At 44.3% G+C, this 144,179-nt stretch overlaps 2 protein-coding genes across 3 annotated transcripts; one reads left to right on the top strand and one right to left on the bottom strand.

Annotated features, from left to right (window-relative positions):
- The first annotated feature begins 29,920 nt into the window (after positions 1 to 29,920).
- Positions 29,921 to 99,922, top strand: KIF3A (kinesin family member 3A). Of its 2 annotated transcripts, XM_083181939.1 has the most exons (19): positions 29,921 to 30,078; positions 39,955 to 40,228; positions 41,729 to 41,873; positions 42,912 to 42,996; positions 47,184 to 47,289; positions 47,935 to 48,074; positions 51,440 to 51,637; positions 52,689 to 52,863; positions 53,418 to 53,516; positions 60,968 to 61,033; positions 75,488 to 75,496; positions 84,986 to 85,142; positions 88,917 to 89,097; positions 90,980 to 91,090; positions 92,042 to 92,167; positions 94,019 to 94,072; positions 94,160 to 94,228; positions 94,867 to 94,991; positions 96,879 to 99,922. In XM_083181939.1, exons 1-19 carry the CDS (start codon positions 29,971 to 29,973, stop codon positions 96,925 to 96,927), a joined length of 2,277 nt encoding a protein of 758 aa, XP_083038065.1. In that variant the 5' UTR covers positions 29,921 to 29,970; the 3' UTR covers positions 96,928 to 99,922. The 2 variants fall into 2 exon arrangements, with proteins under 2 accessions (XP_083038065.1, XP_083038064.1); XM_083181938.1 differs by lacking the exons at positions 60,968 to 61,033; positions 75,488 to 75,496.
- LOC146074141 (uncharacterized) lies at positions 31,093 to 38,912 on the bottom strand. Its single transcript, XM_083181937.1, has 2 exons — positions 38,802 to 38,912; positions 31,093 to 33,612 (listed from the first exon to the last, which is right to left on the bottom strand). The coding sequence occupies exon 2, from the start codon at positions 33,303 to 33,305 to the stop codon at positions 31,269 to 31,271; it is 2,037 nt and encodes a 678-aa protein (XP_083038063.1). The 5' UTR covers positions 33,306 to 33,612; positions 38,802 to 38,912; the 3' UTR covers positions 31,093 to 31,268.
- Positions 99,923 to 144,179: the final 44,257 nt, after the last annotated feature.

Raw genomic sequence — 144,179 nt, 5'->3', positions numbered from 1 at the left:
GGGTTAATGGCTACGGGGCTAATGGCTAAGGGGCCTATTTAAGAAGAATTGGTACTTGTGTATTATCACAGCGCCCCCTAACGGCATTTGCTTAGTGGGCTATTCAGGGTAGTGAAATCGCATTGCAGCGCATGCCATTATTGTATGGCATGAGATGAGATGGGATGCGATGCAATGCTATTTTCCTATGTAATGTATTCACTGCTCTCTGTCAGTGAATACATAAAAAAAATCGGGTGTGATAAAAAATCGCATCCTATCGCATCGCATGCCATTATTGTATGGCATGCGATGCGATAATAATGGCATTTAATGTGCTATTCAATTAAATGACATATAATGTAATTTATTTAGGCTCCCCAATCCCCACTATCCACGTCATCCCGAAGCGTGGTGAGCGGCGGCGGAACGCGTCTGCCCGACGTTTTCATACCCCCACTATTCACGTTGGCGTGGAGTTGATTTTATATAGTGTGGCGATCACAGCGAGCCACCGAGCCCGAAGCATGGCGAGCGGTGGCGGAACACGTTCGCCCGACCTTTTCATACCCCCACTATCCACGTTGGTGTGGAGTTGATTCTATATAGTGTGGCGATCGCAGCGAGCCACCGAGCCCGAAGTATGGCGAGCGGACGCGTAATACATGTAACAAAATATGCGTCCCCTCGTGGGGCTCACTGCGCTCACCACGCTTCGGGCTCGGTGGTTCGCTACGCTCGCCACACTATATAAGATCAACTCCACGCCGACGTGGATAGTGGGGGTATGAAAAGGTCGGCCGGACGCATCCCGCCACCCCTCCCGGGGCTCGCTGCGCTCACCACGCTTCGGGATGACATCGATACTGGGGGAGCGTAAATAAATGACATTATATGTCATTTACTGGTATAGTACAGTGGTTCCCAACCTTTTTTCTCTCCCGTACCCCTTGATTAGGCTTTTCATTGATAAGTACCCCTTCGTCTCATTTTGAAATATGGACAGTACTTAGCGGTATGCGGATCCTTATGCATGTCCTTATATTGAGGAGGGTAGGAGTAGTATAAATAAAGGAATCATGCCCTTCTGTGTCTAGACACTGGTTGTGTACTATCTCCAGGATTCCCGCTAACACCGGTAGGATTAATACAGCTGCTTCCTCCACCTTTGTCAGTGCTGGGCAGATGACTGCTGATGTCTGTGGGCAGCATGGGAAGCTCCCAGTGCATTGCTGATCAGGCATATGACACAACATGGTTTGTCTCCATGGCAATGGGTCTTCTTCAGCCATCAAAAGACCTTTTCATCGTTCGCCATTACCAATATTATTTTCAAGTACCCCCAACTGGTCTGCAGAGTACCCCCAGGGGTACTAGTACCCCAGGTTGGGAACCACTGGTATAGTACATTAAATGCCATTATAATAGTTAAAATCACATCGCATCCCATGCCATACAATAATGGCATGCGATGCGATGCGATTTCACTAGGTTTGCGTACGTAGTCAAATCGGGCGCCGTGATAATACACAAGTACCGAAGGATTACATATATAGTGCAATATGGGCAGAATCTTACCCCTCAGGATCGCATTGTAATTTGCTATCCTAACGTCCTAATGCATCTGCCTGCATATACCAGATACAGGGGTCTGTGCATGCGCGGCTAGCGCTGACCCGTGCTGACTGCATTGCCCCGGCAGCGCTGCGGTCTGCTGCCCATAGGCTGTAATGGGCTACCACCAATTTAGAATAGAGGTGACCCTGGGACCCGATGCGATGCTGCCCGATAATGATACATTGATATGATACATCACATAACAGAGATCTACGTGTGTGTGATCACTTACACAGCGCTCGCTCTGTGACTGCAGTCTAAGTAGTGACGGGGGCGGCAACAGACTGTGGCAGGGACCCAGCGTGCCCCTTTCCCTGTGTTGGGTAGCATCCCCTCCCCTGCAGCCTAGCTCTGGGAGTTGCTATTTTGCTCAGTTACAACTCATGTTGAATCAGGCCTACAGTCAGGCACAGATATTTGCAGTGGGCGCCTTTTGCACACAAATATAACAATTTATTAAATGGACAAAGCACATAAAAAATGAATATACTAAAAACACGAAAGACGAGTTCGGCTTCCTCTACCCCCTCCACCCTGTCACCCCCATTTTTTATCACCTCCCGAAAATACACAAAACACTGCACAATCCACCTGGGCATCCTATTATTTCAGGGATTGGGGGTCTCACATCTAATTTGTCACAATTTATTGATAGTTACTTGCAACCACATGCCTCCTCTCTGAGATCCCATATCAAAGATACCACCCACTTCATCAAGATGGTGGAAGGCATTAAATGGGACACAGGATACCAATTGGTGACCTGTGATGCCCAGGCCTTATATACAAACATCCCCCATCAAAATGGGGTCTCAGCAGTAGATTAATCTCTGAGGAGAGATATGGGTATCTCAGAGGGGAGTCGGGAATTTATTTTGGCGGGTATCAGATTTATTTTGTCACACAATCACTTTTTATTTGATCACTGTCACTATCAACAGGTCCTCGGTACAGCGATGGGGACCAGGTTCGCTCCTAGCTTTGCAAACATCTACATGGGTAAATTTGAAGACCAGTATATCTGGAGTGGGGACTGGGATGCGAAACCTGGTCCTCTATGGTCGCTATATCGACGACCTGTTCTTCATTTGGCACGGCAGCACTGAATCTGTTAATAACTTTGTTATGCACCTTAATAATAACACTTATGGTTTATCCTCCACTCACTCGCACCACCCTTCACATATGAGTTTTCTTGATGTCACGGTGGAGGTGGTAGAGAGAGTGCTGGCAGTTGCCGGCTACAAAAAGCCAGTTGACGTTTGTAGCTTTATTCCTTACTCCAGCATTCACAAAAAAAGCTGGCTCAACAATGTTCCTAAGAGTCAAATACATAGGATAAGACGTAACTGCACATCAGATGTCAAATTCTCGGAACAAATGAGCAGTCTTCTGGAGGAATTCAAAAAACGTGAATACCCCCAACCTGTTCTCACTGAGGCTCTGGAGTACGCTGGCACCCTAAACCGAAATGAGATCATCGCCAGTAGCAATAAACAAGGTCCCAGTAGTATGGCCACAAATGTGGATAAACTTAAAAGTGGAGCTAAAAACAAACTATGTTTTATCTCCATATACAATGTAGCTGCAAATAAAATCTCCAATATTATAAAGAAAAACTATAAACTACTTAGCACTGATCCGATACTCAACGCGAATTTAGAAAAGGAGCCAACCATTATATTCAAGCGTGCACGTAACTTAAAAAACATCTTGGCACCCAGTTTTTTTAAGGGTTCTTCAGGCAATAAAAGTGGAAACACACAAAGTACAATATCAGGACCAAAGATAACTGGTTTCTATAGATGCAATCATGCACAATGCATGACTTGTAAACATGTACTGAATAAAACCCAGAAAATCACAGCGTCAAATCAGGACAAAACCTACAGTATAGAGACCTTCATTAATTGTACCACTAAGTACGTGATTTATTTATTACTATGTCCATGTAATACTTACTATGTAGGACGAACCATCCGCCCTTTGAAGACCAGAATCCTAGAACATAGAAGGAACATAGTAAAGAAACTCACCAATCATAGTGTTCCCCGTCACTTTACAGAGCACCATGGGGGGGACCCCCTAGGTCTCAGAGTGATAGGTTTGGAACATGTAGCCCACACCAGCCGTGGAGGAGACCGTTTCAGGACACTATGTCGCCAAGAGGCGGCATGGATCCTGAAATTACAGACTTTAAAACCCCATGGTCTGAATGAGACGATATATCTTGAATTCATTTAAGTCCACAAATAATAGTATATATTGTGACATCTGTGTAACACCTCTAAAAATATTTTCATAGAACACTGAAGATTAATTTAAAATAATTTAAAATCTTTAAAATCTTTAAAAATTATAAAAATCATAAATTCAAATTTGAAAATAGTAAAAATATGTATATAAAAAGTGTCCTAAAAAACAATGATTAATTTTCCGGTTCTCTCCCCCCTCTCTCTCTCGTGTGTACTCCAAACAAATAAATATTTATTCCACCAGTATATACCCTGTTATATTTACGGGATTGGCTTCAGATGGATTGCAAAAACGTTTGAAATAGAACATAAATCTATAGATAACTTGTCTTCTCTCTTTGGGTTTGCGTGCTTTATTGCCCACCTCACTTTATCACTCAAAATAGTGAATATTACATCCCCATGCAATTTATCTGAGCGTGTATTCCATTATATTAAAGTAAGTATACTTTAATGTAGAGATGTGCGGGCTCGGATTTCAGAGATCCGAGCCCCCACGGACGTCATCATTCCGAGCCCGATTCCGAGCAGCGCTCGGAGATTCCCGCCTGACTCGGTCCGTCCGCGTGATTAGAACGTCATCTCCCGGCGTCGGATTTCGCGAGGCTTTATAAGCAGCTGCCGCGCCCCCGCCATCTTCACTCCAGTCAAGTAGTGGGTTGGGAGAGGGTGTGTTGGTGCTGCTGCTGGGGCTTAAACTTGAGCTTGACCTTGAGCTTTTGCAATCGCTGGTGCTGTCTCTCAGTGCTGCTGTGTAGTAGTCTAACTGTGTACTTGTAGTACTACTGTCTCCTCTGTGCGGTCTACCTCTGGTGTGCTGTGCTGCCTGTAATTGATTATTTTATTTGCTGGGGCTGTCTCCCTCAGTGCTGCTGTGTACTCTGTTCTCAGCTTAGGACAACAGTCTAACTGTGTACTTGTAGTACTACTGTCTCCTCTGTGCGGTCTACCTCTGGTGAGCTGTGCTGTAATTAATTATTTTATTTGCTAGGGCTGTCTCCCTCAGTGCTGCTGTGTACTATGTTCTCCTCTGCTTAGGAGAACAGTCTAACTGTGTGTACCTGCCTGTAGTACTACTGTCTCCTCTGTGCTGGGGCATACCTCTGGTGCTGTGCTGTGCCATTTATTATATATATAATTATTAATTAATTATATTAAATATAAATATATATAGTCCACTGGTGCTGCACTGCTGCCTGCACTGAATCTTCCAGTCTGGCGGTCTGTGGTCTGGGGCTCACTGGCTAATAAATAATTAAATACTGCCTGCCTAATAAATAATTAAATACTGCCGTATATCTCTACCTTTGTGGTCTGGGGCTCACTGGCTATACTGCCGTATGTACCGTCTGGTCTGGGGCTCACTGGCTAATAAATAATTAAATACTGCCGTATATCTCTACCTTTGTGGTCTGGGGCTCACTGGCTATACTGCCGTATGTACCGTCTGGTCTGGGGCTCACTGGCTAATAAATAATTAAATACTGCCTGCCTAATAAATAATTAAATACTGCCGTATATCTCTACCTTTGTGGTCTGGGGCTCACTGGCTATACTGCCGTATGTACCGTCTGGTCTGGGGCTCACTGGCTAATAAATAATTAAATACTGCCATATATCTCTACCTTTGTGGTCTGGGGCTCACTGGCTATACTGCCGTATGTACCGTCTGGTCTGGGGCTCACTGGCTAATAAATAATTAAATACTGCCATATATCTCTACCTTTGTGGTCTGGGGCTCACTGGCTATACTGCCGTATGTACCGTCTGGTCTGGGGCTCACTGGCTAATAAATAATTAAATACTGCCGTATATCTCTACCTTTGTGGTCTGGGGCTCACTGGCTATACTGCCGTATGTACCGTCTGGTCTGGGGCTCTCTGCCTAATACTGCCGTACCTGTCTGGTGTGTGGCTCACTGCCCAATACTGTCGTATCTACCCTCTGGTCTGGGGCTCACTGCCTAAATACTGCCGTATATCATTATCTACCTGTCTGGTCTGGGGCTCTCTGCCTAATACTGCCGTACCTGTCTGGTGTGTGGCTCACTGCCCAATACTGCCGTACCTACCCTCTGGTCTGGGGCTCACTGCCTAAATACTGCCGTATATCATTATCTACCTGTCTGGTCTGGGGCTCTCTGCCTAATACTGCCGTACCTGTCTGGTGTCTACCCTCTGGTCTGGGGCTCACTGCCTAAATACTGCCGTATATCATTATCTACCTGTCTGGTCTGGGGCTCTCTGCCTAATACTGCCGTACCTGTCTGGTGTGTGGCTCACTGCCCAATACTGCCGTATCTACCCTCTGGTCTGGGGCTCACTGCCTAAATACTGCCGTATATCATTATGTACCTTTCTGGTCTGGGGCTCTCTGCCTAATACTGCCGTACCTGTCTGGTGTGTGTCTCACTGCCCAATACTGCCGTATCTACCCTCTGGTCTGGGGCTCACTGCCTAAATACTGCCGTATATCATTATCTACCTGTCTGGTCTGGGGCTCTCTGACTAATACTGCCGTACCTGTCTGGTGTGTGGCTCACTGCCCAATACTGCCGTACCTACCCTCTGGTCTGGGGCTCACTGCCTAAATACTGCTGTATATCATTATCTACCTGTCTGGTCTGGGGCTCTCTGCCTAATACTGCCGTACCTGTCTGGTGTGTGTCTCACTGCCCAATACTGCCGTATCTACCCTCTGGTCTGGGGCTCACTGCCTAAATACTGCCGTATATCATTATCTACCTGTCTGGTCTGGGGCTCTCTGCCTAATACTGCCGTACCTGTCTGGTGTGTGGCTCACTGCCTAATACTGCTGTATCTGTATAACTGCCTGCTGGTGCATACTCACTGACATATATAATTGCACTCCAGTGGCGCTGTTCTGTGACATAACTCCACAATAATAATGGAGATCCAAAATATGGAGGTTAACAAACAAAGGAAAGATGAAGATGCACTTCCTTATAGTTCTGAAGCTGCTGCCACTAGTCATGACATAGACGATGAAATGCCAACAACGTCGTCTGCCACGGCCGATGCCCAGTGTGAAAGCAGAGGGCATGTACAATTGAAACCAAACTTCCGTAAAAGGAATAAAAATATGAAATGTAAATCGTTGGAAGAGAAACTTAAACTTGGCAATATGCCATTTACGACACGGAGTGGCAAGGAACGGCTAAGGCCATGGCCTAACTTCATGACTAGTGGTGCAGCTTCAGATGACGAGGAAAGTCCTCCTCCTCCTCTCTCCCCGCCCAATAGGAAATCAAAGAGAGTTAGGCTGACACCGACTCAAAAAAGTCTGTCAAAATTTCAGAAAAAAAAACAGAAAAAAATTCAGAAAATAAATCTGGAAAAAACTCATCCTTCTAAAGACATATCCCAAATCCCCACGGAGAGTCCGAGGGTGGCGGTGGTTGTGATGCCGGACCTTCCCATCACTGTACGTGAAGAGGTGGCTCCTTCCACCATTTGCAGTACGCCCTCTGCATATGCTGGAAGGATCACCCACAGTCTAGTTCCAGATTTTATTAGTGAAGGTGATGTTGTACACCAGGAGGAGGATATTGATGTAGCTGGCACTGAGGAGGAAGTTGTCGAGGAGGATGGAGACTTGGTTTGCTTAAATGACGCACCAGGGGGGAATGAGGCACCTGTGGGGGAAAAAGTTGTTGTCCATGGGATGAAAAAGCCCATCGTCATGCCTGGACAAAGGACCAATAAATCCACCTCTGCGGTCTGGAATTTTTTTTATCCGCATCCGGACAACAAAAGTATTGCCATTTGTAGCTTATGTAAAACTCCAATAAGCAGGGGTAAGGATCTTGCCCACCTAGGGACAACCTCCCTTCAACGTCACCTAAAGACGCGTCATGGTTCAGTGTTTAGTCCAGAAAGTGCGGCTAGCAGTCCAGCGACACCTAAATCACTTGGTCCTCCTTTTGGAGCCAAATGCCTGAAAAGCACACCACCAACTCCCTCCTCGACAAATTCCTCCTCGATCCGGATAGGGGGGAGTCCTGCAGTCCATCTCACCTGCATGAATGACTCCATAGATTCCTCCGGAGGATCCTGCAGCACTACGCCTACTACTACTACTACTGCCGCTGCTGCTGCTGCTCCTGGAAGTCAGTCATCATCCCAGAGGGGAAGTCAGTCATCATCCCAGAGGGGAAGTCGTAAGACCGCTACGTCTTTCACTAAGCAATTGACCGTCCAACAGTCATTTTCCATGAGGATGAAATACGACAGCAGTCATCCTATGGCAAAGCGGATAACTGCGGCCTTGACAGCTATGTTGGTGTTAGACGTGCATCCGGTGTCCGCCATCAATGGAGTGGGATTTAAACTATGGAAGTCGAGTTACACACACGCCATTTTAGGATAGTATGGCCGCCATTTTGGTTCGCAGAGTTGCGCAAATAAAGTTTCCATACCCGAGTATGCGCGGCAAAGTGGACCAGAAGAGTAGCCATACTATCACACATAAATTCATAAATACATACTGGCACTAAGTAAAATATAGTTAAAGGTTTAGAACGCCACACATAGCTTAGTTAGCCCTGCATACATCTGTCTGTATCGTGTTTAGTACCGTTCCGTTCAGTTCATTATGCGAAGTATTCCGGTCATTGCGAATATTTCGCAATATACACTGCCCGATAGTTATGGACATAATCCATATTCCAGAGACAGTTTCTGTTGAAAGTAGGTAACAAAGGAAACTAGATGAAACCAGTTCTTATCCCTGCTGACGCCGAAACCACCAAACAAAGGACTCTTAAAGTCCACTCCCCTGCACCTATTCAGACCAGGTGCAGCGTCTAACCTCCAATCACAGTGGACCGGACATATGATCTCTGACCAATGAGAATGGCCTTTGACCTCCCCTTTCTGACCCTATAAGATAGGCGACCCGGAGCAGGCTCGGGCACTTCGGCACATCTACTTTCCCTGGACCTTCCTACCGGACTATAGTTCATTCCTGAACGATAGTGAGCTCTGACCGGATTGCGCTTCGCATACTTGATGAGACGGGTAACGGTTGCATTTTCACGGTATTTATTCTTAAAGTATTGTTGGCTGATTGTGTCTTGTATCTGTTTTCTTTCCCCTTAGCAGAGTCTGTTTAGTATTCATTGTTAGTATATTGTATTACTTGTTATACCTGTTTATTCTTATTTCTGTAACCCCCTTTTGTCCATTAGGGACTCAAATACAACCTTTTTACGGAGTTCTTATCTCCATATTTCTATACAGTGGTCGTGTCTGTTTATTCGCATAATAGCGATAAGGTATATTGCGGACACAGTCCGATAAGGTATATTCGCAGATTAGAGACAAAGTACTGCGAAGGAATCTCTGATTAAGGTATTGGTTCTTGGTATACATAATACAATAAAAGGTACGCTACGCTGCGCTACGCTTTGTTCGCACGTAGTTAGGTATAAAGGGTACGTTGGTTGCGGACTTATTACGTAACCAACGCTTTTCACTTATTGTCACTCTGGTCATATTTTAATCGCCATTAACAAAACGGTTGATGCAGGTATTGTGTCCCCGGTACCAAATCCCGTCTAGATTCCACTTCACTAGGCAGGCGATACCCGCGATGTACAGGGAGGTCAGAAAAAGTGTCCTCAGTGCCCTGAAAAATGCGGCTGTACCCACTGTACACTTAACTACAGACATGTGGACAAGTGGATCAGGGCAAACTAAGGACTATATGACTGTGACAGCCCACTGGGTAGATGCATCACCTTCCGCAGCAGCAGCAGCAGCAGCATCTCCTGCATGCCAGCTCCTTCTTAGGCAGGCTACGCTGTGTATCACCGGTTTCAAGAAGAGGCACAACGCCGACAACCTCTTAGAGAAACTGAGGGAAATCATCTCCCTGTGGCTTACCCCCCTTAGACTCTCCTGGGGATTTGTCGTGTCGGACAACGCCAGTAACATTGTGCGGGCATTAAACATGGGCAATTTCCAGCACGTGCCATGTTTTGCCCACACAATAAATTTGGTGGTGCAGCATTTCATAAAAAATGACAGGAGTGTGCAGGAGATGCTTGCGGTGGCACGCAAAATTTGCGGACACTTTCGGCATTCTGCCACAGCCTGCCGAAGGCTGGAGCGGGAGCAAAAACTCCGCAACCTGCCCTGCCATCAGCTGAAACAAGAGGTGGTGACGCGCTGGAACTCCACCCTCTATATGCTGCAGAGGATGGAGGAGCAGCAAAAGGCCATTCAAGCCTACACAGCCACCTACGACATAGGCAGAGGAGCGGGGCTGCACCTGACTCAAGCGCAGTGGAGGCTGATTTCCGTGTTGTGCAAGGTTCTCCAGCCGTTTGAAGTAGCCACACGTGAAGTCAGTTCCGACACTGCCTGCATTAGTCAGGTGATTCCCCTGATCAGGCTGTTACAAAAGCAGCTGGAGAAAGTGAGGGAGGAGCTAAAGCGGAGCGATTCCGCAAAGCATGTCGCTATTGTGGATGAAGCCCTCCATACGCTTTGCCAGGATACGAGGGTGGTCAGTCTGTTAAAGTCAGAGGAATACATTTTGGCCACAGTGCTCGATCCTCGGTTTAAAGCATATGTTGTGTCTCTGTTTCCGGCGGACACAAGTCTACAAAAGTGCAAAGACCTGCTGGTCAGGAGATTGTCATCTGAAGGGGACCGTGACACGGCCCCAGCTCCTCCTTCATTTTCTCCCCCACCTGTGCCTGTGAGGAAACAGCTGCGATTTCCCACACAACCCGCTGGCGGGGATGCAGGGCAGGCAGGAGGGAGTTTGGACATCTGGTCCGGACTCAAGGACCTGCCAACGATTGCTGACATGTCTACTGTCGGTGCATTGGATGCTGTCAACATTGAAAAAATGGTGGATGATTACTTTGGTGACAGCATTCAAGTAGACATGTCAGACAGTCCTTACCTGTACTGGCAGGAAAAAAAGGCAGTTTAGAAACCCCTGTACAAACTGGCTCTATTTTACCTGAGTTGTCCCCCCTCCAGTGTGTACTCCGAAAGAGTATTCAGTGCAGCGGGGAACCTGGTCAGTGAGCGGCGAAGGAGGTTGCTCCCGAAAAATGTTGAGAAAATTATGTTTATAAAAATGAATTATCACTTATTCAATGAAGACCAGGAATTGCCTCCAGAGATTATAACTGGACCTGTGATTGTGGAGTCCAGCGGGGACGAATTGATAATCTCTGAGAATGAGGAAGTACACACTGAAGGGGGCGAGGAATCAGAGGAGGAGGAGGAGGAGGATGATGATGATGATGAGTGACGATGACATCTTGTTACTGTAGATCCAGTTTATACAGGGAGATATTATGAATTGGTTTATTTTTTGTGGGGGCCCAAACAAACCAATCATTTCAGCCACAGTTTTGTAGGCCCTGTCGCTGAAATGTTTGGTTTGTTAAAGTGTGCATGTCCTATTTTCGCAACATAAGGGTGGGTGGGAGGGCCCAAGGACAATTCCATCTTGCATCACCATTCATTATTCCTACTGCTGAGAGTCATTCATATGTGGGACTTGTCTTTTCAATGCATACAACTGTTTGCATTCCACCTCATTGCTGCACCTTCATGGGTGAGAATGTGATCTCCCTGACCTGGAGGAGTCAGGGCTGTTGCCGGAAGGCTCAATTACACTTCTTTTTGGGCGGCTACACTTTTTTTTACCTGTCTGGTCTGGTGCCCACTGCTGAGAGTCATTTTTAATGCACATCAGGGTCAGGATCAGGCACATCATAATTAATAATCAATCAATCAATCAATCATAATCAATCAATCATAATCAATCAATCTATCATAATCAATCAATCAGAATCAGAATCAAGCCTGGGCGGCTGCAATTAAAGTTCTTTGTGGGCGGCTAAAGTTTTTTTTAGTTTTCCAGTTACTGCAGTTTTATACATAGCTTGGTTTTTGTAAGTTGAAGACTTGTCAGTGCAATTTTCTTTTACAATATCCTTTATCTTTGCATGGACTTTGTGTATTTGGTTAGCATTCTGAGGTGTACACTGACTGCCTTCACCTTGAGCACGATCAGTTTCTGAAGCGGCAAAAATCCTTTTGTTTTGAAGATAGTCACTTTCTTTGCCGTTAGTTGTACAGGCTGACCTACTAACAGACACAGTTGCTTCGGAACAAGTTGTTGGAAATTTTTTAGGAGATAAAGCTGTACAAACCTTCTGGCCCCCCTTTTCAATTTTTAATTGATTTGCAAACATTTTGTAGTATTTGTCATATGTGCATAGCCTTTTAGAGAGAACTGCTTTTCCCTCATCAGATAACCTTTGTAATGATTTGACCTTCGCATCTCTCTCCTTTTTATTTAATGACAAGAACGATGAATACTTCTTTAATTTCTTCATCAACTGTTCTTTATTCATGAAATGGTCCGATAAAGCCTTTCCTCAAAACTTAAGTAAAGTTATGTTTCCTTGATAATACTTTCACAGCTCACAAAATTCTCATCACTGGCTTCCTTTTCTTTGCCACTTGATACCTTGTTTTCACAATAAAGATTGGTTTCTTTTTGATGACCAGTTGGGTACAATTAGTTACACATCTTTTTGGGCGGCTAAACTTTTTTGGGGGAGGCTGCATTTAAACTTCTTTGGGGGCGGCTGCAATTAAACTTCTTTGGGGCACAGGGGCACAGGGGCACAGGGGGTATCCTGTAATGGGCTGCCACACATTTTTTTAAATATGGATCTTTCAGCACAGAGACCAACTGCACATCAGGGTCAGGATCAGCCAGGTTGTTAAACGGGGTTTCGACCATGAATCAATCACATCATAAAATTAATTAATAATCAATCAATCAATCATAACCAGAATCAAGCCAGATAGGGGTCTTGTTAAATATTAAACTGACCAAAACAGATACACACACAACTAGTACTGCCTCATCTACCTGTCTGGTCTGGTGCCCACTGCTGAGAGTCATTCGTATGAGGGACTTGTCTTTTAAATGCATACAACTGTTTGCATTCCACTTGATTGCTGCACCAATCGGCCACTGCTGGTTGCAGCTCTCACCCTGCATTAATTTGGGAGTCTGCCACTGCAGTCTTTTTTTTTGGAGCCTTGAAACTTTTCGGGATGCTGTACTAGCCGACACCTTTAGGTGGACTCTGGTCTGTCTTGTATCCAGCACAGTGGTCTCGTGTGCAAGAGATTGTTCTCTGTCCTCTTTTGGATTTGTGTCACCATCACCATCTTCATGGGTGAGAATGTGATCTCCCTGACCTGGGGAGTCAGGGCTGGGACAGGAAGGCTGCAATTACACTTCTTTTTGGGCGGCTGCAATTACACTTCTTTTTGGGCGGCTGCAATTAAACTTCTTTGGGGGCGCCTGCAATTACACTTCTTTTTGGGCGGCTGCAATTACACTTCTTTTTGGGAGGCTACATTTTTTTTATCCTCCTTTTTTAATCCTCTTATCTGCACAGCCGGGTCCATCAGTTACTGCCACTGCTGCAACCAATGCTAGTGATGGTTACGCATGCCCTATGGCATCACCATGGGCAGCAAAGTTTTCCAGTGCTGCATGGAGCAACAGTTCGCTGGCTTTCCATTTGACATCATCGCTGTCAACATCCTCCTTATCTGCACAGCCGGGTCCATCAGTTACTGCTAGAGATGTGCGGGCTCGGATTTCAGAGATCCGAGCCCCCACGGACGTCATCATTCCGAGCCCGATTCCGAGCAGCGCTCGGAGATTCCCACCTGACTCGGGTCCGTCCGCGTGATTAGAACGTCATCTCCTGGCGCCGGATTTCGCGAGGCTTTATAAGCGGCTGACGCGCCCGCCATCTTCACTCCAGTCAAGTAGTGGGTTGGGAGAGGGTGTGTTGCTGCTGCTGCTGCTGGGGCTTAAACTTGAGCTTGACCTTGAGCGCAATATTTTGCAATTATTTACCGTCATTTTCGTTCCTTCTAGGGGGCTGAAAACAGACTCTGTTGGAGGTGGTACGGCTGGTAGGGCCTCCTTTGTAACAAGAGTACATGACATATTGGTCAGCGTTTTAGTCCGTAGTAAAGGTACTGTTGGGGCAGGCGGTGTAGCACTGGGAGCAGTGTACGTATCATTCTGTACAACTTTAGTGAAAGGTAATGTTTGGCCAAGTGAAAATTGGTTGCCCAATGTTCCTGGTCTTTTCTGTAAAGTATTTGCAGCTGTGAATTTCATCTGTTTGGAAGGGATGGGAGCAAGTTCCATCTCATCATCCTCATCATCATAGTCATCATCCTGAGATGAGACCTGCTGCTGGTGGTTGACCACATTTATTCGCATTCCCTTGACAGAGTTATTCAGACCTGAAATGGTCTTGTGTTGTGGAATCTGGATGTTTTTGTGAGGTTTATTGCCGATGAACCTTGTGCCATTGGTGATTTAGCAGCTACTGTTGGAGCACTCCTCTTAAAGTAATCTTTTCACGAGCGTCCATCACTTTGATAGGCTTGTCTCCTGCCATGATCTGTTGCTTTCTCGAATTCAGCATTTCACGGGCGTCCTGCACTTTACCCCTTATGCGGAAGCGAGCATCTTTGACCACCAACTTTTCACGGGCATCTTTTATCCCTAGTTTTTGGCGTGCATCAGTCACACCAATTTTCTGACGAGCATCAAATGTTCTCTGAAAACTGGTGGCAAGTGGACGATTGTTCACAGATGGTTGGAGTCTGGATCTCACGTTTCCTATACCTCCCCTGTTACTGACCCTGCGGTACATCCCGGTGCCCACGGACATTCCCCGTTTCCTGATCAGTTCATCCAGTGACACGTCAGCCATATTCCTCCAACCACACCGCTGCTACTGTATATCTAATTTAATAAAAACAAAAATAATACTTGTGCTGTGTGGGACTGTAAAAAAGAATTCCATGCTGCTTGTGCACTGACGTCTGCCACTGAGTGCCACGGCCAAGCAGTAGCTAATAATAAAATTAATTATTATAAATTCTGCTGGTGCACAATACTAGTATTGCTGACGTATCTACCTGTCTTGTGCCTAGTACTACTGTCTTATCTACCTGTCTGGTGCCTAGTACTTCCTAGTACTGCCTTATCTACCGGTCTTGTGCCTAGTACTGCAGTATCTACCGTGTGGTGTCTAGTACTGCTTCATCTACCTGTCTGGTCTGGTGCCCACTGCTGAGAGTCATTCGTAAATGCATACAACTGATTGCATTCCACTAATGAGAGTAATTGATTGCTGCACCAATCGCCCACTGCTCCTCAGCTGCACTGTGTAAACAGTGCACAATCAAGCCAGATAGGGGTCTTGGTACTTGTTTTGAGGTTGTACTAGGGGAGTGCAGCTACTCGTAACACCTTGAGCAAAGATCAGTACTTCTCTACCGGAAAAGGACATCCTCCTCGACAAAGCGCACAGCTTCACGAGGAACGCATGTGAAGCAGTGAGCAAAGGGAACACCCGCCTAGCGAGCCAGATCACCTGAATCCACCCTAGCGATCAATAGAGTTACAGAAGTCGCAGCCAGATAGAACTCTTCCAGCTGCCACCTAGTCATTGATTAGCCCCCTCCCCTCCACCCATTAGGCAATGATTGATGAGACGAATGGTAATAATAAATAATAAATGAATAATATTACTAATCACCGAATTAAAAATCAGATGAAATTAATTATAAATAATCATAATCACAATCAAGACAGATAGGGGTCTTATGAAATATTAAACTGACCAAAACAGATACACACTCTGCACCATTTAGTAGGTGATCACTGACATGCCAGGTGCAACGGTCTTTAGCACCCTGAATGCCAAGTGTGGGTTTTGGCAGATCCCTCTGGACAGAGCCTCTTCCATGCTTACTGCCTTCATGACCCCTATTGGGTGCTACATCTTCCTACGCATGCCCTATGGCATCACCACGGGCAGCGAAGTTTTCCAGCACTGCATGGAGCAACAGTTCGCTGGCTCTCCCTTTGACATCATCGCTGTCTGCATCCTCCTTATCTGCACAGCCGGGTCCATCAGTTACTGCCACTGCTGCAACCAATGCTAGTGATGGTTACGCATGCCCTATGGCATCACCACGGGCAGCGAAGTTTTCCAGAGCTGCATGGAGCAACAGTTCGCTGGCTCTCCCTTTGACATCATCGCTGTCAGCATCCTCCTTATCTGCACAGCCGGGTCCATCAGTTACTGCCACTGCTGCAACCAATGCTAGTGATGGTTTACATTACATTACATCTTCCATCTGCCACCTTAAAATTGATTAGCCCACTCCCCTACACCCATTAGGCAATGATTTAAGAGACGACTGGTAATAATAAATGAATAATAATCACAAAATTAAACAATCAGATTACATTATCACACAATCAAGCCAGATAGGGGTCTTGTTGGATGTTAAAGTGATCAAAACAGTTACACACTTGCAGACAAACTCTGTGCTGCACAAAATGCCCACCGCTCCTTGGCTGCACATGGTAAACAGTGCATGATCAAGCCAGATAGGTATATTTTATGGGCCTATTTTTTAAAACTGCCATCATGTCTGCCGCTGCAGTGCCACTCTTACATGAGCCACGTGTTTGTGCCGCACACTTGTGTGGCTTAGCATAGTTATCCAGCTACCTCAGTGCAAACTTTGGCAATAAAAACAATATTGTGAGGTGTCAGGTGTTCAGAATACACTGGAAATGAGTGTAAATGAATGTTATTGAGGTCAATATAGCGTAGGAGCAAAAAAAACCCACCAAATTCTGCGATTTTAGCTGTTTTTATGCATTTTTAACAAAAAAATCAGAACCCAAAACCCCAAAAAATCCAAACACAAAACACTTAGGAGGTGTTTTGCCAAAACCCATTAGAACCCAAAACCTCAAGGTAATCAGAACCCAAAACCCAAAACCCGAAAAGTGGCCGGTGCACATCTCTACTTTAATGTACTGGATAGATATGCACATAGTGTTGCTATACGACTTTCCCTCCTTTATCTGAATATGTATACATAGATCTGTTATACTTTCTATTTTTTACATATATTTTATATTTTATATTTTTATCTAGTATATTTTCTCACTAATAATAAAGCTTGCTATATTTATTCTCTATATTTTCTATATATTATGAATCATTTTAGTTTTTCTTCCTCTCTCTTTTTCGTCCGATATATTTGATATGCATTCGGTCCTTATCAAAAGACCGCCTAGTCACTATTTCCATTGGGTAAACCTAATAAATACTTCTTTCTTAATAAATATTGTTTAGTCCTTTTGAATTAAATGAAAGTCTGTTTAAACCTCCTAGATATATTGCGATAAGCTATACATAAGTTTATGAATATAGTCATATACCCAATATTTCAATACTGTCAATGCGCTTTTTTGACAATTATTTATAGGAATGGTCTGTCAGTGTAGCATTCTCCGAATACTCTGAGAATGCTAATTTTAGATTTATATAAATATACTGGGAAGTGGATTGTACGCTCCCAAGAATTCATATATGCGTATATTTGTCCTATTTATTTTTATTTTTATTTACCTATATTTAGTACATTAGAATTATTATTTTTAGTTCTTTTTGATATATATGTACTCTATATATATTTTTTATACATATAAATGCATGTGCTCATACAGAACGCTGATGCTGTGCACAAAACAGCTATTCTTATCCTGATAAAATGCAATAAAGATTTCTCTGGCTGACTCGCAGCGCGAGATACGGCAATGAATCCGGCAACCGCAAAGACACTAATGATTGGTCATACACACCTGTGTACAACACCTAGCCAGGTATAAGACCAGCCCACCAAGTTGAATTCTCTATCCTCAATTGAAAAAGCCGCCGTAGCGCGGCGAAACACGTCTTGAATAGGAATTCCTGTTGCTGCTGCTGAGACCGTGGACCTGGAGGAATCTCTCACCTAGCATGAGCTCCACAATAAGTACCACACCTCGGTCCTTGTCATTATCTCAAAAGCGCAACCTCGGAGCGTCCCTGAAGACGACATACAGCCACCCTGCCATCCCTGCGGCATACGGCAGCTGCACTTACAGCAGAGCGCACGAGACCCACAAACAAGGTAGTCTCCGCCCGCCGCAGTGTTCAGCGGCTTGTACCTGGCTCGCTGACCGGTGCAGCTGCTCTCTACCACCTAAACACTGACAGGCATGTGGCGGATTGGCGCACTCACCTACCCGAATTGGGACCTGCTGAAGACCCCGCACCTGCAAGTAAGATAACCATTGGCTGTCGTCTCCATCGACCTAAAGGTGTCGACTGCACCGACTCTGCAATTTTTGTTGTTGTGCTACAAAGCATATAAAGGAATACCCTTTGTGGATTACAAATATCTGTTGGGAGATTCTACAAGTATCCACCTACTCCCACAGAGCGCTGGTAATTTTACCTTTTAAATCAGGACACTAGCACCTGGCCTCATATGCGCATATGAGAATCATCTACCGGGACCTGGTAACTATATACCACATCAAACCAGCATTTTATTATTGCACATGCTTTTTAAGTATTTTATGCATACTTAATATTTTGTGTTTATTCTGTGTATATTCTCTTTTTTAGTATATTCATTTTTTATGTGATTTGTCCATTTAATAAATTGTTATATTTGTGTGCAAAAGGCGCCCACTGGTATCCTTCTTCTTTCCTGTACTTTTTGGGGGCGGCATCCCCCTCCCAGAAGGCAGCCACTTGCACACAGCACTCAAACACTAGCCCATAGCGCTCAAAGTATATTGTTTTTGACAGATATTTGCAGACTGCAGATACGGCATATGGGCACGGATGGAGGCGTTCTGCATTCCCAGATATATATATATATATATATATATATACAGTATATAGGTGGATGTCCGGCACTCCTCTCGACCCTCAGAAGCAGGGCATCACGGTGTGTGGCATATGTATAATGGGCATCACGGTGTGCGGCATATGTATAATGGCATCAAGGTGTGTGGCATATGTATAATGGCATCACGGTGTGCGGCATATGTATAATGGCATCAAGGTGTGTGGCATATGTATAATGGCATCAGGGTGTACAGCATATGTATAATGGCATCAAGGTGTGTGGCATAGGTATAATGGCATCACGGTGTGTGGCATATTTATAATGGCGCATCACGGTGTGCAGCATATGTATAATGGGCATCACAGTGTGCGACATATGTATAATGGCATCACAGTGTGAGGTATATGTATAATGGGCCTTGGTAAAATAGGCCACACCCCATACTGTTGGGGCCACCCCTCCAATTCCCAATCCGCCCCTGATGTGACGTGCACATGTGATAACCTATGACGCCTGTATTTGTGTCTTTTCAGTTCTGTAGACACAACACCCAGATTCCCACCCTGGGTAAGATCTGCGTGGAATCCTGACCCGCCACCAAAATACGAGGATGTCTGCCCTGTGTATGAAAGACCTCCTCCTGCAGGCACGGAACATCAGCCTCCATCACAGCACCCCGGCCCTCTACCTCAGTGATCAGGTAACATCTCCAGGTTATTCCTGGCTGCAGGCTGCCCATTGAGCGCTCCATCCGGCTCTAGTATCCTTTATATGACCTAATAAGGTTTTGATTTTGACATCTTGATTTATTTGTTTGAAATATGTTGATTTACATTGAGATCAAAGGGAATAGAATTGTTAAATGGGAAACTTAGCAAATTACTACTTGGGGATATAACTTGATTTGCTATCATTTAATCATTTTATTACTATATATAGTAACTTACAGTTTACTGCTTGCCGGTATTGATCGTTTAGGAGAGTGATATTATATTGCTAATTAATTTAGGAATGTACTTACAAGCAGCGGAGCGCACAAAGGTGTCACCATTTGCCAAATGGTGAATCTTGTGCTGCATTGATGCTGCCATTGTTTTATGCTGTCTCTCCGTTAGTCTGTTTTGTCTTCCCCTGTCTATCCTACTCGGGGCTTTTGCCACTCGCCACTTTCAACAGTGGGGGTCTTGAGGGATTTTCTATTTTTTGCCTGACTAGATGGACATAATTCGGACATAATTTGGACATAATTCGGACATAATTTAGACACAATTCGGACATAATAAGTCCCTCAGCAGGTTTTATGGTTTTACGTCTTGCCGAGTAATCTTGTGTTTCCCTGGCTTTCCCTCCCTCCCCTTCCACCTCCTTTCCCTCAGTCATTCCTTATGTGTCATTTGTTTTGTCCGTGCTCTTGCCTACACTAAAACCAAACACTTTTTTGGCATTATTATTTGATCAATAAATTTCTGACTTTTTAATGCCAGCCGATGTCTCCGTGTCATTATTGTAGTGTTAAGTTATTAGAATTTTTACGTTTATGGAGTTGGGAGCCAACTAGAAACTGGAGAAATATGTAATAACTGCATTTTTCATACACAAAAGCTGCAATTCTTTTGTTTTCATTGTAGGCTATATTAAAATGAAACACTTTTTAGAATTACTAATGGAATTATTTAATCATTTACCACCCCTTAAGATGGTATGTTTTTAGTCGGTCCCGATTATGGGTAATTTATATTTTTTGGGGGGAGGTGAAGGTGGCTTCTATAACTGGTAGGACGGTTATTTTCTGGAACTGGTAGGATTAAGTGGTTGGGCCATTGTTGTCCTCATAGAAGTTTGCGGAAGGACACTTAGCTGCTGTGGAACAAGCTCGCCTGTGCTACCACACAGGGATGCCAAGATGTCAGCCTGGCACCAGTAAGCAGAAGGAGCGTTGCCTCCTGTGTGGGAATGCACACTGCCAGCGGAGGGAGAGAGATGGCAGTCTGCCCCTGCAGCTGCCTGTCTCCCCAGCCCAGCACAAGGAACTGAGCAGCTTTTGCTGAGCTGGGGAGAGAGGCTGTGCTGCCACAACAGCTTGTGCTGTCATGCTCGTTCTGCCGAGATACCCTGCTCAATGCTGTCGGGGAAGACAGCATTAAATAGGTTCCGGCGGGCATCTCCCTGACGGAGATGCTCACCAGTGATTGAATATCCCCCTTAGCCTCAATCGTTTTGGGATAATGATGTAGATTTTGCAGCTGTGGACATTGGTAGGCAGAAGAGTAACCTTGTGGTTGTAAATGTAATCTATCCAATGGGGGTGCCGTAGTTAAACACCCATTGTTATTTTCAGAGATCAGCATTTGTACTATTCTGATGGCAACATTTATCAGGGGATGGTCTAAAGCGGGTCCTGGTGATTCCATTGCCAATTCCCAGGACCCGCCATTAGACAGAAGGGGGCGCGCGCATGAGACGCTTGCACGCCCGTTCTGTCTGAGCCCACCACCGCCCTCTGCTGCCTACCCGCCGCTCCCCCATCAGTGCCACATCCACCCTCACTCCCCCTAACCTTGCCCGTCTCTCTGAAGTGGAGACAGACAGGGATTCCGCTCCCCGCCGCTGAGAAACAGGGACACGGGTGCGTGTGAGATGCTTGCACATCCCCGTCAGATGGAGCGCCTCTCTGCCAGCTCGCGCCAGCGGAGGAGATTTGGCGAGAGCTGGTGCTGAACAAGAGGCGCTCCATCTGTAGGTTTATTCTTTGGGAATAATTTTAGGTGTCTTACATGAGTGTATGAGTGCATTACAATTGAAGGAGCGCATAAAAGAACTGTCAGTATTTTTTCTTTTTCTATTGCATGTGTGGTGTGTTAGGTGACATACCTACTGTACAGGTTTAAGCTGCTCTTAAGCGCATGATTTCATCCCAGAAACAATCTTTGTATCCAGTTGTATCTGTTGATACCCCATGGGATGCCCACTGTAACCTGTATCTGTTGATACCCCATGGGATTCCCTATGTTACCTGTTTGTACTAGGGACCTTATTCAGACCGATGTTTTGCGTCTGCGCATGTACAGACTTTCAGTTTGCCGTGAGTATGAACCCTACACACCGAGCGGGGGGGGGGGGGGGCGGAGAAGGGCGGGGGGGCACCAGGCAGCTCCATTAGCATATGAGAACGCCCAGCGTTTCATGGGCGCTCCCATGAGAATGCTGGGCGTTCTCAGGCTAATGAGGCCACGACAGGCATGCATGGGGCGGGCAGCTGACATCACCGGATGTCAGCTGCCCGCCCTGTCCTCACACAAAGCTCGATGGTCGCAGGCCTCGGCCAGTCTGTGTAAGTCAAAGCTCGATGGTTGCAGGCCTCGGCCAGTCTGTGTAAGCCAAAGCTCGATGGTCGCAGGCCTCGGCCAGTCTATGTAAGCCAAAGCTCGATGGTTGCAGGCCTAGGCCAGTCTGTGTAAGCCAAAGCTCGATGGTCGCAGGCCTCGGCCAGTCTATGTAAGCCAAAGCTCGATGGTTGCAGGCCTAGGCCAGTCTGTGTAAGTAAGCCAAAGCTCGATGGTCGCAGGCCTCGGCCAGTCTGTGTAAGCCAAATCTCGATGGTCGCAGGCCTCGGCCAGTCTGTGTAAGCCAAATCTTACTCAGACTGGTTGACATACCTGGTGACCAAGGAGCTGACACAGAGGATAGCATGTGTATGAGGCACATTGGCAGGAATATAACCAGTATGGAGCTCCGTGGCTGATTTATAATAAATGTTCTGGTAACCACAGCGGCTTTATAATCCTTGCTTGTTGCTGTGTCATTTACAATATCAGTAGGGGTCACAATGGATGAATGAGGGGCAAAAGGCCTGTTGTAATCAATGTGTTGGGCACAGCGGCTGATTAATAAAAAACACAGAGACAGCCTTCATCATCATCATCATCCCGATACTCCCATATGACAACTGAACATTACTGATCAATGAATGAAGACTGGCAGCACATTGCCCACACTGCAAAAATAGCAATCACAGTGCATGGTGGCACCCTACATCATGCACTATACAGAGAGAAGCAAAGGTCTGTTTGGTTGCTATGGGTTACAACAACTCTGTGCACATTTATTAAATAAGCCAAAGGTTTTCTTTCTCTTACTCTGTTGTTTTCAGCAGCAAATAGCAGCAAGTCTTTGGGGTTATCCTTCAGATTCTCCTCCTGGGTCTGGTACCGCTCCTCACCCTTCTCCTCATCTTCATCATCAGACTCCCCCAGCCACGGACTCCGGGTCCCGGTTGGAATGAGACGTCTGTGAGTTTCCAGTAGATCCAGCTGGTTAAAGTCATCAGGAAAGTAATGGAGATTCTCCTGCAATTCCCTCTGGCATGTTCGCTGTACCTTGGCCCTGGGCAGAGGTGACAGAGGCCAGGCTGGGAGAGTCCTGTTCCCACAGGCTTGTCATCTGGAAGAGGCAGGGGACAGGTGTAGAAGGAGAGACTGAGTGTGGTGATTGTGACTGAGTAACATTGCTCACCTGCATTGTCGCACACACAGTGAGGATTAAACGGCTCCCATCCATTTCTATCCCCACTTATAAGGACAGCGGAACCTCTATAGTATTATTACATTATATAGTGATCATTTCAGCACCCGGCACCTGTCACAGGCTGACACACATTAGGTCAACCACTGAATGCCGACAGGGCTTAGGTAGACAATGGGTCAAAAAGTCATCACGAGTTTTTCACATTTTTTTTCCATAACAGGCAGTATTTCATACCCTACCATCCACTAGGGCAGGAATGGGGAACCTTCGGCCCTCCAACTGTTGTTGAACTACACATCCCAGCAAAACTGTAGCAGGGCATTCTGGGATGTGTAGTTCAACAGCAGCTGGAGGGCCGAAGGTTCCCCATCCCTGCACTAGGGCTTGTCGACTTATGTCGAAATTTGGGACAAAAAAAAAGTGAAAAACTCATGTCAACCTTTTGACTGTAATATATATGTCTACCTTCCCATTGTCAACCTAATGCTTGCGTCAACCTGCAGACCCCGTCGACTTATTTTATGTGTCGACCTTCAGTTCCTATTTCCTGTCTGGGGTGTGTCACGATCTTCTCTGGTACTTCTAGCACACTCTGGTCTGTAACTCAGTGCTGATATACAGATCAGAGTGTGCAAGAGGCACCAGAGCAGAGAGAACTGCACAGGGTGTGACAGGTGCAGGGTGCTAGAAGGAACATTATTTTTATACACCCTGTAGAGATCACTATAGCATAGATCCCAATATTGTAATATGCGACAGTGAGTGTGCATCCACCCATGTCCAAACTGTGGCCCTCCAGCTGTTGTGAAACTACACATCCCAACATGCCTTGCCATAGTTTCAGCATTCCCTAATAGCAAATCTACGTCAAGGCATGATGGTACTTGTAGTTTTACAACATCCGGAGGGCCATAATTTGGACATGCCTGGTGTAGACGAACAAGGAGCATTGTTTTTACCCAGAGGCGGAGCTTAGCCTGATGTAGAACATTGCATTGGGCCTACACTACAGCCTCAAGTCCATTTACACCCAAGGACTTCTTGCCCAACATTAGTACTGTCCTGTGCCCAATAATAACCAGCTTTTGACAAGATGGGAATCAAACATGGAAAAATAGGCTCCCTGGGCCAGTTGTTACCCATATAAGGCCCAACACAACACAAAATACCTCTCCCGGCCTATATACCCAATATTATGCCCCCTGATCTGTACTGTGCCCGCCCTCACCTGTTTCATATAAATTATTGTCTATAGCAGTGATGGAGAACCTTGGCACTCTAGCTGTTGTTGAACACATCTCAGCATGCGCAGTAAGTTTTAGCATGGTCAAATAGCAAAACTAGCAGGTCATGTAGTCCAACAGCTGGAGTGCCAAGGTTCTCCATCACTGGTTTATAGCATCCTCAAAAAACTGTATTGCTCCTTTCCTCTTCCATAATCTATAGGCCCTGTAGCATACCCTCCAACTGTACCGAATTTGCCGGTACAGTATCGTTTTTTAACAGTCTGTATCGTCAAATTCTAATAGTACCGAATGTACCGATTTTTATACATGCCTGAGCTGGCGTCACAGTCTCAGTCACTCTCATGTGCGCCGCTTCCTTCTCCTGGCTCCCGGTCCCCGGCTCCCTCCGTGTGGTATGCCTCCTATGGTGTGCTGCCGGCTCCCCGGCTCTCCCCCACCCGTTCCCAATAGTGCATTGCGCGGGCCGGTGCCGGGCGTCATGACGTCGCGCGCCGGCACCGCGCACAGTGTCACTCTTCAAAGCTCAGTTATCCCTCAGTCTCTTGGCGTGAATCTGCCGCCCTGAGGGAGAGGGGTGCGGTGGCAGGCCAGCCAGCCCCGGCGCGCGTGACTGGGGGGACATCTTAGCATCGGAGGAGGCTCCTGGCCCGGCTGCCACGCCTTCAGCACTGTAAGTGGCTGCCGCTTAGGTTACATGTAAATAATAAATCTCCACACAAATTATAAATCCGTGTGAGGCACCACCTGCTCTGGCTGCAGCTCATGGTGGCTTGGTGGGCTGCTCTGGTATATTAAATAAGTATACTTAATATACTTATATTTATTAAATAAAAGTATATTAAATATACTTATTTATTTTAATATGACAGCAGCCCACCAAGCCACCATGTGACATGAGCTGCAGGAAGCAGCTCATGTCACCATGGCTCGCTTACTACAGCTGCCAACTGTGACTAGGGCCCTGTCCCACCCCCTGTCAAAGGCCTGCCACCAGCAGTGATGTGGCCCACACATCACAGCAATCAGCTGGTTATTTTATTTTAAATGCCCAGCTCCTATACATACGAAAAGAGGATGGTCACGCCCCCTTACCAGAGGACACACCCACTTTACTCCCCTTTCGGATGTGTACCGATTTCCATTCTTCAGATGTTGGAGGGTATGGATGCTGTGTACACACGGGTACAATCTCTTTACGATTCTGACTATATAGTCAGAATCGCATCGGTATCGTGCACAGATCGCATGCAGATCGCAAGGGTTTTAACCCTTGCGATCCGGATCCGATCCAGATGCGCGTTCACGTATCGCAGCCAGAAAGTCTTGGCTGCCTTGACTATATAGTGCAGATCTGCACTATATAGTCAAGATTGTATGCAAATCGGATGTGCCTTGCGATCCGATCCCGATCCGAACTGATGTTGATACATCGGGCAGCTTCGCATCCCCCCATAGAAACCTATGGGGGATGCGTCCGGCGGCGATGCAGGGGGGGATCGCAGCAGGTTAACCCCCGAAAAAATATTTGCGGTTAACCCCCGAATTCGGGGATTTAGCCGCAAATGTTACTTGATAAATGGGCCCCTATCTCTGGTATATCTCCCTGCGCTTCTTCTTCTCACTCACTGCACTCCTCTCCTTTCTCGCTCTCTCTGCTTACCTCTCTGTTTCTTTATGCACTCCTTCTCTCTCTGCGCTTCTCTCTCGCTGTCCACGATCCTTCTCTCTCTCTCTCTTTCTCTCTGAGCTCCTCTTTCACTGCAGGCTCCATCTTTCTCTCTATCTGTGCCCATTCTCTCTATCAGTGCTCCTTTGTTCTCTCTACACTCCTTTTCACTCTCGCCTTCTATGCTTCTCCTCTCTGCGCTTCTCCTCCCTCACTCTCTTTCTGCGTTACTTCTCTCTCTCTCTCTCTCTGCTCAAGTATTTTCTGCTACTACCCAACCAGAAAAGCAAGACTGCCCCTTTCCTTCCACTTTTTCCTGCAGCCCCCATTTGGCTCCTTCTTCTGCAGAGGACTATGGGGTTTATTCTAGTTCATTCTTTCTGACAAAATCCTTCTTAGATGGACAAAACCATGTGCACTGCAGGGGGGCAGATGTAACATGTGCAGAGAGAATTAGATTTGGGTGAGTTATTTTGTTTCTGTGCAGGGAAAATACTGACTGCATGAATTTACACTTCAATATAGATCTCACTTTGAAGAAAAACCCAACCCAAATCTAATTCTCTCTGCACAAGTTACATCTGCCCCACCCGCAGTGCACATGGTTTTGTCCATCTAAGAAGGATTTTGTCAGAAAGAATGGACTAGAATAACCCCCTATGTTTCAACTAGTAAACTCATGTAGCGGAAAGAACTGAGATGGTCCAGTATTATTGTGGGAAATGTTGCACAGTTTAGTAATAAAGTGTGTAGGGTGATGTACATCAGGGTATAGGTGGATGTGTGGCAGGTGCCCCTGTAAACGATTAGATGAGAGCGTACCTGGATCAGACGACGGCTGTACACTCTGGAGTCTTCACGGCCCTTTCTGCTGATGAGGATGCACCTGTGGCAGGGGATGGAACACCCGGGAGAGAACCCACCAAAAAGCACAAAACAACCACAGCTGGTAGCAACTGATATTTATTAAATGGAAAAATAATGCACGGTTGCTGCGCTTTGCTCAAGAAATATAATAACATCACACTTACAGTAATAACGGCACAAATGAATGAATAAATAAATATCCCTGCAAAACAGACTAGGAACCAATGACCACCTCAGTCCGTATCAAAGGACAGACTGCCTTGGCCATGAGCAATTCTACCTACGGTACCGTAAGGTTAAGGGATGACACATAAAATCACAACAATGATAATGACAGTTAGAATAATGCGACAAATAAACTAGGAATAAAAGAGCTGTAATAAAGATAGATATTACAAAAGGATGCTGAACTGCTTCAATAAAGAACGTCCACCAGAGGGCACCATATACCTTACATATACATTTAAATTACAGTCTCGGATGTGAGTCAGTGTCCCTAAACTCAAATAAAGGTCCCACGACGTTCAATCCTCAAGGTGGATAACGGCCTATTTAAGTGTGCACACTATGCTGAAGAGGGTATGGCAGGATAACGGTCCCCCTAGGGGTACAGGCAAGCCCCCGTTCCCTGGGTGACTCCCTGCTAGAACTGCGGCAACTTGTCGCCAGGGCTGGGCATATCAGGGCAGAGGCCCCTTGCAATAGGATCAGGGAGATAAACAGGTAATACACTGTGGTGAGGAAAACTGTCCCAGTAGGTGGGTATGGCAGGGGGACCCACAGTGGCACCACAGGGGCTGCTGGACAGTGCAGTGGAAGTGGGAGGGCTTGCTACCCCAGGGACTCCGGGTAGGCTCTCCCTCCTAGGGCAGCAACATATAGTGTGGGGATTTTAGTTAATGTCCCAAGGGCAGGGTCTCAGTGAGGGGCTTGGGGTCCCAGGGTGCAGGCTAGGTGGGTGGCAAGGAGTACCTGTGCAATCAGCTTCCGTTGCAAGCTCCTGCCAGTACCGATACTGCTCCCGACTCTCTGGGTCCTGGGTCTTCTCTCTTCTCCCTCAGGTCGGCGGGGGTCACTGCAGCTTCTCTCCTCGCGCGGCACCAGCAGCGTCTTCTCCTCAGGGCGCAGGCAGCGTCTTCTCCTCTGGACTCCAGCGATCTTCAGTGACGTGACCCGGCGCTCCGCTCTCCGCCCGCCGTCACTCACTTGGTCTGGGGTGTCTTCTTCTTCCTGCAGCTACTGGACCCGGCGTCTCTCTCAGCTCCCGGCAGCGTCGCACAGCAGCTGTCAATCACCGCCGCTGAAGCGCTGTTCTTCTCCGGCTCCCTGCACGCTGGTTCCCTTGTCAGTCTTCCGCTGCGCACCGCTCTGCTAGCAGGTTAGTTGCCCCTTTCTTGCTTCCTCAATGATGGCAATCTTCTTTCTCCTCTTCTGCCCCTCACGTGCGCCCACTACTCACTTAAATCACCTCCTCTTCACCCCTGACCTCCCTTTCCGCGCCAGTGGTCAGCCAATCCCCATGAGACCAGACTCCCTTCACGTGCAAGGGAGCTGGGTGCAAACTGGGGTTTTGATTAACCCTTTCCGTACCTGCCACAGAGACAATTTATACAGGTAGCCTATGCTGCTACAGTGGGGTGCCACAGATGTAGTGTAGTGATGTAGTGCAGGGTATCCGGGGATATATTGCAGTGATGTAGTGCAGGGTATAGCGGAATGTAGTGCAGTTATGTAGTGCAGGGTATAGGATAATGAAGTAGTGTATAGGGGGATGTACTGTAGTGTAGTGCTGGGTATAGGGGGATGTAGTGTGGGGTATAGGGGTATATAATGTTGTAGTGCAGGGTATAGGGGATGTAGTGCAGGGTATACAGGGATCTAGTGCAGTGATGCAGTACAGTGTATATGGGGATGTAGAGTAGTGATGTAGTGCAGGGTATACACTAACCCAGCCTGTAACACAAATGCTGATTGGCTGGCTGTTTATCACTCTCCATTTTATCACTTTTTGAAGCTTGATACATCTGGCCCAAAGAGAGTAGTTATGTAGTGCAGCATATGGTGATGCACAGTAACGCATATGGCAGGACGCGCTATGAGGCCAGGTGACAGTGGCTTGGGACATTTAGGCAACCAGCCATGCGGGGAACACATTACTGTGAAAAGGGGGCACACATTCCATCACAGTACTAACTGCAGAATATTTCTATAGAGTGGGAAGGTCCAAATCATTTTTTGCACCTGTGCCCAGGTCTCACTAGTTGAGGCCTTAGGGCCTGATTCTTATCTGCCTGGCAAGCTTCGAAGTTCACAGCTTACCGAGCAGTTGTGGCGCTGACCCACCAAATCCCTGCCGCCATATGAAAACACATCTCCTCGCATGTGCCGTCAGCGACCATCGAATGATTTCACCTGCCCTCGTAAATATAAGTCAGTGGAGACTGACTTATATTTGCGGGCAGTGGGACAAAGACAGGGACTGCCCGCACAGTAGATGTATGAAGCAGTGAAAAGGGAGGAGAAGTGATAAAGTGCCTGGCACTTTATCACTGGCCAATCAAATCCTACCTGTCACTTTTTAAACCCAGCCTGTATCTTAACAGTCAGGAGCTGATTGACCGGTGATAAAGTAGTACCAGCCACTTTAGCACTTCCCTTCCCTTATCACTGCTTCCTACATCTACCCCTGATTAACTACGTCTGCTCACCTCATTCAACAAACTACTGAGTCTACTTATTGCATCTGATCTTGTACCAGAAAGGTCTGAGGCTTCCCTGTCGTCACCATGCCAACCCACATACTACATTCCCTGTCAGGGTGAGCGCATCCACCCTCCCTCACTGTCACATACAGTAACTGCGGCGCTCCTCCCCCTGCCTGTGAGCGGGGCACAGGGATTGGCTGATGGCAGACACGGCTACAACTAACTCTTTTTGTAATTGGTCATGGTTCCTATCAATCCACTCAGCGCTGCCCATCTGACGCATGCGCGTTATGAATGAGTGAGGCTGCTACTGGGCTAATTGGCAGCTCGGTGTCTCAGGGATACGGCGGGGCGTCAGATCTGCCATTCGGGGCCTGTCCCAGAGCCAGCGCAAGGATGCCGGTAATGATGAGGGAGATGGGTGTGTGACACGGTTGATGGCTGCGGGTGTGGTGGCATATCCCACCGCTCGGCCTCTTCCTCCCATCCCTGTGCACCGGGCTCTGACAATTGCACAGCTGACGCTGCTGCTATGTGCGCACAGAGGAGGGGGGATGCTGGCATTGAGTAAGCAGCTGGCACTGCCACAGATGTTAGTTAACCCTCATGGAAGTCCCGCAGCACTGCCCCTGCTCCATATATAAGATCCCATGTTACTATATTGCTAGGATTGGTATATATGTCTGGGGAGGTGCCTCCATGTCATTATACAGCACATTCACAGGGCAAGGCCATAGTAATAAAAAAAACAGTATATACAGTAGCTCGCAATGTTTTTATATAGTGTAGGACTGTGGGTATAAGGGAGGGTATGAATTAACAAGTCTGCCTATAGGCCCCTCTGCTGCCTGTCTGCTGTTGATCTGTTATGCTGAAAGCTGGCAATTGCGTGAGAAATAGCTGCGATCTCCTGTTGTGCAATATCCTTCAGTGCTGCATATTGCATCCTTTTGCTCCATATATTTATTCACTCATTCATTGACAAGGCAACAGACAAAATCTGTTGACATGTACACAAGCCTATGGATTCGCTTTGTTGTCAATGGCAATGTATCTATTTTTTCGACAGCGGAACCTATCTTTTCATCAGACAATGAATTTAATATAAATTAAGTTTATACCTGAAGAGAATCGATCATGCGCCGATGTATCGATTGTCTGATCTATTAATTACCTTATTTGACCTCAGTGTGAAGACCCCTTAGAGCTCCGTGAGAGTGTAACCTCATATGATATGACCAGTAACGATGACCACAGATACAAGGTTGAACTCTGATTTAATGATGACGAAAACAACATATTTATACACAACAAACGACGCTGGTTCAATTACATGATTGGTTAATATTTGGTGCAGAGGTAGGGAAATAGCAGTGTCTTTGTGGGGTGGCTTATACATCGCCTTGTGTAGTATTCGTTAGTTATGAGAAAGCACAGAATGTACAGTGTCTAAGGAAAGTAACAAAGTTTATGATAGCAGCGAGTACTGGAAAAGAGCCAGGATATAACCACCTTGAAATCAGCAGGGACAGACATAGAGAAACAAGATGGCTGATTAACCCTTCAATCCCCTCTTAGAATCAATGTCCTTTTTAGACAATTTGATTCTTGTAGATGGCATCTTGTTTGGTACGGTGAATTTTAACATATTCACTATAATCTTCTGGTGAGGGAAGGCTTTTGGCGAGATCAGTGTACATAGCAGGTGTTACATTATCCAGGTACTTGGAACCAATCTTCTTACATATGGGAAAGACACAATATCCTACTATCATAAGTACAATAATTATAATGAGAATAAACATGCCTATTTGTGTTAGTGCGTGTTTCCAATCGTTTAGCCATCCAAACCAGCTACTCCAGGGGTCCGTGACACCTGAGTTCTTCTTGAGTTCGATGGATAAATTTTCTAGATGTTTAATAGCTAGGGTAGTTTTTCCATTAGGACCTGTGTTGTCTGGGATATAAGTACAGCATCCATTAACCTTACCTATGTACACACAGGTTCCTCCTTTCTCGGCAAGCATCATATCTAAAGCCATGCGATTCTGAAATGTCATTTGTGATGTAGCTTCTAACTGTTCAGCAATACCTTTCAAAGCGTCCCTAGTATCATTAACGAAGCGCTGTTGATTATAATATATGTAATTTATCCAGTTCACATTTTTATTGATGGTTACCTGGGGAAACAGGGACTCGAAGCCGGCAGCGACCTCATCACGAGCCTTAAATTCTTTAGGAACTCCCCGGGGAACACCAATAGTGTCTATGTATATGTGTGGATCGAAGCTTTCCTTTGGAGCTTCTCTTTTGTTTCTGGAGTTTGTGTTAGGTTTATCTGTGGGAGGAGGCTCAGGCAAATCGGCTGGGAGAATGTGTATGGGCATAATGATCTTTGCCAGGGCACACTCTCCTTTCCAAGGATTATCCAGCTTTGTCCTGAGTCTCATGTCTCCACAAATAAAATAAATATCTCCCAAAGATTTCTTCATGGTGGGTATGGTGATATGTCTTCTTTCAGCACAATACCCATCAGGAAACAATTTCAATTGTACAACATTTTGATCAGTACTATTAGAGAAATAACAAGTGTAATTACCGGGGTAAATAGTTATAGTACTACCAGGGTTGGTATTCTTTGTCATAATGGGGTATTCCTTTTTCCATTGTTCACATTTGGCTTCTTCTATTACAGTGTCAGTGTATAAACTAAAAAAGCATTTATCCTGTTCAGGTGGTATGTGTATGGGTACAGTACCTAAATGGGGTCTGGACTTTCCACACACATAGCAATCAGTTTGATTAACCTTGCGGGCATTATACTTCATCCATTCTAACCAATAGTTTACATCAGAGAAACCTGTTTCCATAGACATGGTATCTTCATACGTGGGATTATCAATGGCTAACATATCATTAAAAGTAGTGACATGTGGTTTAAGGAATGATGGTGGTGTTTTAGGTTTTACAGTGGCTTTGAGGGCGGTGTATTCTGGGTTATCGTACATGTCCTTTAAATGGAATTTTCCTCTTGGGCCCCCGTTTTCCCCTGATTGATATTTACCCAAGACATATAGTCCGGCATCACCGGGGGCCGGGTTTTCTAAGTTAATGATAAATTGGCCATTGCAGGTGCCCTTTTTTCGTAGGGACATACGGGCTAGTAAGGATCGACCATTGGACCATTTATGGATGCCAACATCGGGGTAATATCCCCAGTCTTGGCTGATATCAAAGGCAGTGGTATCTGCTCTAGTGTTCCACCCAACAGCCCCCCATGAGTTGCAAGAATCTCCCCAGTAAGTACTAGTGACACAGATATATACGTGACTTACAGCGTGTGGTGTGTGTTGGATGTTACACAGCCAGGGCAGCGGTGGTTCTTCTCGATTCCCGCCTTGATTGTTTGAACAAGATACAATATCACAATAAGAAAATATGAAAGTAGCAACAGTTGTACTAGAAGAATTATACCAGAAGGTAAAACGTCCATCATTCTGAGTAATATCAACTTCAGCAAAACAGTTATAAAGAACAAGCCCGAATAAAATCACTAGGGCTAAGGTGGGGGGAGTCATATCCTGTAGCGTCGTCCTCGGCTTCAGAATGTTGTACCCCTGATTCCTCATCACCTCCAGCCGGCAGGTCTTCTCCAAGTTGGAGGTCAGAGCCACTGGCTCCCGTTATTACCTCTCTCGTCCCGTCTGTGTCAGTCTCGGGATCGGTGTCGACCTCTGTGTTGACGTGTGGTGGAGGTGGAATTTTCTTTACTCTGGATGCATGGATCCACGTTGGTCCTTCGTCGGTGAGGACAGCCGTCCTGGTAACCGCGACCACTTCTGTTTCTGGACCGTAGGTGAAATCTCCGGGGTGCTTGTTTCTCGGCAACACTTTCACTACGACCTTGTCTCCAACCCTGAATGGGTGAGTGGGTATCTGTGGATGAGAAGGATTCTTAAAGATAACATTTTGTTCTAACTCATTAAGTTTCTCTATTAGGGATCTAATGTACTCTTCTCTTATTACGTCTAGATCTCCCTCAGTTGTAACTAGTGGTTTCTTTGCCCAGGGCGTGGGAAAAGGTCTGCCCATTAGTATTTCAAAGGGGGAGTAACCTAGAGTCTTTTGTGGTGTCATTCTAATTTCAGCCAATACGATAGGAAGGACTTGTTTCCATTTTGCAAATGTACCTCCTGTCGCTTTACGTAGTTTATCTTTAAGAGTACGGTTCATGCGTTCCACGATACCGGAACTCTGTGGATGATATGGAATGTGAAACTTCCATTCTATTTGCAGTGCTTTGACTAGTTCTGCTGTGACCTTGGCTGTGAAGGCTGAACCTTTATCACTATTAATTTGAAGCGGGCATCCTCAGCGCGGAATGATTTCTCGCGTGAGTATGCGGGCTACTGTTTTTGCATCTTCTGATTTAGTGGCATATGCTTCTGGCCACCGAGAAAACATGTCGACAATGACCAGGGCATATTCCTGTCTTCCTGCATTATTGATATGTGTAAAATCGATTTGCAGGTGAGTGAATGGAGTGGTTGGGTATTCTAGGTGCTGGTGTCTTGCTTTGTCTGGGTTATTTGGGTTGTTTCTGAGACATATTATACATCTACTGATGTATTGTTTAATGAGATCTTTTGCATTAGTAATGTAGAAATCATTGGAGAGGAGTAAAGTAGTTGTTACTATACTATGGTGTCCTACTCCGTGGTAGTGTGCTATGAACAATGATGCACTGGTTTGGGGTATACATGGTTTCCCCTCTTTGCAGATTAATCCAGTCCGTGGATTCTTCTGCAGTATTGGATATGTCCAATCTGATAGATCTGAATTAGAGGCAGCAGCCTGTAATTCTGTCAGTAGGTATGTATCATCTAACGAAGGAGGCGAGATGACAGCAAGAGTGAGGTTATATGTTGCTATAGTGGCAGCACGTTTAGCAGCGGTATCAGCAAGAGCGTTGCCTTTGCTGATATCATCCTTTCCTCCAGTGTGTGCTTTACAATGAAGGATGGCAATTTGAGATGGTAATGTAATTGCGTGTAAGAGATCTGTGATGAGTTGCGCATGTGATATGCCTTTCCCATCAGCGCCAGTGAAGCCTCGGCGTTGCCAGATCATACCATGATCATGAACAACTCCGTAAGCGTATTTGGAGTCTGTGTAAATTGTGACAGGTTTGTCTTTGTAAATGTGACAAGCTCGAGTGAGTGCAATGAGTTCTGCAGCTTATGCTGACTGTAAGGGGACTGTCTTTGCTTCAAGGGTGGTGTTTGGAAGTTTAACCACTGCATATCCTGCCTGGTACGTGTTGTCATTGGGACGGCTGCAGGAGCCGTCAACAAATATTATGTCGGCATCGGGGATAGGCACAGTCGACATGTCTTGTCTGGGTGAAGTTTCTGAGTCAATTGTCAGAGTACAGTCATGTTGAGGCGGCGCCTCGTCGTCAGGTCCTTTAAGACCTAAAAGTGCGTTTAGTACAGGGACAGGTCCTTCTGTGTTTGTTGCGTATTTTACAGTGAGAGAAGGGTTCCCTAGTAGGAGTACTTCATAGCCGCTGAGTCTTTGGGCAGACATGTGTTGTGTGTGTAGACCTTTGAGGATGGAGAGGACATTATGTGTGGTATGTAACACAGTAGGATGTCCTAATGTAAGTGATGTGGACATCTCAACAACCATTGCACAGGCAGCCAGTGCTCGAAGACAAGCTGGCATTCCTTGCACAGTGACAGGCATTACCTTTGAGAAGAATGCGACTGGGCGCATTTTGCCTCCATGAAGTTGGGTCAGTACACCCGCCATAGTTGTACATGTGTCCCTTGCAAACAAGTGAAATGATAACATATAGTCCGGGAGACCAAGCGCGGGACTCTGTACTAACATTTCTTTCAATTTTTTAAATGCAGAATACATTTCATCTGACCATTGTATAACCTTGGGTTTGTCTTTGAGTGTGCATTGTCTCAAGATATTATCATAGTAGGAACAATCAGAGATCCACTGTCTGCAGTAACTTACCATACCCAAGAAAGACAACATATCCTTCTGGGTAGTTGGGGTGACCAGGCCCAATACAGACTGTATGCGTTGTGGACTGATTTTTCTTTCTCCCTCAGAGAGTACAAAACCCAGGTAATTGACATGCGTTTTACACCATTGCAATTTTTCTCTTGACACTTTGTGTCCACATTCTGCTAACCAGTTTAACAATGAGATTCCATCTAACCGGCTGGTCTCCTCGGTGACACTACAGAGAAGCAGATCATCTGCATACTGTAGCAGGACAGAACTATGGGGGGGGTGCCATGGAGCCAATGTGGCTTGGAGGATTATGCTATAGACCACTGGAGAGTCAATATAGCCTTGGGGTAAACGACACCAGGTTAATTGTTTACCTTCAAATGAAAAAGCAAAGAGTAATTGGGTCTCTGTGTCTATAGGAATGCTAAAAATGCGTTTTTCAAATCTATGACATTAAAGTGGGTTGCGTTTGCAGGGATTGCTGAGATGAGTGAATTGATGTCAGGTACTATGGGTGCAATAGGAACAATGAGATCATTTACTTTTCTCAAGTCTTGTACGAATCTAACAGAGCCATCGGCCTTAGCAACAGGGTTGATAGGTGTCGAGTAAGGTGAGACAATGTACCTGAGTATGCCTTGTTCGAGGAAGTCATGTATCATAGGTCTAAGACCTTCAATCTTTTCTGGTGAGAGTGAATATTGTCTGCAAAACACGGGTTGTGTATCTGGTTTGAGCTTGGCTTTGTATGGTGTACAGGGTATGAAGCCAGTGTCATAAGGGCCAATGGCCCAAATTCTATCATCAATTTGATCAAGTGAGTTGTCCAGAGTATTTTGTAGTGACACAAAGTGTGGGGAGGTGACTTGGAGCCCACTCCCTTGTGGAGAGGGTGAGATGGAGATGTGGAATTTACTAAACAAGTCACGGCCCAGTAAGTTAACAGGACATTCTGGGATGATCCTGAATTGGTGTATCCCTAAGTGTTTTCCCTTGTCAGAGCGTATGATAACTGGGTCAGTCAGGTATGTGTCAGTGGGTATCCCGTTGATTCCCATTGAAGGAGTAGTCTTTTGCAGTTCACCATCATAGTTAAGAGAACACAAAACACTGGTTGTTGCCCCACTGTCTACTAGAAAGGACAGTTTTTTTATCATCAACATATAATGTGATGAGGGGTGAATCTTCCCAATGAGTAGTGAACTGTGCAAAAGATGGGATACCCTCCTCCGGGCCCCGTCAATGTGCAGGGTCAGACCAGTCCACTCTGAAACGTACATGGTCTTGAACTGATGTTGAGTGTGGTCTGTATGGTCCCTGTTGGGGTCTGGGAGTGTAAGGTTGTTGTGGTTTCTGGGGAGGGAGTGGACAGTCCCTAGCCCAGTGTGTATTCCGGCCACAGTTGAAACAAGTTGTTTGTCTTGGTACTGCACCAGTATTGTTGTAATCTCTGTTGTATGGAGGCGCACGGGGTGTTGGACCCTGAGGGGGTCTATATGGTCTTTTCTGGTTATTTTGTGGGATCCCCCTATTTGGTCTATTTGGTGGGCCTCTGTTATTATTTTGGAAGTTGTGAGTAGAAGTGACGACAGTCTTCTTCATATCAAAACATCCAGCAGATTCTTTTTCATATAAGTGCTCACTAAATTCAGTGAGTTTGTCAGATGTCCAGGTAGAGACATTCTGTTTGACTGGCGTGGAAATGGAGGGGTGTAGGTTATTGATAAAGGTGGAAATGAGTAAAGGGAATATTTCAAGAAATAGTCCCGTTTCCTCAGTCCAGCATCTTTTAAATCTCTTCCAAAATTCAGTGACTGTAGGTTTCTATTTACATGAAACTGCAATAGGCAGCGATGTTCAGTGTTAGGGAGAGAGAGGCCAATACTGCAGCTTCCCCCTCAGACCCCCCTCTTCCAGCAAAGACACAGAAGCCTAGCAGGAATCCGCCGTACACCCTGAGAGCTCAACAGAAAATAGATCTTTCAAAGCTGAACTGGTGTACGGTGATTTCATTCCACATGTCAGTTATCTCCTGTGCTTTGTTAAGGGGATAGTCTGCAGCTGTTTACTATATTGCAGGGATCGGGGTATTAATACTGGGGACTTGATTCCAGTCCCATCTATTATATTGTCCACCTCATGGATTAACAAGGTAATAATTTGTGGGCAACATATTCCTTACATATTTCACTAGGTAATGGGGGTGGATAGACTGTTTTATTCTTACTATTATTTCCACCCATGTCGGGGTATGATTGTGTATCAATATTTCTGACTATGAATGGGAGCGTGGAAAGTTCTTAATACTCAGACCAGGGGCACCGTCTTCAGTCAGGCAGGTCGGGACCTGTGGCAGCAGACTGTGAGGGTTGGTCTTTATCTGAATATTATATGAACTATATTTCCTCTAGATACATCCCATTAAATATAAAAGTACAAAATGTTAGTGAAACAACAGACCGTCTACGTGACGGTGGACAGAGTCTTGTTGTTATGTTGCTGAGAACTGTATGTGAAGCCTCACGTTGCGTTACTCCGAGAAGGAGAGCATAAAGTCCGCAAGTCTGTTGGCATACAGTAGTCAGATTAGACAAATGGTGAAGTTATTGTGCGTGAACTTACCAGCCGCACGGTTTACAAGGAAATACAGATATCACGAGTGTGTATACTCACCAATCACACAGGGATATTGAATGAAAGAAAAACTTATACTTTAAGACAATACAATAAAGACAATTGGCCAATAAAGAATGGGCGTTCAAAGTGAGGTACTATTTAGACTAAAGACCCCAGGTCTCCTTCGTACTCCAAGTACGGCATCTGATCCTAGATCAGGTTATGTGCACAAAAATAGAAGACTTTAACTTCTATGATAGAAGACTCTAACTTCTATATAAGACATTCAACATACCCCAGGCATGGTGTCACAGGTTCAGGATCGAGTATGTCCGTAACCTCACAACAGATTCAGGCAGACTGTAAAATCTTTATGACATCTGTGTAGGAATGGACCTCGCATCCCGGTGGCCGAGCCCCCACTTGAAGAGAATCGATCATGCGCCGATGTATCGATTGTCTGATCTATTAATTACCTTATTTGACCTCAGTGTGAAGACCCCTTAGAGCTCCGTGAGAGTGTAACCTCATATGATATGACCAGTAACGATGACCACAGATACAAGGTTGAACTCTGATTTAATGATGACGAAAACAACATATTTATACACAACAAACGACGCTGGTTCAATTACATGATTGGTTAATATTTGGTGCAGAGGTAGGGAAATAGCAGTGTCTTTGTGGGGTGGCTTATACATCGCCTTGTGTAGTATTCGTTAGTTATGAGAAAGCACAGAATGTACAGTGTCTAAGGAAAGTAACAAAGTTTATGATAGCAGCGAGTACTGGAAAAGAGCCAGGATATAACCACCTTGAAATCAGCAGGGACAGACATAGAGAAACAAGATGGCTGATTAACCCTTCAATGCCTATGCAATTCTCAAAAGTTTTGTAAAGGGAAAATGTTTTTCATTTAATGGACACTTATAGGCCTTTAACCCCTTTGGTGGTATGGTCGGAAATGTTTTGGTCTGAGTTGCATTGTAAGAGCGTCTCTCTGGAGACATTTTCATGCATGCCACTGTAAAGAAAGGGTGTGCCAGTGGTGCCTCCAGCGGTGAGCCACTGGCGCACTACCATCCTCTCTGCCACTGATCCCGAACCCCCCCCCCCCCCTGATGCAATCATGACACCAATCTGTTGCCACTCTGGGAGGATCAGGGCCTGTTGGGGAGGTTCGGCCACACTACACCTTTTGTGTGTTCGGGTGTCCAAACTCAGGAATGCCCGAACTGGTGAATGGCTGAACTCCCGAGCCCCCCCCCCCCATGTGGCCACAAATAGCAGAATCAGTCAGCAGCAGCCCCAGGGGAGCAGGTGCTGCTGCAGAAGACGGCTGAGTGGCTGCCCCTTCTGTGGTGAGTATTTCTGGGGCAGGACAAACCTGCCCTGGTAGATTTGTCCTGCCCCAGGAAAACCCACTACTCACTGAGTTAAGGGTGCACTTAAGGGAGTCTGTTTATTGTGTTGTCTTCAGTGCTGTCAAGAGAGGGTACTTTTTACCCGGCGATTTCCCTATTTATCAAAAGTCCCTTAATTGTAGTCTAATATGTCTTTCTTACAATCTGTGGATGTTTATCTTTGTTGTGTCTTTTAACATCTTTTCTTAATTAATTTGTTTTGCAGATAAACAAAGCAGATAGACCAGAATCTTGTGATAACGTGAAAGTCGTGGTACGATGTCGCCCTTTAAACGAGCGAGAGAAGGCCATGAGCAGCAAGATGGCTGTCAATGTGGACGAAATAAGAGGAACTATTGCTGTTCACAAAGTGGACTCTATGAATGAGCCTCCAAAGACCTTTACATTTGACACTGTGTTTGGACCAGACAGTAAACAACTGGATGTCTACAATTTGACAGCTAGGCCTATTATTGATTCTGTGCTGGAAGGCTATAATGGTATGTGTCATCTTAAAGTTGCAATACGTCATATGGGCTACTGATCTGGTGCTTATTGGTTAGAGAGCATTGTGGGAATATCTTTTGATTACCAATGCATGTCATCCTCAACAACCTGACATCTTATTATTAACAACACCTGCCCCCAGGGCCGGTGCTAGGCACCGGAGCGCCCCAGGCGGGGAGGGTCTCCCCGCCTGGGGCGCTCCGGTGCCTAGCAGTGACCCGGCGATCAATCACTAACCCGCTTGAGGGGGGGCCGCCTGCCGGGTCCAGTGATGCGGTGTACATCGCCGTGACGTTAGGGGGGGGCTTGCCATGCGGGGATGGGAGGTGGAGGGGGGTTGTCTGGCACCATGACGTTCCAGGGGGGGGCGCTTGGTGGGTGATGCGGGTCGCCGTGATGCGACGCTCTCCAGGGAGGGGGAGGGGGGCTTGCTGGGTGATGCGGCGTGGGGGGGACCAGCTCCGAACTGCCGCCCTCCAGCGGCCGGCGCCCTAGGCAAATGCCTAAGGCTGCCTAGTGGTGGCGCTGGCCCTGTCTGCCCCCTTAAACACTGTATTGCCACAAGACTTCTGAGTCCAATATATCAGAAAGGAACAGATCTGGGATTTTGTATCATAACTTTCAGACAAATAACTGAAAGCGTCTGTAAATGAATGCAGCCATTGTAGCTACTTGAACATAGGTTACTTAGTTAGCATGCGATGCACCATGTGTGAGAGATGCTGTAATCCTATTGTGTGTACGAGACACTTGGCCTTGTCTGGGGCCATTCAGAGGATGAGGCTATTGGTACAATCATCCCCTTTGTACCATTGAGCATGACATGTTGGTGTATAGGATGTTTCTCAATAGAATATTATTCCTTTAATCTTGTTTATTCTTTGTGCTTTGCACATTGATGATGTGCTGGGTATAATTAACACAGCTTGAAAGTTATAGTTTATTATATCTACTTATAGCCTTAATCAGCACCATCCCTAGTAAGGGGTTAAACTATTTGGGAAATGCAGACTTTGTTGAGTCTTATAGCCACTGAATGTACATTACGTTACGTTGTGCATGCCAATTATGTTGTATCTGCCTAATCAGAAGTTACCCATCTCCAGTTACAGTGTACGCAGTTGGGATCCATCTTGAATATTTTTATTTTTTACTTGTTTTGGCCAATCAATGTAATTAGCAAAAAATTAGTTGGTTGCTATTGGCAACTTATCCGATTTGTCCTCTTTGGAAGGTTTGCTCCCCTATGTCTCTGATTAGTAAGGACCGGTGACCTTGTCTTCCTCCTCCCAACATTCCTGCTTTCACTGCGTCAGAAGGTTGATGAAGTTCCCAGCTTACTGCTCAGCCAGCGTTTGTGCGTCACGCAAGAAGAAGTTTAGTACTGGTTCTGTGCAATCCTGACTGTAAATGAAAATGAAATGTGGGTCCCACTCACATTTTGGAATCAATGTAATGATAATTTCCTTTGTTAATTCTCCTGCCTTTTCTAGGTACTATATTTGCATATGGACAGACTGGTACAGGCAAAACATTTACGATGGAGGGAGTCAGGGCCGTTCCTGAGCTTAGAGGGATCATCCCTAATTCATTTGCTCATGTTTTTGGACATATTGCTAAAGCAGAAGGAGATACACGGTAAGGCTGCCAGTGGGGGATTTCCGGTTCCTGTGTATGCTCTTCTCAGAGACTGTAAGGCCTAACTATATTATCCCCTATATACCTTCTGTTACATGACTGACTTCCCTTCCACTGTATATAATATTTGTTATTTTAATGCAGGGCTCGTTTTATAGTGGCCCCTTCAGACTACAAGAATATGGAAGTCAGTGGAGGAGGTTTATTGGAATCCTATAGTATTATGTTGTTCCTGAATCTAACTATGCACTATGACCCTGAACTTCTTCATTATTTCGCTGGTTCTCATAAAGGGGAAATTCAGTTACATTTGAACACTAATGTGTGCAAATGATGCATGTATTTGAAGTTATTCATTTACATGGAAGAACTGTAGTTGTATAATTAACTTAATCCATTTTCCACAGTCTGTTCTGCAGCAAGGTGAGAAGTTAGGAGAGGGGTGATAATCTAAACACAGACAGGGGGAAATTTACTAAAATGTGAGCCCTTCTTCACCTGGGATTTTGCTGTGGGCAACCAATTCTGATTGGTTGCCCATAGCAACTCCCATCTTAGTAAATTTACCCCACAGCATCTGACATGTAGATGGATGGATTGATTGATTGATTGATATGTATACAAAGCTAGAACTGTTATTTCACAGCAATCCAGTAGATTTAATGGAAGTCAGCTTGCCGCTAAGCAATACCTGCTTGGTGCATATATTAAAGTTCAATTGTGGGGTTTAGTTGTCCTTTCATCACTTAATCCAGTGAAAATACAATGTTGTCTTGGTTACTGTGACCTGTTTTAAAATATGTTCTCAGGGTGTGCATAACTGGCCTTGGTGGCGCTGGATTAGAGTACCCGCTGACATCTGCACCTCTCTGCCTCCGGCACATGACCGACACCGATCCTGGTGATTTGTCAGTGCAGGTTTGGTGTTGGCTGCCTAAGAGTAAACTGGGGGCATTCCCTGCATATCTTGTGCGCACGCTTATGTCTGTACTGCAGGTATTGCCCTATGTTTTAGTTGGATATTCTTGTGTTTTATAGGTTCCTGGTCAGAGTGTCCTACTTGGAAATTTACAATGAAGAAGTTCGGGATTTACTTGGAAAAGATCAAACCCAGAGACTAGAGGTGAGGAATAGAAGATTGGAATTTACATAATCCTCTTGATTTATGTAGTTAATATTAAATATCTAGAGGATAACACATACTTGGTGGCTAATTGATTTGCCCGGTGCCAGCCAATTAGTCCTGAAATGAAAAGCCAGCGCGAGCTGCCGGCCTTAGGCAGTCGAAACAAAATCACTGAAGGCAGCCCTATTTTAGCACAAAAATGGGTCTGCAACTGTGGAAACACGTTTGTGTATTTCATGTCCTAATAGGATTGTCAAAGGCCCCACCCCAAAAAACAAAACAAAGAGGATTTATCTAAAACCAAGAAAACAACCTGTTTTTTTTTTTTTTCCAGTCCTGATGTTTTATTATCCGAACCATTTTTATTAGAGGCTATAAAGAGGTTAAGGTAACTCGCTGTCCTTTTGTTCAGAAACTGTGAAAGGTTTTAGATTGGCATTGATTAATAATTGTCCCAAAACTGGGTGCTGCAGGTACTTAGTTTAATTTTTTTCTTTCCCCCTGAATTTCTTAATAAGAAGCTTTTGGCATAAAGGTGTCATAAAAAATTCTGGTAATGTCTAGGGTGCTCTGATTCCAGAAAGTTTGTTTATATCATATTTGATCAAAGCCACTAGATGGCACTTGTGCACAGCACATTGTAAGATTTAAGAAAATCCTGTTTTTCTTTTCAGTGAGTGTACTTGGATTGTGGGGTATGCTGAGTGCAGGAGGCCTGGGCACCAAGCAATGAACTACTCAGGGGTAAATATATTTAAGGTGCCCACACACTAGAACAATGTTTTGGCCGATTTCCGATAAATCGGCCCATATATCGTCCGATTTCAGTCTGATGCGCACTCCCGTGGATATTTTGCTAAATCTTCTGATCTTACATGCTTCACGAAAGATCAGAAGATTTAACCAAAGATCTATAGCAGGCATTCCAAACCACGGTCCTCAAGGCACACCAACAGTGCAGGTTTTGTAGATATCCAGGCTTGAGCACAGGTGACTTAATTAGTATCTGAGGGATTCTGATTAAACCATCTGTGCTGAAGCCTGGATATCACTAAAATCTGCACTGTTGGTGTGCCTTGAGGACCGTGGTTGGGAATGCCTGATCTATAGGAACGCAGGTGGAATCTAATAATTAAGAAAAATCTTTGGTAAAGATGTGCGCTTGCCTGAAATCTTTTCTCCAGAACGGACAAAAGATTTCAAGGCTAATTTATGCGCACATTTTAAGATTGCAGATCTTTCTAGTGAGTGGGCACCTTAAGATTGGAGTACTATTGAAGATTGGATGTTGCCCATAGCAGCCAATCAGATTCTACATATTTGTTTAGCACCTTCAAGAAAATAACAGATAGAATTGCAGCATTGGCTCCTCCCCTTTTTATCCCTTCAAGTGGTGTTCTGCCTGCCATCTGGATCTGCTCAAATGCCACCCCTTTAGACTCTTAAGGCCCCCATACACTCTGTGATTTTGGCCCGATTCACTCAATTCTGACAGATCGGGCCAAGAATACCTGTGAAATTGTCCCAGATTGCATGTATATGACATCCAATCTGATGTGCAGATCAGAATTGGAGGTCTGCCCGACCTCCGCCTTGGGCCCCCCCTCCCAGCATAAGGGAGTGGGATTGCATGCGATACACCACATGCAGAAGGACCGCATGCAATCCTATGGCTCACAGGGAATTGAATGGCCATATACTGCTGAGAGACCTCGCATTAGTGTATGGCCACCTGTATCCTTCCTAAAGTTAATGCCGCTTGGCTCGTTCATTGGGTTTAAACTTTCTGGCAGAGGGTGCTCCACCTTCAATTCCACTTTGTTCCTCCTGGTTCAGCCTTGGGATTTGATTTTGGCTCTCAGGATTCTCCCTGTTCTAGCTATTCTTGGAAAGCATTTTTGGAGGCCATTGCCCCAGCGTGCAAAGTCTGTGACCTAGGTGCCTTGTCTCACAAGGTCCTACTTCTGGTTTTACACCTGGATCATGCTGTGTTTTAACTTGTCTATGTTCCTATGGTAGCATCCAGGTTTCATATTAATCAGGAGATAGTTGTTCCCTCCCTGTCTCCTTAAAGGCCCCCATACATTAGGCCGACTTGTCCTTAGGACAAGTCGGACCCAATTCTCCTGTGAGCCGCCCGGCAGCTCCCCGGGAGGCTCACATACAATTTGGCACTGGATGAGCCAGTTTTTACATGTGATAAATCGCTTGCGATTTATCACATGTAAAACAAATCGGGAGCAGTGGGGGCGGGCGGCGGCAGTAGTGGTGGCGGGCGGCGGCGAGTGATGCTGACCTGGCCGGGCAGCTGTGATCACAAATAGCAGCGCTGCCGCTGCGGGACGGGACGCACAGTGGCGGCTATTAGATTTTCAAAATGCCTGTCAAATGACCGGCCGTTCTGTGATTGGCTGAGAGAGCTCTCAGCCAATCACAGAACGGCCGGTCATTTGACAGGGATTTTAAAAATCTAATAGCCGCCACTGTGCATCCCGTCCCGTCCCGCAGCGGCAGCGCTGCTATTTGTGATCACAGCTGCCCAGCCAGGTCAGTGTGTCTGCCCGCCGTGCTCCCCCGCCCCTCGGTGTCTGCATGCTTATGCCTGACAGGTGGGCAGGCATATGCATAGCATACAGGGAGGTCGGATGATCTTATGTGCTGACCGTCCGACCTCCCTGATCCGGTCCGATGCGCACAGGACCGCACATCGGATCGGATCATACATCACACACCTGCGATTTTGGGGCGATTTCATCCGGTTATCGGCCCAAAGTGCCGAAATCGTCCCAGAATCGTATAGTGTATGGGGGCCTTTAGACTCTATGGACACTGGTGCCTCATTTGTCACCCTCGATGTGGTCTGGGTTCTGTGTATTTCCATTCACCGCACTCCGTCTTTCCTTTTGAAACTAATTAGTTGTTCGCTTTATGATCACAAATGTGGCTAGTCGCTATTAAGCAGTTGGTTGCTGTTAGCCAGGCTTATCTGCCGGCTGGTAGATAGTCAGGGCCCACTCCACTTGGTCGGTTGAGGCTTCTTGAACAGTGTGGCTTCTGCAGAGCAACTTAGCTTGGCAACTACCTGGTCTTCTGCCCACACCTTAATTTAAAGCTGTTGCTTTGACACCTTAGCCTCGATCGATGGGGTCCACAGCGCTGCTCAGGAGTGTTTTCACCCATAAAGGGACAGCTTTCGGATGTCCCACAGTCCCAGAATCCAGCATTGGCTGAAAGGGGAAAAAAATGGGATTTACCTGTAAAATCCTTTTTTTTTTTTTTTTTTTTTTTTTTTTTTATGAGGCCATAGTGGGTCCTTGGCCTCAGCCCTCACACTCCTACATCTTGGGGTTCCTTTTTTTTCTGGCACTCCGAGCCATAGTGGTGTTTGTGTGTGGTTACTTCTTTCTTTTTGTGTTTCTTTGGCTTGTTTGCTCAATCTGTTGTTAGCCTGGGTTACAAGGGAAGAGGAGCCTCTGCTGCGCTTAAAGTTTAACTTCCTGGTGTCTGGGTCTCCTGATCTCACCATACACCACAGTTCCAGTATCCACCATGGCCTCAGAAAAAAAAAGGATCTTACAGGTTAGACAAAAATCCTATACTGTTTTTTTTTTTTTTTTTTTTTTTTTTCTCCAGTAGGAAAATATTGACAATCTCTAATTGAAAATATGTTTTTGGAAGTGTGTAACAAAAATAGGATAATGAATAAAATTATAAGGTGGTAGTTTTAAAAAATGGTTCCGTAACACACACAACTTTTATTAACACAATAAAAGCCCACCAAAATGAAGGTTTGGTCTCTATCTGCTCCAACCTCCAATCTGTCTTCACAGCTCGCTCTCTCCATATCCAGCAAGTTTGAAACAGATCATTTTGCTTTCACTTTCTGTTAAGGAGTAATTTGGTCAGTCGAGTGACCTCTAGTGGTCACTGGTGGTACTTCACCTAAGAGGTGAGGTGTATTTAGCCTTTTTTATTTATAGATGGTACAACCATAAATGCTAGAGAATTAAGAATCGTATCTGTCAATTGGCAGGAAATAGAAAATCCTGTAATGGTAAACTATGAGAGATACAGCTGTAATGTTGAGATTATTTGCGAATGGTGGCAATGGTGATAACCCTGCTCTTTAGTTGTGTTACTTCAGAAACATGTACAAGTAACTAATATAATGTATTATACTCTAGGTTAAAGAGAGACCTGATGTAGGAGTTTACATTAAGGACCTGTCTGGATATGTTGTAAACAATGCAGATGATATGGATCGGATCATGACCCTGGGACACAAAAATCGTAAGTCGCAGTTCTTAGTGCACCTCTCAGGGTGCATACAGGGTTCTAAGCTGACCTTCTGCATAGTAGCCAGTATTGTCCATGCAGCATGCTGAGAAGTTACCCAGCCCATGTACTATTGCAGGCCTTACTGCTCGGCCTTGCATTAAGGAAACTGGCCATGTGGAGAAGTGTGATGGTAGCTGATCCACTGGATAGGGTTTATGGACTTCCTTTGAGGGAAAGAGGGGAATTGTAAATTGAACATGAGCTGTTAGGAATAGCCCTATTGACTATCTAAGGCCTTATGTTATTTTATCCAAAAATATTAGATAGTAATTAGATTTATGTCCAGACAAAAATAGGACCAAATCCATACCTGAAGATGAAGTCCGAATCACATTGCATACTGCAGACATAAGGGGGCTTTTATGTTTACCATATGGTGCTGAGCTACTTGGCCCTGGGACCTATTGCTTTGAATGCATTAGCCCTCCATAGAACCTACAGCCCAGCTTTTAATGTTCAGCTCCAACCTGCAGAGAAGCAGCAGCTTATAAAAGCAGCCACTTTGTACAGATAGCCCCAAGTCCTTAGAATAAGAAAACCAAATTGATACATTCCTGTACAGTATATTGTGAAGATGTTCTATTTCCCTTTCCCCAGGTTCTGTTGGTGCCACCAACATGAATGAGCACAGCTCTCGGTCTCACGCCATCTTCACCATCACTATAGAGTGCAGCGAGAAAGGGGCTGATGGGAACATCCACGTGCGGATGGGGAAGCTGCATCTTGTAGACCTTGCGGTATGAATATTTTTTTTAAACTCTGATACTGATTATGCTTCCTGGTCTGCATTGTAACTAAGAATGCATATAGCACAGCTGCAATGTGTTATACTGCAACACCTCACTGATACAGGGAACAGCAGAAGTATCATGTTACCTGTTCTGTATGTGATGTGTGCATGGAACACAGACCTCGGCATTGGCCAAAGGAAAGTAATCTATGCCACGGGAACCTAGGCATTGAGCAAAGGAAAGTGTTGTATGCCACGGGTACCTAAAATATGGCTATATACATTTTTTTTTTTCGTGTGTGGTTTGGTCTGATCGGTCCATAGAACATGGTCACATTTTTTTTTCTGAGAGAAGAGATGTCTAACTGCTCATGTGTACTTATTATATGGATTGGGAGAAGTAATTACTACAGTCCCGTAATGTTCTTTCCCTTGCAGGTCTTCCCAAATTACCTATGTACACCCGGACACATTAATGCATCTGCTGCACCCCTGCTGATTGGAACATGTGCAGCTTTTGTGTCTGGATTTGCATGGCTGATCATATAATTGTAATATTACAATACTGAGCATGGGTCTTCAAACTGCGGCCCTCCACATGTTGTGAAACTACAAATCCCAGCATGCCTTGCCAAATTTTGCTATAAGGGAGTGTTAAAACTGTGGCACGGCATGCTGGGATTTGTAGTTTCACAACAGCTGGAGAACCACAGTTTGAAGACCCATGATACTTTCAAGATTTTGTTATGTGGTTGATATATAATGAGTAATTATGACTCACTGAAAACACTTCCATCAGACAATGATTAAATGTCTAGACCTGTATTGTCTGTGATTTTTGCCCTTTACTTATTCTCACTACACATTGACCCGTTCCACTTCTGTACAGGGAGACGGGAGGAAGAGGTTACTAGGGAGAGGGGGAGGAATAGTGGCAAAAGGTGGTGGAGATAGGAGGAACAGGGGTGAATTGGAGCAGGAACAGGAATAAGGAGAGGAATTGGAACATGAACGAATGCGACTAAGCAGAGGGATTGGAGCAGGAACAGGGGTGAAAGGGGAGTAAAGCTGGCCATACATCTACAGATCTTTTGTCAGATTGGGCTGGTTGGAACGAAAACCTGGCAATGGATGAGAGTAAATGACAGTTGACCATTTGCTTTGAAATGCTGGAAAACTGCCAAAAGCTGTCACTCATTCATTACCAGGTTTTTGTTCCAACCAGCCAGATCTGACAATCGATCTGTAGATGTATAGCCACCTTAAGGAGAGGTATTGGAGCAAGAACATGGGTTAATTCGAATAAGCAGAGGAATTGGAGCAAGAACAGGGGGAAATGGGAATAAGCAGAGAAATTGGAGCAAGAACAGGGGGAAATGGGAATAAGCAGAGAAATTGGAGCAAGAACAGGGGAAATGGCAATAAGCAGAGAAATTGGAGCAAGAACAGGGGAAATGGGAATAAGGAGAGGAATGGGAGCAAATATAATGGGAGATGTGGGAAATAAGTGAAGACAGATGGAAAAGTGGGGGAAGACAGAGGAAAAACAACTCTGCCTAATTGGGTGGTACAAAATGTAAGTCTTTTATACTGTAAGTCTCTTTTTGTGTGCCATTTAAAGCTGATATACACAAGGCAATGTATAGTATATCTTTGGTTCTAAGCACAGCAAGCTTGTCACAGATCTGTATTGACAAGTACACATGCTGTTCATATTGACTGACCCTTATACCCTGGTGTATATTCTTGTAGATCGCTGCCTTAATGCAAGGTTGGGAAGTGGACTTTATTTTGTACCAATAAATATTAAATATAAAAAAAAAAAATCCCCATAAAAGGAAAACTGTATATAACCACATTTCTGAAATGGTTTTGCTTTTTAATACATTGTACAAGTACATAAAAATTATTTCTAAAGAAGAGTATTTTAAGAATGCATTATTTAAGGATTATTTAGAGAAAAAAAACACAGATTTTCTATACTTGCTTTTGTATGGTTTCTTGTTTGTTAGGTAATGATTTCTTATTTTAGTTTCTCTCCTATTTACTTCGGTACTGAATGTTTCCTCCCTCTATGCTGTTATTTTTATTTTGTTGGATATATTACTGTAGTTAACAACGGACAGTATCCCATGCAGCCAGCAAGGGGGTTATGCCCCGGGGATCGCCAAAAACAATTGACCATCGCCATTTAACCCCCGCGCCAGCCGCTCACCGTATTCAATGTTCCAGTGGATGCCTATAAAACGCAGTAAATCCTGAATGAGCCCCTTAATTCTGCTTTATTCAAGAGGTTACTGTGTGGATGACGTGCCAGGGACTGCATGCCACTATTTTAAAGTAATAGTAGGGGCCATGTAGAGGTTGGTGGCACTGTAGTCATTGACAGCAATTTCTTCTGGTCTTCTCACCAGTCCAGAGTGATTACAACTTGGGGCCTCATTCAGGTCCCGATTGTTTTTGAGGCACCTGTCACAAAGGGCCTAATTCAGACCTGATAACAGAGCACATTTTGTTTGCAGATGAACAAAACCATGGTACACTACAGGTGGGGCAGATGTAACATGTGCAGAGACAGTTAGATTTGTGTGAGGTGTGTTTAAATGAATATCTATATTGCAGAATAAAGCAGCCAGTATCATCCTGTACATGTTACATCTGCCCCACCTGCAGTGCACATGGTTTTGTCCATCTGCAAACAAAATGTGCCCTGCGATCAGGTCTGAATCAGGCCCAAAGTACCGATGTTTTACGCATGTGCAGTACGGGCCCCGCATCACCGGAAGCAGAACGGCTGCAAACATTAAGTGATTTAACAGTTTGCAGCTGTCTGGTGGTGGTGTTGGCGGCCCCAGTTTCCCAAAATGGAGTCTCCTATTCTCCTTATTGTGAGTGTTCCAAGGCTAGCTTCGCCATCGTCTGACAGATTTCCTCGCCTCTTGGAAGGTGCTACAACAGCTGGCCTGTGTGACTTCATAGGTCCTTCAGCTAGCCGATGGTGTAGCAAGTCATCCTGTGCTGTTTCCACAGATGAAGCAGAGGAGTGCGCATGTATGAAGGACGGGTCTACTTATACCAGACGCCTCCTGTTGCATTACACTATCTGGGCATTGCTTCTGCCTCCAAGTACTCAGCGATGCAATTTCCAGCCACATCTGTATAAGGCCCTTGGTCAGTAACTGACATATATTTTTGAGGGGCTTTAGTGAATTTAAAATAAATGCTGTATGTAGTCTGGGTTTTTATTTTTTTTATCTTTTTTATTTTTATTATTATATTATGCTTGGACATAGTGCACATACCGATAATAGTTGGTAATTCAATTTTGATATGAATACATGTAACATAAGCTGTAAATCTTCACCTCCTCAGGGCTCAGAAAGGCAAGGCAAGACTGGGGCAACTGGACAAAGGCTGAAAGAAGCTACGAAAATTAATCTGTCGCTTTCCACACTGGGTAATGTCATCTCTGCTCTGGTCGATGGAAAAAGCACGCACGTACCATACAGGAACTCCAAACTGACCAGGTTGCTGCAAGATTCATTGGGTGGGAATTCCAAGACAATGATGGTAGGAATCTTTCTCTGTCTTGCCAGTCCGTACATAATGACTGTCTTCTCTGTTTCTGTGTGTGGTGTATTTGCTTATGAAATGTACAAATAAAGTTAAATATTTTTTTTTTTTTAAATAAATAATCTGCTTAGTGTAATAACAGTTATATTTTACAACAGATTACGACTGCTGGTGTGGTTGTTGGCCCATCATTGGTGTAGAACATAATACTTAAATGTCAGTCTTCTTACAGTGATTGTATACAGCATATTAACACAGTACATGAGCCGAATTCAGACCTGATCGCTGGGCAAATTTCGTTCTCAAAATGGGCAACTCTGTGCAATGCAGGTGGGGCAGATGTTACATGTACAGAGAGTTAGATTTAAGTGAGTTGTTTTGTTTCTGTGCAGGGTAAATTCTTGTTGCTTTATTTTTACACTGCAATTTAGTTTTTAATCTCAACGCACCCCACTCAAATCTAACTCTCTCTGCACATGTTACATCTGCCCCACCTGCAGTGCACATGGTTTTGCCCATTTTGAGAACAAATTTGTCCTGCGATCTGGTCTGAAGTAGGCCCAATGTTTTGCAAAGCCTCCTTATGTCATGCTAGTAAAATTGTATTATGTTTTGCAAAAATGGAGAGCTGCCTTTTGAAGACTAGCCTCTAGATGTCACTATGTGGCCTTTATTTGCAATTACAGAAGGAATACCACCAAATTAATTTGGTGGATGCAGTAAATCTTGCTTCACCATGTTCTTACACATGGTGGACAATCTAATTAGCTGTACCGGAACCTCCTATGATGACACTCCATGACATTTTAGGCTTATTTGTGTACATTTTGAATATAAATGAAAACAAAAATAACTTTAGTGCCTGGAAAAAACTGTACATCTTGCTCACAGCTAATTAAATCTACTAATTTAGTCAGAAAAAAATAGTAAATAAATATCCTATGTCTGACCTTTTTTAATTTGCGCTACATAGCATTAATGTATAATGACTCAAAGCCACTAATTATAGTAATAATGAATCATCCAAAACGACATTTCTGCCTTACAGTGTGCAAATATCGGCCCGGCAGATTACAACTATGATGAGACAATCAGCACTCTGCGATATGCAAATAGAGCTAAAAATATAAAGAATAAAGCCAGAATCAATGAAGATCCCAAGGACGCCCTCCTACGCCAATTTCAAAAAGAAATTGAAGATCTTAAAAAGAAACTTGAGGAAGGTAATAACTGTGTGAGAGTGGATGAATAACAATTATTCATAAGGAACTGTAGTGTAGTCATCAGTTAATTGGGGATCCTGGGTCATTATAGATAGGTAATAACCTTATCCGGTTGATTTAAACCTTATACAAGTCATTTACAACTCAGGAGATCTTGTGTGGTCAACTTGATGAACTCCCCAACTTCACCAACTATGTTACTATAGGAGTATATGTATGCAGTGATAAGGGAGGAGAAGTGAGCCAGAGGAGAAGAGGTCCTTGACAACCAATCGGTTGCTTTATATAATTCTATATTATGCATTATAGATGTTATTTCAGTGCTGATTGGTTGCCATAGACAACTTCTCCACTGGCTCACTTCTCCTCCCTTATCACTGCTTCACTCATCTGCCCCTATGTATTTTACTATGAGGGTTTTACTATGAGGGATGTATTTTACTCTTGGCTCTCTGGCTGTTTCTATACTGCATCTGCCGTGAGGCTCATCCAACCATGAGAATGTCGGAATACTGATGTTTCTGCTTTACTTACTGTCACTTAATCTACTGTAGGGGAGGAAATATCTGGTTCGGATGACAGCGGCTCAGATGAGGATGATGATGAAGATGGAGAAATTGGAGAGGATGGAGAAAAGAAGAAAAGACGACGAGGTAATTACTGTAGTTTTAAAAAAATTTAATTGTTGCTGAATCCCCATCGCACTATTGCCATTGTACAGTACTGCAGTAGCTGTGCGTCATAGAGTACTGTGAGCACAGATAGTAGTTTAGGTCAGTCAGAAACCTTCTAATTGGTCTTTCGCTGCGATGCCGTAGAACCTGAGGCCACTCCATGCAATGAGTTCAGACTGAAGCAGCTACTTACTCCTTGCTTTGCTCTATCTCACTCTCGCCATACCACTGTTCACTGCCATAGCACACCGTTAAACAGCAGAGATGTCAGATGTTACAGCCTCCATCGTCTTCTCGTGCATCACAGACCTTTCCACATAGAGAACAGAGATTCTGTTTCTCTACTCATAATATCATTGGCTCTATTATTTGAAAGAACTAAGCAACATTTTTTAAATGGAAAGTATGACTGTTAGAAACTGTGGGGTAAATGTATGAAGCTTGGAGAAGTGGTAGCTATCCCCTTAAAGAACATAGGGGCAGATGTATCATAGCAGCGCTTATCGCGCCGCTATGATACTTCCTGCTTCGCCTCAATAGCGAGGCGAAGCAGGAAGGGACATCGACAAGATGTATTAACATCTTGTCTGCCGAAGCGGGGGAGCGTTAACTCCCCCCTTCGGCGATGTCCCTTTCTGGAGATAGCGCATCAGTATGCGCTATCTCCTGTCCCCCGGCCGGCCGCACTGGGCATGCGCGGGATCTCGCTGTTCATGCGAGATCCCCAGCGCAGCCCAGACCTAACAGCAGGGACAGCGCTGTCCCTGCTGTTTAGATAGGGCTTCGCCAGCCTGATGCTGGCGAAGTCAAAGCAGGCTTCGTGCGGAACGGTCAGCGATGCTGACCGTTCATACATTCGGCCTGCTATCATTTTGATAGCAGCGCCGATATGGACAGGGGCGCATGATCACCTTGCACATGACCTTCTTCTTTATGGGGATAGATACCACTTCTCCAAGCTTCATACATTTACCCCTATGTTACTTATCTGCTATGAGTGCAGTAGTCGTTAGAGCTGATTTAATTACTCCTTTTTCTAATAAACAGGCCAATACCTACTAAGTAATACAGTACTCTCAGCTTATATTTTAGTGTTTTCCATTGTGAATGGCTGACAGACAATTTCTAGGTCCACTTGCAAATGCTCGACATCGACAAACAGTCGCCACAAGCAAAAGGTGAACATTAATTATTTTTGTTTCCTTTTTTTTTTCTCTGCACTTTTTCATACTATACCATCCATGTGGACTGTACCTGGGGAGTTGGATTATCATTATACTGTTATTTAGTGCCACAAGAAAATTTTTAACTTTAAAGGGGCAATCATTTACAAGGCATGGTTTTGCCATTTAAAAAAAAAAAAAAAACCTTGTTTTCGATCGGCATCCTGAATGGCTGCCAGACTCTCACTGCATGGCATCTGACACTTGGAACAGAAAAGTGTGCAGAGCGCATTGATAGTAGAGAGAGGCACCAGGCACAAAGCATGGCAAGTGATGTGGTACACTAATTGGATGCTCCGAAATAGAAAGCCCGTATCTGTGGGTGCTGTTTTTGCTGCTGCTCTGGAGGAGAGTGTGAAGACCCTCTAGCAAGGAAAACAGAACAAAAAGTGGGAGAGCAGCGCTGGGTTTCACTGAGAACATAAAGCATGCACAAATCTCTTATAAGCAATGCGCAGGGCCGGCGCCACCACTAGGCAAATCTAGGCATTTGCCTAGGGCGCCGGCCACTGGAGGGCGGCATTTTGTGCCGCCCGGTTACCTGTCCTACGGCACTGTGTATTTAAATCTGGCGGCGGAGGCAGCGGGGGTCCCTGCAGTCCATTAAAAATCACGAGCGCTATCCGCCGGGCTATGCGGAAGCGCTTCTAGTGTGAAAACTCTGGCAGCACAGCGCACGCTGATCTCAGCCAATCAGCGTGCTGCCAGTGTTTTCACAAGGCTTGTAATGCCTGTCTGATATGTTTGTTAGCCTAAAAATGTATATAAATTATGATGTTGGTTCAATAGGGCGCCACCAGACCACCTAGGTGTCGATAGATAACACCAAAGGTGAAGCAGGTAGCAGGTGTGTTTGGGCTGTTCTACAAAACGATAAGGGGATAATTCAAATCCCGTTCAACAGCATAATATATCTACCTGGGCGCTCATAATATAACCAGAGAAACCCTAGACATTATATACTGTCCATCTTCCAAGGTGGTTTTCCTTCTTTATTGTTCTACACTAAAACAAATAAAACACTCTTGTCTCCCCCTCTGTGACCCCCAATAAAATCAGAGGACCACTATAATAAACTAAGTCCGAGATAATATTTTCAACCACCAGTAGGTGGCACCAAAGGACAATTTACCAGATGATCACATTGGGATAACACCTTGAGAACTGTTATAATACCGTTAAACCACCAGCAGGTGGCACCAAGGGTACAGCAAGTCTGAGTGAAATAAGTGTTTTCATATTAAAAACAATAAAAAACACCAAACAGGGGTACATCTCTCTGATTATAGCACCACATCGTTGGCTATTACCCAACAAATATTTTTCAGACAGGATTCAAGTGTATTTTTAAAAACACTTTATTTCTTGTCTTTTTGAGCACATAGTGTGTATATGTTGGTATGTCTAATATGTTTTAACCTCTACTTTTCGCTGCATTCCCATATAAGCTAATTGTGGGATTATTAACAATAAAGAATTAAAAGTTATATTTTATGATTCTATTTCTTTAGTGCGTTCCCCCCAAAGCAGTCCCTTTTCTCTTCTTGTTCTAAAATGCTATTTGCCTGACTGCTGGGAACAGCACCCCCTCCTGTCTATATATGAAAATTGGGGTTCCTCTTTCTAAATACGTCGTAATTATCTGGTGTGCAGACGTGCAACAGGCTTCCTAGTGGAGCCACAATACGCCGTAATATAAAACAAGCAATATGTAATATAAAACATGCACATATATCTTATAAGCAATGCTTAATATAAAACATGCAGATATATCTTAGAAGCAATACGTAATATAAAACATGTACATATATCTTGGAAGCAATGCGTAACATAAAACATCCATATATATCTTAGAAGCAATAAGTAATATAAAACATGTACATATATCTTATAAGCAATGCGTAATATAAAACATGTATATATATATCTTATAAGCAATGCGTAATATAAAACATGCACATATATCTTAGAAGCAATGCATATTATAAAACATGCATATATATCTTAGAAGCAATGCGTAATATAAAACATGCATATATATCTTATAAGCAATGCGTAATATAAAACATGCATATATATCTTAGAAGCAATGCGTAATATAAAACATGCACATATATCTTAGAAGCAATGCTTAATATAAAACATGCACATATATCTTAGAAGCAATACGTAATATAAAACATGCACATATATCTTAGAAGCAATACGTAATATAAAACATGCATATAGATCTTAGAAGCAATACGCAATATAAAACATGCACATATATCTTAGAAGCAATGCGTAATATAAAACATGCACATATATCTTAGAAGCAATACGTAATATAAAACATGCACATATATCTTAGAAGCAATGCTTAATATAAAACATGCATATATATCTTAGAAGCAATACGCAATATAAAACATGCATATATAGCTTATAAGCCAGGCATGTCCAAACTATGGCCCTCCAGCTGCTGAAACTACGCATCCAAGCATGCCTTGCCACATTTTTGTTATTAGGGAATGTTAAACTATTGCAAGGCATGCTGGGATGTGTAGTTTCACAACAGCTGGAGGGCCATAGTTTGGACATGCCTGTTATAAGCAATGCGTAATATAAAACATGCACATATGTTATTTGAGCTCAACCAGACACATAGAAAAATACATAAAACAAATTGCAATAATACAAATTATTGTTGATTCTGAGGTATCAATAATGTCGAAGTATGGAGCACAGTCTTATTTACGACCAAAGGTAAATTAATTAAAAGGGTAGGCACATACTATATGTATGTGCTAATAACAAACGTTCTGGTATAATGCCCGACTTGGGGTGTGATAGTTACCCTGAAGATTGTTTCAGATCCATCTGGAATAGTCTGTGTATAAGCAAATGGCACTTTGCTGAGCAAACATCTGAGACAGCAGGGTTCAAATCCACAGTAGTTTAGGCATACCTCCCAACTTCTGTCCGGAGGAAATAGGGACGCGAAGCCGCGCGAGCGCCCGAAAAGGGGGCGGGGCGTATGCAAATGAGGGTGCGGCTTATGCTAATTAGCCGCGACCTCATTTTCATACGAGAATAGACGCTGTGCGCATGCGCACAGCGTCTATTCTACTAGATTGGGGGGTCTCCCAACTGCCACCCCCCGCAGCGGGACAATGCCTGCCGCGGGTGGGACAGCGGGACAGGACCCGAAAATCGGGACTGTCCCTCTAAAATCGTGACAGTTGGGAGGTATGGTTTAGGTGCTGGTCCAGAACAAAGATAGAGGTGCTGAAAAAGTGGGGGAAAAACTCATGTCAACATTTTCTCATGTTACCTTTTTTCCATGTTCACCTTTTGCCTGTATCATCTTTTTGTCAGTGTTGACCATTTGCTGTCGCCCTAATGACTGACCTAAACTTTGTCTGTGATCTAAAACACACACACTGGTACAAATGTATGTTTGTCACCAGCAGAAATGGAGTTGTGACCTCAGCTGTATTATCCCAAAGCGATGTAGGTCCACTGATGGATGACAGCTGGCCGAGCTTGCTGCAGTATCCAATATTGTAGTATGTGTGCTAGAGGGGGTGAGACTTGTCCATTGTGGACTAATTGAACACTGAAGATGCAGAATCTGCCAAGTGTATTTTGCCCCTATTATCCAGCTGCATACATTTTGGATATTCGTCTCCTGTGTGATTCTTTTTACTTTTCATTTGAAAAATGACCTTTTCTCAAATGGGACTTCAGCCTAAAGCTGGGTACTCCTAACGATGATATCATAGTGCATATCGATCAGTGCGTACACACTATATCATTAACGATGCATGCTCCTGTGGATTGTTAATGATGAGCTTGATCGTCCGAGCAATGCAGTCCAATCTGTTGCTATAGTCAGTGACTGCATGTTTGGCAGGGGTCCGTGCAATAACGGTGAACAATATCGTTAATGATATAGTTCCGTGCTTACCCAGGGTTCATCTGTCTTCGCGGAATTGCTGAATTAAGTGTGTACGGACCTTTTGAGGAAGAAAATAGGCAACTTCATTATGGCAACTTCAATATCTTCAGTATCTGGGGTTGATGTATCAAATAGTGAAAATAGGGGATATCAGGGGCAAAGAGAGTGGAGCTTTAGGTGCCAGTAGGGACAGAAGGCGCTGGCTCTCTGTAACAAGCTGGATGTTGGGACTTAGGGTAGGTAGAGAGGACTTTAAGGGAGGGAAGAGGGCACCACACTTACTGCATATTCCATGTCAGTGACTGCATTGCAGAGCAGTGTGGTGTTGAAGGGTGAGGAGAGGATTGGAGTCTTGTCAGAAAAACCTTCCTGGCTGTCAGGTATTTGCATTCAGTTATATGGAACATACAGGCAGTGTGGTAGCCACCCCTTCCCTCTCCTCAGTCTCCCTATTTTGCTGCCTAAATTAATTTTGCTACTTTTACAATCACATGGAATATCTGTCCCATCCTGACTAGAATGAGGTGTGTGTGTGTGTGTGTGTGTGTGTGTGTGTGTGTGTGTATGTATGTCTGTGAGTCTCCGAAATACTGCCATCTGCTGGCAGAGAGTGAAACTACATCTTTCTCACACATGCACAAACACAGAAGGTAGCAGACTTACTTTTGAAGCTTTTGCTTCGAGCAAGCTTACTAGTGTGTGTATGTATGTATGTATGTATGTGTGTGTGTGTGTGTGTGTGTGTATGTATGTATGTATGTATGTATGTATGTGTATATGTGTGTGTATGTATATGTGTGTGTATGTATGTATATATATATATTACTAGCACATGTGGTGGTGGGGGGAGGGGGGTGTTCTGAGTACTAACTGACCAGGTTTTTTTGTTTTTTTCCTATAAAGGAGCCTCTACCCCACCCCTCTATCATTATGCTTCTCCCCTTGCAAAGATCGGGTTGTGCAATGGTTCTGCAGAAATGTGGGTTCCCTTTCCGGGGATTGCAGGCTTAAAATGCATTGATCAGTACATGCACTAAATCTTAACTATTTGTTTTTGCTTGTTAGTTTAATATAGGGAGTGTAGTGCCCCTGTGATTTCTATTTAAACAATGTGGTCACAAACAAAGAGTGCTATTTGTCCAGAAACTATTGTATTTGGCCCAAATCTAGGAATTGTGAGTGCCGTGGTGAAGTGCATAAAACAGATGTAAATATTCATCCAGTGCTTGCAAAGGTCTGTAGAACCAGCCAGCATAAAAAGCAGAGGTGCAGCACAACGGACTGTTTAAATGAAGACACTGGGCAGTGTGCCATATCAATGTTTGAATGTGGTTACATTGTCATGGATATTGGTTTCCTTAGCCTGGCTTCTGGTTGAGCTCCTCCTATACAGCAATGGTTCTCTAATACAGTTATCTATCTATGTATCATCTATCTGTCATCTCATGTAGGTCTATCTATGTACACTAGTTTAACCCCTTCAGTGGCGCTCCAGTGCGCAGCCTGGCAAACCTGGAAAATTCTTGGGAGTGCCACTGCCTGCGCTCCCTCCCGCCGGCAGCGTCGCTGAGATCAGCGCCACGTTTAGCTTCAGCGGCTGCATGGCCCAGCCTCCTTCCACCCCCGGCTCTGTGCATCGTGACCTTGTAAAGTCACGCCGCACACAGCTGGGTTGCCGGGGGCAGGACAGGGCTGATCAGTGACGCTGCCCGGACCCGAGGTTACAGTGGTAGGTTTTTTTTTTTTTTAGGAAGCGCTCCCCTTAAACTCACCCAGTTTGGAGCGCTCCCTAAAAAACACCCACCACTGAAGGGTTTAACGGACATGGCATATACTGAGTCACCTCATATACTGGCCTTCACCCCCCTGCTTAGTTTCACCTATCTCTGGAAACCCCCTTCTGAAAATCCTGAATTTGAACTTGATGTGTGTATAATAATTTGTGTGTGTGTGTGCCTGCGTATGTATCTATATATATAGGAATGTGCGGTGGGGGGCATGGCCCCACGCTATGCCTAGACCAGTTTCTACCTATCATTTTATAGCGTGTACTTGATTAATGCTTCCTCAAAGCTTATTGGTTGCTATGGGTAACTTCTCCCCTCTTTTTACTGCTTGATACATCCACTCCTCTATTACAGTTACGTGCAGCTCCCTTCATCTGGATGTATAAGCATCTACGGTTCTCTGCCTGTTATTGCTCTTGTCTGTCTTCTCATGATCTGTGTATTCCATGCTGTCTTCTGGGGACATCTCTTATTTTCCAGGCAGTAGCAGCAGTAGCAACTCAGACACCACAGTGATAGAGAGACCAGTGGATAAGTCCTTACCTAGTGAGTGGCAGCTTCTGAGCGGTTTGGCAATCTATCGCTTTAACATGCCCCCTGCTCCCCATTTAGCTGTTGCACTGCTACCAGCAATTGAAGCAATATGGCTGACTGCAAACCCCAATGCATGCTGTAAGGTGATGCATTTGTTTCACATCCCAACTTTTTTCTGTAGAATAAACTGCACCGATACTTTGCAAAAACTTTGCCCCTTGATAACTGTGCTCTGTGCCGTTCAGTTTACCTGTCAGTGTGCCCTGTGCTTTCTGCTGCTCTACCTGGCTCACCTGTAATATCCTTGTTCTTCATATGTGCTCAAATGACCATGTTGTATCATTTACAAGGCCACTAAATCCCGAATACTGGTTGATCCACTCTAATTATACACCTTGTAACAAGTCCTGCAACAAGTGTATAGTTTTTATATATGAATGGAAATAAAATGTTTATATAATAGCATTCTCTAATTAATTTCCAGTATCCAGATGTCTCTCAGAGAATGTCTAGTTAGAAAGTCAATTTGTCCACACCATAAAGTCGACATGCACTAGGACGATATTCACAAAAGGTCGACAGAAGCAAAAGTTCCCTTTTTTTTGGGGGGGTCAACCTTTTATCACTGCAACCTAGTGCGTGTCAACCTTTTGGTGTCAACCTATTTGACCGTCTACCTGGACATTGTTTGTGAGCTAATCCACAGCCCTATTTTCATATGTATTTAAATACTACTTATGCTGTGTTATCATCTATCCCGGTGGTGGTGGTGACTCCATGCTACTTACCATCAGGCTGATGACTTCTCTAATCTCAGTGTTTCAAGGAGTCTGAAAAATCTGTTGAATTGTCTGTTATGTTAGACTCCACCCATCATTTTGTGCCTCCACAATGCTGCCATGTATGTGCTGTCTGCTGACTACACATGTGATGTGATGACCTTCTGCAGTAACTTGCTGTCATTATGTTTATTGTCTGATGAGGTCCCAGCACAAAATAGTTTGAGGACCCCTGGTCTAACCTAATCTCTGCAGTGCCTTTCTCTTCAATAAAGTGGAGGCTTAAATCCAAATGTTAGAGTATAGCCAGCTATTGTCATTAGGTGGAGGTATAAATGATTTTCTGGCAGTCACAGTATGCAGAGATATAAATGATGTGGTACAGGTACATAGATGTATAAATGATGTGATGGCATAGTATGCGGAGGGATGAATTACATGGTAGGGGTCCATAGAGGAACAAATTATGCTCTGACAAGCACAGGACCTGGAGGTAAAAATGTTGTGGTATGGGTCATTGCAGGAATAAATGATGCTCTGACAAGCACAGTACCCGGAGGGATACATTATGTAGTTAAATGGTGTAAATCTCACAGTCCAATGGATTTCTTTACATATAAGACTATCTACCAGTCCTATAGTTGTGCCCTGGAAATGCCAAACATATTTCCAAACTCTCATTTCTGCTCAAGCTTCTAACACAAAACGTATTTTTAATACATTTAAATCCCTTCTCAACCCTCCCTCACCCAAGCCACCAGCCACTATCCATGCACAAGATCTTGCTTCATACTTCAGGGATAAGACTGACAAGATCAGAGATGAATTGGTATGCTCCAACTCAGTTGGTGATCTGCTCCATTCCATGCCTGAGCCCTCTGACGCATTTACTTCATTTGATCCCATCTGCACTTTTCTCTTCCCACTCTACTACCTCTCTTCTTGACCCTATACCCTCACAAATAAGTAAATCTCTGTCTCCTGTGCTCATGCCAATCTTAACTAAAATCTGTAACCTCTCTTTCTCTACTGGTGTCTTTCCTTCATTGTTCAAACATGCAGTTATTACTCCGATTCTGAAAAAACAAAATTCTGACCCAAGCTCTCTCTCAAACTACAGTCCCATCTCTCAACTTCTATGCGCCTCCAAACTACTTCAAAGACGCCTACACTCGCCTCACACACTTTCTTAACTTGCACAACTTACTGGACCCGCTTCAGTCAGGCTATCAGGTCAACACTCCACACAGACAGCACTGACTAAAGTTGTGAATGATCTGGTCACTGCTAAGTCTAAAGGCCACTATTCACTACTAATTCTTCTAGATCTCTCTGCTGCTTTTGACCACACACTTCTCACACAATCACTTCAATCCCTTTGTACCCCACATTCAATCTGTCTCAAAATCATGCCACATGCATCTAAAAAACATATTCAAAATTCGCCCTTACATTACACAAGACACTGCAAAATCTCTAATCCATGCTCTCATCATCTCATGCATTGCTTATTGCAATATTCTCCTTATTGGCCTTCCCCAATACAGACTTTTACCACTACAGTCCATCATGAATGCAGCTTGCGAGGCTAATCTTCTTAGGCAGACGTTCATCTTCTGCAAAATTACTCTGTCAGTCACTTCACTGGTTACCATATTCAATTCAAAATTATTTTACTACACACAAAGCCATAAACCAAACTACACCAACATACATCTCTTCTCTTAAGTCAAAGTATCTTCCAACCCGACCTCTACGCTCCTCCCAAGATCTGAGTCTCTCCTCCACACTCATTACTTGCTCCCATTCCCGATTGCAAGACTTTCTTCGGGCTGAACCCACTCTGTGGAATGCCCTCCCAAGCACAATAAGACTCTCCCCCAGTCTCCAAACCTATAAACGTTCCCTGAAAACTCACCTTCACAAACTTCAGACAAGCTTATCAAATTCCAGAACCAGTCACGGAACCTTGCATTCTGGTGGAATTGATGCAATAAAGAATACAGTATCTATCCTTGTGTATCACTGATTATTTCCCTATAGATTGTAAGCTTGCGAGCAGGGCCCTCCTACCTTTTCACTGTCTGTAAATACCCTGTTTGTTGTATTACTGTCTCCTTTTGTAAAGGGCAACAGAATATGCTGCGCTATATAAGAAACTGTTAATAAAAAATAATAATAATACATGGAGGTGTAGTATTGTTGGGTGAGGGGTTTTAGATCTTGAAGATGATAATGTGTTTTAAAAACCTCCTGTTTTCCCTTGCAGTTACTAATGACTTTCTGTAGGGTCCTGCTATATTACTTGCCACGTTCTTTAATGTCCAGGGTGATCTGGTTTTACCACCTTCTGATCTTCACTCTATTAAGTTTAATCTCATATCTATTTAGTTAAGATATACTCCTGAAATGTCTACATTAACCATGGCTCTTTAAATACCTTTTTGTCCACTGTTGGGAGATGTAATTTTATCTCTCCTTTACCTGATAGACCTCAATGTGATGACTCCTTAGAATTCCGTGAGAGAGACCCTGTATAGGAATGATCAATAATCGAAGACCAAGTATGCAGGGTACAACTCTGCCTTTAATGTTACAGATTATAGGTATATATATCAGTAGACAAGAAAATGAACATTGAACTATACATTTAATTGGACCAAAAGTGGTGCATAGGGGTGGCTCTGACGTAGGGGGATACTGCATCAGCAGAACTACATGTTTGGTAAACTTTTGTACTCAGCAAGAAGTTTGCACACTGGACAAATAGAGTTTGCACTCGATATAAAACAGGGATGGGAGGGAGGAGGTCAAGGAGCAGACAAAAGACAAAGAAGTTACACAACAGACGTTTAGGATATAATAAAGACAGCTATGTACACATAGAATCCTACAATCCCCTCTTAGAATCATGTTTGTTATATTACATGATTCTTACAAGTAGATTCTTCTTCTTTCGTTGTTCTTGTACGTACATAGCATAATCCTCGGGGGTAGGGGGGCCACGTGTCAAATCAGTATACATAGTGGGTGTAGCAGTATCAAGGTACTTAGAAGCTACCTTTTTACAAAGTGGGAAAACACAATAAGCAGTAATCACAATGAATATCAAAACTACAAGGATAATGATGCCTAGTTGTGCAAGTGCGTGTTTCCAATTGTTCATCCATCCAAACCAATCAGCCCAGGGGTCAGAGACACCTGAGTTCTTCTTGAGTTCAATGGAGAGATCCTCTAACTTTTTAATAGCTAAGGTTATTTTGCCATTGGCACCTGTGTTGTCAGGTATGTACGTACAACATCCTGCAACCTTACTAATATATACACAAGTTCCTCCCTTCTCAGCAAGAATCATGTCTAAAGCCATACGATTCTGGAATGTCATTTGTGATGTGGCTTCCAACTGTTCTGCAATACCTTTCAACGCATCTCTGGTATCATTAACAAATCTCTGTTGATTATAGTACATATAATTTATCCATGCTACATTCTTATTGATTGTCACAATGGGTATCAGTGATTCAAAGCCGGCAGCAACTTCGTCTCGTGCTTTGAACTCATCTGGGACCCCTCTTGGGACACCAATAGTGTCGATATACACATGAGGATCAAAACTTTCCTTAGGTGTTTCTCTTTTACTTCTAATACTGTCTAATGGTTTTGTTGTGGGTGCAGGTGTGGGTATTTCAATGCTGGAGGGTAGAACGTGGATAGGCATAATGATTTTAGCCAGGGCACATTCTCCTTTCCATGTGTTTTCGAGTCTGGTTCTAATCTTCATATCACCACAAATAAAATAAATATCACCAAGGGATTTTTTTCATTATGGGCATAGCAAAGAATCTGCGAGTGGCACAGAATCCTTCAGGGAATACTTTCAGATCAACTCCATTGGTGGTATTTGAATAGTAACAAGTATAATTTCCTGGATAAATGGTGATGGTGTTACCTGGGTTAGTATTTTTAGACAAAATGGGGTAATTCCTTTTCCATGACTCACATTCATTATCTAATGTCTTATTACCAGTGTACAGAATAAAAAAGCATTTATCCTCTGATTCTGGTATGTTCAGAGGGACAGTACCTAGATGAGGCCTAGATTTAGCACAAACATAGCAATCAGTATTATTAGTTTTATGGGCATTATATTTCATCCATTCCAGCCAAAAATTATCATCTGAGAATCCAGTTTCCATAGCTATACTATCTTCATAAGTAGGGTTATCAATGGCTATCATATTTTTGAACTTAGTAATATGAGGCATAATAGATCTGAACGGGGTTTTAAAATCAAGGTGATTATGCATATTATTCAAAAATATGGTGCGTCTGGGGCTATGGTATCCTGATCCCCACCACAATCCTATAACATATTTCCCGCAATCATTTTTATTGGGGTTTTCTAGATTGATAATAACTTGGTATATGTTTCTTCCTGGTTTCTTGGTGAGTGTCAGGCGAGAGATGAGAGACTTACCATTTTTGTCAGTGCGGGTTAGCGCCACATCAGGTTTGTATCCCCAATCAGTACCGGTATTCCATCCTACTGCACCCCAGGAATCACATGTTTCTCCCCAAGACCCTCCAGTAACACATAAGTACACAATTTCTTCGCTCTGTGCTTGGCGTTTAGATAATAGGGGCCAATATTCTCCGGGGAACAATATCATTAAATCTAGCGAATATGTGGCGACATGGGTGTTGGAAGAATTATACCATAAGGTAATACAGTCATCTTTTTGAGTTATTGTAACTTCAGCTTCAAGGGGAATGTATACTGCAAGACCTAGCAAAATCACTAGGGCTAAGGCGGGGGGAATCATTTCTTTCAAAGTCCCCCTCGGCTTCAGGAGGTTGTAAATCTTCGTCTTCGGTGTCTGCAACCGGCAGTTCTTCTCCAGGGTGGAGGTCAGGGCTGTCTGCCCTCGTTAGTACCTCGTCCTGTTGGAGGTCAGAGTCATTGACTCCCATTAGTACCCCTTCCTCGATCTGTTCTCTATCCGGGACGTTACTCGGGATCTTCTTTACTCTGGATGCGTGTATCCACACCGGTCCTTCGTCTGTAAGAACAGCCGTCCTGGTTACAGCGATGACTTCCGTCTCTGGTCCGTATGCAAAGTCTCCTGAGCTCTTGTTTCTCGGCAGGATCTTCACAACGACCTTATCTCCAACCCTGAATGGGTGAGTTGGTATCTGCGGATGAGAAGGATTTTTAAAAATAACATTTTGTTCAGTCTCATCTAGTTTCTGTATTAGGGATCTTACGTACTCATCCCTTATTAGTTCCAAGTCTCCTTCCTGTATGACTAATGGTTTCTTCGCCCAGGGTGTGGGGAAAGGCCTACCCATTAGTATCTCAAAGGGGGAGTATCCTAAAGTCTTTTGTGGCGTCATTCTAATTTCAGCCAGTATGATGGGAAGGACTGCCTTCCATTTGCTGAAGGTACCGCCTGTTGCTTTTCTCAGTTTATCTTTTAGAGTTCTGTTCATGCATTCCACGATACCTGAACTCTGGGGATGATATGGAATGTGGAATTTCCATTGGATTTGCAAGGCTTTAACTAAAGCTTCAGTGACTTTTGCAGTAAAGGCTGATCCTTTATCACTATTGATTTGTAGTGGGCATCCCCATCGCGGAATGATCTCCTGCGTGAGAATACGGGCAACTGTTTTTGCGTCCTCGGACTTTGTTGGAAATGCTTCTGGCCATCGCGAGAACATATCAACTATGACCAAAGCGTATTCTTGTTTTCCTGTACCTGGTATATGGGTAAAGTCTATTTGCAGGTGAGTGAACGGGGTTGTTGGATACTGGAGATGCTGGTGTCTTGCTCTATCTGGGTTATTTGGGTTGTTTCTAAGACACACAATACATCTGCTAACATATTGGTTTACAAGTTCTTTTGCATTTGTAATATAAAAGTCATTGGTGAGGAGCAGTGTTGTTGTGGTTTTACTATGGTGACCTACTCCGTGGTAGTGCGCTATGAACAGTGAAGCACTTGTTTGGGGATGCACGGTTTCCCCTCTTTGCAGATTAATCCAGTCCGTGGATTCTTCTGCAGAATTGGATATGTCCAATCTGATAAATCAGAGTTAGAGGCAGCCGCCTGTAGCTCCGTAAGTAAATATGTGTCATCTAATGACGGTGGCGAGATTACGGTCAGTGTGAGATTGTATGTGGATGTAGTGGCAGCACGTTTAGCAGCAGTGTCAGCAAGGGCATTGCCCCGCGAAATATCGTCCTTTCCTCCGGTGTGTGCTTTGCAGTGGAGGATGGCAATGTGTGAAGGCAATGTGATTGCATGTAACAAATCAGAAATGAGTTGGGCATGAGAGATGCCTTTCCCATCGGCGCCTGTGAAGCCTCGGCGCTGCCAAATCATGCCATGGTCGTGAACAACGCCATAAGCATATTTGGAGTCTGTGTAAATGGTGACAGGTTTTCCTGTGTACAAGTGACAAGCTCTAGTGAGAGCAATTAGTTCAGCAGCTTGTGCTGATTGCAGAGGAACTGCTTTTGCTTCAAGGACAGTTTGAGGAAGTTTAACTACTGCGTAGCCTGCCTGGTACGTGTTGTCATTTGGTCGACTGCAAGAGCCGTCAACAAAAATTATGTCGGCGTCGGGTATGGGCACAGTCGACATGTCACTTCTTGGTGAAGTTTCTGAGTCGATAGTCAGAGAGCAGTCATGGGGTGGTGGAGGTTCATCGTCAGGTCCTTTTAAGCCTAAAAGGGCATTGAGTACAGGAACAGGTCCTGCTGTGTTTGTTGCATATTTTATGACAAGAGATGGGTTTCCTAGGAGGAGCACCTCGTATCCACTGAGTCTCTGAGCTGACATATGCTGTGTATGTAAGCCTTTGAGAATTGTGAGGACATTGTGTGTAGTGTGGAGAACAGTGCAATGTCCTAACGTGAGTGTGGCAGCCATTTCAACAACCATTGCACAGGCAGCCAGTGCTCGAAGGCACGCAGGCATTCCTTGTACAGTGACTGGCATTACTTTGGAAAAGAATGCGACAGGTCGCAATTTGCCTCCATGAAATTGTGTTAGCACGCCCGCCATAGTCTTACAGGTGTCCCTTGCAAACAAGTGGAATGGCAAAACATAGTTGGGGAGGCCCAGAGCCGGACTTTTAACTAACATTGACTTTAACTTTTCATATGCAGCTGACATTTCACTTGACCATTGTATGACTTTGGGTTTGTCACTGAGAGTAGCTTGTCTCAGAATGTTATCATAATAGGAACAATCAGGAATCCACTGTCTGCAGTAATTTACCATTCCCAAGAAAGATAACATTTCCTTCTGGGTAGTTGGGGTGACCAGGCCCAATACAGACTGTATGCGTTGTGGGCTGATTTTCCTTTCTCCTTCAGAGAGCACAAAACCCAAGTAATTGACATGACTTTGACACCATTGCATTTTTGTTTTAGACACTTTGTGTCCACATTCACTTAACCAGTTTAGCAGTGATATACCATCCTCTCGGCTGGCCTCCTCCGTTGTACTACAGAGTAGCAGATCATCTGCATACTGTAGCAGGACAGAACTCTGGGGGGGGTGCCATGGAGCCAATGTGGCTTGGAGGACTATGCTATAGACTACAGGGGAGTCAATATAGCCTTGTGGTAAACGACACCAAGTCATTTGTTTACCTTCAAAAGAAAAAGCAAAAAGTAATTGGGTCTCTGCATCTATTGGAATGCTGAAAAATGCGTTCTTCAGATCCACAACTGTGAAAAATGCTGCGTCTGCAGGGATGGCTGAAATGAGTGTGTTAATGTCTGGCACTATTGGTGCAATTGGGACTATAAGGTCATTTACTTTCCTTAAGTCCTGTACAAATCTAATGCTTCCATCAGCCTTAGCGACTGGGTTGATGGGTGTACAATAAGGTGAAATAACATATCTGAGTATTCCTTGTTGTAGGAATTCCTGTATCATTGGTCTAAGACCTTCAATTTTCTCTTGTGAGAGTGGATACTGTTTGATGTACACATGGGGTGAGTCTGGTTTGAGCTTTGCTCTGTACGGTGTACAATGTATGTGTCCGGTGTCATAAGGACCACTGGCCCAAACTTGTGGGTTGACTGTGTCAAGTGTTGAGTCAGAAATCTGCGTTGACAGAAAATAAGGTGAAGTGACGTGGAGTCCACTTCCCTTTGGTGAAGGTGATATTGAAATGCTCAGTTTGCTAAAGAGATCCCTCCCCAACAAATTAACAGGGCATTCTGCAATTACTCTGAATTGATGTTTACCAAGATAATGTCTTTTCTCTGATTCTACCGTCAAGTGGTCAGTTAAGTATGTGTCAGTGGGTATCCCGTTGATTCCCATTGAAGGAGTAGTCTTTTGTAATTCACCATCATAGTGTAATGAACACAGAACACTGGTTGTGGCCCCACTATCTACCAAGAAAGGTAATTTCTTTCCATTGATATACAGTGTTAATAGGGGTGCTTCTTCCCAGTGGGTGGTGAATTGTGCAAAAGATGGGATACCCTCCTCCGGGCCCCTTCACAGTGAGGGGTCAGTCCAGTCAACTCTAAAACGTACATGGTCTCTGACTGGTGTGTTATCATGTTGGGGTCTGTGTGGGCCTTGTGGAGGTCGGTAAGATTGCTGTGGTCTTTGGGGTGGGAATGGACATTCCCTAGCCCAGTGTGTGTTTTGACCACAATTATAACATGAAGTTTCTCTTTTCATAACTTCATGAGGGCCCCTGTTCTGGTTGGGTGGGCGATGAGCGCCATTGTGTTGTTGAGGTGGCCTAAAGGGTTTCCTTTGGCCCTGGTATGGTTTCCTTCTATATGTGTCTGGTTCCTTATTGTTGTGTTGGTAACTATGGGTAGGGATGGCGGCGGGCTTTTTCATTTCAAAACAGCCTGCGGCCTCTTTTTCATATAAATGAGTTTCAAAGTTTTCAACAGTATCAGAGGTCCAGGAAGAGACGCTCTGTTTTACTGCGGTGGAGATGGAAAAGTGCAGATTACTGATGAAAGTGGAGATGAGTAGGGAGGACATCTCTAGAGAAAGTCCCGCCTCCTCAGTCCAACATTTCTTGAATCTTTTCCAAAATTCAGTGACTGTTTCAGTGGCCTTTTGTCTACACGCTACAGCAATGGGTAGGGATGATCGAGTCTTAAATACTTCGACCATATATGCTTCTAATTCAGTCCACATTGCTTTTATTCCATCTGGGTGGTTCAAAGGATATCTATCAGCTCTAGAATCGGTAACTCTTTCACTAATAGTTTTGACCTTTTTCCAATCCCAGGCATGATGGTGATCTATGACATTATCGACAATTAGTCTGATATCATCCTGTGTGTAATTTCGGCCTTTACATGCCTTTTTTAAATAAGCAATGCATCCTGATGCAGTGACAGTGGGTTTTGGGCAATGCTTGATTATCCTATTTAGGTCTTCAATCTCAATAGATTTTATGAGAAGTTGGTCTCCAATAGTCATAAATGGTGTATGTGACGCGGTAGGGGCATCATAAGTAGCACCAGATCTGACAGTTTTGGCGCCAAGATCATCAGTTATTAAAGATTGATCTGCGGTTAATCTCTTTTTACTGGTGAGTTGGATTTTTAAAGGTGTTATTTGTTCTTTCTCTTCTTTTTCCTCATCCTCACTGGTTTCTGATTTGGGGAGATCCTCCTCATCTCGGCCAGATGGTGGGGCTGTGGGTTTTAAGACATGATGTCCGACAGCCATTAATTCAACATCTGTGAGTGAGGGATATACTGGACTATAGGGAGGAGGTGACAGATTTTTAAGGGTCTTATTACTCCTTAATTCTTCTATATTGTGTAATTTTGTTGTGACAGATTTTATCTTTCTCTGTTTCTTTGATAAGTTTGTGTCATGCCAGGAGGGGGCAATGATCAGCCATTGTTCTCCTCCTGCACGCATATATTTCATATCCCATTTGGGATCTGCTGTGTACCATGGCCAGGCTTCTTTGTCCTCAAGACAAAGACCTTTGACCATGTCCATAAAGAAGGGGTAATTAGATCCTTCTCTGGGAAAAGGGTTGGGACTTACTGTTTCTGTCCACCCTGCTAAATTGTCCACCCATGGATTAACTAAGAAGTAATCAGTGGATGAATTACGGGCTACATATTCCTTACATGTTTCACCTGGTAATGGGGGTGGATAATAATTTTTCTTACTATTCTTTGCACCCATATTTGGGTCCAAATGTGTTTCAGTATTTGCAATTATGAATGGGAGCGTGGAAAGTTCTTAATACTCAGATCAGGGGCGCCGTCTCAGTCAGGCAGGTCGGAACCTGTGGCAGCAGACTGTGAGGGTTGGTCTTTATCTGAATATCATATGAACTGTGTTCCCTTTAAGTACATCCCATTAATATTATACTTAAATACAGAATGTTAGTAAAACAACAGACCGTCTATGTGACAGTGGACAGAGTCTTGTTGTTATGTGAATACTGTATAGGAAGCCTCACATAGCGTTATCCTTAAAAATAAGGAAGCATAAGACCGCTAGTCTTTTGGCATACAGTAAACAATATTTTCCTGATGTTATTGTGCGTGAACTTACCAACCGCACTTACAATGTTTATACAGATATCAATTGTGTGTTCACTTACCAACCACACAAAGGATATTCATTTAGACGAACAATCTTAAACATGTAACAGATGAGAGACAGAAGAGAATGGCCATAAAGAGACGAGTGATCAAATTGAGGTCACTAAATCGGACCCCAGGTCCTGTCCATGTGTCCCAGACACAAATGTCAATGTTCAGATCCCAGATCTGTGTGCGCACATTGAAGTGAAGTCCCTGACTTCAGAAGTCCCAGACTTCGTAAAAGTGTTCTTCTGTTCCCGGAACAGAGATACACGGGTTCAGATTCAGACTGTCTGTAATCCCACAAAGACAAAGAAATAAGCCCTCTGTCAATTTGGGGACAGACTCTGAATCCCGGCTGCGAGCCCCCAGCTGTTGGGAGATGTAATTTTATCTCTCCTTTACCTGATAGACCTCAATGTGATGACTCCTTAGAATTCCGTGAGAGAGACCCTGTATAGGAATGATCAATAATCGAAGACCAAGTATGCAGGGTACAACTCTGCCTTTAATGTTACAGATTATAGGTATATATATCAGTAGACAAGAAAATGAACATTGAACTATACATTTAATTGGACCAAAAGTGGTGCATAGGGGTGGCTCTGACGTAGGGGGATACTGCATCAGCAGAACTACATGTTTGGTACACTTTTGTACTCAGCAAGAAGTTTGCACACTGGACAAATAGAGTTTGCACTCGATATAAAACAGGGATGGGAGGGGGGAGGTCAAGGAGCAGACAAAAGACAAAGAAGTTACACAACAGACGTTTAGGATATAATAAAGACAGCTATGTACACATAGAATCCTACATCCACATGGTTGAATAGCAGTCAGAATATATTTAGTTAAATACATACTGTAGATTTCTGTTAATTCAGAAATATTAGTAATTTCAGAAGTACACAGGGTTTGATGGCTTAGTCTAAATGAAGAGCAAATCATGTCTTTCTCTTTGTCCTATATTTTCCTATACACATCTTGCTGTGTCTGCCCAGCCTGATCACTTGCATGGGAATCCAATTACTCATAAGAGCTGGACTGTTCAGGCTTCCGGGGCTAGTAAATATGCCCATTAAGACACACGCATGCCTTGGCACTCCCAGAAAATGACACACCCCTGCTTTCTGGAACACTGCCAAGCCCCGCATCCTCCTGCTCCCATGTGGTTAGCATCTTAGGGGACAATGCATGCAATGACACAGGACCCCTTCTGCACATTGTTGTGTTTTTGAAAGGGGGTGATTCAATTGTTTGATGCACCTGACGTGTCTGCAGCTTGCGGGGCACTTTTTAGTTCTTTATTCACACTGATTGTATGCAGACAGACAGGTTTAGCCACATGAAATAACAAATCCCAACCCAATCACTATGTTAAAAGTATTTTTTGGGTGCCCAAACGGGTCACTTTTCTCCCATTTCCAGCTGTCTCATTTCCAGCTGTTTTGCAACAGACAAATGGGTGTTAACAATAGGAATGCATGTAAAAGACCCATGTACTGCAGACCGAAAAAAAGTAACAGAATGTGCACTCTGGAAGCCAGGTGCATGGCCACAGGAGCATTACAGTACCAATTTATCTGCATTCTTTATGCCGCCACATAAGGAGCTTTGCACCACTCTGAGTCAGACTCTGAGCTCTTAGTGATTCATGTTATTGAACAATGGTAATCCTTTCTAGCTGTATAATAATAGTAGAGTGTGTACAATATTACAGTAAGTGCCAGTGAATGTAGTGATCTTACTTGCTCTCGTTTCTGACATGTCATAAAGCAGGGTTTAAGCCCCAGTCCTCAAGTGCTCCCAACAGGTTATGTTGTCAGTACTTCTTTCATCATGCACGTGTGATTTCATTTAGTTCACACCTTCTCAAAGTCTGCCCTCAGGACCCCACATAGTGCATGTTTTTCACAGAATCAAGTGAAATAATAAGCTCAACCTGTAGATCTTTCAAAATGTCAGTCGGTACTGAGGGCACCTGTGCACCTGCCGGGTGACCAGGAAAATGGGAAATATGTGGGTCATGAGGACCGAGTTTGAGAACCACTGATTTAGTTTGCAGTTTCAATTATATCGCACCTGTTTGCAAAGACTGACATCCCTAGCACATGCCTTGTTTGAGGATACTTTAGAAACCTCTGTCCTGAAAAATAATCAGATCCTATACCATGGGTAGTGCAAGTCCACTTAGAGGGTCATATTTTCTAGAACATTTTTATGTGTACCCTCCCACATGTTTTTTTCCATTAAAGTTTTTTTATTGAAGGTATTATGCAGAAAAATCTGAAGTTACTAATCAACAAATACATGCGAGTCTCACAGTCAGTTATCTTGTTAGGCCCCTCCCACATGTTATTTAACAAAGTCCTTAGTTAAGTCAAAACATGACAGAAGACTAAGGTGACATTGGTGGTGTACTTAGCAACAGTCTCACATAGATGTGGATACAGTTTCATGCCTTTTATTGTATTATGTGTGCTGTTCAGTGAGCACGGTGTATACTGTATCTTGTGTGGGTCACTGTTTTGGTTTCCCATTAATAAAGCCCTTTGCCATAATTGAAATTTTGGAAGGAACATCCCATTCTATAATGCCCTTGCTTAGTGCATTATATGAAAGTTGCACTTGCTGTTCCTTTAAATGTCCCAGAATGCCTGCTTGTTAGCCACCATCTTCTTGCATCTCAAGCTCATTTGCTTTTGGCAAGTGACTTCTCTTTGATTAAGCTGTAACTCAATTAATGTTGTATAAAATAGTAAGAAAATTATATAGAACTGGCCCTAAGGGACAGAGCTGGGGGTGCTGACCAGGAGTATAATTTCCTGCAGCTGCTTAGTAAAGGGATAGTTAATCCCGTAGAGAAAACAGAAGACAAAAAAGTAGCAGCGCACAACTTTGAGAATGAATGACGAAAAATTTCAGTTGGAAAGAACTGGATCAATAAATTTAATGCACTTAATACAGTTTAAAAATTGCACCTTTGGGTTTCCGGTTCCGGCGCTGGAGGAAGCAGCAGCTCCCGAATAGGGCTCCCGGCGCTCCCCAGCCTAAAACCACTGCCGACCGTAGAAGACCCCGCTGGTCCCCCCTCCTAACCTGCCCGAGGGTACAGGCGCAGCCTGCCGCTACTAATAGCGCCGTCCGCCGCCGGGATCGCAGCACCACGGACCCCGCTGCCGCGTGACATCACAGCCTGCAGCAGCACGAGGCAGGAGACGCGCTCTCACTCTGAGAGACGCCGGCACTTCCCTCCCCGGCTGTTAACCATTCGCAGGCTGCCCCGGACCTCACCCACACCCTCCATAAGGCACCAAATTACGTGGGGACTCCAGAAGCCCCAGACCTGATCCCCAGGCACAAATCACCTCCACCAGTATAAGCAGCGCTGCAAGACCCCTGGCACCAGCAAGGCCACACAGACAAAGCATAAACGGAGCACCATTCCTGTCACAGGAAGTACAGGTGGAGGTAAGCTCATAACCCCCCTGACTCCTGCACCCAAACGACACAGCCTCCCCACCCACAAAATAAATCTGCCAGCAGTGTATAACCCTGCTGCAGCAGACACACAGCATCCCTTACCCACCCTAAGCAGCAAGATTTGGCCACACAGTCATCCCCTGCACAGCATAACCTCCCACCAGAGACACCTCAGGAGGTGAAAAACCACCCCAGCCTCCGAGCCCTGGCTGACCCTGGGACCCCCACCCCTACCATGAATAAAGGGCAGCAAGCACCCGCAGTTGAAGAAACCCCACGACACCGCTCGTCCAGCCGTCAGGCCAGAGACAAAATGGCGTCCGCGGGGGCACCCACTACCCACCCCAAACCCCAGAACACTGCAACCAGAGGTAGAAAGGGAGGAGAACCCCAGGACACCCCAATGGCTCCCGCACAGTTGGAAACCACTGAGCCTACCCCGCTATGGAACCCTACAGATGAGTCACCAACTGACCAGATGGATAACTCACCGTCATCATCACCTATTCTGAGGCGACAACTAACTCAAACTTCAAAATCACATGAAGGACCAGTTACTTATGCAGACATTGTGCAGGCCATCCAAGACACTATTGGCCCTATTATGGAGGCCCACGCTGGGAAAGTGACACAAGCAGTCCAAGACATGAAGTCACAATTTAAGCAAATTACAAAAAGGGTGGCCCACACAGAACACCTAGCCGGCGAGACATTTCAAGACGTCGCCACACTCAAAGCCCAACATGAAGCCATGCAGAAGTCACAATACCAAATGCAGGCAAAAATAGATGACCTGGAGAACCGTTCCAGAAGGAACAACCTCAGGGTGGTGGGTCTGCCCGAAGATGTAAAGGGACAGGCCCTCCTTACTTTCATACAGACTACTCTCCCGGAAATCCTATCAGTCACTGGGGAATGCACGGTGATCCACCTTGATGCTTCTTAGATATTTCTCCCCTGTATAACCACTGGAAAAGAGCCCAAAAATGAGACTCCTATCAGAAAGGGCATTCCAATCAAAGACTCAAAAACTATACTTATCCTAACAGATGAAGAATCACTCTCACCTCTCCCCCCCCCCCCCCCCCCCCCCCTCTTCCTCCCGGCTATACCCGCCAGAAGTCTATACTGGGGAAAGTAACCAGTATCGAAGAAAACTCTCCTAACTTTTGGTCCCCTGGTATAGCACTTGGCTACTTCTCACTTTATGGGAACTCCAAGTTGGGAGAACCCAAAATGACTATACTAAGTAGAGAGGACCAGCGAGGTTAAGATTATAATCTATGATAATCTCTGCTCCTTGCTGCTTTAAGCAGGAAGGTATTATAAATTGGTAGACCATAAGTTCACACCACTAAGGTGTCTGTTAATACCCGCTTGGTAAGGCTGAGGGAGCCAGGGTCTGCTGGTTCAGCCCCTTAGGCACAGGCCTATACTCACCTCATTCGTTACCAACCGGAAGTTGATAATGGAAAATAAGAAGGTTAGGTGCACCAGAAGCACCTGGTTTGTATTACTGCTACTGTTTTTTGTGGTTTATGTTGTATGTCCCCCCTCCTTCCCTCATGTTTTTCCCCAAAATCCCAAAAGATATCTAACATGGTTTTGTCCTCTCAGATACGCTTCAGCTACACCCTGTCGACCACAGATGTCCAGAGGCCGTCCCCATATGCTTATCCTGGTCAACCGTCCGCGAATCTGTGAGTTACCTTGTCCCCAGACTAAATAATGACTTCCCTGAAACTTGGAACACTTAATGTGGGGGGTTTCCACTCCCCCGCTAAAAGGAAAAAAATCCTGCTGTACCTTTCCAGAGTGGGGACTGAGGTAGCGTTCTTACAAGAAACACATTTAGTCCCAAAGGAGATACTTAAATTGAATACCTTAGGATGGCAGGTACTGTCGTCGGCTCCTTATAATTCCAAGGCTAGGGGAGTGGTCACCCTAATAAAGAAATCAATACCGACTGAGATTCATTCTTCTCGGTCCGATCCAGAGGGTAGATACACAATAACTGATGTGACCATACATTCCACTCGATATATTCTTGCCAATATCTACGCCCCTAACACCAACCAGAGCCAGTTTAACATAGATATGGTAAAGAGATTACTACCCTATGCACACCAGCAAATAGTCCTAGCAGGAGATTTTAATTTGACAAGTTCTGACACACTTGACAGGAATACCACTATACCCACTAGACGCCAAGTATCCAAATACGGTATACAGTATCTGTTAACCCAATTACATCTAGTGGATGTGTGGAGGGCGTGTCACCCGGTTGATCGGGAGTACACGTGTCTCTTGGCGGCACATGGTTCCCTATCCAGGATAGATTACGTGCTGATGTCTTCGACCCTATTCCCAAGGGTCCAGGACTCAGCACTGGAACCTATAACATTATCAGACCATGGGATCAGCTGGGTGGCGCTCGCGACATACATCGATAGAGGCCCTGTGCGACAATGGCGCTTCCCATCCCAACTAATTGATTCAGAAAATTTCCGTAATATGCTTGAGGCAACCTGGATGGATTACAAACATTCTAACACACAGGCAGAAGAAGACACTCCACTCCTATTCTGGCAGGCTTCTAAGCCGGTCCTCAGAGGCTCAATAATATCATACACCTCCAAACATAAAAAGGAATCCCAGAAGCTATATTTAGAATCTCAAGCTAAGTTAACTGAGTCATACCAGATATTCCAAAAATACCCCACAAGGACAAACAAAGCTCAATATGAAGAGCAAAAATCTCTCTTCGATATTTTACTGTCTAAAATGGAGTCTAAACTCACATTTCTCTCCCAGGCCAGGTTCCACAAACATGGCAATAGAGCGAGTAGACTTATGTCAAACCTATTGCGAGGCCAACACCCTCCTACTATTATACAAGCACTTCAGAAAACAGATGGCACAGTAGTACACTCTGGTGCACAAATAGCAGAAACTTTGCATTCCTTTTATGGAAAACTATACTCCCAGCCCCAAACAGACCTACAGGAAAAAGAAAAATTTTGGGACACTTTAACACATCCGACACTAAGTGTAGACTCCGCACACACACTGACAGCCCCAATAACAGAAAAAGAAGTACTAGCCACCATTAAAGCCCTTAAAACAGGAAAATCTCCAGGCCCCGACGGACTAACCAATGAATACTACAAACTTTTAGCCCCTAAGCTAATCAAGCCCCTATGCTCTCTTTATAATACAATACTACAGGGTACGCCCCCTCCACTATACTTCAACTCAGCTATCCTAAAAATCATACACAAACCAGGTCGAGACCCTCTCCTCCCGAGCTCCTATATATTTCCCTTCTAAACACCGACTATAAAATATTCACAAAGCTCTTAGCTGATAGACTCAAACTTAAACTACCTTCACTGGTCCACCCTGAGCAAACAGGATTTGTGTGGGGACGCCACTCAGTACTTAATGTACGGAAGGCCCTCACAGCAATGCAGTGGGTGGAGTCGGTTGGGACCACGAGTCCTCACGCCCTGCTTTCGTTGGACGCAGAAAAGGCGTTTGACCTAGTTGATTGGGACCACCTATTTAATACCATGAGACGATTTGGACTCCCGACCGACTTTATCCGTACAATCCAATTATTATATAATAACTCTACTTCCCAAATATTAACCAATAATTACTTATCAGCTTCCCTCTCAATATCAAGAGGGACAAGACAGGGGTGTCCCCTCTCGCCATTGCTTTTTGCTCTGGCGATAGAACCCCTGGCAGTGGCCCTGAGGACATCCCAAGACTTCCGAGGTATAATGATACATACATCGGAGGTCAAGATAAGCCTCTTCGCAGATGACATCTTATTGTTTATATCTGACCCCAATACTTCCATCCCTGCAATACAAGACATAATATTCCATTTCTCTCAGTTTTCAGGATTCAAAGTAAACTATGACAAATCTCGCCTACTACCCTTCCACTCCTCCCAAGATTTTTTTCTCCTCCCCCTCATTCACCTCACAATTTACGATATGCCACCCTACCCTAAAGTATTTAGGAGTCCTGATTCCTAACAAACTAGAAGACCTTTACACAGCTAACTTTCCCCACACATATTTAACAGTAGAAAAACAGCTAATGGGATGGATGACACTCCCTCTATCACTCGCGGGCAGAATAACAGTAATAAAGTCAGTAGCCTTCCCTAAACTTTCCTACCTACTACAGATGTTGCCCCTCAAGTTGAAAAAACTAGATCTCCAAAAGTTCAAGACACTATTTATTAAATTCACCTGGTCGGGCAAAAAGCCTTGCATCCCTTTTGACCGTCTTCGCCTTACAAAGCAAGATGGTGGTCTTGCTATGCCAGACATACAGGCCTTCTCACTAGCATCACATTTCAGATACATAACAGATTGGTTTATGGGCAGGGCTGAATATACGATCCCCACTCTGGAAGAACAGTTATTTCAACCATACTCTCCGGCAGCACTTCTTCATGCTCCGGTCAGAATGATCCCCAGGCAGATCAGGGAGTCAGTATTGTTTGGGGACACGTACAGATCGTGGAAGAAAATAAATAAGATACTGCATAGAAACCCTACTTCCTCCTCCTTCACCTCACTATGGGGAAACCCATTGTTCGTCCCCGGCGTGGACAATATGGAGTTTAAGGGTTGGAGAGATAAAGGAATTACCAATATCCGTAAACTCTTTGATCCAGGCGGCTCACTAATGCCATTTGCAAAGCTATCAGAAAAATATGGCATCCAAAACAGGCAATTTTACATGTACTTGCAAACCAGACATTTTGTTCAAACTTAGGTACACCCCATGGATAAAAGAGAAATTGCTGACCCCATAGACACACTACTTAGACCAGAATACGTGATGGGATATAAGATACGTTACCTTTATTCCTCATTGATCACAGCTGATGTGGAACGCCACCATAAGCAATTACATGAAAAGTGGCTAATAGATATTCCTGATCTTGCGGCTCCTCCCAAGTTGTTCAACAAACTCTCATATACGATGAAATATCTACAATCCATTTCCTTACAGGAAACACATATCAAATTCATCAATAGAGCATATATTGCCCCAGTCCAAAGAGCCCATTTTGTCTCTGAGGACACGGGGGAATGCTATAAGTGTCAAAAAACAAAAGCCACGTACTATCATAACTTTTGGGAGTGCCGTAAGGTCAGAAATTTTTGGGATAAACTAGTGGATTTTGTTAACCGAACGTACACTCTGAAACTACATAAAAAATCCACTGGCTTGTCTGTTCTTGCAATACCACACATGGGAATTAGGCCCTAAAAAACCGCAGATAATACCAATCCTTACGATTATATTAACTCTAGCAAAAAAATTAATACTACTACATTGGATCCATAGAAGAGCCCCCTCTATATTAGAATTAAAAAAAGCTATCCTCAATATATTGTTTTATGAAAGACAGAGTACTTTATCAGACTTAGAAAAGGGTGCCCCTCGGTTTTATAAGAAATGGGAGCTATATATCAGGAGTCTAGATCAGACTATGCAGGAACGCATACAGAAACTCTTTGAATCTACCTCCTGGTATCTCCTACGGCTATTAGCAGGAGAATAGAGCATAATGGTAATCTCAAAAAAAAAAAAAAAAAAAGGGAAAGTGATAAATTGTAAGACACTGAGGTGCGAAACCTGAAAACTGATTTTGAAAGGATACCCCCCCCCCCTAACTCTTCCCTCCCCCCCTTTTACCCCCTGTTGATTATATAGATGAGTATATATATATAAAAATAAGAGCTAAATGTTGATTGATGTTAAAGGTAGAAATATAGTCATTGGCATCCGCCATTATAATAATTAATCGTAGAAATATATTCTTCCTGCCGCAACTTATTGACCTAGAATTAACAACATGGACCAGGCGAGATATAGTGGAAGAGACGACATAAAATAGACTTTCAGACATGTACGATGTAATAGAAATAATAGCAGGCTCGCTATCCTTTGAGTTTATTTTAGTCTAGAATAAGTCTACCTGCAATTAATAATGCCATTAGGATCAGTTAGAAGAAAATCACACAAAAACATCAGAGGCATGTGAAATAATGAATACGAGTAAAATGGATCCACGGAGACTTATAGAGACATATTTAATGTTGTTATTTCTTGAAAATGCACGATGTTCACAGTATACACATCAATATTGTAAAATGTATAATTTGTTTATTTTGTATTTTCAAATAAAAAAAAAAAAAATTGTTTACCAAAAAAAAAAAAAAAATTGCACCTTTGATAAAGCCACCTGGTGTGGCGAAATGCGTCAGTAAAGCTGTCTGGACAACCCTTATTGCACACCTCCACCGGATAGTAGCCCGAACCAACCTCTGGGATCCCTCATTACACCAAAGGGACTTACCACCATCATTTACATTTGCAAGCAGCCATCAACCCCAAGCAAGGCACTACATCTATGGACTTGTGGACTGTATACAAACTTCATCACAGCCATCGGTAATTTGTGCCATCTTGGACCGATTAAGGACTGTTGGAGGATTTGCTGCAGTCCATATCTGCTAAGCAAATTCCTGTATCCACGGACCTGTGGACTGAATCCTATTGTCCCCTCACAGCCATCGGTAATTTGTGCCACTTTGGACCGATTAAGGACTGTTGGAGGACTCCCGTACCCTTACTAAGGGTGGTAACTATAATTCTCCCCTATTCTTTATCTCCCAGAGGTACAGTATAATAGGAACGGACTCTCCGGTGACTACTGGCATATTGGGCTGTCCTTTTATTGTTCTTACATGCTTTATGCAATTTTTAAACTGTATTAAGTGCATTCAATTTATTGATCCAATTCTTTCCAACTGAAGTTTTTCATCATTCATTCATTCTCAAAGTTGTGCGCTAGAAAACAAACATCCTATAAGACCTACCTTACCCGTCTCTCCCTTCACCAGAGAGCACAGTTAAATTTCTCTGTTATTACTTGCCTACTTGTCTGACGGCCATGCCCAACAGCTGTCCAAAAAGTGTGACTATGCATGACCAATATGTAGCCACAAGCTCACCACCTACAGCATCTTATTGATACTCCCGCTCACAACGATCTTGGCAGCAATTTTACAGTGATAAACCATTCAAGTATTATTCTGCATTCAGTGACGGAGATTGTGGGCCCAAGTGCAAAAATATAATTTGGACCCCAACCCAAGTTCACAATATGCAACATGACAGTGGGTGAGAGGGAGAGGCAGGGGGAGGCAGAGTGTGACAGGGAAAAGCAGTGGGTGACAGGGGCAGCAGTGGGCCCTTAGTCCTTAGGGGTCCCGGTGCACTGCACCTGCTACATCGATAGTTCCGCCTCTGGCTGCAATAATGGAGCCCACAAATAAACTTTAAACAAAATGTTTTGTTACTGGAACCGCAGCCTTCAAAATAAAAATATTCTACTGATAAAAATGCCATTCTTCCCAACATGTGAATGTTATTTGTCAATTACAAGGGTTTTGTTTTGTGTGTTTTTTTTTTTTTACTTAAATGAAGCTTGTCCTACTGTCTTTCATCTGGGTTTGATCTATTTTGAATTCTGGGCACTTTCTTCAAAAGGTTCAATAATCCTTATTTGAGTTGCCGGTTATGTTGTGTTCACCAAGTAGTGGATGCATTTTAGACGCACTGTGTCAGGCACAGGAAAAGAGCCACATAATCATGACCAGTTCATATTAAAAATAACAAAACTTTCAGACATTATTGTGATATCAATTTGTATTAAGCCATGATAAGAAATACAAGCAGTAGATTATTGGCTTTTTGGTGCATGCTCACGTCTTTTGCTTTTCCTTTTCTTACGCACTGCTCCCATTACTCTACGTATGTGTATTAAGCTTTGCAGCTGTGTTACAGGGCCTGATTCAGATCCGCACACTGCACCAATATTCAAACTTCTTCTCAAGTTGCGATGGGTCACATAAAGGCACACAGAACGAGCTGCACTGCCGCAAGACGCTGCAAGCGGGTATGCGATCTGTTGCAGACATGGCTTTGTCTGACTCTGAATCGGGCCCATAATAAACGCTACAGCCCAAACCATCACCCACTGCCATTGGGAATAAAAGGGAAGATCCTGCGGTACTGCTGTTTATGGTTCCTAATGGTATGCTCCCAGTCTGCACAAAGACGCAATGTTAATCTATATCAGCATTTCACTGCGGCTTATGACAATAACTACACCTCAGGAGTATTCTGTATTGACAGAATGGTCACCCACAGGCAGTATCGTTTAGCTAAAAGGTGTTTTTTTTTTTTTTTTTAATTCACTGGACCAAAATGTAACCTAATTTGCCTGCAAGATGCTAATGTGAAGTAATGTCATTTTTTTCCCTCTCTTCATGTCAATGCTGCCTACCTGCGATTTAATTGCAACTGCTTCTTAATGCAAGAACAAGCAGGTTGGTGTAATGGGTTTGCGCTCCATTTTCTAAGTAGTGTTATAGCTCCTCCTTGGTAGTCCTATGGCAGTGATGGCTAACCTTAACACTCCAGCTGTTGTTCGAACTACTCATCCCAGCATGCCCTGCTACAGTTTTACTATTTGGCCATGCTAAAACTGATGCAGGGCATTCTGTGATGTGTAGGTAAACAACAGCTGGAGTGTCAAGGTTAGCCATCACTGTCCTATGGTGATGACTCTCTGTCCCCAGTCTGACTCTGAGCAGACCTATTTCCTTCTATAGCCTCTTCAATTGCGTGCTCCTACACCTAGCGTCTGGTCTGCCTGTGACTCTCTAGAACACAAGAAAGCTGTACTTTTTGTCTTGGAAATGTAGTTTTTAAAATGAACTGATTCTGTCCGGTTCTTACACATCATCTTCACAACACCACCTTCTAATTTTAACATTCATTAAATAGAATTGATGGACCACTGTGGGATCTTGCTAAAATGGATTGAAATATTGAGAAAGCTGAAGGGGTAAGGCCGGCTTGTACTAACTGCACAGTAGTGGTTCATGGCTTGTGTGTGTGTGTGTGGGGCTGCTTTTGGCATATTGGATGAGTATACAGTCACTAGTTAATCCGTGCATCATAAATCTGGATATGTTTCCATAGGCAAGAAGAAGGTATCGCCAGATAAAATGGCAGAGATGCAAGCACGGATTGATGAGGAAAGGAAGGCTCTAGAGGCAAAGCTGGATATGGAAGAGGAAGAGCGGAATAAAGCCAGAGCAGAGCTGGAGAGGAGAGAGAAAGATCTCCTTAAAGCCCAGTAAGTAGCTAAAGTGCCACGCTATTAGCAGGCCATTCTAAAAGCCCATCAAAGTAAAATCATTGTTTCACATTTTGGTTCTGCGAGGCAATCTGGAAAACAGGCTTTGTCCAGAAATCATCATACATGACAATTTTTTTGCTTTTTAATGAAGGGACTTCTTAAAAACCTGAGCTGAGGTTTGACTTCCTGATATATGTAAGAGATAGTGTTCCCTCTAAGCTTCTTTTGCAGGGTGCCGCACCCTGCCCATTTTTTAAAACCTTTAAAATGCACCCTGTCGTTGTTGTGTGTGGCACTGTGCGCCCTTATTCTGCCCCCACCGCACTGACATGTCGCTGAGAACTTTCAGTGTGTGGCATCATGTGTAATGGGCATTATGGTGTGTTGTATAATGTGTAAGAGGCATTACAGTATGTGCCATAATGTGTAATTGTCATTACGACAGAATATGTCATATATAGAAATATAAAATGTGCCCTGCCCGATAGTCAGCACCCTGCCCTTAAAAAATCCTAGAGTGAACACTAAGGGAGATATTCAATCTCCCGCCGCCATTACCAACGGGGGAAATGGCGGCGGGGCCTCCACAGCATTGAACAGGGATCTCGGCAGAACGTGCCCGTATGGCCGGGAGTTGACAAGCTCCCAGGCGCAGCTCGCTGATCAGAAAATTTGAATTTGTTTGATCTAAACAATGTGACAATTCTTTTTGTCCATTTTCCTGGGCTTGTGAACAAATTGCTGATTGTCATCTGCTCCAATATAGTACCAAAAAGTTGGATGAAAATTGGTCTAGTGTATGGCCAGCATTACACTCACTCGTGTCCTAACAGAATGGCCCTTAAATATTTCAAAATGATTTACGGTCAGGGGTTTGTTGACTTTTTTTTTTTTTTTCACCAGTTCTAGAACACATTATTTTGCCTTCCCATAAAGAATGATGGGAAACGTTAGTCTGTACACCACATCATGTTTTGCTTCTCATTTTACTTTCAACTTCATTATTATACCAGTATTGGGTGGTATTCACTACTGATATCTGTACGGAGCCACTTTCACCCAATATAGTCTATTTGGCTAATCATTCACACATGTGATTTCCAACCCCACTAGCTTCCCGCCTGCTGCACATTGCTGGGGATCTTGCCAGGCAGTCATTTGTTAATGCAGAGAAAGTGTAATATACTGTATCTTGGCCCTTATTCTGGTTCACTCGCAAAGGAAAATTCCTTCTCAAATGGACAAAACCATGTGCACTGCAGGTGGGGCAGATGTAACTTTTGGAGCAGAATTAGATTTAGGTGCGGTTTTACTTCAAAGTGAGATCTATAATGCAGTGTAAAATAAATCAGCCAGTATTTACCCTTCACAGAAACAAAATAACTCACCTAAATCGAATTCTCTCTGCACATACTACAACCACCTCACCTTCTGTGCACATGGTTTTGTCCATTGGAGAAGGAATTTGCCTTTGCGAGTGAACCAGAATAAGGGCCCTTATTACAGAGAAATAGAGCAGCTTTTATCATAGGATGAAATTTCCCCTTGCGAAATGAATATCCAATCTCTTAAAAAGCCAAATTCTAAGTAAAACGTAATGTGGGCAGTTATTTCTTCATGTGAATTTTTTGCCTTATTTGTTTGAATGTGTTTAAATGTAAAACCAGTTATAATGCAATGCAAAGAGTCACACAGGTAGCAAAGAAATTATTGGGTGTGGTATAAGGTTCCGACAGTCGGGATCCCTACTGGCCAGGCTCAGACAGCATGGCGAGCGCAACAAAGCCCCTTGCGGGCTCGGTGGATTGCTACGCTTGCCACCTATTCTATTCTCCCTTTATGGGGACATGGACCCCCACGAGGGAGAATAGCTGGCGGCCGCCGGGAACCCGTCTGCCGGTGTTTTGACAGTCTGGATCCCGACGTCGGGTAAATGACTGTCTGGATCCTGACTGTCGGAACCCCGTCCTACACCCCAAATTATTAACATACGGGCAATGCTGCAATAGAACGTGTTCTCGTTTCATTCTCCACCCTTCATCCAAATGGCACTTACCTTGGAAATTATGTTTTACATAATACAGTAGTTACAGGGATTTCCTGTGGCCAACATGCTGACTGGGCACATGCAGAACAAGCACTGTATGATCAGTCAGCAGGTCAAAGATCAAGCTGTGTGGCGGCTGAAGAGCGATCTGATTGAATCCCTCTTTGTATCCATAGGAAGAAACATTCTTTTAGAACTAGTGCAATATGGAAATGGTGTTGGTTCTTGTGTTTTCGTAGTTTGCTGAATACTAGGTGGTCCTGTTAATGAATGGGCCCATTACTTGTGCAAAATCTAGCCATTCAACATGTGATTTAGGGGGTATTCAATGTCAAGGGCACGGCTGTTTAGCAAGCTCGACAGCTGTGCCCCTGTCCCGTTCTCGCTTTGCTCGACTTGAGCACAGCGGTCGGGATTCAATGTCCCGAGCTGCGAGAAAGGGGCGTGGCCGCGAGCTGAGGGCGGAAATAGACGAGCTCCGGCCGGGAGCTCGCCTATTTCCAGCTTTTCTCGGCAGAACGAGCCCGACAGCTTGTGATGTCGGGCTCGTTCTGCCGAGAACCCCTGTTCAATGCTGTCGGGGAAGACAGCATTGAATAGGGCCCCGCAGCCATCTCAACATACATACTGTATTACCAAACAGTGGTTACATTTCCTAAAACAGAGAGTCAGAAAACATAGTGACTGCAATTAATCCACCAGGTATAACATAGTTCAGCCTTTCCATATCCATCAATTAGTCTAGAAGAGAAGAAAACACTCAACAGGTTTCAGACCATGGGAAATTATGGTGGACGCAGCTCCATACATAAATACAACTGAAAACAGAGTATAAGTGTGTGGCTAGCTAGGTGGGCATCAGAAGGTCTAAAGATCCGGAACAAGTAAACAGGGACAAATTAATCAGATGTTTAAGATAAAGCTGTGAATTCTGTCAGAGGCCCCATACGTTGTCATACTTTAGATCACATTCACATTTGTTTTTTGGTATGCATAGAACATTCATGGCAAAGGGTGAGATTAATTACCGCAACCCAGGAGAAATGGGAGAACAGCTGAGAGCTCATCCAGGTACACAGTACACACACACAAGCCAAAGTAAGCGGATTATTTACATACAGATGAAGATCAGTAGAGAGTGACTCCCCCAATATCAACCACACAAAAACAGGGGAACTTGACTGGATCAGAAATACCTGTAGTACTAATACTAGAAGTCACAGCCTTCCAAAAAGATCCACCGAGGTCACTGCCACAACAGGTGACAGAAATTAGCCTCAGTCATTGAGCATTTAGGACAAGCAGCCGATGATGATGAGCCTCCAATCCGAAATAAACTATTTGGGGTCCAATAGACTCTATTGTAGGATAATAAATTTTAATTTGTTGGAACCCAGCGACATACCTAGGCAAGCTGATAATATAATCCCACTCTTTATCTTCAATTGCACGTAGATCATTCACCAAGTTTAGTGCACAGTTCACATCAATCGGGTACAGGAGAGAAAAAAGGTTGGGAACCGCTGTACTAGAGCATGGACAGGTGTGTTAGAGAGTTGCGAAGCTCGCCCCACTGCGCATTTACAGCATGACGAAGCTGAAGATAGCCGACAAATAATGTGTGGAAATACTGTTTGTATTTTTTTTTTTTTAAATAAAAGAAATGTTTTTTGGTGAAAAGTTTACTTCTGGGGCTTAATTGAAATTTGTCCTTATTTTTACAGACAAGAACATCAGTCCCTGCTTGAGAAACTGTCTGCTTTGGAGAAAAAAGTCATTGTTGGTGGGGTGGATTTACTGGCTAAGGCAGAAGAACAAGAGAAACTTTTGGACGAATCAAACCATGAGCTGGAAGAGCGCAGAAAGCGTGCAGAGAAACTTCGCAGGGAGCTACTAGAAAAGGAGGTTTGTAGGCTGAAGTGAATGTTTGGGTGCAGTGGTCAGGCAACAGATACAGCAAATAATCAAAGTGAGGACAACATTGTTACATTTCTTGCTGAGAAACAGGGAGAGGTGTGTCAGTCGCACAAGACCAATGATATGTTCGAGGACCCCCTTATTCAATATTGTGCTTGAGGTAATCTTCTTGGATGGAGGTGTGCAACCCTAGGACAATAGGTAATGATATATCGAAAATAGAGAAAGAATGTCCTATCAAATGGGTGCACCTAGTGACATCTAAAATTTAACTTTTAATAAAATGCTGCGAAATATCTTAAAATGGATAGAAGACAGACAACAATGAAAGTAGGAAATTACATATAATTAAAATAAAGGTGGCAAGCAGATCTGGGAGTTAGTTCTGGGCACCCTGTATTAATGGCTAGTAATCACACACTGTGGGTCTGCATGTGGGGATTAGCTATAGCCTGAAGTTCTCCGGCTGTCCGTCAGCCGCTGTCTGTGCTTGTAATGCACTGAGCGGTAAAGAAACCAGGGGTTAATACCCACAAAGAATTCAGCCTGTCTCTCGTTCTTCTAGCATCTGCGTTTAAACTGTATCCACATTGCTACCTGGACATCTGGAGGCTGTCTAGTGGGGATTTGATATAACCCTAACTAGCGGGTCTGAAGTTATCGGCCGCCCGTCAGCCATTGGTGCCTAATAATTACGCTCAATGAGGCAAATCAGTAGGTAGGTTATGCCGAAGACCATACCCGGTAATATCCACTACCCTAACAAGGGCTGTGGGATAAAGCCGGAGACAAACATAATCAGTAAATACATTTCTAATAAGAAAAATAATTAAAGTGTGAGAGCGCTGTATCTGCTTGCACACCACTAGCCGGCACGCGCTTCGCAGATCAGCTTGTTTTTGGCCCTGAAGAAGCTGATCTACGAATCGCGTGCCGGCTTGCAGGATGCAGTGTCCAATGATCTACATGAACATCAGTCATCTGTGTACCCTCGGGTACTCGGGATGGATGGGAAATTCAAGGTCGCAGCCACTTGCTTCAGCATGCCCAGAAAATGTGACAGACTCCCTTGGTTTCTGTAATATTTCCTGTCACCTATAAACGCTGCAAGCAACATTGAAGCATTGGCAGATCAAAAACATTGGAAATGAATGTAATGGTTTGCGTGTATCTCCAAATTAGTATATAATTTGTTTCAAATCTTTACTGTTTATTTAGTAACTTTGAACTGCCTCTAGCATGGATGGTGTAATGGTTAGCATTACTGCCCACAGCACTGAGGTCATGGGTTCCACCATGGCCCTAACTGTACGGAGTTTGTATATTCTCCCTGTACTTACATGGATTTACTGGTTTATTGGCTCCCAACAAAATTAAGCCTAGAATGAATGTGTGTGCGTGTATATGTGGTAGAGAATATAGGGCCTGAATCAGGCCTGGCTAGTGAACAGGTAAACGCTGCTCCGACGATCTGCCACCCAAATCCTCTCACTAGCATGCGATCAGATGTGTTCACTTACACATCTGCTCACATGTGGTCGCAAGGAGGAGAAGAAATCATTCGATGGTCGATCACTATCGAATGTTTTTTTCACGGTTCGTAAAGAAAAGTTCAGCCGAATTAGGGACTGCGACTGATGTTGTGACATCACCCACCCGCTCCAAGCAGACATAGGCATGCCTGCATTCGCAGGGCTATGCCCAGTGTTTCTATCCTGGAGCAAATGCACCAAGCAGGTATGAATAGATTGTAAGCTTCACTGGGGCAGGGACTGATGTGAATGCTCAAATATTCTCTGTAAAACGCTGCGGAATGTGTGTGCGCTATATAAATATCTGGTAATAAATAATTCTATCCTACTACCCACAGCAAGAGCGGTTGGATATTGAGGAGAAGTACACTAGCTTACAGGAGGAAGCGCAGGGTAAAACCAAAAAGCTGAAGAAAGTTTGGACAATGTTAATGGCAGCAAAGTCTGAGGTTTGTATACTACGTCCCTTGTATTACACCTTTTATAATATAATAAAATTGAGTATTTGTTATCTCTATAATAGCTATTATTTACTTTAATGGTTCATATTGTTGACTTCTAATGACTATTTGCCTGCAATCCCCCACTGTATATGTATTTACAGCTACCGTAGATAAGTGTTTTCCTGGTAGCATTGCATGCTTTAGCTTCATGGCAATAACCATACTTAGAATGACTACACTGAGGGCCAAATGTATCCTGAATTCTGATTCTGTGGGGGGAATTTAGTAAGATGGGAGTTCTATTTCAGATGGGATGATGCCATGGGCAACCAATCTGATTATACTTCTTATATGTTTAGCACATTGTAGAAGATAATAGATAGGTTGATTTGGTTGCCCATAGTGACATCCCATTTGGTTGCCCATAGTGACATCCCATCTGAACTCCCATCTTAGTATTTTCCCCCCTGTGTGTTTGAAGAGAATTCTTTGACTGTTCTCCTCGTGGTGACCTAGACGTATTGAATCTGCACTCATGGGGTGTTTTCTGAAAAAGTTGCTTTGAACATGTAACATTTAATATACTAAAGGTATTATATGGTACATTTTATATCTTGAACAGGCTTTATCACATGTGACTTTAACCTCTATGGGACCGTATTTGCTATCTTTATTAGGAACGCAAAGACTGACTGCTGCACTGTAGAGCCAGCGGAGTAATAGCTTTTATGGCTTTTTCTATTAATATGGAAAATGAAGTGCTGTCAGTGCCTGACGTTCCGCAGTTTCACTGTAGGAAGTGGCTGTCACACTTCTCTTAGTGCAGGTGGCTGCTGATTCTCCACTCTCTTGTCTCATCATGCATTGCCACACTCTGACACGCTGATTGTAATTCCACAATAGCAGGAGAGGCCCAGGTTGGTTACCACTAATCTGTTGTATATTTGCACCTATTAGATGGCTGACCTACAACAGGAACACCAAAGGGAAATAGAGGGGTTATTGGAGAACATCAGACAACTGAGTCGGGAACTTCGACTTCAGATGATCATCATTGATAGTTTTATTCCTCAAGAATATCAGGTAACGCAAGACCCTTTATAATATTATTCTTCAGGTTTTATGCTTTGCTGATCTATCCTAGAGCACAGGGCTTGATCACTACAGAGAACCATGAGGTAGTCCTTATTAGATCTCATCAGAGCTACAGATATTTGAGCAAAACTGATTTTTGGGGAACTGGCTTTTTGGTGCAAAGGAGCCAAACACTCCCTGCAGCTGTAATGATTTGCTAGAACTACAATGCTTGCAAATGTGACCAGCTTAACCCCTTTACACCAAGTGATGTGTAGAAATGTCAGAGCAGAGATGCTGGGATTGCTCTCATGCAAGGACTGCCTCGGGGTCCATATGGATGACCGATGGTCAGAATACTGACACCAGCATCCCTGAGGAGGGGATTCTGACAGGGGTTAGGCCCTTCTGAGTGATATCTTTTAAAATAATTGGAGTTTTGAGTAATTTAAAATTGGACATACTCCTCATGGCTTTATTAGAAACATGCATGTGTCCCTAATATGTCTGGAACACATTGATTAAAAGTATATATATTTAATACGCTGTTATCTAAAGCAGTGGTTCTCAACCTCCGTCATTAGGACCCCACACAGTGCATGTTTTCCAGGTCTCCACGCAGAATCACAGGTGACCTAATTAGCTCCACCTGTGATCTTTTACCTATGGGCAGTCCTGCTTCCCATAGGTAAAAACTGCCACGGTCTGGGAGTATATAGCCACGGGCCAGACAGAAAATATGCAAATAAATTGCAAAACTTTCACAGATCGCTATCCCCGCACAGATACATACGCACCATCAAAAGGGTTTTACAGTCTGTGAGAATCTGAGTAGCTCTGAGGCTTCCATTTATCTGCCTCTTAGTTTGATTAAGGCCAGCGCTGATGTCCAAGACCCTCCTTGAAAACACCTGGGCACGCCCGTGTTTTTTCTGATACTCACAGAACACTCCAAGTTTCCACCCCCTAACACTGGCTTCCTGTCAGTCAAAGTGCAAGGGGGGGATTGTGTTTACAATCCATACGCATTTATAGACGCTGTTCACCCTCGCGCATGCGCAACGTGTACGGTATGCATGTGCAGTCATTTGATAAACACTCAATCTGTATATTCACTGACTAGTTTATCCATGCTGAATTACGCCCATGGGGCCTTATTTAGATCTGATCGCAGTACTAATTTGTTCTCAAAATGGGCGAAACCATGTGCACTGCAGGTGGGGCAGATGTAACATGTGCAGAGAGAGTTAAATTTGGGTGGGGTGAGTTGAAACTGAAATCTAAATTGCAGTGTAAAAATAAAGCAGCCAGTATTTACCCTGCACAGAAACAAAATAACTCACACAAATGTAACTCTCTCTATACATGTTACATCTGCCCCACCTGCAGTGCACATGGTTTTGCCCATATTGAGAACAAATTAGTACTGAGCTCAGATCTGAATAAGGGCCATAGTCATGAAATTGGGCCTAGTCATACACCGCCACCAGTCCTGAATGGTTTAAATCATTTATTGCAATGTTTGTTCTAGAAATGTTGTGTCCTGTCTATGTGTAACAATTACTGATCATATGGGGGACCGTAGTAGCCCACCTGTGTGATTATGTTAGTAAGGACAGAGGTGCATGTGACTGAGCAAGTGCTGTAATGTGAGGATGGGAATGGCGGCGTGCAGGAGACCATAGTTACAGCTGCTGGAAGGAGGAAGGCCCCAACACAGGATATCAACTACATAAAACACATGTCTATATTACACACAACGTAACTGTTATACATGTGTCCCTGTCTGAGTAGGAAGGCTGTATTACATACAATTGCTAAATGTCTGTGTATAACCTGCTTTCTCTTATTTATTTTAAGGACATGATTGAAAATTATGTCCACTGGAATGAAGATATTGGAGAATGGCAGCTGGTATGACATTTGTAACATCATTTGTATTAATAACTGTTTGTGATGCGAAGTACATGTAACCCATGCATCTTTCTTTTTCTTTGTAAGAAATGTGTAGCCTACACTGGAAACAACATGAGAAAGCAAACGCCTGTGCCAGACAAGAAGGAGAAGGATGTAAGATGATTGTTATGTGTGGAGCCGTTTGTTTTGTGTGCAACATAGCAGAAAGTAATAGGGCGACATGTTGGTTTTGTATGAAACATGGATTCTGTTCTAAAGCAGCCACAATTGGTGTCACATGGATCAGAGTAATGTTCTGTATACGTTCCGAGCACATTCCGCATCTGGCTGCATGGAGAGATCTGAGCTATATTTTGCATGGACAAGTGCCTCCAAGATCAACACAATTGTATCTCTAGACCTAAAGCTAATATGCAGTTTGGCCATATTTTCCTTATGTGTAAAAGGCAAGTTATGGGAAGCTTCCCAGAGTTTGTATAGATGGCTTTGCTAATAGAAGTCTATGAGCATAGGTGTGAAGAGAACAGAGTTGTTGTTTTTTTAAGGAAAAGGGGTTTAAGAGTTAGGATAAGGGTGGAGTTAGTCTTTTATAAACATACTAAATAAAATAATAGTCTATGTGACTGGTTATAGTTTTAAATTCAGTAATTTTTATTGTTTTTACAATAATAGAGCCCCCAAATAGGCAGACACGTCGACTGGTTATAGTTTTATTCTAGGGTAACTTGCATGAAGGTTAGGCTTTTCTTCTGGTCTGAAATGTGATTGTTTTTGGCTTGCTTTTCCCACAGCCTTTTGAAGTGGACTTGTCCCACGTGTATTTGGCTTATACCGAGGAGAGCCTACGTCAGTCCTTAATGAAGCTGGAGAGACCAAGAACATCTAAAGGAAAATCAAGACCTAAAACTGGCAGAAGGTGTGTGTGAGGGAAAGGGACTATGGGCCTGATTCAGGTCTGATCGCTGGGCTGCGAATGTTTCTAGCCCAGTATTCAGGTAAACGCTGCCCCGCCACAGACTTCTTACACGGCTGCTTATACGTTCAGAACCGTGCACACAGGTGAAAACCATTCACAATCACTCACCATTGAATGGTTTTCCCCTCTGTTCGCAGTCACCGAGTAAGACTTTACTTACTCGGAGCTGCGATCACCTAACTCCGAAAAGCCGATCCCATCTGCGTTTTTAGGCGACACTCCCAGAAAATGCTGGAGTGCCTATTTTACAGCTTAAAAAGGAGGGGGTGGGAAAAATGTAAAATAAATAAGTAAAAATAAATAAGGTAAAAATAAAGTCTCCCTGCACAGTATGCACTGGTGTAAAAAAAAGTCTCTCTCTGCACAGTATGCACTGAGACTGAAGTTCTTTGTTTATTTCCTGCCTGTGCCTGGTGAGATCACAAGGGAGATAGCCTATCACCCTCTGTGACCTGCTCATGACTTGTAAATACCGTTTCCGAGCCATTCACGCTACACACTGAAACGGGTAGGGCCGTGTTTTTAACCTGTTTTGAATTACTGTTATTCTAAAACCGGTAAATTTACTCTGGACCTTTCACATTACAGCTAGAACAGTTTTAAACCCCTTCAGAATCGGCAATATACCGTGTTTTAGCTGTAATGTGAAAGGGGTATAATACAGTATCTCCTCAGGTTACATTTTTATTTTTGGTAATTAACCTTTTTGCAGTCCAAATTTTTTTTTCCATTCAAACAGTCTGGTCTAAATGGTTAAATTAATTGTAATTTTTTTAATTTTATTCAAAAATGGCCTACAGTACATTGAATGTTGAACGATGTTAATGGTCTTATGTTAAAGTGGCTCACCATTGGATCTGTTACTAGCACTAGGACTCTTAAGCCTGACTAGATGTTTGTCCTGAGAGAGTAAATGGAACAACAACAGTGGGAACCCACCTGCTGCTGTTTTAGATAACCAACAAGATTAACCAGAATACAGGCTTAAAATGATACAGGAAAGTTATAAAAAAATCTCAGCTTATTTTGACTTATTTGCCATAAATGATACAGTACTATACGTAGACGCAGCATGCAAAGTACAGTGACCAGACATAATTGGTCAAACCGTGTAATTAACCAGCAACAGACAGAACTGTACTTAGAGCCTAATTCAGACCTGTTCGCTAGACTGCGTACACTCGCAGCCTAGCAAACAGGTCAGCGCCACCTGTATCCCCTCACTTCCATGCATGAGAACACATCCCCTCGAATGGGGCCAAAGGGGGGAGAAATCATTAGATGGTCACCGACCATCAAATGATTTATCTCCCCTTCGGAAATAAGAGTCAGTCTAAACTGACTTTTATTTCCGCCGCTGGTCGCCAAGAATGGGGCAGGCGCTGCCGTCATGTGACGTCTGCTGTCCGCTCCGAGCAGGCAGCACCACACCTGCTTTCCCAGGGGAACACCCAGCGTTTTTGTGAGGGGGGGGGCATAAAACACTGGGCGTTCCCCTGGCGCTGCCCCTTGCCCATACAAATGCCTTGGCGAGTGTGATACTCACTGAAGGTGTTCACACAGGGGGTCTGAACATGCAAAGATCCCCTACAATAGAAAACAGGGCCAAATTTTGACACGTACATATGGCTCTGAATCAGCCCCTTAATGCACATTTGCCTAGATCCTATGTAGAAATGTGATTTTATATTGAATGTTTTGGAGGCTCCATTCATTTGAATGCATTCTCCGTGCTCTGCTCCTTGGTACAGATTCCAATACACAGTGCAGTGTGATTCCCCTTCCTTACATGTGATTTATTAATGTTCTGCTTTTTCCTTTCAATAGGAAGCGTTCAGCAAAACCAGACGCCGTAATTGACTCCTTACTGCAGTAGCGATTTACTATATTGGACTGTGAAGAACTTTCTGTGTTGGTGTAGTAACAGCCTAAAACTGACTTGTGTATTGCAGTGTACAAGGCTTTATGGCAGATTCAAGGCAAACCATTTTAAGGCTGTGTAGGATATTTAATGTTTTGCAGAAAGACGGTTGTACTTTTATAATATCCTGTCTTGCTATGCTATCGTGAAATGTCTCAGCTGTCATAAGAAGTGCTCTATGGCTTTTCAAGGTTCCGTTTGCTGACAGCTGATGTTCCCATCTTTCATCTTGCCGGCTACAATTAATCTTTCAAATAGAATTCCTTTTAATCAAGTTCTACTGTATTCTGCTATGTGCAAGCCTGTTGTAAACATGCATTGGCTCTAGGTATAGCTCATAGGGACAGATATGTGGAGCTGAGTTTGAGAAACCCTGACCTACACATAATAGGCATCTAACAAAGCCAGTTGTGTTAAGTAAACCGGTTGTGAGGCTCCAGTCATTGTGACATTCCCAGAAAGTTACTTCCTATCGCTACACATTTATTGTCATCTAAATGTGTTCTGTTCTCTTACCAATACTGTATTGGCCCTCATTCAGCATGAGTAATTCGAATTTTTGCAAAATAACAACTCCCGACGTTATGCTGTGTGTGCGGTTGGTTGGGTGTTTGCACGCAGCACTGGGCAAGGTGAGATGTCATGCAGCTGTGGTCTGTCTCCGCCCTGCAAATGCTTGGTCACCACCCCCCATCACTCCGCTGACCGATGTTGCAGTTCACCGCCTCCAGTGCGTGCATGGGCAGATCTGCTAAAATCCCGGTCTGCTCTTTTTGCAGATATGCATCCACTACTGAATTAGCCCCAATATACCATAATTGACAGATTTGATGTTTCTGTGCCTATGTGGACATTTTAGCCTTACAATGTTACTGAAATCACATTGCAATGAAAATCTAGTATCTTCCTTAAATCTGTTGAGAAAAGATTTTTTTTGTATTGTAAAATATTAGATTTATGTCACTTTGCAGTGATAAAGTGATTTGTGGCTTCTTTCTAATGCCCGGTACACACAGGGACGATGGTGCTCGTGAGCGAGTCGTCACAGGAACGTATGACCCGCTCATGAGCTGACGGCGCCGCTGACACCCCGCGAAAATGCAGCTGATGTTATCGCGATCCGATCACGACCCCCACCCACTGCAATGGTCGGTTCTGAGATCCTACCTGCAGCAGGTAGGATCTCAGAAAAGACCGACCGACCCGCAGGGCCGCGCATCGGATCGGGATCGCATCAAAAGGCCACTGAAATGGCCCAAAACATGGCCAATTTACATACAATCGGTCGAGATTGTATCTAAATTGACTCGTTTTGGGCCATATCATCCTGGTGTGTACACCACATGTGTTCATATTGAGAAGAACATGTGACCTCATGAATTTCTGTTACTAAGAGTTTTGTTTCTGTTACTTGATGACAAATATTAATTCATAAAAATTACTAGTAGGAATGTACACAACACTGTCTGACTGCTCCCTCCACAGCATCAGTCGCAGGCTCTTTGGGAATGAAAATCTGTGTGGACCTGCCCTTGTGTGTTATGTTTTGTACATTGTAACTAATAACATAATTGATTCCTCACTTTGCAGAACAGTGGTTTTCAAACTTTTTTTAAGTTGAGCTTAAAAAGTTTTATTTCAAGGAGCAATAAATATAAATATACCCCAAAGAGCCACCTGTGTCCATTCAGATGACCTGTGTGTTCACAGCAGCATACCCTTCAGGAGACGATGATCGAAGACTAAAATGATCCCATGCTTCCACCAGACCCAACTGTTTAATATATACACACACACCACTGAATTGCAGCATGCACTTGTTAAAAGATTATGGGTGAGATGTACTAAGCTTGAAAAGTGATAAAATGGAGAATAAAAAACACCAGCCAATCAGCTACTACCTGACATTTTTCAAACACCGCCTGTCAGATGACAGGTAGGAGCTGATTGGCTGGCTGTTTATCATTCTCCATTTTATGACTTTTCAAGCTTAGTACATCTGGCCCTATATCACCAATAGAATGTTATTTTACACTTGCATTATAGAAAACAACACAGCGTAATCCTCAATATCCTTACACCTTTTCATATTTTATTTATTATATGTATATTTGTGTGTATACTTTATGCCCTGATGTACAGTGTTTTTTTAATTGTATTTTTATTTTTGTGAATATAGCTTAAATCAGATAGTGGACTGTCTTTGTCTTGTACGGTATACTAAAAAAAATTCACAACTGTCTTTGCATACTGATTTTAAATAAGGAAATGTCAGAATTCCTGAAGTTCAGGAATTTAGTAATGTGTAATCAAAATGTTAGCGGGCAGCATGGCTGCCTGGCCCAGGGTCAGCTGTAAAGGTCCATACTCACCGGGTGATTTTGAGCTGAAAGCAGCTCATTTTTGCCGTTTGTGTATGGCCCGGCGATAAGCGCTGATGTGCCTCCTGCAACTTGAACCACTTATGTCCTTAAAAGAGAACCAACATTTCAAAATATGTGTAGATGTAGCAGATACAGAGACTGCGGGTATTACTATACTCAGTATCTTAAAGCTAGCCAGTCTGGGGCTGACATTTCATAGGACAGTGTGTGCTTAGCTTCCCAGTAGCTTCCTTAGGTCAGAACGCGGGAAGCGGTGCCCATTGTGCCATATTTTAACTGAACTATGTAGCATGCAGTCATTAATATTGGGATACTAGCGGTAAGCAGTTTTCTTGTGCACACATTAGTGTTTGTACTATTAGAGTAGGGATTGGTTGAAATTGATCCATACATAGTAGTCCAAGGAGACCTATCACTATAACTGTACTACAGTCTTATTATTTGGTAAGGGGACGGTAACCTTTATTTCATTTACTATTACTGCTATAAGGCAGCATGGTCCATTCGGAACTGTTTCCTGTGTAAGTCTGACTCTCTTTACAATAAACTCTACATGTATTCTGATACTAGGTGTATGTTGTTGTTTTTTTCTATTATACTTGCTTTTACATGTTGTTGAGTTACATTGCATGCGACTTCTCCCCTCAGTCAACTGATTTCTAGTTTGCTCGGTCCCCCGCGTGTTCGCATGGGGGACCGACGTTGAGCTCTGCACATGTGCAGGGCTTCTGGGTGGGCGCCTTCACCGACCTGCATAGTTGGCATGGCGCTTGCACAGTGATGGGGGCGGTGACTGTGCTGAGACATGGGAACACCTAGCGTTTCATGGGCGTTCTCTTGCACATACGGCTGTGACGCAGTGTGTCCTGGGTAGGCGGCTAATGTCACAGGGCGTTAGCCACCTGCCATGGTCCAGAGCCAGCAAATGTAAGTCAGTCTCCAAAGTCTTATATTTGTGAGCCAAGAAGAAATCATTCGATGGGTGCTGACCATCGAATTATTCTGCTGAGCAAGCACATGCGAGGTGATGTGTTTTCATTACACACCCCCTCACATTGTTGCGAGGGGATATGGCGGGGGGGCACTCTGGGACTTAGTAAGCAACGAAGATTGCAACTTAACATGTCTGATCAGGCCTATAGTGTACAGAGGCTTTACTCCAGTAATGAAGGTATAACTGCACATTCTCCCTTTTACCAAATGTACAAACGAATTGCATTATGGAGATGTATTCTGTTTCATGCATCTGGATGTGAAAGTTCATCATGGAATAAGAGATTGAAATTCCTCCTCAATTACTGTTAACTCCTACACTTCAGATCATCTGACTGAAATATCTGTTTGATTTCCAAGCATGTCTGTATTTCCCCTTGCTCTATGATGCAGATTTGATGGTACTACACTAGCCTGATTGTTATCATGTATATCTCTATCTATATGGTTTCCTTTTATCAGCTGACAGATAAGCTCACATGGTCCTAGTCATCTTAATATGTGCTCAGTGGAAAACGCAGGATTTTTAGAGGGGGGTTTCCAAATGTAATTAAAAATCTTCCACTCTGCAGCGCATTGGAGTAAGTACGGAAGTCTGGGGGAGCGGTAACAGCCCTGATCATTAGTATTTTTATACACTGGATACTGTATGGAATACAGTATTAATATTTATCAGTACAGATTGTCTATAATATGGGCTGTTTCACACATTTAAATAAGATAAGTGGTCAGGAAAAGGTTAAACATATAATAAATAAATACACAAACATAATAAACCCAGTACTGCAAGCTCAAAGCTCACAATCTCTCACTTCAGGGTCCTGTCTCTTCCTCCTGGCAGCTGCTCTCTGGTCAATTGCAATGTTTGAGGGCTCAGATCCATATATACAATAGAGTGGAAGAAAGGGCTGGTACACTAGAGAGCTCTGCTCTGGCCCTTACATTGCATGACGTGGTGGCAGCTCTATTGATCATATTATATACCGGTGCTATTGTTGTCTTAATTTATGGCACTTTTCAAAAAGGGGGGGGGGGGTTCTGGTGATCGGAACCCCCCCCCCCCCCCCCCTTCCTGCATTTGCCTATGGAGCTACAATATATTTTTAGTCTGAATAGGGCGGATACATTTGCTGGAGGTGGTTTTCTCTATAAGTGACTTTTTGGTACTTATGTAGTATCTGGGCGTCCGATTTAGAAATCGCATCGCATCGCATGCGACCAAATCGTATGTGATGCGATGGTCAAGATTTGGGGGAAATGAACAGGACCTTCTTAACATTAAATCCTATGCAAAATCGCATCGCATCGCATCTGATTGTATGCCTTAAGGTAAGGCATACAATCACAAAATCGGACACCCAGATACTACATAAGTACCGACTTTTTCTCTGAACTGTATTAAAAACAAGCAATGAGGACATCTGACCACAAGCGGCATCTGTTCAGCCAGGTGCACACTAGACAATGGGCCTGATTCTGGTTGACTCGGTAAGCTGCAAAGATCACAGCTTACTGAGCCCTAGAGTGCCCGCCCCAGCACACTTCATAGCATGTGTCGTCCCCCCCTTCGGCACACTTTGTCCCGCCTACATTTGCATGGGAACGCTCAGCGTTATCATGGGAATGCCCATGAAACGCTGGACCTTCCCATGTCCCATCACTGCCCCGCCTGTCCTCCTTTCTCCCTGCTGCGAACAGCATGGCAACAGTGTACACCGCCACAGCCATTTGCAGTTGGGGTTTGCGCATGCGCAAACCCCGACTATCAGGACAGGGGCCGATTTTTTTTTGGTTCATTGCAAATGAACCAGAATTGGCCCCAATATGTAAAACACATTTGCCAATAATTACACATCATTACAATAAATTCTTAGAATCGTGTAAAACGTGAAAACCGGGTCGCTAGCATAGGCGAAACTAGAAAGTTGCCAATGAGCGGTCCAAGTTTCAAATTTCAGATTTTTTTAAACTAATAAATTGCGCTCACCCACACAAAAAAGGGGGGTCTCAATGCATGGGTTGCCCTGCTACTGCATATAATAATGTCAGGGTCCAGTTAGCTAAATTGATGCCCGAGTGTTGTTAAAGGTGGACTTGGAGGGAGACTGGGAACAAGGCAGTTCCCAATGTATATCGGGGCTTTGGACTGCTTAGGACTACCCTCAGGGTCTCTGCACCCAGCTTGGCTCCATGTGCACAGTCCTTGCTCTATGGGGATACCACAATCAGTGGGGTTGGCACACCAGCTTAAACCTTAGCCCCATCCCTCCTTCGCTGCTCTGTTAAGGTACTTCAGGGTTCTTCTGGGTAGAGCTCTCCGTCCTAATGGTGCTTGACCCCATAGGCATGTGGGTATATTAAAGAAAATGGACTGGTCTCAATAAAAGTGCATTTAATACAATGAAATAAAAAAATCAGCTACAGTGTGGCCACATTGGCCAATAGCCACAAAAACAGTGAAGGGAATAAATGAAAACAATAGCACTCACTTCTCTGCCAACATGTTTCGGCGGTCACAGCCGCCTTTCTCAAGATCCTTGAGAAAGCAGCATGGGTGCCAAGACTTATGTGGGTTATAGGGTCGACACAATTAAGGTTGACAGTCAATAGGTGCACACAAGCCACAGTATCACACTGACTTTTTGGATAAGGGATTTTAGCAGATTTCTGAATATATTTTTTTCTATACTTATTGTTCCCCTGACGGTGCCCCGATGTCCACAGTGACCCCTGGCATCCACAGTGGCCATCATGATCCTCTTCAATGCCCTCCCTGGTCCCAGGGATGCATTGTGCAGGTGCTCCAGTGACAACTCCAGTGACTCATGTCAACCTTTTTTATTTCGACTTTTGCTTGTTTGAACCCTTTGACCCTGTCGACATAATGCATGTCGTTATTTTCTCATGTGTCAACCTAAAGTTGTTGATCTATATGGTCCAGCACACTTATACGGTATCCATATCGACCTGTGCGGAAAAAACGATCTTTTTCATGTTGACCTTTTCCATGTCTACCTCCTAACCATGTCACCCCAATGCATTATGACCTTTTTAATACGTTGACTTTTGCCTGTCAGCCAATAGCGGTATTGGTTGACAGGCAAAAGTCAACGTATTAAAAAGGTCATAATGCATTGGGGTGACATGGTTAGGAGGTAGACATGGAAAAGGTCAACATGAAAAAGATCGCTTTTTCCACACAGGTCGATATGGATACCGTATAAGTGTGCTGCACCATATAGATCAACAACTTTAGGTTGACACATGAGAAAATAACGACATGCATTATGTCGACAGGGTCAAAGGGTTCAAACAAGCAAAAGTCGAAATAAAAAAGGTTGACATGAGTCACTGGAGTTGTCACTGGAGCACCTGCACAATGCATCCCTGGGACCAGGGAGGGCATTGAAGAGGATCATGATGGCCACTGTGGATGCCAGGGGTCACTGTGGACATCGGGGCACCGTCAGGGGAACAATAAGTATAGAAAAAAATATATTCAGAAATCCGCTAAAATCCCTTATCCAAAAAGTCAGTGTGATACTGTGGCTTGTGTGCATTCAAATATCTGAAGGATGAGCTTTGTAGTTTCTTACAATATATAGCCAATAACAGATAACAGGCCTTTTCTGATTGGCTTCCTGGTTAATAACTTGTCAAATGATGAATTATGATTATGGGCCTAATTCATGTTTGTATGCGTATGAAATTGCAATTTACTAGGCTATGGAGCCGCTAATGTTAACAAGTGAAGCTGCCTCCCAGGAATAAAAAGACACCCATGGGAGCCATTGTAAACTCATTCGTCATTGCGTACACATTCGCAGCCCATACACAATAAAGCAGAACATCGAGGTTGGCTGTGGCTACACAGACTGGATCAGACAGTAGTAAAGCTGACGCCATGTTATTTTGTATACATGATCACAGACTGGACGGCAGATATCCCCCTTAAACATGTCATGACACACTTTTGTGTTCTAACCACTCCCTGTAACTCCCCATGAACACTTCCAATGGTCACTTCCTGTCAATGGTGTTTTGCATCAATTCTTCATTGCGAGCGATCTCACAGCACATTCGCAGTCTGACAATAATTGGCCAGACTGAACATCGCCAATTGAGCCCGATTCAGACCTGATCAAACTGCTGAAAATTTGTAGCCAGCATTCAGTTAAGCCGCCACCGCGCTAATGTGAAACCCTGGCTTGCGAATCAATGTGCACACTGTGAGAATGGATGTGTACAGCTATACATCTATGCCAGGGATGGGGAACCTTCAGCCCTCCAGCTGTTGTGGAACTACACATCCCAGCATACCTTGCAACAGTTTTAGCATTGCCAACTAGCAAAACTGTAGCAGGGCATGCTGGGATGTCTAGTTCGACAACAGCAGGAGGGCCGAAGGTTCCCCATTCCTGATCTATGCCAATATGTCCAAAACCCTTTGTAACAGGCTCAACATGTGATGATTTTTACACTGGCCGCAACTCATTGTTTCTGGCACGCCTGCGTTTTTCTTAGCACTCCCACTAAACAGCGGTCTCCACCGCAGACGCCTACTTCCTGTCAATCAGCTTGCGAATGGCGGGAGCATAGAAACAGTTGCAGGTGTTCGCAGGATGGCCTCCCGCATGCATACTGCAAACCGGACGCATGCGCAGTGTATAGATAATCGTCCGCTGTGTGAATTTGCAGCCGTGTGATCAGGTCTGAATTAGGCCCATTGTGTACAAACATGATTTACAAGTCACAGCTCAGGTCCAGTCTTCTAGATTCCCATACTTCATGCAAGAAATGATTTAATTTCTGTACAATATTCTGTGAGCCTAGTGGCCCTGCAGGTCACTTTGCAATAACAGGCAGGCTATGGCAGCCAGTCTGTCACAAATGTCATTTTACAGTATGACCCCGGTAAATCCAGATAGCACAATGCTTACTATTCCACTCCACATACACAGAGCATCAGGTCAACAACCCACTGGGAAAAATCCTGGATAGTATCCCTATATTTGATAATGAATTTCATTCCCTGAGCTTATTATACAGTATGTACAATATGGACTGGTAACTTTCACAATCTCAAGCTTGTTTGAATCCTGTACGTCTTCCTGTGCTTCACATTAAAATCTTGGGTGATTTTGGGTTATTGTGATAGACAGGGTTGGACTGGTCCACAAGGGACAATGCTGGTGGGCCCCACTGCCCTTCTCTAGGGATTAAATGGCATACTGTGCATACTGTGCACTTGATATATACATTATAATATGTTCTGTTATACTGCACAGGACTATGGTGTTTTTTCAACAGTGCATTGCTTAATCTGGTACATTATCATGCAGGTACTGGTGAAGAGATAACCTGGAGATAATGCTCCAGCCAATCAGCTGTGTTTGCAATATGACAGTTGGGAGTTGATTGGCTGGAGTGTTATCTCCTTCCACTTTATCTCTTCACCAGGCTTAAAACTACATCTGCCCCATTGTTCCTTCTTGTAAGCAAAGATTGAGAAAGGATTCAAAAAGTTAATATTTTCTACCCAATCTTAAATGTTTTCCGTTTCTAGCAGGGTGGGCAGTGGCGAAACTGGTAACCTTAGATTTATTTTCTGTATGGAAGTCCTATTTTTTCTCAGTGCCTAGCTGGCTATATCTTTGTGTTTCTTATGTTTTTGTTGTGTGTTTTGTCCTGTCTTCCCCTATCCTTCATGTTCTTTCCTTGGTCGAGGTTTGAATTATTATCAGTTGTCTGCATTTCATCCTATTTATCCTGATAGATGTCTCTATGTGTAGGCTCATTGAATGTCAGAGGTATACACACTCCAGCTAAACGTCGCAAAATACTGACGTACCTAACCAAACAAAATATTGAAATCGCATGTTTACAAGAGACACATCTTATGCCCCTGGAAAAAAAAAACTGAATATGCTCGGCTGGACAGTTTTAGGTTCGGCATCTTTTAACACAAAATCACATGGAGTTATTACCCTGGCAAGAAAGAGCTTGAACATACAGATTAATTCAGAGATTTCTGACCCAGAGGGTAGATATGACATTCTTTGTATAAATGCTTATGGTAAATTATTTACGTTATGTAATTTGTATGCTCCAACACCATATAGAAAATCTATTTTCATAGATTTACTTTCCAAACTCCATGTGTGTGATCTATCCACGATGATCATATGTGGAGATTTTAATTCGGTTGTCTCGAATTTCTTGGATAGAACCCCAGTTCCGAAAAGACAAATATCGATACCAAAAATTAATGTCTCTTATATCATGGACTCTCTAAAATTAATAGATGTCTGGCGTGCTATAAACCCAACTGAGAAAGAGTACACATGCTTATCCCTTACCCACTCCACCTGGTCAAGAATTGACTATATCCTACTGGCTGAGCCTCTGTTCCCCAAAATTTCCTCTGTTCAGATCTCCCCTCCAGTAATATCTGACCATGGTCTTGTTTCAATGGTTATAAATATAACTCATAAAACCAATGGATAGGCCGATGTGCCGATTTGCCTCTCACCTATCTCAATCCCCAGAGCTCAAAGACAGACTTTTTAAAGTGTGGACCGATTACTGCTTAGACAACGACAATATTTCTAGCTCTAGCCCTAACCCTGCAATATACTGGCAAGCAGCAAAATCTGTATTACGTGGGGAACTTATTGCATATATGGCCAGACTTAAAAGACAACAAAAACAATCATACTTAGAATTGCAAGCTAAATTGACATCTGCTTTTAAAACATTCAAACTTAGTCCATCTCCCCGCAATAAAGAAGAGTATAAATTAGCTAAAATACATTTTGAAGAATACCTGCAAATGCAGGGAGACCGCTATCTGTTTAATGTAGATTCCAAATTTTATAAGTTTGATAATAAGGTTGGTAAGCTTTTAACAAACCTGCTTAGAGGACCTCGGACTTCTAATACAATACACTCTTTGAAAAGGGTAGATGGAACTATGACAACCTCAGATACTCAGATAGTGGAAGAAATGAAAATTTTCTATCAAGTTCTTTACACACCACCGGGTGTTCTCCCAGACGAGTTGACTAATAATGCATCACAATCAAATACGCCTCTACCCTGTTATCCTTCCTCTTACTGGGAGACTTTGGACTTACCACAGGTCCCAAACTCAGCTATACAGACATTAGTAACTCCAATAACTTTAGAAGAGGTGAGGTGGGCGATAGGCCAGTTAAAACTAGCAAAAGCCCCAGGTCCTGACGGATACTCAAATGAATTTTATAAGATAATGGGCGAAAAATTATACCAACCTTTAACGTAGGCATGTCCATAGTCAGGCCCGGGGGCCAAATGCGGCCCGTGCTGTCATGTGAAGCAGCCTCCAGCTGGAAGTGGGCAGAGCATCAGATGTGGGAAGCACAGCACAGGACACTAAAGGTGGGCCCCCGGCGAGCACGCCTTTACCTTGCTGTCTGCTGCAGTGAGGAGGTGCCGGCCGCCACAGTCAGATGTGTTTGGCATCCTACCGCTGCTGCAATTATATATCACCCTCCTCAACAATCAGTGACAGCAGTGTTTGGGGGGAAGCTTGCTCCCATAACATGCAGAGTGGAGGAGGGTGGCAGCGGGAGCCCAACCATCTCCTGTCCTTGCAGTTCCTGCTTTGCCTCTCCATCCTCTGGCTCACACAAGGGTCTGGGTAACATACAGAGAAGGGAGGGGGCAGAGTGGGGGACATACAGTCAATGGGGGCAGAGTGGGGGACATACAGTGAAGGAGGGTCAGGCTGGGGGACATACAGTGAATGGAGGCAGCAATGGCCATTCAGAGAAGGGGGAGCAGGGCTGGGGGACATAAAGTGAATGGGGGCAGAGTGGGGTACATAGTGAATGGGGGTCATACAGTGAAGGAGGGTCAGGCTTGGGGACATACAATGAATGGAGACACTGGTGGACATTAAGAGAAGGGGGCAGGCTGGGGGACAGAGTGAATGGGTGCAGGCTGGGGGACATAGAGTGAATGGGGGCAGAGTGGGGGACCATTCTGATGTGATTAATGATTCAAAGAATGTCAGGCTAAATGGTCGGCCCCCACACATTTACACTTCTCCAAATCTGGCCCTCGTCGCAAAAAGTTTGGACACCCCTGCTTTAACGGATTGTTTTAATCATATAATTAGCTCTGGGCAACTACCGATCCACTTCTCAGATGCCATTATTTGAGTACTCCCCAAGCAAGGCCGAGACCTAGGACTACCTGCATCATATCGACCAATCTCTCTGCTCAATTGCGATTACAAAGTTTTCACTAAGATATTGGCAGAGAGATTGAAAGCGATATTACCAATGATCATATATAAGGATCAGACGGGATTCATTGCAGGGCGTCATGCCGTAGTGAATGTGCGTCGGGTGTTGGCTGCGGTGCAGGGGTCGGGGGCCTTGTCTGCGTCCGATGGGCTGCCAAACATGGTGTTGTTGTAGGATGCGTAGAAGGCCTTCGACCTAGTATTGTGGCCCCACCTGGTTCGCACATTAGAAAAATTTGGCTTCCCTTCTGTCTTTGTAAAAATCATAGAATCCCTCTACTCTTCTCCTAAGTCGATAGTAGCTTGTAATGGTATATATTCGTCCCCCTTTCAATTGGGAAGAGGTACACGTCAGGGGTGTCCTCTGTCCCCACTCCTTTTCGATATAGCTATAAAACCCCTGGCAGTGGCAATTAGATCCTCTTCAGATGTCCAGGGCATTAGGATTGGCAAGGAACACCTGAAGATAGCGCTCTTCGCTGATGATACTTTAATTTTTATCTCAGATCATATACATACTATTCCAGCAATATTGCAGTTGGTTTGGGAGAACATCTGGATATAGAATAAATCTGTCTAAATCTGAGTTACCACCACTAGGTAAGTTTAATCCAGATATTTTAAAGACACTGAATATTCCGTTCGCTATAGTGACATCACATTTTAAGTACCTTGGTATAAAAATTACTGCTGACCTGGGCAAATTATACTATCTTAACTTCTTGCAAGTAATGTCAGAAATCTCCACAAGACTAGTCGCGTGGAATGAAATGCCATTGTCCTTGCTAGGCCGTCTGGCAGTAATACAAATCGATAGTTTTTCCGAAGCTCCCCTATTACATGCAAATGCTTCCAATAGCATTGAAGAATTCTGATATTCTAAAGGTTGAAGCTGCCTTCAAAATTTCTATGGCGTAAAAAACGCCCTAGGATTGCCAAACTTAAATTAAAGTCCCCAGAAGAGGAAGGCGGTCTAGGATATCCGGATATACAGGCATATACATCAGCTATATTTTTTAGGTACATTAGCGACTAGCTGCTAAACAAGTCAATCTACACTGACAAAAATTTAGATAGAGCAATTTGTGCTCCATATGCTCCGGCAGCACTAGTCCAGATTAGTAAATTTGAAATTCCTTTAGATTTAAAAACCCATATTCTATTTAGAGACACATATGCAGTCTGGATTAATACTAATAAAAAATGCATAGGGATGTAAGAAGCTCTTATTTTATTCCACTGTGGGGAACCCCGTCTTTTATACCCTCTATTGAAAACCAATGGTTTAATACCTGGAGAGATAAAGTAAGGGCTTAGATACTTCATATAAGGTGTTTGATCCAGGTGGGAGTGTCTCTTCTTTTCAAGCATTGGTGGAGAAATATGCAATACCCAATAATAACAGATTTATGTATTTTCAAATCCGACATTTCGTGCAAAAACAAAATTCATTAGGCCCTTTACCTACAAAAATACCTTTACTGTCTCAAGCAAAGACAATTGACCTATTACTAGTTTATCTGCTCTTGCACTCATATAAATTACAATACTTATATAGACTCCTGATAACATATAACCATTCAATTAGTTCCCAATTGGAATCATTGCTACACAGATGGAAATTGGATATTCCTTCTATACGAAACTTAGAAGATGTTACAAAACTACAAACTATCACAAGGAAATCCTTGACTTCAATGTACTATCAGGAAGTTTACATTAGGACCATCCATAGGGCTTATATCACTTCTCATCGTAGAAAATTTATGGTAACAGATGAACAAGGGCACTGCATGAAATGCAGAGTCACTAAAGCAGACTATGCCCACTCCATGTGGGATTGCTATAAACTTAAAAAATCCTGGTTTAAGGTGTTGCGTTATATCGCTGAAAGAGGGTTGAAAAAAGCTCCATTCCTCTTCTTATAACTGTACTTACCGTGGCAAGAAAATGCATACTCTTACTTTGGACAAAGAAGTCTGCCCCATTTTTACTAATGTTGAAACAAAGATTGCTACGGATGGTATATTATGAGTGGAAATATGCTAGATTGGACCCTCGAAACGGGACACGGTCATTTTATAGTAAATGGCGATTACTCATTAACACATTTGATAATGATACCAAGTCACACTTTAAGGCCATCTCAATTCCGCGAAGTGAGTGATACACCCCAGTGAGTGAATGCCGTAGAGGTTTACACATTATATGTATTTCTATCATCTTTTCTCCAGGAGTGTCTTAGATTTAACTTATTTCAGAAACTGATAAGATGTGATTTACACATTATAATTATAGCTGACCTTGCTCTCCCCCCCCCCCTTCTTCACCCCCCCTTTTTACCCGGTGCGTCTTTGTCATTGTTATGTTGAAAGTTTTTCTGGTATATTTTGTTTGTCAGTAATTGGGGTATAGTATAAAGGTGCATAATACAACGCACTCTATTATATATTTTTGTTGCATACATTCTCGAGATATACCTCGTCGTATGACCATTGTTGTATTACTCTGATACAGTCTCAAGTCGTGGATTTCAATAAATGTAAGGTCGGTATTACCGGAAATATAGGATGAGATGCATAATCTTATATATGTCAAATAACCGAAAGACTAAATTGTTTTCATTATGTTTTGTATTACATGGTAATTTCCCTTTAAATAAGTATGATTATGATACATATACTGTTTTTTTTTCTCAAAAAATGTACAATATTGCTGACAGATGTCTGTTTGTATGTTTATTCTTTGAAAATTTTCAATAAAAAGCATAAAAAAAACAACCATGTACTTGTCCTAAACTGTCTTGTACTGTAATTTGGGTACTCTTTACCTAGCAGGGCGCCCACGATTTTGATCATGGGCATCGCAGGTAAAAAAATTGCGTCGATCGCATCGCATGCGGCCAAAAAATCGACGCGATTACTGCGATTTTACATAGGGAACAATGTTAAATGGGTCAATTGACCCGATTTAACATTAGGAACAATGTTAAATGGCCACAGACCCCAAATAGCCACCCTGGGCACCCCCAATTGTTAACGCCACCCCATGATCAACGTGAACCCGAAGCGTGGCGAGTGCAGCGGTACGCGTCCTCCGACCTTTTCATACCCCCACTATCCACGTCGGCGTGGAGTTGAGAATAGATAGTGTGGCGAGCGCAGCGAGCCACCGAGCTCGAAGCGCGGCGAGCGGACGCGGATACTGAAGCCCGTGAAGGGATGCGTTTTCCTGTGAAGGTATCCGCGTCCCCTCACGGGGCTCGCTGCGCTCGCCACGCTTCGGGCTCGGTGGCGCGCTGCGCTCGCCACACTATCTATTCTCAACTCCACGCCGACGTGGATAGTGGGGGTATGAAACGGTCGGAGGACGCGTACCGCCGTCCCTCGCGGGCTCGCTGCGCTCGCCACGCTTCGGGTTCACGTTGATCGTGGGGGGGCCCAGGGTGGCTATTTGGGGTCTGTGGGCTATTTAACATTGTTCCCAATGTTAAATCGGGTCAATTGACCCATTTAACATTGTTCCCTATGTAAAATCGCGGTAATCGCGTTGGTCGCATCGCATGCGGTTTTTTGGCCGCATGCGATGCGACCGACGCGATTTACATTTTAACATGGGTTTCAATGGAAAATCGCGGGCATCGCAAATGGCAAGCGATGTACATGCGATGCCCGCGATGGGCGCCCTGCTAGGTAAAGAGTACCGTAATTTGTTATGTGTTTTTGATTATAACTATGCTCTGTAAAGCGCAGCGGAATCTGTGTGCGCTATATAAGAAACTGTTAATAAATAAATAAGAAAGGCCCCAGGTGGTAGTCGGGCTCCAGGTCGATTTAAAAAAGGCCCCAGGTGGTATGTGGGCATAAGGACAGTGTAATGAAAGGCCCCAGATGGTATTCGGGCACCAGGTCCATGTCAAGAAAGGCCCCAGGTGGTATTTAAGCGGCAGGTTGGTGTCAAGAAAAGCCCCAGGTGGTATAAGGGTGCAAGGACAGTGTTGGGAAATGCCCCAGGTGGTATTCGGGTGCCAGGTCAGTGTCAAGAAAGGCCAACCGTGGTAATCATGCCTAGGTCGGTGTCAAAATGGCCACAGGAGGTATGTGGGCATAAAGATGGTGTCAAGAAAGGCCCTAGCAGGTATAAGGGCACCGTGTTGGTATAAAAAAAAAGGCCTCAGGTGGCATTCGGCACCAGGTCTATGTCAAGAAAGGCCCCAGGTGATATTAGGGTCACCAGTTTGGTTTAAAAAATGGCCCCAGGTGGTATTCGGGTGCCAAGTTGGTGTCAAGAAAGGCCCCAGATGGTATTCGGGCATCAGGTCCATGTCAAGAAAGACCCCAGGTGGTATTTAAGCGGCAGGCTGATGTCAAGAAAAGCGCCATGTGGTATTAGGGCACCAGGTCCATGTCAGGAAAGGCCCAGGTGGTATTCAAGTCACCAGTTTCGTGTAGAAAATGGCCCCAGGTGGTATTCAGGAACCAAGTTAGTGTCAAGAAAGGTCCCAGGTCGTATTAGGGCACCAGGGTGGTGTCAAAAAAGGTGCCATGTGGTATGTGGGAACATGTACAGTGTCAAGAAAGGCCCCAGGTAGTATTAGGGTGCAAGGACATAGTCGAAAAAGGCCCCAGGTGGGTATTCATGCACCAGGGGGGGGGGGGGTCATAAATGGCCCCAGGTGGTATTTGGGTGCCAGTTCAGAGTCAAAAAAGGCCTCAGGTGGTCTTCGAGTGCCAGGTTGGTTTCAAGAAAGGCCCTTGGTGGTATCTGGGCCTAGGTTGGTGTCAAAATGGCCACAGGTGGTATGTGGGCACAAGGACATTGTCAAGAAAGGCCCCATATGGTATTAGAGCACCTGGTTGGTGTAAAAAAGACACAAAGAAAGTGTCAAGAAAAGCCCCAGGTGGTATTGTGGTGCAAGGACAGTGTCAAAAATGGCCCCAGGTGGTATTGGGGCACCAGGTTGGTGTAAAAAAGTGGTATTTGGGTACCAGTTTAGGGTCAAGAAAGGCCATTAGTGGTATTCAAGCCCCAGGTCCATGTCCAGAAAGGCCCCAAGTTGTGTTTGGGTTACCAGTTTGGTGTAAAAAATGGCCCCAGGTGGTTTTCAGGCGCCAAGTTGCTTTTAAGAAAGGACCCAGGTGGAATTCAGACTCCAGGTTGGTGTCAAAAGGGCCGAAGATGCTATGTGGGCACAAAGACAGCTTCAAAAAATGTCAATGTCAAGAAAGGCCCCAGGTGGTATTTGAGTGGGGTTGATGTCAAGAAAAGCCCCAGGTGGTTTTGGGGTGCAAGGGCAGTGTCTAAAAAGGCCCCAGGTGGGTATTCAGGCACCAGAGGGTGTAAAAAATGGGCCCCATGTGGTATTGGGGCACAAGGTTGGTGTAAAAAAGGCCCCAGGTGGTATTTGGGTCACAGGTAAGAGTCAAGAAAGGCCCCAGGTGGTATTCGGGCCCCCATATCAGTGTCAAAAATGGCCCCAGGTGGTATTCGGGTGCCAAGTTGTTGTCAAGGAATGCCCCAGGTGGTATTCAGGCTCCAGGTTGGTGTCAAAAAGGCACCAGATCCTGTCTATTATCTTATAAAAGTTGCTAAATAAATTCTGATTGGTTGCCCACAACAATAGAACTCCCATCTTAGTAAATTTCCACCTGTGTTTTTTATAACTTTTTAAATTCAGAAAACAATATTAAGTCATCCTTAGACTCAGTTATGTGGTGAAGGACACATTTATGGTTGTCCACATATGAAAGCACTGGTTTTGCCTATTACATTGACCATAAATAATTTGATTGTGTCTTGGATCTCAAACCAAGACACATCTCGGGTTTGAGATCCAAGACACAATCAAATTATTTATGGTCAATGTAATAGGCAAAACCAGTGCTTTCATATGTGGACAACCATAAATGTGTCCCTCACCACATGGCCTACAAACCCAGTCAGTGGAAAATAAAGCCAACCCCATTTTGTACATCCTCATTTTAAACATTTTTACACATATCAGCTCTGTCATCTGTTGAGTTTTAGGAATCATATATCTCTCTTATCCCAATAATGGTTATTGAGATTGAAATATGATATAAAATATATTTATTATATCTGGTATTGATATAATAACATATATATTTGACGTCTGCAATTATATTCTAATAGACTTTACAATACAATATGCAGAGTACTTGTCATAATTTGATTCCCCAAATATGAGAGTTCAAGACTTGTAATTTTAGCTCAGAAAGTCTGATATTTATTTACAGGCAAAACAAACCATTACAGAATACATTAACACAGTAATTTATGTATATGCTATTATATATATAATAGCATATACATAAATTACTGTGTTAATGTATTCTGTAATGGTTTGTTTTGCCTGTAAATAAATATCAGACTTTCTGAGCTAAAATTACAAGTCTTGAACTCTCATATTTGGGGAATCAAATTATGACAAGTACTCTGCATATTGTATTGTAAAGTCTATTAGAATATAATTGCAGACGTCAAATATATATGTTATTATATCAATACCAGATATAATAAATATATTTTATATCATATTTCAATCTCAATAACCATTATTGGGATAAGAGAGATATATGATTCCTAAAACTCAACAATGGCGACCACGGACGGGACTTGTACATTTTGGTATCTGATTGTATGATTATAATATTTATAAGGAGTAGCAGATGCGTGAAGCTGGCTACCTAACCTACAGAATCACAGTGAGGATGTATCTAGGAAAACGTAATACTATTGTGTATTTTTATCTTGCATTGTTTGTAGACCTAGAATGACGTATTGGTAGAACAGAACTGATATTTTAACTAATACTATATGTACTAGGCTCAGCACAAGGGTTGGTTAGCCTGCTGACACATTGCAAGATCACAGTGGGGTATGTTACTAAATAGGCACATGATAATTATAAGGCCTATAATAAAATAGAATGGAAATGAGCATTTCCAAATAAATGATAATTAGTACCAGATATTAGAGTTAACTTTGAGAATCCGGACACTCTCATTGGGAGGATATCTTGTGTACAAAATATAAATATAGCATTGCAAAACGTGTGCAATGCTGAATTTACATAAAGTTGCAGTAGCATTCAGGAAAATGCCCCAAACTGTTACTTTAGGATCTAGAGAGAAATCAGGTTCATGCCTCAAGAGGGCATGCCTGAAAATGAATGCAAAGGTGCATTCCTTCTTAAAATCCCTAAAGGTTAAGAAGTGTACTCAGATGAATTCTGAGACAAAAGTAAATTTTCTGGCAGATTGTGAACAAACTGCCCAGATCTCTCATGAAGGGATCACAGAAGCACCCAGCATAGGTGTTAGGAGCAGGGATGAGACCACAGAGAGGCTCATTCACAAACAGACTACAAAGTCTAAAATGGTCACAGATGCTAATCAGGGCTCTGTAATAGAGAGAGAATGTAATACTGTGCATGATGTACCTATACTCAAAGCGCACATTACTGCAAATAAGGCAGGAGCAATGAAAGATATCCCCTGCACTGTTTTGATTAAGGGGGGAGATCAGTACATTGAGAAGGAGAGTGATTCTGCAGAATCCACTCTCACAGCCCCCATTGTGACAAAGAAACTCGTGTTGCCCTCAGGGAAAGGGGAACAGACAATAGCCTTGTATACACACACTCCAATCGTAGGTAAAGTTGTCACAGAGTTAAAAGAGCAAATGTATTCAGCCACAAATATGTTTGAGCTGAGCAATGGCATGAATTTAGGAGTGCATGTTAATTCCCAAAGTAACAATACCTTTGCCTCCCCCACACTGCACCCAGCGACATCTAGTGATGTCCACAATCTCTCAGAGAGACCACATGCAGAGTGCCAATCTGTGAACACCACACAGAAGTACAGGAATGCTAAAAAGCATCACCAGGATGAGAATGTTTATATGTCCTGGAGTTCTTACCATTTTATTTTAGGTTTGGTCAAACATGAAGCTCCGAGTCATACCAAGCATATTTGGCACAGCCTAACTAGTTTTTCGCCCCACAAGTATATTTTTCAGAAGCACCAAGTTTCCAGACTGAAGAAACTCGCAGGACCACCAAAAGCAAATCGAGAAAAGATGCATCCTGGCAATGACAACAGGGAGTATTGTTCATTTAATTTATAGATTAAATCTAGTTATTGGGTGGTGTAAGGAACTGCCACATGTTTAAATGGATACAAGATCCAGATTAAATCTAACCTCATCACATCAGCAGCAAAGTTTATGTTGTCAGTAACACCTCCTATTACATAGAGGAGAGAAATGGTACAAACCAGAAAACATGGCCAGCAATGTTGGACCAGTAGATAGCACAAAAGATATAGCAGCATTGTCACACCAGTTTGTAAATAGCAATAATAGTAATTGAATTTCTTTTTGTTTCAATTTTAGGTTACAAGTTCTACACTGCAGCAACAAAGCTCCAATTCACACCAAAGAACAAGTTCTACTAACCCTTTTGTTCACAGCCTGAGCAAACAGATCCTTGATTAACCTTAAGGAAGACTAGATTTTATGACACCTTGAGTCTTGGGAACCAACATTATTGCATGGGAACAGGCAATTTCAATTACTGAATTTGTGATATAAGGAAAGAGACAGATAGATCAGACACTCTCACACAGACACTCACAGACACGCACACTATGCAGTGAGAGAAGACATCAGAAGCGAGAGGAACCAAGGAATGGGCTGGAGTGAGAGTCTGACAGTAAACATGGTAGTTATGAATGTTCATTTATGGGTATAAGTATGTCATTTATGTCAGTATTGTAGCAGTCTAGGACTGTCGATTGTTTTAATGTCATTTTATGTAATATAAGCAAGGAGGCGTATATAGATATATATATAATAGCATATACATAAATTACTGTGTTAATGTATTCTGTAATGGTTTGTTTTGCCTGTAAATAAATATCAGACTTTCTGAGCTAAAATTACAAGTCTTGAACTCTCATATTTGGGGAATCAAATTATGACAAGTACTCTGCATATTGTATTGTAAAGTCTATTAGAATATAATTGCAGACGTCAAATATATATGTTATTATATCAATACCAGATATAATAAATATATTTTATATCATATTTCAATCTCAATAACCATTATTGGGATAAGAGAGATATATGATTCCTAAAACTCAACACATCCCCCCCCCCCCCTCCTTTAACCTTCCTCATTCTCTGCTGCCCCCATCTCCAATATGTTCACTGTGCCCTGAGCGGTCTCTAACATCCTCCTCCGAGTCAGCTGGGCTGGGCGTGCTGCGGGTGGGCGGGTGTGCGCAGCAGCACCACGTGGCTAATATATTATGGCCACAGACAGTGCTTCTGCGCATGTGCTACTGTTTGAGCCCAAGAAAGGAGAAGCACTGCACAATCAGTGAGGTCTGATTGCGGAAGCCGCTGCTGCAGCAATGTTATTAAGGGCAATAAAGGAGGACACTTTTCGAGGCAAGACAGAACCTATAAAAGAAGGACAATGCTCCCTAAAGGAGGATGTTTAGTCACCTTAACAAAGAAACATTTAAATGCAGAAGATATATAAATAGTTGAAACATGTCAAAGTGATACTTTCCACTGTTTTGTAGCGACTGACAACAAGAGCAATTTGCTATGGCATGCCGTAGACTTTAAAGATAGATCTTTTCATTCATTAGTCAACAATCTACTGATTTTATCATTATTTCTTATGATCTTGTCACTGTTTCCCTTCCTTATGAGAAGTCAGAGAGGAGGAATTGAAACAGTTTCAGACCATTATCAATGTAATTATCATAAGTGCACTTTTGACCGCAAAAATAAAAAAAGCTCTGGTTTCATAGACAGCTCATTGACAGAATACATATATTTAACTTTTATAATGTAGAAGTTATTTTATACGACTATACTTGATAGACCCCACTCCTGGGCCCGGGACTGGAGTTTCCGCAGACCCCCCCTGATGGCTGCCCTGTGGTGATGCCATGAAAACCTTGAGGTTCGGATTTCCCTGCAATAATTATGTTCATTCACACTTGCCTACACTTTCAGGATATGTGGAATGTTGATATGTTCTACATAGTAACCTACTCTCCAGGATTCTGTGAAAGACATATGGGGCCAAATGTAATAGGGGTGAGAATCAGAAAGTGAGAGATTTTTGGAGAGTTTTACCATTTGTTTAAAGCTGCAATCAATTACATGGCAACAATCGACCTGGTTTTGCAGTATAATGATTGCCTCTTTTTTTTTTAAATTGCAAAATTCTCCCAAAATCTCTCACTTTCTGATTCTTACACCCCATTACATTTGGCCCATGGTTTTTCAAGGAAGTCTGCCGCATTTCTGTAAGAATGGGCCTTAGTCCTGCAATGGGGCGCTAAAAACAGTTAACCTGTATGAGCGCATGATATATTAGTCCAAATCTTTTGTCTTTGTATGAGGCGGGGCCTAATGAAGCAAGTCTATGTTAATTGTGACATTATAGACCCACCGCTATACAAAGTTGCAATAACCACATTGGTTTCCCCGCAAAGAGGTGAGGTCTGATAAATGTAATGGGACTTCTGTAGTTTCACGGCGCCAGCATGGCGCCGTGCTACTTCCGGGTTCTACGCTCGCCACGAAATATGTCAAAAAAAGTAACTTAACTCCATGCCAACATGGATAGTTCATACCCCCACTATCCATGTTGGCATGGAGTTGATTTTAAATAGCGTGGCGAGCGTAGCGAGCCACCGAGCCCGCATACTGGCGCCGTGAAACTACAGAAGTACCAATGTAATTAGCCCGCCCTCCATTATGGCCACTGACCTGCTTCTCCTATTCAGGCATCTCCTGGAGAGGAATATAACGACATCAGAGAGAGATAATGTGAACAATACATTTATATTTAATAAGAACAATTCATATACCACACATAAATGAATAAAAAGTAAACTGATAAAAAAATGAATAATGAACATCACAATTTTAAAAAATTGTACAGAGATGAGTCCACAGGTCCTGCTAAAGATAATATATTATATATCAATACTATATATCAATACAATGTCCCGTTATGCCAGAATAATGTCCTTCTGGATTATAATTAATAATAACCCCTCAAGCGCTATGCTCCACCTCCGGGTCTCCGAACCCAAAAAGGATTGTGGAAGAGTTAAGCTGGGTACACATCTATACAATCCTTTTTTTTTGCAAGCGTTCGGCCGACCGTACTCCCGTCGGACCGTCCGCAAACAACAGCCGACACGCGCGTACACACCTGTACAATTTACTTGCAACGTCTGATGTACTCCCGTCCAAACAGTCGCAAGAAAAGGATTGTACCACCGTACACACTCTCCCGATTTGGGCTATTCACACTTCACATGTGACCAAAATTATAATAATGGGCTGGGTTAGGGCATAATTATAGCAGTCACCCTTTTACCTATTAAAAAAAAAAATGGCGTGGGGTCCCCCCCACAGCCGTAACCAGCACCAGGCTGAAGGAGCCGGGGCTGGTATTAAAAAATCAGGAAACCCGACAAATAGGGCTTCGCTGATTTTTTAAAACCAGCCCCAGGCTCCAGGTCCGGGGCTGGTTCCCAAAATACGGGGGACAAAATGACTAGGGGTCCCCCGTATTTTAAGAACCAGCCCCAGGCACAACCAGCCAGCAGGGTAATGCCACAGCCGGGGGACACATATGATATAAGTTCCCGCGGCCAAAGCATTCATCCCTACTGACCAGTCAGCCTGGCCAGGGGCCCTGGGGGATTGGGGACCCCCCCAATGAAGGGGTCCCCCCCCCCCTCCAGGACTTACCTGACCAGGCTGAAGCCTGGTACTGTCCCCGATGCCCCTGGGCGGTGGGCATCGGGCTGATGGAATGGTGTAAAAAAATAGAATAAAAACTATTGTTTTTTCCTGTGGAACTATGAGTCCCAGCAAGCCTCCCCCGCATGCTGGGACTTGGAGAACCACAAGTACCAGCATGCGGGGCATTAAAGGGCCCGCTGGCACTTGTAGTTCCACAGAAAAAAAAATAGTTAAATAAATACACACTGACACATATGAAAAATAAAAGTTTAATACATACATACATTACACAAACACACTGATACTTACCTATCTTGATCCCGTAGGTAGGGCCCTGGGTCCGGTCCACTGGCTTGGTTCCGGGGCTGGTCCGGGTCCGGGGCTCCAGGGCTGACTAAAATGTAGACGCAGTAACTGGTCTATATAGAACTTTAGTCACCCTGCCGGCTGACTAAAGTTCTATATAGACGTGTTTGCGCCTAAATTTTAGTCAGCCGGCAGGGTGACTATAGTTCTATATAGATGGGTTTGCGTCTAAATTTTAGGCACCCTGCCGGCTGACTAAAATTTTGACGCTAACCCGTCTATATAGAACTTTAGTCAGCCGGCAGGGTGACTAAAGTTCTATATAGACCGGTTACTGCGTCTACATTTTAGTCACCCTTTTACTAGTTAAAAAAAAAAAACGGCGTGGGGTCCCCCCCACTGCCGCAACCAGCACCAGGCTGAAAGAGCCGGGGCTGGTATTAAAAAATCAGGAAACCAACCAGATAGGGCTTCACTGATTTTTTAAAACCAGCCCCAGGCTCCAGGTCCGGGACTGGTTCCCAAAATACGGGGGACAAAATGACTAGGGGTCCCCCGTATTTTAAGAACCAGCCCCAGGCACAACCAGCCAGCAGGGTAATGCCACAGCCGGGGGACACTTATGATATAAGTTCCCGCTGCCAAAGCATTCATCCCTACTGACCAGTCAGCCTGGCCAGGGGCCCTGGGGGAGTGGGGACCCCCCCAATGAAGGGGTCCCCCCCCTCCAGGACTTACCTGACCAGGCTGTAGCCTGGTACTGTCCCCGATGCCCCTGGGCGGTGGGCATCGGGCTGATGGAATGGTGTAAAAAAATAGAATAAAAACTATTGTCTTTTACTGTGGAACTATGAGTCCCAGCAAGCCTCCCCCGCAGGCTGGGACTTGGAGAACCACAAGTCCCAGCCTGCGGGGCATTAAAGGGCCCACTGGCACTTGTAGTTCTACAGTAAAAGAAAGAGTTAAATAAACACACACTGACAACACAGAAAAATAAAACTTTAATACATACATTACACACACATACTGATACTTACCTATCTTGATCCCGTAGGTAGGTCCCAGGGTCCGGGGCTCCAGGGCTGAAGAGTCCGGGGTCCTGGATCCGTAGTACTCCAAAGGGGTACCTGGGGAAGCAAATCCTACTCACCTGTCCTGTCCACCCCGGCATCTTCACTTCAAGACGCGCTGCTCCCGGCTTCTGTGGTACCCGCTCTGCCTCCGCTGTATACTAGAGATGCAGAGGTCCTTCTCCCTCGGCGTCTCTCCTCAGAATGATTTCTGGCCAATCAGGAGCCGACTTTTTTTTGGCTCCTGATTGGCCAGAAATCATTCTGAGCAGAGACGCCGAGGGAGAAGGACCTCTGCATCTCTAGTATACAGCGGAGGCAGAGCGGGTACCACAGAAGCCGGGAGCAGCGCGTCTTGAACAGCAGATGCCGGGGTGGTCGCCAGAAGACAGGTGAGTTGGATTTCCTTCCCCAGGTACCCATTTGGATTACTACGGATCCAGGACCCCGGACTCTTCAGCCCTGGAGCCCCGGACCCGGACCAGCCCCGGAACCAAGCCAGTGGACCGGACCCAGGGTCCTACCTACGGGATCAAGATAGGTAAGTATCAGTGTGTTTGTGTAATGTATGTATGTATTTTTTTTTTTTATAAACAATTTTATTAAGCAGTTGTGGAAAATACAGTGACATTCACAGACCAGCTGTTGTAGATACATATTTGTTGTACATATGTTACAACCTGCTAAATTTTCTATTTTATCACAATAAAGATTAAACAAAGTTTCAATGCGTATATCAATAAAGTATACCAGTTAAAAGCTGTAAAGACGCATACAAGTGTGAGTTTTTGTTCATGCAGTTATCTCGCTTACATTTTATCTTGTCGATACATCACAACCTTTCAACAAACTACTATCTCTACCCCCCCGTCCCCTTCCCCCCTCCCCCCGCCCTGCAGAAAGTAATCCAGTTCTGTTCTCTACAATGTCCTCAATAGATACCACGTGGTGCCCTCAAATAATTTGAAAATATGTGTCTTTGTAGCCTGATCTAGCGAGTCTATATAGACCCCCCATTTCCTATGGAAGCGTCGCACTCCATTTTCTATATCTGGTAGTGTGGCCCTTCTATCAAAAAATAACAGATTATTAAGTTCCACCGTGACCGATGACAACATTGGTGCCTTAGTCGAGGTCCATGATCGCAGAACCACTTTTTTGGCCACTGTTACCGTCATTGTCAAAAATGGGTACAATACTGTCTTCTTGCCCTCCAAATTCCAATTACCAAAGTTTTCCAGCAACATAGCCATTGGATCTTTCACCAGTTTTAGTCCACAAACCTTATTTATTAGTCCCATGACCTTATCCCAGAGCTTTCGTATCTTACTACATTCCCACATACTATGGAAAAAATTGGACTGTGAGCTCCTGCATTTCAGGCACAAGCCCAGTTCCCCTGGGATGAAATGTTTGCGTTGTGCCTGGGTCATGTAAGCTCTGTGAAGGGTTTTTAGGTGTACCTCTTGTAGCATGGCTGACTGTAAGATTTTCATGGTCTTTTCTAGGTGTTTAGTCAGAGTTTCCTGAGCAGTCACTGATGAATGTATGTATGTATTAAACTTTTATTTTTCATATGTGTCAGTGTGTATTTATTTAACTATTTTTTTTCTGTGGAACTACAAGTGCCAGCGGGCCCTTTAATGCCCCGCATGCTGGGACTTGTGGTTCTCCAAGTCCCAGCATGCGGGGGAGGCTTGCTGGGACTCATAGTTCCACAGGAAAAAACAATAGTTTTTATTCTATTTTTTTACACCATTCCATCAGCCCGATGCCCACCGCCCAGGGTCATCGGGGACAGTACCAGGCTTCAGCATGGTCAGGTAAGTCCTGGAGGGGGGGGACCCCTTCATTGGGGGGGTCCCCACTCTCCCAGGGCCCCTGGCCAGGCTGACTGGTCAGTAGGGATGAATGCTTTGGCCGCGGGAACTTATATCATAAGTGTCCCCCGGCTGTGGCATTACCCTGCTGGCTGGTTGTGCCTGGGGCTGGTTCTTAAAATACGGGGGACCCCTAGTCATTTTGTCCCCCGTATTTTGGGAACCAGCCCCAGACCTGGAGCCTGGGGCTGGTTTTAAAAAATCAGCGAAGCCCTATTTGTCGGGTTTCCTGATTTTTTTTAATACCAGCCCCGGCTCCTTCAGCCTGGTGCTGGTTACGGCTGTGGGCGTTCCAGCTTTGTCAGTATAGTCGCAAGGACGGCAGCATATCGGTCGGACGTGCGTACACACTGCACTTTTGTACCGATATGGGGCCGTCCTGTCGGATGAAAATTAAACTGCAAAGAACCATCGACCGACCGAGTATGGACGGTCAAGACAGTTTTTTGCCGTTTATCGGTCGGTAGGGACAGTGTACACACCTATACAATTGAACGGCTGTCCGACCCAGAACGGAAGAACGGCCCGACAATTGTATATATGTGTACCCAGCTTTACTGTATATAAACGGCAATGAGGTCATGGGTAAAAGGCCATTGTAAGTAACAGTCTGCAACGCTCAATGTGAAAAGTTGTTGTTAGGTGAACCGTCAAATATATGGCGTGGCAGAAGCAATTTATCTGGTACGTCAGCTGCAACAAGCTACATACAGCTTGCAAGATGGTTTGTCCGTGCCGCTGTCATTCACTCTGTGCGGCTCAAGGGGATGTCAGGACCGCGCTTGACGCATTTCTCCGCTGTTTAATGTAGTGGTTTCATCAGTAGAATTGTTGTGTGCTCAGCTGGGTTGGTTTTTAAAGCACAGGTAACCAATCAGTTGGACCTCACTATTGATCACCTGTGATGAAAGGTAATCAAGCATAATTAAGTATTTGTTTAAAAACCCTGTCACTGTAAGTGTATGAAACATATATCTTATAAGAAACAATAAAAAACTCCAAAACTCATGAGTAAACAGAGGGCGGAAAGAATAAAATAAACTAAACAAAAATATATTAGTAAAAAATCTCCTGAAGAAGAAAGCAGTCAAATTGGCAAGTACAGTTTTATTAATATGAAACCTAGAAGGTTATCAAAAGGCATCAGCGTAATTGTGAAACAGAGTTTAGGCCACACAGTGATCCTTAAACAGGATTAACTGCCGCCGCAGACTTTAATTTTAAAACAGATTGGTCAAAAGATCTATCTTTAGACAAAAATCTACTGATTTTATCATTATTTCTTATGATCGTGTCACTATTTCCCCTCCTTCTGAGATGTCAGAGAGGCGGAATTGAAACAGTTTCAGACCATTATCGATGTTATTATCATAAGTGCACTTTTGACCGCAAAAGTAAAAATAGCTCTGGTTTCATGGACAGCTCTTTGACACAAGGGCAAACGCAGGATTTTCAGAAGGGGGTTTCCTGAGGGGCAGAGCAAAGCACGGAGATGGACACTTAGGTGACCCAGTATGTGCTGGGTCAGTTAAAATATTATAGATAGACCAAATGTATATAAATAATAATAATAAAAAAATAATATATATATATATATATATATATGCACACACACACATATATACATACATATATAAAAATACAGGGGCATCAACAGCAGTGTAGACCCCTGGGCATAGCAAATGTATTGGGGCCCCTGCTGATCCTCCAGCGGTAGAGGTGGGGGAAGCTTTGATGTCCCGCAGATGGTAGGGGGTATTATATAAACCACTCAGCATGTAGGGCCTGGATCAGTAATTTCCACTAATTACCCCTTTACTGCACAGATGGTGAGAGAGGGAACAGTAGAGACAAGCTACTAGAGGCTCCTGCCCGTAAAAGGAGGCTGTGTGCCACGTGCCGCCACTGCTACTGCGTAAGCATCCTGTGCCCTCCTGTCCTGGCTCCCGGCAGTGCGATCTCTCACTCTGGTCCTCCTGCCCAGTCCAATGTGCTTCAGTAAAGCAAGCAACTCATGTTACTGCATGTACAATGTTGATGAATGAAGATGTGTGATATAGAATAGGCCCCATGTAGCCTATGCCGTAGGAGACAACTGTAATGCATAATATAAATTGGTATTATTTTGTGGCCACACCCTTCCCCATGAAGCCACTCCCCTATAGTTTTGGCTTGAGCACCCACCAGCAAAAAGATAAATCGGCACCTATGCCATGCTTAATAAATATATGGGGTGGCAGAAGCAACTTATCTGGTAACTCTGCTGCAACAAGTTCCGTACAGCTAGAGAGAGGGTTTGTCCGTGCCACTGTACTTCACTCTGTGGCCGGAGGGGATGTCAGGACCGTGCTTGACTTGTTTTTTGTTTTAGGGTAGCGGTTTCATCCGTATTTTTGCTGGGTTGTTTTATTTAATTTTTTTGTATACAATTTTTATTGAAATACAAAATATATGGCATTGCAAGATAAACTAATAAACATCATATTACAGGTACAATTGAAGAAATAGAAAGAAATAAAAGGGGACACATGAACCACAGAGACTAAGCACAGTCAGAAAGCTGGGTTGATTTTTAAAGCACAGGTAACCAATTATCAGTTCGATCACATTATTAATCACATGTGGTGAAAGGTAGTCAAGCCTAATTAAGTATTCCTTTAAAAACCCTGTCAGGGTAAGCATAAAAAACGGTACTTGTGAGTTATCCGGGCTGCCGATTTCTAAATCGGGTCGGATCGGGCACATCGCATCGCATCGCATGCGACCATCGGATGCGATGCGATGCGATGCGATGTGATGACCCGATTTTTCCATAGGAATCAATGTTAAAATGGACTGAGTCCATTTTAACATGGAATTCAATGGGAAAAAGGGGTCCTTTTCATACCCCTACTATCCAAGTGGGCATGGAGTTGGATATAAACCTGTGGCGAGCGTAGCGAGCCACCGAGCCCGAAGCGTGGCGAGCGTAGCGAGCCCCGCGAGGGGACACAGAATACCGTCCCCTTGCGGGGCTCGCTTCGCTCGCCACGCTTCGGGCTCGGTGGCTCGCTACGCTCGCCACAGGTTTATATCCAACTCCATGCCCACTTGGATAGTAGGGGTATGAAAAGGACCCCTTTTTCCCATTGAATTCCATGTTAAAATGGACTCAGTCCATTTTAACATTGATTCCTATGGAAAAATCGGGTCATCGCATCCGATGGTCGCATGCGATGCGATGCGATGCGATATCGCATCGCATCGCATCTGATTGTATGCCTTAACTTAAGGCATACAATCAAAAAATCGGCAGCCCAGATAACTCACAAGTACCTAAAAAACATATATCTTATAGACTGTAAGCTTGCGAGCAGGGCCCTCCTACCTCCTTGTCGGTTTGTTTCTGTTTAATCACTGTTGTTTCCAATTGTAAAGCGCAACGGAATATACTGTGCTATATAAGAAACTGTAAATAAATAATTCAATAAATAAATAAGAACCAATAAAAAACTCCCAAACTCATAAATCGTCTGGTAAATTGGGTGTACACAGACACCTAGAAGGATTGATACAGACTCAAAACATTTCTTTGTTTCTGTTTTTATTTGTATTATGCATATCTCCTGAGGACCACTATTGGGAGAAATCAAGGCAAAGTAGCCTGGAAGACCCCAAGTTCTATGGAAATTTGTATTATCTTATCAATGAAGTGTTTTTATACATCTCTATTTTTATATTGGTAAAGGTTGTGTATCCGGCTTCACTAAAGTACAGGTTATATAGGCTGTAGCACAGGAGCAAACTCCTCTCCAACATGACACAATTCGGGACTATCAGTGAGTAAAGGTGCGTACACACGGGGGGAGATATATTGCTAACAATATATTGCTTGCAATATATTGCTGAGCAATATATTGCCCAGTGTCTCTTTTTCAACAAGCGACCAGAGATGGTCGCTGTTGAAAACGAACCTCTGCTGCAGTGACGTGCGGTGAGGTTCATGGTTGGTGAGGCAAACACTGTGTTTATTTAAAAACACACTTATTTTACACAAACACACAGTACACACCTCTCTGTCACTTTACACAAATACACAGTTATACATTTCTGTCCCTTAACACAAATACACACAAGTCTGTCCCTTAACACAAATACACACAAGTCTGTCCCTTAACACAAATACACACAAGTCTGTCCCTTAACGCAAACACACACAAGTCTGTCCCTTAACACAAATACACACAAGTCTGTCCCTTAACACAAACACACACAAACACAAACACCTGTGCCACTTAAAAAAACACAGCCCCCACCCTCCACAAGTGCTAAACACACATTACGTTACAAAAAGGCACTGCTTACTTACCCAAGAAGAACGACAGGCAGCAGTGACAGGAGCGTTCCTGGGACAGGCACCCTGAGCGTTCCTGGGACAGGCACCCTGAGACAGAGTGCCGGCGGGAGGCGGAAGAGGGACCCCGGATACTAAAGGGGAGCAGATAGCAGCGGGAGCTGGCAGCCCAGCCCGGCACCGCCGCTCCCCTCACCGCCCGCAGTACAAGTCAGAGAAATGCAGAGGAGCCCGGCAGTCCAGCATGGCGCCGCCGCTTCTCCCCCCCCCCTGCCCGCATTACAAGTCAGCGGAGGAGGAGTGCAGAGGAGCCCGGCAGCCCAGCATGGCGCCCCCGCTTCTCCCCCCCCCTCTGCCCGCATTACAAGTCAGCGGAGGAGGAGTGCAGAGGAGCCCGGCAGCCCAGCATGGCGCCGCCGCTTCTTCCCCCCCCTGCCCGCATTACAAGTCAGCGGAGGAGGAGTGCAGAGGAGCCCGGCAGCCCAGCATGGCGCCGCCGCTTCTCTCCCCCCCCCCTCCGCCCGCATTACAAGTCAGCGGAGGAGGAGTGCAGAGGAGCCCGGCAGCCCAGCATGGCGCCGCCGCTTCTCCCCCCCCCCCCTCGCCCGCATTACAAGTCAGCGGAGGAGGAATGCAGAGGAGCCCAGCAAGCCAGCCCGGCACCACCGTTTCCCCTCTACACACACACTCCCCGCCCGCCCGCATTACAAGTCAGCGGACGAGCCAGGGCTCCGCTGTATGACAGTGTATAGGCGGCACCTATAGAAGTTCCTTGGTAGCAGTCAGGGACGTGTTTTCTGCCTATATGAAAGCACACCCCTGTCACTGAGACAGCGCCACTGTGCCCAATCACATCTGTCTCAGTGACAGGGGCGTGCTGTCATATAGGCAGATTGCACGTCCCTGTCACCGAGGCACCGATATAGGTGCCGCCTATACACCTTTTTTCAATTAGCTTTTACAGCCCTGTTCTAAGCCCTGCCTACTGCTGGCCCCTGACAGTCTAACTGACAGTCCATTACTGTAATATGGACAGCGGGAGGCACCGCTCTTGGTGCCTCCTAAACTAATTAATAAAAAAACAAATAGAGTAAAAATTATTATAATAATACAAAGCATATACTTATGACACATAATATGTGTCATAAGTATTTTCTTTTGTATTTTATTATTATTTTAATCATTAATGACAGGGGAGGCACTGCCTCCCCTGCCTCCCCTGACTGCACGTCCCTGCTCTGCTGGGGGTGCCGCAGAGGTAATTAGCTGGTCGCAGGAGCAAGCTCCTGCGACCAGCGATTACAATGGGGCATAAACGGGAGCGCGCACCCGACGATTTATCGCCGGGGCACACTCCCAATCACTGGCAATATGGTCGCCTGCGACCATATTCCCAGCGATTATAGCACCTATCTCCCCCGTGTGTACACAGCATTAGGCTATCCTCCCAAACCCTCTGTAATTCACCAGTGAGGAGCTGTGCGCAGCAAATTGTGTCTTCTGGGACCTGCTCCTCGTGCTGCATGATGCCATGTACCACTCCGCCAGTGCTAGCCTGAAAATTAGACAGGTATGATTTATTAAGCAGGATTATAGTGGGCTTTTTGCACATAAAATGTCCCACCACAACAACACTCCCACATATTTTAGATTCCATTATTGTCAGCAGCTAATTAACTAACTGGCCCCTGAACCGTGAGCTAGCAATTCTAGCCACTATGCTAGTACTGTACATAATGAAATCAACATTTTGTTCTTCAAAGTTATGTCTCTGATCAATATAAGTGGGAGCCCCCCTTTTAGGCTTTTAGCATTTTTTTCCATAGGAGATCAGCAGCAGCAGCAGCGCTGCTGTCTCCGTTACATTTAATAAAACCAACAGGCACTAGGACCTGTGTGGCTCTAAAACCAGGCGGGTGTTATGTTTAATAGAGCCAGCGGGCACTAGGATCCGCTGCGACTCTAAAGACAGGTGGCTGTCCGGCACATCTCTGCACAGGGTACGGGCTGTTTCACACTATCCGGTTTTGACCAGACAGCAAAAATCCGTACTGACTTTGTTCGGCTTTTTACCTGACAGCAGTGCCTCTCACATGCCCTGGCTCAGTGACTCAGTGCTGTGTGAATTTAGGGGTGGGGATTACATATAATGTTAGATTGGGGGTTGGGGATAGCTATAGCACACCAAAAATTCAGTGTGAAAGATCCCATAGCTCTCTGTGCTACACTGATATATTAGGAAGGCCTAATGGGAATTGCCATCTGGGTTAAATTGGGGAGTGTGAATTAGCCCTTCCACACACACAAATACTGCCGGCAGTGGCTCCCAGACTCCCAGCTCCGCACAGCATTAAGTTACTGTAAAGGAGGCCATACACACGCAGATTTATCTGCAGATCTATCTGGTTGGAACAAAAACATGGTTAGGGATGAGAGCAAATGACAGTTGACCATGTGCATGGAAATGCTGGAAAACTGACAAACTGTCACTCATCCATAACCATGTTTTTGTTCCAGCCAGCCAGATCTGAAGATAAATCTTACTAGTGTATGGGCACCTTAACCAAGCTGCAGGAATAATGCCCGATGTTTAGGGTAGTCTCACGCAGCCCCGAAAGGGTAGGTAACTAACTCTCCTAGTGAAGCTGCAAACACAAGCACGTCTCAGTCATACAGTATTTATCTGAAGTATACTGTAGTTCCATGAGCAAACAGACACACAAACCAGGGGTTTATACCCAGGGGTTAAAGTAGGGGGAACAGGGTGTAACTGAGGTCCACCACCTCTAATGGTAGGGGGGATTCAGTCCCACCTCCACTACAGCCATGCACAATAATTCCAGCAGAAAATCCTATTCCAGTGGCTCCTTTTTCTCCCACGTCATATGTGATGTCATGTCACCCCACTGCTGAAGTGAAGAAAAGAGGAGAGGAAGCTGCTGGAGGGACAGAGACAGATATGTGTAACTGTCTGATACTACTGTAGTTAGGATTATGTGTATAAACAATGCTACTGTGGGCATTATGTGTAAGCGACACTACTGTGTGGCATACATGTAAAAGGAGTACTACTGTGTAGCATGACTTAAATAAGAGGCACTAATGTGTGTAATAATGTGAATAAGGGGCACTACTATTATCTTGTGTAATATAAATCAGGATAACTACTTGTGGTGAATATGATAGTGTGGCATTATTTGAATTGGGGGTACTATTGTGAGCCCACTGTCCCTTTATAAAGTTGAAAAGTGCAAAATTTTGAGTTTGCAGGAGTGCCATAATCCTGACACTGGCCTGGGCACCACCTTATAGGGGATGGGGTGGGGGTGTAGTGGCAGTTCCACTATAGCACACCAAAATTCTGGAACTCATTGCCGGTGGGGGTGATTACAGCAACTACTCTTAATGTATTTAAATCAAAACTGGATACATTTTTGGCCACTAAGGGACTTCTATAGATATGACTTACTCAAGTCAGTAGTTACAAGTTAGATTAGTTGAACGAGATGGACTAACATCTTTTTTCAGCCTTAATTACTATGACCCTTATTCAGATCTGATCGCAGTACAAATCTGTTCTCAAAATGGGCAAAACCATGTGTACTGCAGGTGGGGCAGATGTAACATGTATAAAGAGAGAGTTAGATTTGTGTGAGTTATTTTGTTTCTGTGCAGGGTAAATATTGGCTGCATTATTTTTACATTGCAATTTAGATTTCTGTCTCAATACACACCACCCAAATCTAACTCTCTATATACATGTTACATCTGCCCCACCTGCAGTGCACATTGTTTTGCCCATTTTGAGAACAAATTTGTACTGCGATCAGATCTGACTAAGGGCCTATATTACTATGTTACCTATAGGGTCCCACTTAGGCCTGTCCTTTTCTCCAGTAGAATCCTTAGGGGTTCCTGTGAAAATAAATTATAATCACCATCCCCTCCAGCGGAGATTATGTCCATGTAGGCATCCACGATTTAAAAACATAGACAGAGTAGCCCGTATCCATCGGACTGGAGGGGCTTTAACATGGGCTTCTATGGAGCCGTGGAGATCTCATCAGCGTCATCGCCAAAAATGACCTTCTAGAAATATTACAGTACCACTTTAAGCCCTGCTTATCCCATACACACAAGGGGACACTGATAGTGACCTGATAGTGACTCTATAATAACCATACATTCGGGGACATAACTGAAAGCTAACCCGGGTGGCACCCACTAGGGTATCTGGACAAAGGGAGTGGCACCCTATTGGACATATTCAAAACCACAGCAGTCCTCCTAGCTTACAATCAATGGGACTAATATCAGGGGAGTCACAATTCCTGGCCAGCTGTGCCCACTCAGTAGTATAAATGATGCAAGTGGTGCTCCAATTTATTATCCCATCTGTCACTCCCCCTTTGTCGGTCTGTATGACAATAATGAGACATCATTTGGAAACAGAGGGAAATGTAGTCATCAGACCGCTCCTAGGAACAATACTATTGGCCACCACCCTTCCTTCCAACTACAAAAGCTGCAGAGACACCATGATAGTGTCACCGGCAGCTCGGGCTCTGCATCCATATCCCAGGGCTGTAGCCTCCCAGCAGCCAGCAATTAGGCCCTGATTCTGAAGCAGCTGTATTTAACTGCTTTGTGCGCCTTGTATCATCACCCCCCCCCCAGGTGTGGCAATGCCCCCGCCACCCAGCGAAGATACCCGGCATACTGCGAATGGATATTTTGCATAAACATCCATTCGCAGGCTTGTGTGCGGGCCTGAAATCATTCCATGGTCACCGACCATCAAATTTCTGCAGTGCTCGCTAATCTAAGTCAGTCTCTGTGGCGTCCTGCTCCGAGTACTGGACAGGCAGCTGACATCTGGTGATGTCAGCCGCCCGCCCTCGGAAGGCAGGTGGCCACACCCATTTGCATCGGGATGCGTTTTTCTGGGTGCACCCAGTGTTTTCATGGGCATGCCCGCCTCCTACAAGCTCCCCCTTTGCGAGTGCATCGGAGGCTATACAAGTCTCCGAAGAAGCACGCATAGAATCCCTGCACATGTGCAGAGCTTCACCATCGAACTCCTTGTGCGAACATACCGGTGAGTTCGTAAATCAGAATCAGGGTCATAGTCCCATTGTTATCTCAAACCCTATTTGATCCTTAATTCTTTGTTAAGGATGCCCTTATGTCTATCCCATGCATGTTTAAATGGCTATACTTTATTATCCTGTACCACTTCTGAGGGGATGCGATACCTCTTAACCACTACCCTTTATGTGAATTATTTTTTTCCTGTAATTTCCAATGAACCTATGTTAGGTTAGATGTGACAAACGGGGGGGGGGACAGTATGCCAGTAACCCTTTCTGTACCTTGTTCCTTGGGTCTCATCACCGTATTCTTCACCGCTGTCAACTCTGAAGTGTAGACAAGTACCTGTACCTTCAAGATAATGAGTTGGTTCAGTGACTTCTCCTTATGGGCGGGATGTATTAAAATACATCACCGCCCTTCGCCGCCCCCCCCCCCGCCGCGATGCTGCCGCATATGTACTAACATATGCGGCTGGCATCGCGGTGCGGTGACGGAGGGCCCCCGCGATACCTGTACTCTGGTGTGCGGGGGGTCTCCATCATCTCCCTGCCACCACGCTCTCCCCTAATGCCGGGGACAGCTAAGCAGGCTGTCCCCGGCACTTCCTCCTCCCCCCTGCAGCCGGAAGGATGTCCGGCTGCTTCACTAGGGGGAGGAGGGGTTTACCTTCCAGGGTCCAGGAGGACCCTTCAGGTAGGTAAGCCAGAGGGGGGTCGGCGAGGCGGCGGGTTTGCATCGGCAGGCGGCGAAAGGAAACACATAGGCTTCTATAGTGTATCGCCACCCAAAGGTGGCGATACCCTTTAATGCGGTATCGTTTTTAATACATTGGAAAATGCGGTAAAACCGGGGTTTTACTGCATTTTCCATTTGATACATCTCGCCCTATGGAAGCCTGTGGCAGAAAGGATGGACACCCCAAGCAGCACACCCCACACATAGAGATCACACACAAAGTGACGGTGACAACAATATTTATTATGCAGGAAACCACTAGTCCCCTCTGCAAACCAAATATTGTTAAGGTCAATTATATGCAATAATCATCAACACAATGCACGGTTATTATTGTGGACTCAATAACAGTAACTGCAAAGGCGCATAAATCCTACTATAAAACACTGGCACAAACCACATATAATGGTAAACATTCAAATATAGACATTACAATTCAATATATTAAGGCAAGTAACACTGTCACTAAAAGGCGGTAATATCGGTATTGTCCACAAGGTAACACTAAAGATAGGTTAACCAGGCTGAATATGTTTTCACTGGAGAAACGGAGGTTGAGAGGTGATATGATTAGTATGTTCAAATACAGGATTGGGAATCATATGGACTGGGAGATGATTTGTTCACTAACAGGCCTATAATTAGGACATGTGGGCATGTACTGAGGCTCGAGGAAAAGAAATTCCATACTGAATTAAGAAGAGGATTCTTCACCATTAGAGCAGTAAAATTCTGGAACTCATTGCCGGTGGGGGTGATTACAGCAACTACTCTTAATGTATTTAAATCAAAACTGGATACATTTTTGGCCACTAAGGGACTTCTATAGATATGACTTACTCAAGTCAGTAGTTACAAGTTAGATTAGTTGAACGAGATGGACTAACATCTTTTTTCAGCCTTAATTACTATGACCCTTATTCAGATCTGATCGCAGTACAAATCTGTTCTCAAAATGGGCAAAACCATGTGTACTGCAGGTGGGGCAGATGTAACATGTATAGAGAGAGAGTTAGATTTGTGTGAGTTATTTTGTTTCTGTGCAGGGTAAATATTGGCTGCATTATTTTTACATTGCAATTTAGATTTCTGTCTCAATACACACCACCCAAATCTAACTCTCTATATACATGTTACATCTGCCCCACCTGCAGTGCACATTGTTTTGCCCATTTTGAGAACAAATTTGTACTGCGATCAGATCTGAATAAGGGCCTATATTACTATGTTACCTATAGGGTCCCACTTAGGCCTGTCCTTTTCTCCAGTAGAATCCTTAGGGGTACCTGTGAAAATAAATTATAATCACCATCCCCTCCAGCGGAGATTATGTCCATGTAGGCATCCACGATTTAAAAACATAGACAGAGTAGCCCGTATCCATCGGACTGGAGGGGCTTTAACATGGGCTTCTATGGAGCCGTGGAGATCTCATCAGCGTCATCGTTAAAAATGACCTTCTAGAAATATTACAGTATATATGATTTTAGCCCATAGCAACCAAACCGCTTATATCTATTATCTTTTTGAAGGTGCTAAATAAATGAGAAGTATAATCTGATTGGTTGCTATGGGCAACATCCCATTTTCAATAGAACTCCCATCTTTGTAGATTTATTATACATAGAGTTAGTTAATTTAATTGTGATACTGATGAGATCTGTAAAACATGCCCTGTTAGGTGTCACTGAAGGCTGGGTGGGAAACACTGCTATACAGTTAAATTGATAAGCATGGGTAAAGGCCCCCATACACTATGCGATTTGGTCCCGATTTCACCCGATTCAGATGGATCGGGCAGTGAAATCGGGCCAAATCGCAGGTATAGACACCCGGTCCGACCCAATGCGCATCGGGTCAGAGTCGGGAGGTCGGAACGGTTGCACATAAGATTTGCTAAATCTTATGTGCAGCCGGGCAGGGGACACAGGTGGCGGATGCTGGCGAGGGAGATGGGCAGGGGGAGCCGGAGCAGGGAGCTGTCAATGCTCCGTCCGGTGGGGGGAGCAGGGGGGGGGGGGCGGGGGACGCTTCTAGTAGCGCAGAGGACGCTGCGGGGGACACAGGCGGCAGTAACGTAGAGGCAGGCAGGGGGAGCCGGGATCTGTCAGCGCTGGAATGGGCAGACTGTGATTGGCTGAGCGCTCTCTCAATCACAGGCCGCCCATTCATTGTATGGGCTTTTTTTTTCTCCAGCACTGACAGCTCCCGGCTACCCCTGCCTGCCTCTATGTTACTGCCGCCTGTGTCCCCCGCAGCGTCCGCTGCCTCTGGGCTACTAGCAGCGCCCCCCAGCCACCTCGCAGCGTCCTCCACCCGCCACCTGGATGTCCCTTGCCCCCCTGCTCCCTCCACCTTGTAGCTCCCCGGGAGTTGCAAATGATACATCGCATGCGATGTTTCATTTGCAAAACTTGGCACATCAGTGCCTAATCGTGTGTGTCCCTCCCGGGGAGCTGCAGGGGGAAATCAGGTCCGACTTGTCCTTAGGACAAGTCGGACTAATGTATGGGGGCCTTAAAGCCATGACTTCCAAGACTTCTTCACAAGAACATAACAATGACACTCATTTTCAATTGCATGAAATTGGTTCATCTATTCAGATCTTGAAGGATGACATCACTAATTAACCACATAGAACTTTTCATAGTATTTATTTAGTACTTTTTTCTACAAGAGGGTGTATTTTCCAGTATGTGATATCTAACCTTGGCTAAGTAATGCTGGCCACACATCAGACCAACTTTCCTCCAACCATCCAACTAGTTGGTTGGATGGAATAAAAACCTGGTACTGAATAGGAGCAAATGTCATTTGTAATTAAGTCATTTATTTCCCAAATCGGAAAATGACAACAACTGTCACTCAGACAATGTACTGAAGTTGGACCTATTTGATTTAAACAAAATCACTGAATGTTTTTGTCCATTCTCCTGAGCTTGTGAGCAAATTGCTTATTGGCATTTGCCCCTATCCAGTACCAGATTTTCAGTCCAACCAACCAACTACTGTAGTTGGATGGTTGGAAGAAAGTTGGTCTGATGTGTGGCCAGCATAAGAGTGATCTTTGCCAGTAACTCCTGAATTCCCTGTTTTAAGAGGTATTTTACTTTCTGGTTCTGAGGCTCCCAACCCTAAAACCTTTGCTTAGATGCATTGCAATTTGTGGAAAGCTTTCCTTTTCACTAACTAGCGTCAGGCCCCTTAGAGGTGTTGGTGTCGGATCTGGTGGCACTCTACCTTGGATTGTTACACTCAGCAATTGTCATCCTAAACATCTGATAGTCATTTCCCACCTAAAGCCCCATATACACTTGAAAATATACAGTAGGTCCTTTCTGAGCGATATCTTTTACTATATCACTGAATATCACCATTATCGATGTGTGCTCTATGCATCGTTAACACTACCTCTCTCATCCTGCATGTTCTGATGAGGCAGGCCCTCATTAACAATGGCCATGCTGCTGCATGGCCCTAGCTCCCCCCCCCCTCGACGTGCCCCCCCCCCCCCCCCCCCGACGTTGCTCCCAACCCACCTGCACCCCTACCTACTCACCAGTGGCGTAACTATAAATTTTGCTCCCCCAAGCCAAAAAAAATTCTGGCGCCCCCCCCCATTATAAATGTGCCACTCCAATAGATATATAAAAAAAGAATGTGCACATTACAAAAAAGGGTGTGTGGCCTCGGTTTAAGGTGTAATGCCCATTACACATTATGCCACACCGTAATGGTCATTACATATAATGATACACACCGTAATGCCCATAACACATTATGCTATGTGTGTGTGTGTGTGTGTGTGTGTATGTGTATATATATATAGAGAGAGAGAGAGAGAGAGAGAGAGAGAGAGAGAGAGAGACACACACATACATACATACATACATACTGTATCTTTAAACTTTTTGAACACATACAGATAGGCAGTGCTGCTCTGCCTCATGCACCTTTTATCATCTTTTTTCATTAAGCATCCATTTTCCAGCAGAGTTACTGGTCCTCTCCACCCCTGCATCTCTACGCAGTACACAGCAGGTCAGAGGGCGGATGGAGAACTGCAGAGGGAGTATGGGCCTTGCAGATGGTGAAGGGAGGAGGAGGGGGTGTGGATGGCAGAGGGCGGATGAGACTTGCGCTGCACAGTGATGTGACGGTGGAGAGAGGAGGGAGTTAATACGGCAGAGGGCGGGGAGACTCGCGCTGCACCGGTGATGGATCTGGGACAGCAGAGAGCGGAGGAAGTTAATGCACTGTGCCGTGCGGCATAGGGCAGAAGGAGACTAGCACTGCACAGTGATAGGAGAAAGAAGAGAGTCTCGCGTGGCACCGCACACGTGAATGACGCCACAGCTGACTAGCCCGTGCTTAGCGAGCACGCGGGCAGCGGCAGGCTGCTGTGGCACAAGCAGCATCTCTACGTAGTGTGACAGACTCAGAGCTGATAGATATGATGGGAGAGGATGACCGCCAGGGTGAACCAGTGGAAGGCAGGCAGAGACAGTGGGATATTGCATTAATTGGAAAAAAGTTACATAACAAAAAATAAATCTAAGCTGACCTCACTCACTGACCCCCAGTCAGCAGTGAAAGCAAGTCCTCACCATGCAGGTGATTCCTTCAATGTACAAAATAACAATTTTATGATGGTATGAAGCAATGGAAGATGAATAGAAGGTGATGCCAGAGAAAGCAAGTGGGTGGCAGGAAAAGGGTGATGGGGAGCAGAAGTGGGAGACGGAAGGTGGTTGACACCAAGGAAAGGCAGTGAGTGTTACATGGTCACAGGTAGTTGGTGACACTAGGAAGAAGGTAGATTGTGACAGCCAGGGCGAGTCAGTGGCAGATGGGCAGGGGATGATGCTGTTGGGAGCCACTGGGTGACAATGAAAGGTGACATTGAGAGGTAGGGGGATAAGGAGAGGGTGAGCAGAGAGAAATGGTAACAGGGAGATTGTGAGTCAGTGGGTGACAGGAAAAGGTTCACAGGAGAGAGGTAAAGGGGAGAGTGTAATGTTTTTACTTACTATGCTTACTGATAACTACTAATTAAAAATATATATTATAAACATGTATCATAAAACACTTACCTTTTTCTGTAACTGGTTCTTCTTACTTCTACACTCCTTTTCTTGAAGTCCCTCCTCCCTCTGCTTAGGCTCCTCTTCGGCAGGATGCCATTGCAATGCTCTCCTCTCCTGATTGAGGCCAGGGGAGGGGGGAGGAGGGGGGCGAGATGGAGGGTGCTTCAGACTGCAGAGTGGAAGGAAAAAAGGGAGAGGGTGGGGAAGGGGCGGCACTTCTGCCCGTCTGTCATCTGCTTAACAGGCATAGCAGACAGGAGCAGAGGAGGACCCTGATATGATAAGACCCCGGGGATACACTTTATGCTGCCAGCGTTACATACCCTCCAACATGACCCATTCCATTAGGTACAAAATGCTCTGTTCCTGGACTTCCCTGCCAGTGGCAGTTACAGATGTGAGCCTGCAGCACAGTCCAATATTCAAAAAGGGGAGCCACACCAGCTGCCATCCCAAACATCACTGAGAGTTGATGTGACCCCCCTCTTTAAATATTGGACTGTGCTGTAGGCTCACATCTGTAACTGTCACTGGCAGGGAAGTCACGGAACAGAGCATTTTGTACCTAATGGGATGGGTCATGTTGGAGGGTATGGCGTTACTGCCTGTCATAAAGTTTGACAGGAAGAGGCTGCAGTAGCCGGCAACTAAAAAGCCAAGGGCAAATTGCAAATGAACGAGGCAGAAAGGGGTAAACAGCGCTGCTTTTTATGCCGCCGGGCCAGCGCTGCTGCTTGTTACAGCTAGACAAGCATAGGCTGGGGCAGCTATGGGTCCTTCACCAATAGGGCTGAGAAGGGGATGCGCGCTCTTCGTGCTGCCGGGAGTCGGGACCACTGCCTTTCATCACACAGTTAGACAGGTGCAGGCTGTGGTTGTCGGTAGCAACATGTAGCAAAACAGGGAGAGCTTACAGTATGGTGCCTCCCCCGCTTTGCAGGTCGTGCTGACTGCTGAGCGGTTAGCACCGGCCTGCCCTGTGTATGTCCACCTAATAAAAACCGGGAGGAACAGCAGCATTTGCAGGGCAGCGGGCGCCCACGCAGCCCCCGCTCCCCCAAGCAGCAGCGGGGGCTGCCTTACGCTATATACGCCACTGCTACTCACCTAATGTGTAGGGAGCTTTATTAAAACCCAGTGTCGAAACTAGATACATGTGGGCCCCATAGCAAAAGTTTGTAAGGGCCCCTATTCATCAACTAATGCTGAAAAATGTATATAGAACATGATACTTTGACAGGCAAAGTGGGCCCCTCTCAGCTCTGGGCCCCATAGCAGCTGCACCCCCTGCACCTATGGTAGTTACGCCCCTGTTAAAACCTGTTGGCCCACTTATTGTTTGGCAGGTTCACAGTAACATCCCAGCTTTGAAAGGTTTACTTTTTGGTCCTAATCTCATAAATTATATCTTTTTTTTTTGTTGTGATGTGTTTTATATTGTATATATTAAGGTCTCCTTTTTTTTCCTATTTGAAATGTTGGTAGAGTTATTGTTCATTCAGTTGTAAGCATATCAAAAAGGTTGTATGCAAAGTGAAGAAGTCAGGAATTAATGGAGCAAATATCTGGTCATACTCACTATTACTAATACTCAATAATCACTTTATTAATTCAGGTCTCATAGGAAAATGAAACTGTTTTGCACAGAACCCCACCTCCTCTTGGCAAGTGCCTTAAATTATGACAATAATAGCACTGGCCTAAAACATTGCAATAGACCAGCCTATACTATATATGGGGCCAGATTCTCTAAGCTTCAGAAGTGATAAAATGGAGAGTGATAAACAGCCAGCCAATCAGCTCCTACCTGCCATGTCACAGACTGTGTTTGAAAAATGTCAGGCTGGAGCTGATTGGCTGGCTGTTTATCACTCTCTATTTTATCACTTTTGAAGCTTAGAGAATCTGGCCCATCTGTACTGTTACATATTAATACTGTATTCCATATTGTATCCAGTTTATAAAAAGACTAATTTTCAGGGCTGTTACTGCTCCCCCAGACTCCCGTTCTTATTCCAATGTGCTGCACAGTGGGAAATTTTTTTTTTAAATTTAGTAATTTTTTTATTGATTTTGCAAAGTGAAATAACCACCACCAAAAAAAAAAATTTTTTACATCACAGACAGCAGAGTTTCAATAGGTGCATATAGGAGGTATATGGCAGCGCACATATTTGTGTACACAGGAGTAGACAAAGAACTTATGTGGTCTGTACGTAAGATGAGCACCTTCCCCACAGGATATAGATTCGCATTAGAGCAAGTACCTGGAGGCGCCATCCAAGTTCCCATAAACGGAGAGGTAGAAGAAGGCACATTGGCATAAACACAGTGCATATCAAATCAGAAGGCACCATTAATCTGTGTTGTAAAACAAATGAAAACCCCACTGTCTGAACTCAAATATCTACTAACATTAAGAAAAACAAAAGGACCCAAAGCAAACCTCCCAAATATCCCCCCACCCTGCACTACCCACCCCCAACTTAGGTGTACCTGGAGCCCTGCAACCTCACTATCCCTCTACCCGTTACTACCTATTATGAACTATAGGAGAGCAGATTAGTGGTCCTTAGCTATATGGTAGCTAACTTGTACCAAAAACCTAACCTACCCCCCCCCCCCACCCACCCACCCAACTATATCTATGCTATACTACACTAATACTAATCTAACCCAACCCTCCCCTTCCCACCCACCCACCCAGGTATTGAAGGATATGCAGAAGGATATTTGACAGGGGCTAGGCTGTAAACTAGTAAACTAATAGCCTTAGGAAAACTAGGACAGGTACTCTCACAATATAAAGGTGTAAAATATCATAGCCCTCAAAGTTTAGAATAAGTACAGCCCCAAAAGGTGTTGAGTGTAGAAATGGCGACAGGCTAATTTAGAAGAAATGTGACAGAATACACATAGCTCTGCCCACCTGCTATTGTACATGTGCAAAAAATATTAATCTGGCCAGGCCTGCAGATTCAATGTCACTTGGGAATGGGCAGGAGGAGTACATCCAGGAGACAGCAAAGTCCAAGATCGCAGTATTCCCATCAGGAGAGGAGGAATCTTTTTGGGAAACTCAACATCAGATGGCTCAAATAAGGGACTGTTCCAAATTGGTGTCAAGTTTGTCAAATGGGAATGTAGCTGGCCCAAGCAGACGCCAGAAGTTAAAGAGCACCAATCCAGGATTTGCAAATGGTTCTCGACGGTGGGTACAGCTCCCTCAGAGCATATGTACTGGACATATAGAGATTCAGGATCTATAGGAGTTGTGACATCAGGACCCTTAGGCAGAATTTCAGTAGGTATAACAGGAGTATAGGAAGGAGACATAATGTCTTGTTGTATGTCAGTAAGTTAATTCACAAGCCTGTCTGCAGCGGAGGCGATAGCCAACAGAATCTGGCGTAGTGAGACTTCCATCTCAGGATCCATCGGCAGTAATAGAGGGGGTCAAAAAATCTATATAAAAAATAAATAACAATAATGCAGCAGTGATATCAGAAGGTAGCGGTGGCTAGCACACCGCTAGTGTATAAAGGAGACTGGCGGCAGAAGGGCAGTCAACCACAATCAGGCTGGAGAACACCTCTATTATAAATCAGAGAAATCCTGCCAAGCCTATGGGGCTCAATGAGATGCGACAGCTCCGGCACCAAGCCGCAGGAGACTTGCTGAAGATTCTGTTAAACAACAGAGGATTGCAGGGGAAACAGCCACCTCTCCCAGGCCAGACGGCACCAGCGTCCCACGTGTGAGGAGCGAGCTCTCAGCGGATGTATCCGCACCACTCCCCACCACCACCGCCGTACTCACCGCCTGGGCCGGGAGCGGAACAATGCAGGAGGAAGGTGGCAACATCAGCAGCTCCCCTCGGCTGTATCACAGAGCAGGGAGAGGCAGATCCAAGATGGCACCCGTGCCCAGCGGAGAAGGAGCACGGAGCGCCAGCAGCTGCCGGAGCCTCCCCAGGCTAATTATGAAAGTCGCAGATGGCACGAGTGGTGCAGGAAGGGTCACGGAGGGCAGAAAGGTAAATATGTTGCACCTGCGGTCGCTGGGGAAGGATAATTAATCAGGATCTTAGCAGAGCTCTCACCCCCAGCGACCGCTCACATGTTGGGTCAAGCCACTGCCCCGCACAGTGGGAGATTTTGATTACATTTGGAAACCTCGCATTTGCCACTGGGTCTTGTGAATTAGATTTTGTTAAAACATTATTAACATTCAAATATATTTCACAGTTTTATCTTTAGCGATAAAGAAGTTGTCATAATTTTGCTGGCTTTCCACAACCACAGTGAATAGGGTCTAACATACAGTAATAGCACTGTAGCAATACAGACAGACTGTTATCTTACTTTATCTCTATCTTTCTGCTTGTGCTATAATTTTAGACATTTAGTGAGATTAGTAATAACATTAACAAAGGCTTATAAAGTGTACACACACACACACACTAACACACAAACATAAAACAGAACAAATACACACAATAACTTACATACAGTATACACACTCACACATAAAAAACATAAATACACACACATACACACACATCAGAAGCTTAAATACACTTACATTTGGAAACTGCTCTGCCCTGATAAAGCAGGATGTCAGAGTGCCACAGGACAGCAGGAGGTCATCCTTAATGGGGGACAAGGCAAATACACTTTTCATCATAGCTCCTATATCAAGCAATTTTAAGCTACTTTTTTTTCAGATTCACCCCCTCCTGACAGTTCTGTGAATCTTGGGATATAGCCGCGAGGGGGCGAGGCTGCAATGGGCCAACATACATACGTGTGTGTAACACTGTGTGTGGGTATATATATATATATATATATACACACACACACACGGCCCTCGAATATTTACTTGAAGTGTAAAGCGGCCCCCCAGCCGTTATAGTTGCCCACCCCTGATCTTGAGTGACACGGTCACTCCGCCGCGGCGCTCGCTTGGAGGAGGAGGGAGGCGGGACACAGTTGTGTGTGTCACTGTGTGTGACGTGGTGTCCGACTCCTCCTGTGGGCAGCGGCTGCGGCGCTGCCGCGTGACACACGCCCACCCGCCTGACAGCAGTGACACCACGTGAGACAGAGTGCGGCTGCCTGACGCGACGGACGCGCCGGCCGTGAGCGCTGTGGCATGATGATGATTGCATCCGCAGCCACTGCAGTATATTATTCAGCAGTACCAGTACTGTAAGTTCCACAGT

The sequence above is a fragment of the Crinia signifera genome, chromosome 4 (assembly GCF_055691185.1).
Source record: "Crinia signifera chromosome 4, ASM5569118v1, whole genome shotgun sequence".
In the NCBI taxonomy this organism is placed as follows: domain Eukaryota; kingdom Metazoa; phylum Chordata; class Amphibia; order Anura; family Myobatrachidae; genus Crinia; species Crinia signifera.
Note: the sequence above shows the minus strand (reverse complement) of the source record. Positions and strands in the feature narration are given on the sequence as shown.

Bases quoted from the DNA above. Each gene is read 5' to 3' on its own strand.
- KIF3A (XM_083181939.1), top strand. From the start codon at position 29,971: ATGAGTGAGGCTGCTACTGGGCTAATTGGCAGCTCGGTGTCTCAGGGA. The intron at 40,229-41,728 runs GTATGTGTCATC...TGCCTTTTCTAG, and splicing joins TGTGCTGGAAGGCTATAATG to GTACTATATTTGCATATGGA. The intron at 47,290-47,934 runs GTAAGTCGCAGT...CCCTTTCCCCAG, and splicing joins GACCCTGGGACACAAAAATC to GTTCTGTTGGTGCCACCAAC.
- LOC146074141 (XM_083181937.1), bottom strand. From the start codon at position 33,305: ATGAGGAATCAGGGGTACAACATTCTGAAGCCGAGGACGACGCTACAG.